This window comes from Myripristis murdjan, chromosome 8, assembly GCF_902150065.1.
Source record: "Myripristis murdjan chromosome 8, fMyrMur1.1, whole genome shotgun sequence".
NCBI lineage: Eukaryota > Metazoa > Chordata > Actinopteri > Holocentriformes > Holocentridae > Myripristis > Myripristis murdjan.
In genome coordinates this window covers 2,300,657-2,433,878 of record NC_043987.1, presented here as the reverse complement: position 1 = coordinate 2,433,878, position 133,222 = coordinate 2,300,657, and the positions used below count along the sequence as shown (strand labels likewise).

Sequence of the window (133,222 nt, the reverse complement as noted above, 5' to 3'; positions counted from 1 at the left end):
TGTTTGTTTGCAATAAATTGCTTACTCAATTTTTTTTTTTTTGTCTCACTCCCATTTCTTCTTTTTGCATTTTGAAGCTCTACTTAGAACCTTCTTAAGATCCATCAGTGCAAAAATGTAAATTCTTGCAATTTCTCAACTGGTCTTAAAATTTTGATCAGGAGTGTGTATCTCTATATATTTACCATGTGTGTAGGCATTCCAATGCAGAGGCTGTGTGTTGTTAGCTGCCTCCTGGGCAACATGGGATAAGCTTCAAATGAGTTACAGGACTGTCCAGAAGAGGGCGATCCATGTCCAGTTGCCTGCCTATATGTGCTACATTGTTTCTTATTGCTGAGCCACCACGTCTCACTCTACAGACAGATAGTCACAACATGGATATACTGAAGTAAACTCTAGAATCTGTCAGCTGTTGTGTCTCATCCATGCCACAGATCACAGATGGTGGGTAAAATATAGAAGACATGCCAAACAATTAAAAATCACTGGTATGGCAGTTTAAAGTGATAGTTTTGGGCTCTTACCCATAGCAGTATTTGCTTCTACATGCAACAGTGATAGATTCCATGTCTGACCCATCAGCTCCTTCCCTGTAATGAAGATTAGCACTTCACCCGAACTGTTCTCCTCCAAAATGAATGGCCCAACAAGCACCATTTTGAATGGCAACCCAAAGCTGAAAATATGTTATTAAGGATGCAAAATAACACATTTGTTTTAGGTTCATTATCAGTGCTCCTTCCGGCCCCCTGTATGGGATATCACGCACATCATTCTTTTGGTGGTCAAGAAAAGACAGTTAATTAGCAAATAAAGATTCCCCCTCAAGGCTCAGCATGGCTCCTTTCAGCATCGCTTTATTCAATTAATTAAAACACTTGTTTCGCTTCTATAAAGTTCCTCACACACACCACACACCCAGATCAGCGGGCAAAGAGTGAAGCAGGCGTGTTTGTGCTGTCTTCTGGGAGTCAACCCAGAGAGATGTAAACATGAGTTAAGAAGTTAGGGGGAGACAAAGCGGTCATTACTAAAGGCAGGGGGACATGTTTCCTCTGCCCTCTCAGTCAGGGGCAGTCAGTTTTTTTCAGTTCGCTCTGCTCTGGGCTGTCCAGCAAAAACAGATTTTAAAAAAATAGTTAAAAAAAAAAAAAAGATTTCAAACTAAATGTCATGTCTTCAGATTTCATGATGTTTTCTGCTGAAAACATCATGAAACTGTGAAAATCTGAAGTTCTTCCTATGCAGAGACGCCTGTGGGTTAATTTTTCCTGAGTCAAACAATCAGTTTTGCTGTTGAGGGATTAAAAAGTATTTTCACACGTAAGAGTGAAGCAATCCAATCAGATCACCACCTCAGTTTTGACATACACATGCGGCCATCAGCCCTCCATCTACCCAATGTCACACTGAAAAATGTCACGCCTATAGAGGTTTCTCATCAGCCAAACCGATGTATCCATTTCTGATGACTTCCTTACATAGTCCTGATGTGGTCTAGAGAACATTTGAAGGCCTGCGCTATCGAACCTTAGATGGCACTCAAGAACAATACTAAATAAGAAACGTTAACAGTTAACAAAAATAGACCAAACCCCTGAAGATTTTGGAATAAAATATGTGAATTCTGTTTTACAATGGAATCAAAGCCAGATATGCCTTCCTTCTCATCATTTTTGACTTTGACATGAAAGTTAATTTATACTATTAAACTCATATCCTCAGTGCATGAATGTGGCCGTACAGGGGATCAGACCAGTATATGATCACTACATGACTGTGTGAATAACAATGACTTCTGTCTCTGCTCACTTTAATACACATTGCTACTTTATGCTGAATGGAAGAATTAAGTGCATAACAAGGCTGAGGTCAGTTCAGCTGTAGGTGAAAAAAAGAGTGGGATGGGTGGGGAATTAGCAATTGAGTCAGCTGGTATTCTTCACAAACCAGGTCTCTTGAAAAAAATTTGTTACAATGTGTAGAGATCTTATAATGTCATGAATGTGATCATTAACCACAGCTGCATGAAGTGCTACAGTCACTTTGTTTCTTGCACATGAAATGCAGCATCGTAGTGCTGATGGTCATTCTGAGATCTTGCAGCCCCAGTTAAACCATTCACTCCTGTAGCACTGGAGAAGCTGGCTCTGTTTAGGCCTACTGAATATTTATGAGCACCAGGGAACACTGGAATATTGCACTACTGAACATTCACAGCAATCTCTCTGACATATGCTGCCATAATTTATGCAGATGCTGCCTCTGACATTGAATATATTGACACTGAATATAAAACAAGGGGGGAAAAAATCCTTTCAGCCTGTCAGAATCAAGGTTTATCTGTTGAATATAGGCACAAATACACTCTATTAACATTCCGTTAAAGGAATAGTTCACCCATTTGAAAAATGTTATATTATTTCAGTTCTGATCTAATACTGGCTAGATACTGGCTACTAGCTACCGGCTACTGGCAGGATGCTCCAGGGTGATTTTTCAGAGTGTTAGCTGGGGGGAAATCCACATCAGTGGCAGGAGGCTAACAGTTAGCATTTGCAGCATCCAGCCAGTATCCAGCACTCAGTAACAATGAGAGGAAGATAGCACCGCTACTGTCCTACAGAACAGTCACGGGGGGAGGCTAATTCACTCAAAATGGGTAAACTATGCCTTTAAAACTTCTATTTAGTTAGTTAACATAAACAATACAACAATTTTATTAAAAATCACAACACTTTTCCTTTGTGTATTATTCAGAGTGCATTTTCCTATTTCATTCAGATGATTAACCTAATAGCTGCTCATTTACAGAGGGATGTTTTTCACCAAATATTTTGCAAAATATTGTGTATATGGCAAAAAAAAAAAAAAAAAAAAAAAAAATCATATACAGTCCCAAATAATAGTAATATTAGAAACTGAAGCAAATACCAGATATTTTTGCTTTAAAGCAGAACAAATTTGTTGTCTATATAAACAATTTCAAAACAAAAAGTGTCAACACTAATTTTCTGCTCCGTGTTCTTGCATCTGGTATAAAAAAGTTTAAACTGACTATTTCCAGTCATTTTATCTATTCTTTCAAAAATAACATCTCAAACTTGACCCACCACGACAACATGGACGTTCTCATCTGTGGTGCCTTTCCTTCATGTAATTGTTCAGATGCTGATTGTTATCCAAATGGATGACCTCACTGCCATGTGAGGTCTGGTATGCCCTTGAAACATGTCAGTGAGTACATTCAGCTATATCAATCTGAATGCAGATTTGCCTTTCATAAAATCAGATATCTTGGTGTACAATAGCAATTTAGCAGTTTTTATTTTTACTGATCTTTTTTAAATGTAGATATATGGGTAGACAGCCAGCATGGACAATGAACACCTTCCTGTTTAGCTGCATGTATGACCATCAACTTGAACTGACCTGAGTTCAGTTTGATGAAGCACACGGTAATGATCAGGATTTGGACAGAATGATCTTACACCTGTGGCAGAGGCTGCTATAGGCTGTTGCCAGGGTATAGAGGGAGATAAGGATGGGAGATCGAGGATGGAGAGGAGTGACACCTTGGACTTGACTGCATTAACCCAGATTAGGGTTCCTCTAATAGCAGATCTAAGATCACAACTCCCTGTCCCCAATCCTATCTGTGGCCATTACAAGTCAGAGAGGAGATCTGGGTGCCAGGCAAGAGGCTTGTCGTTGTTGCAGCTAGACTGTGGGATTAAGGTGATGGGAGGATTGGAGCTGAGACGCCTTGATGAGAAGCATATGGGCAAAAGTCTTTTCTAATTACACGTGATTAGGTGAGATGGAGATGGGTGCCACTAGCAAGGCTGCCAAATACGAACAATCATAGTCATACTAATACAACAAGATGCCACAATTAATCTGGCAATGACATATTGGAGTTTAAAGGCAAATTAAACTTTGGAGTGTTGGGTTATAGTTCCCCTGATGTGATATGAGTCCACATGGTGGTGAAATCTCCTCATTAGCTGCTCTGTGCTCCACTGGGCTGCTAATCTACAATACTGGATTTCTATCTCTCTCTTCACTTCCACAGTGCAGCAGAACAGCTCCCAAAATAGCTCTTTTAGCAAATAAAAAAACACCAGGAAAAAGGATTATGTCAATACAAGAAAAAACAATATCCTGGTTGGACATTTACACACACTCTCAGAAAATCAAGCACATAATTGTACGTTTAGGGGTCCAGCAGCTTGTCCCTGGGGCCTCTACGGTGCAGCTTTTGTCCCTTTGACATTGGGAACTAATTTGTCCCCTTGTGGTTTGTAGCTTATAGAGAACAGTCTTATTCCTTTATTACAGTATGACTGGAGAATTGTATTAGCTGTTTCCCAAATCAACAAATCTACAAAACTTATTTAATTTCACAGCTACTCAACCAAAGCCTGCAAGATAAAATCTAACTTACATTTTAAAAAATCACATAATTCACACACACATATATGTGTGTGTGTGTGTGTGTGTGTGTGTGTGTGTATTAATTGATTGTATTTGGCCTAACAAACACTGTCTTCTGTTATTGTACTTCAACATCTAGAGGAAATGGTACATGTACTTTTTACTGCTTGGGAACATATATTTACACCTTTGGCTGTGAAAAAGGCTAGCATAATTACCGTGAGGTCCCTGTAGGGGGTACATGCGTGTAGATTGTACCTGATAGACAGTCCATCCTCTCCATACATTTACATGTTTATAGTTGTACTGACTGTACAGAATACAAATGTATAGATATTTGCAGATCTTCGCCTATATTCCAAGTGTTTATTATATCTAAATTCACATTTATTTATTATGTTTATACTAACTACATTTATTCATATTATGCTATCTGATCATATTACAAGTCTATATTACATATGTATCCTGTTTTTAGTAGGCTAAATTTCTTATTGATGTTACTTTCATTCATATCTACATTTACTGTATGTATGCTTATAGTACATGCTTCTATTACATTTATATTATGTTATGTTTACAGTATATCTATTATCATTCATTTATCTACACCTATATTATTGATATTACACTGTATATCATTTTATTGTGCTATTTAATGAGTAAATTATAATCAGTACTCGAGCTGAGGGGGGATGAGGGTGGATGGCATCCCCCCTGAAATAAAAACGGTCAAAATCATCCACCCTGTAAAACTGCCATGCTCCCTTTTCATCAAGTGAAAAAAATTGACCATCACCGCTGAATTTTTTTTACAACTCGACTACTGATTATAATACATACATATACATAAAATATACAACACATAATACACTTAGTTATATCCTACCTATCCTACATCACATGATTATATTGCATTTATACTGCATGACATTCCTTTATTAACACTGCCTTGCTACATTTGGTATACTTTCTATATTTTTTCGCACTATGTATTTATATTCTTGCACAAATAGGGGGACACGGTGGGAAACCTTGAACTTGAACTGTTTATGTATGTTATCCCAGTGATGGACTGGAGACTTGCTCAAGGTGTCTCGCTCCCCTCCATTCCGTGCATGCTGGGAGAAGCTCTGGCACCCACCAACCTGAAAAGCAAGCAAAGAAAAGGAAGGAAATTGGAAAGTTCAGGGTTGAACTGTGTTACCAATTTTACACACTCTACATAGAATAAATACACAGCTGAGAAAAATGCAAAATATAAACCTACTGCACTTCCATCTCCAGTAATTTACAGCAAAATTTACCATGTGAAAACATTTCTTGAATCAGGGCTTTTCTGCAAACTCTGCATAAAACATAGTGAAGCCAATAAGCAGCATCCTTTTTATATAATGATTATGTTTTGCTACTTTCTACTGTATGCCTGATTAGTGATTCAACCCTATATGCAGTTCATGAGAGCTATCACATTTTCTCTTGTAAGCACTCAATGCTTGGATGCTCGTGCCTGGAGAAAATCCACTTTTGTGCAAAGGTGCTTTGCTTTTTGTTTCCATATTCTACAGTTTGACATATTATATTTTAGATATAGGTAACTTATTTCATGAAGGGATTTTTTTTTTTTTTTTTTGTATAATTTCACCTTTGAAGGATTCAATTGCTATTTCCCCCACTCATACTACTTGGAAGAACACTGACACTTTTGCACACACTCTTAAATGTTAGTTTTGCCTTTATCATTCACTGTGATATAGCAGTTTAAAGCTGCTCTTGCTGTTTTTGTATGAGGCCTCCATTGATGAGTCAAAAGCTCTCCTGTCCTAGAATCATCAGTTCGGCCAGCAGTTAACCTGATAAAATTCCTCAAAAGCCCTAGAAAACCAAAACACCTGCCTGGCACTGAACCTGACCTTAGTGATGCTTGTTGGCAGGAATGCTGCATTCAGGTGTTATGGAAAGGCTGAACTTTCAACCAGGAAATTTGCAGCTTTTAGATGCTAAATACTCTCTAAGTAGGAAAAAAAGGTCCACTTAAATTTTCAGGTGGTAAGTGCCACTGGGCAATGCCTTTTGTCTCGGCATTTACCTGGTAAATAGTATTTAGACTAGTAACTGAGGTTTTGCTGATGGATTCTCTAACTCTCCGAACTAAGCTAATTGAAATTATGTTTTGCTTTGTGTTTTGTCAAATAAAACATCTCTGCCTCCCCCGCACACTGTGCACATATATATAATAATGCAAATAGCCTACTTGTTTTTGTTTTTACATTTTTTTATTTTTTATTTTTCTTATTTTTTCTTATGTCTTTTTCAATTCACCACAATTTAATTCTGCTCTTGAGAACAGAGCAACTGCAACTGACCCAATTTCCCATAGGGGCTCAATAAAGTTTCTGATTCTGATTCCGATTCTGATAAGCCCTTTAATGATAAATGTAAGGCAATATGACTGGACATAACACCTAGTTGTTTTTATTATTGTTTTATTTAACAGTGTTTGCTTTGCTGCAAAGTATAAACGTCTATGTTGAAGTTGAAAAACCTGATTAGCAGCAACAGGGGTTCGGACTGAATCGAGCGCAGTAAGCGCTTTCAAATCGATACCTGTTCCGACAGTTTCTCCTAGCATATCCTATGGTTCCTGAACGCACCATTACATGTGTTCCAGGAGGCAGAGGGACGCAGCGTCCACAGCGCACACACTTGGGTACCGCCTGGGTCAACGAGAGTAGGGACTAATTTCGCGCTATTCCACAGACATCCTAAGGTTATTCAGCAGTGCAAAAAGAAAAAATTAATTATTAAAAAAAAAAAAAAAACAACAACCTTGACAGATTAGACACGGGCCGACTGAGTCCCGGTTACCGGCAAGCAGTGTGAGATCTGTCTCATTGATTTGAAGGGGAATGAGTGCTGACACATTCACACAGTCAGCGAAGGCGCGCGGCTCAGCGCAGCGCGAGGCCAGTTGAAGAGCGCGCAGAGTGATGCGTCTCGAGCAGCGGGGCTGTCCGTTACTCTGAAAGTTGACAGCGGACACCGTGAGGAAGCACCGTGACTACCGGGACCGTACTCGTTCGTTTGGATAGCCTGCTATGTCTCTGTTGAAGCAGCGGGGGAGGGAGCTCGAGCGTTTCGATGGACTGTCGCTCATATACTGGTACGTGACAGGTCAACAAGTTTGGCTTCAACCCGGCGCGTGATGTTCACTCCTGTACAGAGAGAATGTCGCACCAAACGCCATTTAAAAACCTTTCATTTTACTGACAAACTGCAAACAATGTAGGTTACACATCTGGTAGGAAGTAGGACGAATTAGTAGGTGCCACCGATCATGTAGGCTTTGTAATCTAACATACAGCGCTTATTTGATTAAAATGTCAAAGTTTTCATTTGTTTACCTGCTCTTCCTAAACCCGCTTGCACTAAAATTAGCGTTAGGGCAGAGAGCTGTAAGGATAAAAATATTTAGCGATAAATAAATTGCTGCTTGGTGGATCAAGTGCCAAATTTAACAGAGTCGCTCGAGTGGTAGAAGATTTGAGGCTGTTGCTGCGGGATAGCCAGTGCGTGCTTTTATTGGACAGGTTTGACAAAATGCTATGTTTTCAAACGGACTCTGGTTTTTGCCTCGGGAGAGGATTGCAGTGCTGGGTTCACGGCCGATTGACTGACATCTTTGTTGACAGGTCAACATATAAAATGCGGTTTATGAACTGGTTTTAGGATATGGCGCAGATTTCCAAGCCAGCACTTTTTTTCCTCCCCTTTGTCGCTTGCCATCAAATCGCACAGAATAAAAATAGCCTATTAAAATGTTGTAGGATTAGAGGGAAAAGTCAGTTAATCCTATTGAAATTTGACCTACTAATTACAGATGTGTGCAGGCGGTTTAAAATAAGATTAAATAAGATGAAACTTGCATATTGCAGTATATTGCATTTACTGATGTACACTGTATTATATTTTTAGGTCCATATTTTTATGTTACATATTATAACACACATACTGCACATACACATGCACACACACAGATACAGATACACCATATAGCCTACTTCTTAATAAAGAAGCAATAATAATAATAATGATAATACTAATAACTTGTTTATAGCAGTAATCACGATCTCAAAAGAGGACAGTTTGGAGAGAAAGGGGGGAGAATTCATTTTGTGCCTGAACTCTGTCCAGGGGGGAGGAGCCAGTCAGCTAAATGTTGGTACTGAGTAGATGGGCTGGGGCTGGGTCAGCTGGGAGCACTTAAAGGGAAGCTGGAGGGAGGTGATAAACATTTTTGGGTGCCCCCCTCTCCGGATGACACTCGTCTATCCCAGGAGGAACCACTGACTGTCTCTTCCCGCAGAACAACCAGCCTAAGGTGTCCTCCATGTTTCTCTCCTCCCAGAAGTTACCTGAGCTCTGGGACTACTTTCTGATTTACATTTCAGGAGCCCTAGAGTTTAATCCTGACAGCAAGGCCGTAGACCTGGGACTGTTTCCTCTCAGGATGAACCCCACCATTAAGACCAGGTAGGTGTGATGCAGGGACAGACAGACAGATAGGTGTTTGGCCAGATGGGAATACTTGCTGAATAATATTGAGGCTCCACTGCTTCCCGTTCGGCTCATGAGAGCTAAGACACTGTCACTCCAAATCAAAACTGATGTCCGGTAACAGGAGAGGGTTCGGTTTCTCTTCTGGGATGCTGCCAGTACAGCATGCCTGAAACTCAGTTGCTTAGAGTGTATTATAATGTAATATAAAGCTTTGCATGAGTTTGGCATGACTCAGAGGTAGCTGAAGGGGGGAAAAAAATGATGTAGCGATGAGAAGGGATCAAAAAAATGATTGGTGGAATCTTTTTAGGATGTTTTTCCTCTTGAATCCCAAATTTTGTGGCATCATTCACTCTCAAAAGAGAGTTCCAGAAAATGGTTATTTAGGTTTGTGCCCACTTATGCACCAGTTAATAAAAAGGTGGGTGATCTCTCCAGTCGATGATTGTCATATCTATCCTAGCGTAACTTACCGTTATGTAATATTTACAATGACTGTGAAGTAATCTCAAAAATGTCCATCTGAAAAGGTGGTAAAACTGCAAATAAAATGGTGATTATCCACTGATGTGACACTGGTTTTTCAAGCACTACATCCCTGCTATGAGTCGAACGTTTGAAATTTTTGTGCTACTCTATGGCTTAATATGATGGTGGTTAAAATGTGCTGTGCATGCATGAGGCACTGAAACATGACTTAGCATTAAGTGAGCAGTTTGTATTTGCCTCAGACCTCTCTCAATACATTTACATGCCACAAAACAAGATCCCAGTTACGTTCAGGATGCTAAATGTACCCTAATGTACTGCCTGTAAACATCTTAATACCAGAACCTGAACCCAGATATGAGCTATTTCCAATATACTTAGTGCAAATATAAAATTTATTCAGGCTTCAAGAAGAAATGTTTTTATCCTGCTGAATTAGGATTCAGATTACTGAGGTCATCTGGACGATATCGCTGATTTCGGTAAAGATTCAGCAGCTGTCCTGTAGCCTCAGATCAGTTATGATAATTGAGTAATCTGAAAGCTCTTTTTGTGTTTTCTTTAATGTCTTTGGTTGGGGGAGTGGATCTTTTTGTAACAATAATAACTCAAAGTAAACCCTCCAATGTATTAAAATCAAAACACGCAAATGGCAGCACCTGCGTTAGGGTTAGGGTGTGTGGACCCCAGTGACACACAAACTAAAGGCTCCTGTAATGTTTGGCCCAGAGGTCTAAAATTTTACAACTGACCTATAGTAAAATGTGTGTGGTGATTTTATTACTTCTTATGCTGAACATGGCCTAGTGACTGCCATGAAAATGACTTACTGAAGGCAGAAATTAAAAATAAAAAAATCATGTTCACAAACTCAGAAACTGGAGGATGTTTCCTTTCAAAGGAGGCCTCATACATGCATTTTAGCCTCACACATCTTCTCTTATAAGCTTTTTAATTTGGTTATGCCACAATAATCCAAATTTTTAGAAAATGTTGGGTTTTAAGGAGTTAGAAATATTCCCAGGGTGCTAAATTCCAAGGAGTTAAATAGTGGTGCAGTCAAATTATTTCTCATTCTTCTGGGGACCCCCAGGAACTCCTTGTATCTTGTATCTTGTATCAGTTGCAGAAAAAGGGATTGGGGTTCTGTGGTCTAATGTGAATCAAGGATATAAAGGTTCTATGTAGAACCATTAGAGCATTTTTGCTGATGGAAGTTCTAAGAAGATAGGTACTTCTAAAGAGAAAAAGTAAAGCCGTTCTTTTATGAAAATATAAGCCAGTTGATCTCAGTTTATTGATGGTTGTTAAATTTACAAGGATTACCAGCTGCAGGTCAGAGTTTACTCACCTTTTTATTTCCCACTATAAAGATCGGTACTATATTGAATGCTTTTTTAAAGTTGTATAATATCACAAAAGTGGCCATTTATAATGTATTGATCAAGCACTTGGTTGTTTTTGGATCCCAAACACATATCACTTTTGGTTCTCTTAATACTCCCAGATAATATAAATACAGTATAGCATAAAAACTATATTTTAATTCTCCCAATGTGTACTTTTTTATTTATTGTACATTCTACTGAAACAGTTTCTGCCTCAGTGATGTCTGGACTATGAGCCACATTGCTGCTGCCAGCAGAAATCAGAAAAGACACTCAGACAGCTAGACAGATGGTGAAACGCTGAAGGCAAACATTGTTCACTTCCTTTTCTTTTTCCATCTCTGTCCATTCCACCTCGATTTCATATTTTGGTCTTTTGCCTTAGGCAATACATACTAGGTTTACAAAGACCGATACCTGGAGCCGATATTGGCCTTCTTTTTTAAAAATTCAGATATCATCCACCTCTTATGTGATAGAGATTCTTCGGTGACAACATCAACTAAATATGAATAATAATAGTTTTCACTGACATTTTTTATTATTTCATTATTATTATTTTAATAGGAATTGTCTGGGAAATCATTTCAGTGTGCTTGGAAGGATTTTGGTTTAAAATCTGCAATGAGACCTGGTTCACCTGCCTGAAAGGAAAAATCCACATTTGGATCCTTTTCCACTGTTAAGCCCTGCATAGACAGGAGATGACTTTTGATGTGTGATATGCATATGATGCTACGAGCGCATGTGGGAGATTTGAAGTGTCAACACACAATAGATACTGTATTATGAATTTCAATACATTTTCTTGTTCTGCGGCTCTAATCAGTGTTATGTTTAGAAGCTAAAGTTGCCTTTAATTTATATGTAGAATTAGATATAAAAATAAGAAATAACTAAGAATATACAGTGTAGAAATGTAGTAGAAATGACCTAACCTTTTCGACCTTTGATTCTCCATATAGTAAATCTGCTTGTCACTCTTGCAGTTGATGGTCTGTTCTCGCCTCAGTGCTCCCAAATTGAACAGAGTTCTGAGCTGAGGCTTGGAGCTACATCAGACTGTTTTGACCCACCACTTAACGCCTCTAGTTTGCCAGAAGCCATAGACAACAGTAGGTACTGTATGTGCATTGATGCTAGCATCTGACACTTCCTATCTGTGCAGAGTTTCAGATCTCAAAAGTTTGTGATGTTCAGTGCATTCCATGAAGCATTGTGTGTCTTTTTTGTTGTACCTACTTTCCCTCAGTCTGCCTGATTTAGTTCTGTCTACTTGTTTTCCCAGAATGCTCTTGAACAATAACAAACAATGTCTCAATGCCAACATTGGAGGTATGTCCATTTAAATGTAATTAGCTTGTCAACTAGGTGGTGAACCTAGTTGACAAGCTAATTACATTTAAATGTGTGCATGATCACAGCTGTGGCATTTACTCGACTCAATATTGGGACTTTTTGGCCAACAAGGAGCTGGTGCCATTCGCAAACCTAATTTTGAACCATTCTGAGCAGTTCAACCAAAAATAAATTGTTTCGGAACCCAAGAAGTTGGTTCCCAGCTGGAACCAAAAAATAGTAGGAACTGAAGTGGGAACTGTGATGGAAAATAGAGTGGATGTGTATTATTAGGGAAAGATGGAGGAGATGGAGAAATGGAAGAGCATGTGGTCATCTGACAAAGAAACAAAACAATTGCTTTCAATTTGGACATCACCTAAATTCAGTAAAGGATGGAAGGGATTTCTGAAAAAACAGTAAATTGAATCTCGAAATTGCTGCAGAGTTAGTGAAGGCTGGGTTTGTTAGAACCCATGACCAAATTATTAGCAAGTTGAAAAATTTGAAGGACTACAGAGCAACAGAGCAATGTAGCAAAAAGTGGTTCTGGACAGGGTAATATGGGGGGATGAAGTTGGTGCTGGAGTGCTGGTCACAGAGCAGCACACCAGCAGACTGGGGCTGAACTCAGACACAGCAATGCTGCAGTCAGTGGTCAGCAACCTGGAGACCCCTCAGTTGTAATGGTTCCACTCCAAACTGCTGCAAACATGGGCTGGTTTGCTAGTTAGCACCTTGGTTCCAAGAGACCCAAATGGAACTGATTTAAGAACCACAACTATTTTGGTTTGAAAAGAGGTATATATGCCTTGTGGCTGCTCTGCATCCAGATCTTCTGTGGCTACTGTGGGTAGATGAATTGACATCTCTGCTTCTTTGAGACTTTCTCCGTGTATGACTGTTGTATATAAAAATTGGGACACTAGAAATAAGTCCTTTCTCTTTGATGACTCATGTCACACCGTCTATGTTTGGTAAGTTATCCATGGTAATTTACATCAACAGCTGATTTTTAACCATGGATTTTCCTTGAAGGAGCTGTTAACCAACCTAAAAGAATTTCATTAGTGTCGATCTCAATGGACTGTGACTTGGTTGTGAAACCCCACCAAAAGCTGCGATGCTGGTGGCAGGTGTGACAGGATGCAGTGTGACAGGTTATTTACCTGACTCCTGGCCTGTGGAATCAGACCTGTCTGGTGGTGACAAACATCATTTTAGCTCTGCTGCTCCAGACGAAACAGCATGCTCTCATTCAGTCACTTGGCCTTAGCATCCTTCATTTGTTTTTCTTCACAATTTACATATGTCTTCTCATCGTGTTGGCGCAGGCTCATTATTGCTCACTGTAAAATATATATATAAAATATATAATTCTGTACAATATAGTTTAGGAAGTTCAGTGATGGTATGGTGACCTCAACCCTATGACATCCTCCATTTAACACGGATTACCAAGTACTAAAACACAGTTCCTTGAACATCTGCTCTTCATTTATGATTCCCTAACAGAGGAAAATAACATCAAACAGTGTCACAAAAAAAGCTAAAAGGTTAACTGGCTCTTGCCAAACAGGCAATTGAACATTACAGACCGAAGATATCCACCAGAATAAGAGTATCTGAGGTATCTGAGTATTTGCTTTAATGATTTATGTGAAGGCTTGGTCATCAGGTCTTAGCGTCGTTCATGTAGGCCACATTACTGTTTCAGAGGATTCACCATTCTGACAAGAATATAATTCTTTCTTTTCTTTTTTTCTTTTTTTCTTTTTTTTTTTTGATTTTACAGACGTAACATGTTTGGAGATAAAATATTTAGTTAGCACAGATCCTGGAAAAAATCACACCATCATCATTTTAATAGCTTTCTAATTAATTAATTAAAATCATGAATCATATCGCATTTGCAATATGATTTTTTTTTTTTTACCATATCTTTCAGCCCTAGTCAAAATTAAAGATACTGAAAACTAGCACAAAATAGCAGTTTCAGTTAAAAAGGATCAGTATAGGCTTTTAAACCCGGGTATTTGTGGAACTGTTGCTTAGAGGTATAATAATTTTTCTGCCAGTCGTGACCAGTGCTGCAAAAATAAATTACCAGGGGCTGCAGTGTATGTATTTAGAAATGAAAGCGAGTGAGAGGGCAATTCTCATGAATCCAGTTTAAGGGTGTTTAAAAGCAAAAATGGTCTATTTAAAAATGTACCCGGCTCTGCACACAGTCCTGTCCAACAGTAAATTGTCCTTGACAAGTACATACTGCACTATAATACCAGCCCTCTCTTGTCCTGTTATATGCTGTACCGTGGTTACATAAATGTCCAGGTACACACCACATAGGAACAGCGTCATAAATTAGCACTCAAAGTAGCTTATCATGCAGAATATGGACAGTTGCATTTTTATCAAGGCATTCATTTATGTATATAGTCTCTATTTGTTATTTATAGCGTAGATATTTATTTGACGTCCTCTGGTAGGGAATTTATGCCCATGATTGAAGGGATTAGCTGGGAGGTCACTTAGAATCATCTCTCTGATTTGGACTTCTTTGTTGCGAGAACATGACACATTGAGGTGAAAAGGTTATATAAATGGATCAGATTCAGGGATTTAATTAAGTCCAGTTAATTATTTTGGGTGGCTTATGAGGATTTTTTATCTTTCTTTTTTCTTTTTAAATCTTTATTTAAAGAAATACATCAAGTTATTGGCTGATCATCCCATTAGTCATCTTAGCCATTTAATGATTAGAAAATAGAAACCAAAATCATTGATTCATATTCAAAAGTCTTTATGTTCTTCAATTTTAGGCCAAAACACCATTTCACATGGCAGAATATTTGCAGCTGAAGTAATTTTTTTTAAAGGCTCTTGTGTTTCAGCTCAGGTCTCATCTTGATTCATTTTGCTTATAAACAGCATCTTAAGTGAAACCTCCATACAGTATCTCTCATCATCATTTCTCTTTCTCTTTGAGAGTATAAGAGCAAAATCTGGAATGTATTGGCTTATTCTTGAGAATGTTCATGACACTGGGACACACCTTGTGAAACTGAGATTGTACCAGATAGTTCTGAAAGATGAGATAGACTCACAGTTGTGGTGAGACCTGAGAAGTACTATTTGCATCTAATTAAATTCTTAATCAATAATGTAGCTTGTCCATAGAGCAAGACTAACCTGGAGACATGATCAAACAGTGATATGTCACAGAACTTGACCTTCGGCCTGTCATTGGATCATCTGTCCAACAGGTAGTGCAAAGTTGTAGTGCAAAATCATAAAATACAGCTGACATGGCAGGCAAGCAACAAAAAAGATAATGCCAAGTGCATGCTATAAAAGTCTAAAAATTGGATTTTATTTAATGAATTGATTGTGATTAGAGCTGAAATTTGCCCACTTGTCACTTGACTCATGGCAGGTTGTAATATAGTCATGAAGATTTAATCAACAGATTCCACAGATGCAAACTGTCCATTTTTTGTGAAAGCTTGATTTTAAAAGTAATGTATTTCAATTGGAAGTATATTTCTTGTCTGTGCCACATATGCTCAGGTAGTATAAAGAAATGCAAACTCCAGGTTAGGTGGGGTGGTGGATGGGTTAGTCAACCTGACTTACACTCAAGCGACCTGGGTTTGAGTCCAAAGCAAGACCAGCGTTTGTGTTTATAGACTGTTTCCGCTTTTGGTACCTGAACTTAAACTTTTTATGTCTAAGCCTAACCTTTTCCCACCTGGATATCTGTTTTGTTGTTTAAAGCTATTGAAATATAGCCCCCTCCAGAACTGGTTGTAGCCATTCCTGGTAATGCAGCATTCGTGTTTGAATGTTTGAAAAAATGGAAATGCACACAAATTGTTGATAAAATTTTGTCACTATTGCACAAACTTTCGTGAGACAGGGTTGCTCCTTGTCTCTGTGATCCTTCCCAAGATTTCCTCCATGTTTCCCCTTTTTGGCTTCTTATGTTTTTTGACCTCAGGTGTCATTTTTTCCATTTTGAGGCATTTAGACCCTAACAGTGATTAAGGGCCCTAAATAAAGTTTAACCTCCCAAAGTAAGTAAAGTTAAAATTCCCAAAGTGCCAAACTGCTCAGATTACACAACAGTCTTTTCTTGGGATCTGATGTCTTGTGGTCATTATGGTGCACACACTACACAATGAGCGCAGACAAGGTTCACAAATTACAAGATCTGTGTCTCACCCTGATACTGTTGAATAATGCTGACTGATGTAAAAGTAGCATGTGCACTCATTTACTTATAAAAACAGAAGAAAAAGAGAACTAAATATGGAATATGGAGGAGGGAATGGTTGAGAAGCAACCCTGTCTCTAAAATTACATTCCCATATAACTAAACTGCATTCTTAATTATGTTTTCAGGGAAACATTCTTTTGGTTCACATATGTCACAAATATATTTCTAATCTACATATCTGTATGTCAGGTCGGGTAGCATTTTAGCCACCAAAGTCACTTTGTTAAGGTTAGACAAAGGTTAGGTTTAGGCAAAAAAACACTTTGTTACGGTTAGAGAAAGGTTATGTTTAGGCATAAAAACCACTTGGTTTCGGTAACTTAACAAATGATACATTATGCAACAAACGAACACCAGTGTCACTTCATGCTGGACTCAAACTTTGGTGAAAGTCGCTTGCTCCCACCTGTGTCCTAGTGTGGACTTCAGAATAAGGGATTACAAATGTTCTTGTGATACTTTGCAAACAAACGTAATCTGTGGCAAAATATGTTCCCCTTGAAACATAGTTGAGAATGCAGTATAGCTGTATGAGAACAAACTTTTGAAGAGACAGGGTTTGCTGGAAAGCCATGGGCAGAAAGAACCATCTATCACATACAGTGGTGGAAAAACGTTTTCAGACACCCTTAAAATTTTACACAATCTCAAATATTATCATGAAATATTTGTGGAAAAATCTTTTTTGTGTTTCAAAAGGTGTGGTTGCATTAGACAGATACAAACAAAAACAAATTATATTTTTTTGTTTATTGTTTACAAGAAAAACTAACAAAACTAAATTCTTGACAAATTCTTCTAACCACAGAATCTTCTTCCAGTTCCTGGCTGTCCAGTTCTTGTGTGCTAGGGCCCAACGACGCCAGGCTAGCCTCTGTCTCTCATTGATCAGGGGCTTCTTCATAGCCTTGGAGGACCTTAAGCCATGATCTAAAAGTCGGCCACGTACAGTGCAGGTGGAACACTGGACACTAGTTTGGTTTGACCTCTGCTGCTGAAGCTCCTGTGATGTCATTCGGTGGTTTTGCCTGCACATGCGGATCAGGATGCGGTCATTTCTTGCTGAAGAAACCCTTGGACGCCCAGATCTTGGTTTGTCTTCCAAGCTGTTGGTTCGTCTGTATTTCTGCAGAGTGTATCCAACTGCTGAAGGACTGCATCTGCACTTCCTGGCTATCTGGCGGCAGCTGTACCCTTCCTGGCTGAGAATCTTTATCTTCAGGCGTGTTTCCTGCGTTAGGTTCCTTGTTTTAGCCATTTTTGTGTCTGAAGAACTTTCAAATGTGCTGGCTTTATATAGACACCAAGCTTGGCAACAAAAATTGTGTCTTTTAATAAAAAGAACGACCTTCATCACTGGTATCAAAATGACCCAATACTCAAAATTTCTTATGTATTTTTATGGAACCAATCAATTTTAAGTTTTTAATGGCTTTTTTAGGATTTGTTTAGTATTTTGGCTGTGACTGTACTAAAAGAAATTGCACTTGAAGACCTAAGAGTGATTCTTAATGCAATATTTCACAAATGCATGGGGTGTCCAAAAACTTTTTTCCACCACTGTAGCAGTGCAATTAAACCTGGAGGACCTGTGGCCTCCCTGCAGCAACCATCTTCTTCATGGTTACAGTGTTGGGTAGGATGGATTTGTTTACTCCTGCTCACACTCATATTGGCTATTGCTCATTTCAGTTCTATGGGCTTGTCTAGTTGGCATTAGTTGACATTAGTTTCATTGGCTTGCCTTTCGTTAGCCTAGCCCGACTTTGGTCACTGACCAAATTCACTCACTGTCTAAGGGCTGTTTTGGAATCATGAAAGACTTTTCTCCACACTGGCTGTAGTCTCCGTTCTCAAAGTTTGGTTTAAAAAGCCGTTTATCACAAAAAGTGGTTTCAGAGTTTACATGTCTCATTTAAGAATGTGTCAGATTTTCTCTTGTTGGTAACAGTGTGAAACATTTTTTTCCTGTTGCCAGAACAAAAAGGGCTCTTTGTCATAGTTTTGTACTTCCTCCAAAAGCTTGTTTGACATCATTAGCAAGCAGGAGAGACTGAAGTATTAAGTGCAGAACATGAAGAAAATTGCTGCTGAAATTTCTAGTTAACTTGCTATGGAAAGTCTGTTAGACTGATATATTTTGAAACAAATCTAAATTTGAGATGAGAAATGAGATTGTGCTTAATTATTTGCCTGGAAATAGTGGAAACTGTTTTGGATAAGGGTGTTCATCCTGAAATCTACCAGTGATTCTTAACCAGACAAGCCTATTGATGATTTGTAGTTGCTGCTTGGAAAATTTCTAGGGCCTGACTGTGCCGCAAAACATACGAAAGCTCCATTTTTAAAGCTTTAAGTTTCATTTTGCTCTCCATTCATTAGCTAGTGTGAACTTGTGTAGATGTTTCACCGTGTTAATTGTACCTGACAAGCTAAATCAGTACCTCATGTATCTCAAATTATTACAAAAACATTTAACAAGACATTTAGCAACTCTGTCCGAGCTCTCTTCTAAGGTTGCATGCTTTGCATACCCTAACACACATTGTGAGAATCAGCTCCATTTTTCCTTGTCAGGCAAAATCAATTGGAGGTAATGGAATTCCAATTCACCCTTCATCGACCGCTCTTCTCTTCATTCCCTTTGGTTGCTATTGATTTGTTGGGAATGACTTCATTGGTTTTGATTTTCCCTCCACCCGCGATCTAGATCCAGAAGCAAAATGCTGACTAAGTTTTCCCCCAGGGAAGTCTGCTGTTGCTGTTTTTTCTCTCCCCTTTCAACCTATTGGCACTTCCTTACTTTGCTGACTGGTCCTTTGTGTCCATTTAGCAGTGTCAAATGTGTCAACTAACTGTCCCGAGCTGTTTCTTTATTTGAAGTGAGAGAATGTAAATAGACTGTTGGCGTGTGCCCATGGCAGGTCTAATTAGTTGTAATTAGAAGATGTCCAGTGCCTGTCATTCAGGGGCATGCTAATTAAGTAATTAAGGAGGTCTTCTCTTCACTCTGTTTCACCCTGGGCATTTTGTTGTGACATGTTGTAATTTGGACTTGTGTAGAAGGCAAATTGTGCTTGTGAAAAGAGAACTGGTGAGATGACTGAATAGTCACTTTAAGTTACACAGAGAGGCATTTTTTCAATTCAAGTGCTGTCTTTTCTTTTGATATTAACCCTTTGAAACCTGGATTGACTTCAGATTTCTTGTGTTTAAATGCCTGTGAAAGACACCTTTCACAAGCGTTCAACCCTCTGAAGCCTGAACAAATTCATTTGATTTCTTCCAAAAACAAAGGAAAAAGAGTGAGGAGCAACTTAGCGAGATCTTTTTTTTTTTTTTTTTTTTTTTTTACCTTACAAGAAAATGACCTGAAAATTGTTCAAACAAATTAGGAGAAAATTATTAGAAAATTGAATTTTGTTCAGATGGTACAAAAAAATCTGTATTTCAAAGGGTTAAACCTGAGAATTTGACCTGACAACTGTGTTGATGACATGCCTGCTGTTTCATCTGGATGCCCACTTGCTAGCTGACTGTAGAAACGCTGCGTATTAACCCTCAAAGGAAATCTTCAGATGTTAAGCACGGTTTCTCTGATCATCACATTGCTCCCACTGCCGTGGTACATCCCCATTTACTATCTCTCTGATCCTCTTATGTGACTTAAAAAATGTCCTCGTACTCACAGGAAATTAAACAGAGCAGAAACAATCTCTAATGCATGTTATCTCTTTTAAACGTGTTTCCATGGAGCACAGGACATTTTTTAGGTTTTCATTAAACTTTTCATTCTTCTTTGACAAGAAAATGACCCCCTTTTTTAAAAAAAAAAAAAAACCCTTACCTGCAGACCTGGATATTAACCTTTTGTCCACTGAACACAGCATCAGGTGAAAGCTGAAATTCATCAGCAGATTTTACTATTTCATAGCAGGCAGACTTTGCTTACATTTTTGCTCTACAGTGGCTCTACATCTTTTTTGAGAATTGAAGTGGAAAGAAAATATAGACATAAAAAAAAAAGTCCATGGCAACTCCAGCCTACATAGTAAACCCGTTTTCCCAAGAGCCCCTCTTATCTCTACATCCTGTAAATCAGGGCTGTCAGACTCATGGTAGGTAGTGGGCCACATTCGTTCAGATGGGACCTCAAAGGGGCCAGATTATTTTTTGCAAACATCAACATGACTTGAGTCATCACATGGATAGATTAGGCTACTTTCTAGTTTAAATCAATCAATCAAGAAAAATTCTACATTCCATGTCAGCCTTTCACTTTTTTGATAACACGTTTGCTAAACTCACATAAGGCAGCAACAGTCAGTGCAGCAGCAAGCCTGCTGGTTTCCCCCCCTTACTTTTGGTTGATTCTATTGCTATTGCTGATGGATAGTTTGTAGTGCAAGGTCTAATTAATTTATCATAATTTATCATGAATCATTAATTTATCATTTTGTCATTGAAACCTTTTTGCATTTTGCTTATTACAGATATAGTTGATAATAACTGGATACAAATATCTCAGTTTACAAAACTGAGAACAGCTGTATCTCTGATGTCTCTGCTTTAAACCAAGGTGTTTTCTCTTCCCTTTTACTATCATAGAACTGTCTGCTCTGAGGGTTGACAGATAGTAAGTGATGGGAGAAAAAAAAGCAAGGATCACAATAGTTATTATTATATTATGGATAGATGAATAAAATCACTAAAATTACTGGGAAATTAAATGTTTCCTTTGCTGGGGACTACCTGGAATCTAATCAAAGACACAAAGAATCTTCAACAATTTGAAATGACATCAGACTGTGCCAACTTAGCTGTTTAGGTTTTTATATGGGCCACTGTCAAAGTGAAATTTATTTTATTGTTTTATGGACAACTGTTTATGATTATTAAAATTTCTTTGATGACCAAACTTATCAAATTGGGTCCAGGATCAACTCTATTGGAATCTCCTCACGGACCACAGTTCCGGACCACTTCCAGACCACAGTTTGAAAATCACTGCACTCCAGTGTGTCCAGTACTTGTTGTTGTTGCACCTTCTCTTCCTCGCCTACAGAGGGCAGCCTTGCAATTGGATATAGTTCAGAGCGCTTGCCCACAGTTTCCTCAGTGTGTGTTGCTCTCTCAAACACACATCCTGTCATGCACACACAAAAGGTTTAGAACTTTATCAACAAGAATGGTGTGTATGTGTACATGTGCTCATGTTTATTTGTGTGTGGTGTATGTGTGTGTGTGTGTGTGTGTGTGTGTGTGTGTGTGTGTGTGTGTGTGTGTATGTGTGTGCATGTGTGCGTGTGTGTGTGATTGGGCCGAGGCCTCTGTTTGATTTCTCAGTGTGGACTGGATAATCCCATAATCTGATAACAACCACTGTGCAGATTTAGTGATTAAAGTTCTGATGCAAATGGTCGTTGCTATGGCTGCCAAATAGAGGACAAGAATAAATCTGTGTGGAGAATGTATGTGTATGTGTGTGTGTGTGTGTGTGTGTGTGTGTGTGTGTGTGTGTGTGTGTGTGTGTGTGTCATTTGACATAGCACGGATGAGACAGTGAGAGAGAAAGAATGTATTAATTCACGAGGTATTATAGTGGTATGTGCATGTGCAGCAACATGCATACTGATGATATTAATCCACATATTATTTGAATGTGGGTATGTTTGAGTGTATTTTTTGAAGAAGGACAGACAGTATGTGTTTGAGGATGTGTGTGCATTTTTGTTCACTGCATTTTTGTTTTGTACCACATGGTTTGTCTTTCCTATTGTTTCTCAATCAGTCCCATGAAGCCCTCCAGTTTACACATTGTTGATCAGCATGAGAGTTTTAGAAGAGTGTCCCGTTGGCCTTTACCTGACCCCAAAACCATCCCTGCACAGGGCACCATGCTAACACTTGAGCTACACTTCTGGCATCCTTATGTCCTTAGCATTACATTTGGATGCTGATCTTTTTTTAAACATCAAAATAGGGGTGTGAATCTTTGACTTAATTCCATTTGAGTATCGATGCACTTGTTTTTTTGGATGATTTCATTTTTGATTACTCAATTTGACTGAGCAACCTTTTGACCTTGCCTTTACCAGTAAACGTGCAATGATTAAAAAATCACCCTTTTCTTCTGAAATGTTAAAAAACATCAGCTCATTCAGTGGTCTGGTGTTGAATCATTCTGCAATCTTTTTAAATGAAACATGCAGTAATGGTAACAGACCCCATTGTTATGGCCACTCGGTCACCTTCACAGAGCTTCATACATGTGGAACCTCTATTCTCTAAAGAACTAGCAGCGAGGTGGTTTGTGTCTGGCTGATCTTTGTTTAGACTGCCATTTGTCTTGCAGAAGCCAAAAATTTCACAGACTTTGAATTTTGTGTTTGGCAGCATAGGAAATATTGTGCTGTGTTTGGTCGCACCTGGTGTAACAGGAAATGGTATGTTCTCTTGATTCAGGCCGACATAGAGCATGATTCATTTTATGCATTTTTTTGAGCTGATTGATTCATTCAAATCAACCTAATTTAAAACTGATTCATTGAGACAATAAATGAATTGTTGCATCCATATCTACAGAGCTGCTATTGGTAACTGCATTACAAATAGGATGAGAGGGGAGTCCAAGGTGTTTTATCTCATTTTTAAGCTAATACAGCTAACTCAACATAGCCTATTCCTGCAGCATTTATGTTGCATCTTCAGTTACAATTTAATAATATAAATATATCTATCAGTTTGTATATATGAATGAGAGCGAGATACAAAAAAATATAGATCATTTCAGAGGAAGATTTTTCAGACATTTCAAGGACCAGCAGATATCCTGGTATTAAACAGGTCATTGAAAATGACATTGCTGTGTCTTGGTGCATACATCAGTGAAAATGTGGCAACACCTTGCAGCGTTCTCCTTCTTTTGTTAGGATTTTATGCGGCTTGCAAGATGCTTTGAAGAACTGTTAAGCCTCTCTAGGTATTAGATTTTCAAAAAAATGTGGGATTTCACATGTTATGTAATCCAGGACGGATCAAAGTCGCCTAAATCAGGGTGCTCCTTGACAGATTTGAAATGGCTGAGCAAAACATCTGATCCAACATCCGTTTGGAATAAATCCTATTTCACCTTCTATAGTAAGTGAAGGAATGTAGTGCGGAATGTAAGGCTTCAGGTGTGAGATAGACACGAGAGTTATGAGCCACTGGCCACATGATGGATGGAAAGACAAATTGATAAATTGCCCCACGCGCAAATGGCTTCCCTCTTTCAGACCCAGTAACACTACTGGATATATATCACATACCCACCATTAATCATTACATTAAACAGGATGAATATGTTATTTTACAAATGGATAGAGCTAGGGTTAAACTGATATGGAGCTGATAATAGCTGTGTATAAGCAGTTATTGGCCTGTTATTGTCATCCACATCTGATATGATGGAGCCACAGAAAAACCTGTGAAATAAGTTTTTGCTGTCATGACAGATTTTATTCATTAATTTATGCTCTGTAATGATTTGTAAATTGATTCTTCATTCAAGGCAGCAATGTATCTTCTTATTCTCATTGACAAGACCAAGACAGGAACAGTGGTGCAGCTACGCTTGAGATCAGAAACAGAAACAGAAAAACCACAAGCAAAAATCAGGAGGATCAGGGGGCAGCTTTCTTTTAACGCTGACTGCTGAATTTTCAAAATAAAACAGAATGAGAAAGATGTTTTTACTTTCAGAGGTTTTCTTTGACTTCCATTAGCAAAGAGGATTTCATATCTGACTATAAAGGCATCCTGGTTGATTCAGCCTTCCTGAACCCCCCCCCCCCCCCCCCCCCCCTCAACACAGACACACACGCAGAAATACACAATATGCTGTCACATATTTAATAAATCAGCAGCAAAATGCTCAGCTGTCTTTACAGATCGGAGAACTTGGCTCGGTCCTTTGACATCAGTGACCTTGCTAATTGTTTTAATGACATTTGCTGTTCCACTCTGAACACTATTGCCCCATTGAAGACGAGGTCCATTCCAGCCGTCACCTACCATCATCAGTTTTGTGTTACAAACGTGTGCAGCTGAGCCTGGCCCTGTTTAGGCCTGCTGTTGAAATAGCACTACTGACTGAGTGCTACTGAGAAGATATGGAATTTATGTGAAAGACAGCTTCATTACAAAAATATCAGTATCAGCCTCCAAAAACCCCATATCAGTGTAATCCTGGAGGGATTCAGTGATTTCCTCCAACTGTGGAGAAGATGTGTGAGGGTTTAGGAGTGTGTTTTTACAGTCATGAATGGGTCACTATGGGAGCAGATTGTCTCCTCTCATTTATTCTGTTCTTGTGCTATCACGTGACAGAAGGATTGATGTGTTGGTGTGTAAATGTTACATCACTGAAATGATGAAATTTGCCAGTAAAATCTGTCACACGCACACACACACACTCATGTGCACAGGATGAGCTGATCATGTTAAATAACATTACGCCTTCAAGGAGTGCCAGTGCTAATCCAAAGTGGTGCTGATGTGTCATGCTGCACTGTGTGAGGAGAGGGGAAAAAGGTTAAAAAAGAACAGAAAATTACAGGATGTAAGGTTAATCCTAAGGCACTGCAGAGATTTTGGAATGTGGAAATAGAAATCCTAAATATGCGTTATGTGTAGCACACACACTCTGTGCATGTGTTGACTTCAAACCCGAAAAGAGACTTGAAAATCAGTCTAGTAGTCTGTGGTTGCACAAGCTTTTCCAAATATTCCTTTGATTTTCTCTCTCTGACAGGTCTTTTCTAGGTCAGGGGTTTTCAAACTTTTTCATGTTCTAAACCACAAGATGACCTTCATTAAGCCTCCGAGCTCCACCAGCAAATTCACTGAAATATAAGTAAAAAAAAAAAAACCTCTATAAAATTAGGAAAAAAATATTAAAATGTTTTAGAAAATTATGACAAACTATATTTATAATTTTTAAATGATACTTAAAGTGATGCTGGAACAGAATTCTTAAGTTTAAATGCCTTTTAGAAGCATTTTAACTATTCCTCTTTTTGCTGAGGATCCTTGGAAGTCCTTCAAGGACCCCTGGGCTCCCTGAACCCTGCTTTGAAAACCACTGTTCTAGGCTGTAAGTGCTCATTTATTATATGGGTGTACAGCAAATTCTTTGATGCTGACATTTCCCTTGGGTACAGGACATTCTTTTTGATGCCTGTGGCCCAACAGGCTTATCAGACGAGACGGTGGTAGTAACAAGTTGGTGTGTTATCCGAGCTCAAAGGCCTTTCTCTGGAGCCGGTACAAGACCAGTGGGTTAGGTAAGAGGCTTGGTATGCTCCAGCATCCTCTGAGCTGCTAGAGACGAGGGAAGGTCTAATACCTCTTCTATGTTCTGTGTCTTGAGCACACAGCTTGTATTACCAACATCATCAACACTGCATCGGCATCTCAGCACGTATACTACATTGGTTGTGGCAGAAGATCTGATACATCCGATCTAAAAAGGTGCCTGAAGGAGAGTGAATGAATGACATGAGTGAGTGACATTATAGTATATACTGTAGATTATAGTGCGGATTGGGCCTGAGAGCATAGTAACTGAGCCCGACCCGAACCCAGCACCCATTCTTTTTTGTGTCCAAACCCGACCTGAACTCCAGATTTTGCTTGTCCTCCAGCGCTAGGTTACAGTTACTGCCTGAGATAGCCTACGTGTTGCCTTCAGCATCGACACGTAAACTCCAGCACTACACAGGAAGTTGCGCAGAACAGACAGTAGGTCCATCATTTGTATTTATCTCACAATAGACTTTCCCTAAAATAGCACTGATGTGACCAAACCAGAACATAATTTCTAAATTTTCGTCCGGACTTAACCTGACCCGTCAGATCTTGATGGGTTCCGACGGGCTCGGGTAAGATATCCACACTCTACTGTAGATGGTTTAGGATCCAGGTTGAAATGTTGCCCAGTAGTTCTGTTGCTGTAGATGAGTGTGCAAGCTCTTTTCTGTTTCTGTTTCCTTTGTGCAGCTTGATCAAGCACCCAAAATATTGTGCGTATTAATTTTCTAGTTCTCTGGTCAACTGGATTGCCATCAGAAACTTTGGCTTGACTTTGGAGGGATCATCGGCAGACAGTGACATAGTATTAGAACATAGTTGTCAGAGGAAGAGGATGAAAATGTTCCCCAACAGAAGAACTGCTGCTGTACTCATTTTGACTGAAGTCAATATGAAATTTCTGGTGTAGAAACGATTCAACAGTGATCCAGTGTGGATCCAGCCCTTGTGAATCACCATGCCCACATTTTTTAAATACATGGTGAATCCTGAGGTCTGCTCTCATCCCAAGATGCAAGATGCCTGAGTGGCTGATTGACATATTTTCTGATGATGCCTTCACTTCAGGGAAGAAAACGGCAGCAGCCCTGAAGAGTTGTGATATCACGACAGCAAGCTAAATGTGGTGATTTTGTCTGTTCTTGAGAAATGTTACAAACGGCCAGTCTGAAAGTTGCTGTAACTTATACAAGATTTTAACCAGTCCTCACTATTACATTTTCAGATTTTTCAAATGGATGGATGGATACACATAGCAGTAGCATGACACAGGTGTCACGAGATCAAATTGCACTTGTTAAACCAGACTGGCCAATCAATACCTCTGAGGGAGTACAGGTGTTGTTTGGGTGATGATGAGATAGTAGCTGGGAGACAGAAACAACACATCAGCGTAGATATTCATTACAACAAAGGCAAGGTTTTATTTCACCCTCTTAATGCAGTTCACCTCTTTTTATTTTTAATTTTTTGTGGGAATTTTTTGGTAATTGTAATCTTTTTTTTGGGGGGGGGGGTTCATTTTCTGTTAAGTATGTATGTATGTATGTATTTGTAATAATTACAACATGTTTTCTTTTTCTCTTTTTTTTTTTTTTTTTTTGCCTATTTTCCAACAATGTTTAACTCGTTTTGTTTTTTGGGGGAAAAAAAAAGGTTATTTTCAGGTAATTTTCAGTTTTGTTTTGTTTTTTTGTCATGGCAATATTTGCTAACTTGTTCATCACCTTTATTGCCATGTTATTGAATGAAGTCATAGTCAAGTTTTTGGTGTCAAATATTTTCCTGTAAGGCTTGGATGTCTTTATTCAGGTAGTAATCCAAACAATATGATGCATCGACACATTGCTAGTCCAGTGCGTCTTGGAATGGGGCCTGGGAACCCCTAGTGGTCCTTGGGGGTCTTTCAGGGGGTCCTCAGCAAAATGAGGGATAGTTAAATGTTACTATAATTTGAAAAGATTTTTGAAAGGCGCCTGAACGCAGCCTCAGTGAGTTTTTTGCCTTTTGGGGATAATTTGATCATTTTCTGATTGTTTTCTTGTAAATTTTTTATAAACCTCTTGCTATTTTTGGGGTTATTTCTTGCTAATTTATGCATCATCTTTTCTCCATGCTTTTGAATGAAATCAAGTGAAGTTGCTCATGTTTCATAGTTCTGACGCCTTTCACAAGCATTTAAACACAAGATTTTTGATGGCAATCCAGCATCTCTAATCAGACATTTAGTCATCATCATGAACCCTTATTTATGTACTTGAAACCTGCTGAGGATTGCTCCTCATTTCCAGCAGTGTTGACTTTACAGTCTTAAATAACAACATGGTTAAGACAAACATACCAACAAGCAAGTGAAAAACAATCATTACAACTAAAAAATAACTTTCTAGTGGGAGACCGAGGTGTCATGGGAGTCAACATGAGGATGCAGAACTTTCAAAGTTTCAAAGAAAGTTTGAAAACCACTCTGCTCGTCCACATATTTACATTGTTGACATAGTTGATGACAGTGGTGTGTTGCTGCAACACTTCAGTTACAGCGCTGCTCTATCCAGTTACAGTTGAACTCAGTACAGTTACAGGGCTGGTCAGTCATGTTATAGTGATGCTTTGTCCAGTTACAGTGCAAGTAAGAGTGCTGACACCGGACTCAGAAACATCCCCAGGGCTATATAAATTCATATAAATGACACCACACCGAGGCCTATGAGAATACATTGTACTAAGTGCAGTAGGAAGTTCTACTCTCTCTCTCTCTCTCTCTCTCTCTCTCTTTTCCCCAGTTCTTACTGTGTTTTTACTCTGAACTAATAAAACACTGATGGACAGCCAGTCCCTATCATTTAATTACATTTGTACTGTATTTCATCCAGATGGAGCGCATCAGAGATACTGTGTGATGTTTATAATCTGCCTTTAATTATGCAACTGTATTGTGAACAGGTCAGTATTTGTAGAGGGAGGGAGAGGAAGCAGCTAGACTGCTGATTGGGCTGCATATTTTTTGTCTGAACCCGACCTGAGCCCAAGTGCATAGTAACCGACCCCGACCCAAACATGACAGGCATTCTTTTTTTGTGTCCAAACCCGACCCGAGCCCCACATTTTGTTTGTCCTCCATCGCTAGGCTACATTTACTGAATGTAAAAGGCTATGTGTTGCCTTCAGTGTTGTCATGTAAACTGCAGCACTATACAGGAGGCTACCCAGGACAGACAGTAGGTCCAAATTTTTTGTCATTTTACATTAGATTTTCACTAAAATTACGCTGATGTGACCAAACCCAACCCGAACTTGAACATAATTTCTTAATTTTTGTCCGGAACCAGCCCGTCAGGTCCTGACAGGCTTGGGTTGGGTATCCACACTCCAGAATCAGCTGTACACCTTTACTGGAGTTGTTGTTGATATTTGTTTGTTTAGTATTAATCACCATGACTGAGGTCTGTATTTTACACTCACAATACTTAGTTTCATTCAGACACCTTTCACAGCATTGGAAAGCAGAATCCAGCATCACTGAGGTGATGTTTAAATATATCATTTTAATAATTATAAGCATAGTTTTCTTGTCATGTTTTAATTACCAAAGTGCTAATTTTCAGGTAATTTTTTTGTTTGCTTAGTTTCAGATTTTTTTTTTTTTTTGTCCTTTTTTTCTCATTTTGAAGCTTTTATATGTGCTAATTTCCTGCTAATTGTTGTTTTGGCATTATTTAGTTATTTATTAATACAAATTCTGTGATATCTTTCTTGTTATTTTTATTTAATTATTTATTTTGTGTGTGTGTGCTAATTTTGTGTTCTAATTTAATGTTATTGAAAGAAACAAATTTCCTGCAGGTGGTTAATAAAGTTAACTATGAACTATGAACTGTGAATAGACTGGGGTAGGTTGGGGTAGATTTCAACTATAGATTCACATCATTTAACCAAAAAAAAAAAAAAAAAACTCTACATATTTTATGTATTGTCAGGGTGGGTCCACATAACATTGTTGAAACAATAACAACTGGTAGTAGATCTACTTTGAACTTTGCAGTTTAATACTTGCCCAGTACCAGTGGAAGAAGCAGATGTGCATATATTTACAAAAATTATATATATATATATATATTTATATTATAAATATTTATATATACTTTGACTTTCTCATCTTATCAGTCAAGATTACAAGGGGATTTTTTTTTTGCCTAAACTGGAATATATAAGTCTTTATGTTTGAGGGGACTGGGGAGGGCGGGGCATCATCCTTCTCCTTATTTTCTCCTCCAAATCGACCCCTGTTGTTTGGAGTGACTGAGTAGCTTTATTTAAAAGGCCTATATTTAGTCTGTAGTGCCATATGGATTTGTGCATGATCCTTTAGCTATAAGCTTATCATCTCTTCTTCAACTGGCAGTCTTCATATGTGCTTTTGGCAGCAGCAGCACAGCATGACAAGGAGCGCCCAGAGCCAATGTTAACAAGCTAGCGCCAGACCAGCAGGCTTTAACACAACAACAGAGACATGTTCCAAAGGTTGAGAGTGCCTTTCAGTTTTGCCCGGTAAGTTCTCAGTTATTAAAAAACTCAGACAGGACTTTTTACAGACAGATTTCCTGGGAGTGGATGCCAAAATTATAGTGCTACACTGAGCTGATAATGATAGTTGTACTCTAGGTAATTTTCACGTGTCTGGCTCAGATAGAAAGAATATCTGATTGCTCTAATTGTATCAACTTGGCATTTATTCTGCATAAAAAACATACACAGACTGATAATTCATATGCACATTAGTTAACAAATCAACTAACACCTACACTTGCATCCAAAAAGTTGTATATGTAGGACTTGATTGGTCTGGATTTTTCTGGAAGATGGACATATTTTTGCATTGAAGCTGCCAATAGTTAATATTTTATGTCAATATTCAATCATTGTTAAACTCTTCATAATAAAATTACACTTAATCAGTTTTGCCACCAGAATTTTACTCTTGTAAGGGTGGAAAATTCTCTAAAACAGCATTTAGACCATCACAAGACACCAGAACTCTCCAATGAAATCCAGTAAACATAAATTATTTTAGGGTTAGCAGCTATTTAAAGGGATAGTCCACCCGTTATGAAAAAAAAAAAAAAAAAAACATTTCCCTCCCCCCCAGCTGTTCTGTAGGACAGTAGTGGTGCTCTCTTCCTCTCATTGTTACTGAGTGCTGGATACTGGCTGGATGCTCCAAATACTGTTAGCTGTTAGCCTCCTGCCACTGAGGTGGACTTCCCCCCAGCTAACAGTCTGAAACATAACCACCTTAACAACACCTATAACAGTAAGAATGGAAACTTTACCCTCTGAAATGCAGGAGAGAGGGGACAGGCTTAAAGTTTGAAAGATTTCTATTTCACACACTTAACAAAATCCACTTTACTTCATTTTTATTAAACATTTTTAGGTGATTTTTTTTGTTTTTAAATTTTCTTGTAATCATTTTGGGGGTAATTTTTGGTCAGTATTCTTATAATGTAAATGTAATAATTTAATAATGTAATTTACTCATTTTCTGATGCTATTTCTTTGTTTCCCTCTATATTATTTAAAGAAATCAAATGAATTTGCCCAGGTTTCAGAGGGAAAAGTAAGTAGTTACATTTGTACATCTACATATGCACATGTGCAGACATACATGTATACAGATCCAAACCCGTCTCACTGTTTGATAGAGTGCTGCTGAGATGGATGTCCCTCTGACAGGTTCTCCTATTTTTTCATAGAGTGGAAGCTCCATGGGGTCTTGGTCACCTCCCTGGCCAAAGCCCGTCAGGAGTTTGGGCAAACAACCAGCTCTAAGAGATTTCCTGGAGGTTTCAAACCTCTTTTATTTCATAAGCATGGAGCACACCGTGGTCCTTTGAACTTCCAGTGCTTTAGTATTTTTAACAGGGGAGAATGGGCTTTGTTGTGCCACTTTATAATAGTCAATTACCCCTGATGACATGATGACCTTAATGGAGTGGGTTTTGCTCTGACATAAGTTGTGGGATCTTACACAAGCAGTCGCTCCTCTCTCTAAACCAACCGGCTGAATTTGCCACAGATAGACAACAGCCACGTTGTGGAGACAGCTCAAGAATTATGAGAGAAATCAGGATGGATGTCAGCTCAGTTTGGAGTGTTGCAAATTTGCAGTTTAATTCTTAAGTTCTGTTTTTCCTTAGTGGATATAGGGTATTTGCGTGAAGACTGATGAAAAAATAAGTAAACTATTTAAAATTGCATTCTGCAACAGCAAAACATGGGAAAGTGAATACACTACAGCTGAATAAATTAAAATAATCTACAAAAAGTAGTTTAGAGCATATTTAGTGTCTTGTATTTGTGGTGCACATGCAGTTTGAGCTGTGCTTTGAAGCAACAGATAAATGCTGTGAGACCGTCCTTCGTGCCCCTACACACTGCGGAACAAGCTGGCGGATAGTTCCTCTCTCTCGCCGTCAGAAAACTTGATAGAGAGGGGGAAAAAAACTCCCCGAGCGTCAAAGGCATTTTAGGCCTATTACGTCGTACCCTAGGTCCCGTTTTTTTCTTTTTTAATTTTTGGTGAGTCTCTAGTTATGTAAGAGATTTAATCTGTGGGTGAAGGTGGAGATGTTTTGGAACGAGCGGTCTGGGAAGTGGAATTAAAGGCTGTAAACAGACCCATCATGTGGCTGCGTGAGGGCTGAAGGCTGGGGAAGCTCCGAGCGACCGTCCTACCGGGGAACACGGACTCCGCGTCAACATGCCAACCTTCTCTGTCATGTATAAAGGAGCTGTCATCATCAGCAGGTAAAATGACAGGCGGAACGGGGCGGAGAAGCCGTTTTGTTGCTGTACAATACTGCGCGACACTGATATGCCTACTTTTAATTCAGTATCTGTCTAGTGAGTCTTGATGTGGCGGTGCCGGAGCGGTGATGTAGGTTTGAGGTCTGCGAGAAAAAACGCGAAATATCCGAAGTTAGAAAATAAATCATTAGTTTGGAGGGTAAGCCGTGCGTCAGTGCTCGTTTCACAAACGGACATCCTCGTCAGGCAGTGAAGCAATGTGCATGTGGCTGTGTTAAAATACAATAACCACGAGGATGACTTTATTATGCGTTTTATGGTGATAGGAAATCCCTCTCTGTGGTGTTTGATGTCGGAATTCATTCCCGTGGATGTAAGACGAGACAGAAATGGGAGAAAACGCGTGAAAAAGTGTTATGTGGGCCCACATATTTTAGTCGAATGCCATCAGTGGAGTCTACTTGATTTATTTTGTCTGTGGAACCTCCATGGCACGGCAGGTTGTAGGGTAGAGGCCATGGAGACCCGCTCATGTATCCATCCATCTTCCGTCTGTTGATGCGCCGTGCGTAATGGTGGATGGTGGTTGGTTTTGGTTTGCCATTACCTTTAAAAGGCGCTTACATGTGGCTTGAATATGTTTTTTTTTTTTTTTTTTTTTTTTTCAAAGAAACACGAAGCCGATTTAAAAGCTGTTAGCCCAATGATTTTACTTTACAGTTTATGCTTTAAAGTGAACCTAAACAAAACCATTTTGCCTGCAGGGATACACCAGTTCCACAGAGTGGCCAACCCGCTGATGCAACGACGGGTTGGCCATGTACATTTAACATACATACAGCCATATGTAGGTTATACACCAGCTGCCTGGCTTAGGGCTTTTCTCCCAGATCAGTTCTGTCGCTGCCAGTGCTAATGGTCCAACTGTCTCAGTAAGGAGGGGAAACCTATAGTCTACCCTCTTTGCAATAATTATTTTTCTCCAATCCTGGTGAAATTCCTCTAAATTGGGTTGTATTTTGTCAGCTTCATACTTAAACAGATGTTTATATGCTCTGAACATTGGACTGAAATGATTACTTTGCACAGACTCAAGAAAATATCCTCGGTAATTTTTGTAAATTATTGTTGGGCTACAGGAAAACACAAACAACCCTAACAGATTAATCCTTTTTTATCCAGCACCCACCCCCACCCTGCAGTCCACTATATTCGGCCCCAATCTACAATATTCTGCTTCCTACATTGTTGGTTCATCTTATCTGCCAGTTATCTGACTAGTTAAGTGCTGCTCACTGTGTCTGAGCTACTTAAACAGGACAACAAGTGGAAGTTGGATCAGTACTGGTGATATCATGTGTTTGCCAGTACGACCTAATGGAGTTTCCTTTCTGATCACAGCTTAGTGACATAGTGTGGAAATTGTATTTATTTATTTATTGCTCATTTCATTTATTAAATTTTTGGTGCAATAATGGTTTTTAGTATTATTATTGTTGTTGTTATTTCAAAGTTTTCCAGAGCTTCCCCCACTATTGAACCTGCCTTAAAGGGATAGTTCACCTGTTTTGAAAAATTGGATATTATTTCACATCCCTACAAATCTCCCCATGTACTTCATCCTCTGCACAAACCCCTCCTCTTTCCTCTCCTTTCTCTCAAGTATTTGGGTCTGAGGTACTTCCGTTTTCTTCTTCAGACTTTTTCTATTATAACAGTCAGTGGCCCCATTAAGTTCACATAAATGCATTGTTTAGTTTTCTCATGCATGTCATGTTTCTGCTGTATTATTTAGCTGATTGGTTTTCTGTTGGCTTGTGAAATGCATGTTGCATGATGCATGTATGCACATATGTGGTATTACCATTTTCAGGTTCTAACAGTGTGTGTGTGTGTGTGTGTGTGTGTGTGTGTGGTGTATGTGTGAGTGGTGTATGTGACGGTAGCCTAAGTGGTTTTGTGCATATTATGAGATAGAATCCTGCCTGCATCCCTGATACAGCAAAAGTTATTTCAAAACAGTTGTTAACATTATCCCACTTCTGCTATTCACTTCAAAATGAGTTAACAGTAGCTAATTCATCACACATCACAAAGCAAATATGTGTTTTTTTGTTTTGTTTTGTTTTGTTTTGCAACCAGATTGTGGTTTCTTTTTGAGCTTAAATAACAAAGTAAAAGATGATCAGATACTGCTGTGATCAAACTCATCTGACATTTCTCTTTATCAATATTTGTCCCACAACTTTGTGAGTCTAAATCAGACAGTGACGAGTGTTACCTCCCAGCAAAAGCTGAGCAGTGTTCCACTTTTGACACTGCTCAAAAGTTTTGAGTGCAGTTCTCATGTGTACAGAGATATTTTCAAAAATGCCCCATTAGGGACCAAGTTTTTTTTTTTTTTTTTTTTTTTTTTTTAATGGATAATAATACTGTCTTTTCCAAAAAAAATCCATATCTTTGTGGATATGGCTGATGTTGACCAACAGGACATTCTGCCAGAGACTTGTTTTATTCCTTTAATGTTCAGTCTCATTATGCAATGCTAATTCGGTATGGCTGAAACCAAAACTAAAAAAGAAATCAGGCTTTTAGGCTTAGACAGAGTAAAAAAAGAACAGATTTTTAAGAGAATTAAAGTGAAAATCTTGGCCCCTCTTTGTGTTTATGGCGTTGGTGCCAAACCGTCCTGATTGAATGGAGTGTATGTAGTGTGTGATGGGGATGATCCCTGTAGAAAAGACTTGAGGAGGGAGGGGAGCTCAGGCTTCTCCCTTGGCCCAAGGGAATATTGGTCTTGTTTGATCTACGGGGGTTCATGAGAACAGTCTATGTCAGGGGTGGGCAACCATGTGCCATGGAGAGCCGAGAAGCTGCAGATTTTCTTTCCAACCAAAAACTCCACCAGGTGATTTCACTGATTACCTCACCTTCAAACAGAGAGCAGGGACTAATCAGTGAAATCAGCTGGTGGAGTTGTTGATTGGAAAGAAAATCTGCAGCCTCTCGGCCCTCCATGGCACATGGTTGCCCACCCCTGGTCTATGTTTTGGCTGTGAAAGCAATATAAGAATCACCTCAACAGCAAAAAAAAAAAAAAAAAAAAAAAAAGTAACCATCATGTTAAATACAGTAGAACATATATATGTGCAACAGCGTGTTAGTGCCACTGTGGGGAGGAAAAAAAAATATGGAGCCAGGGGAGGAGTGGAGTAATATTCAGAGAAAAAACTCAGAATTTCCAATATGAAGTAGTAAATTTACATGAAAAAATTTATGAGAAGAAAACTCAAAACGTCTGCAATTATGAAGTCACAACTCCAAGGAAATCCTGGGGATTTTAAGCCCAGAATCACAATATTGTTTTCTTCTGAATCGGCCATATGCTGATGAAAATATTGTAATTCTGAGCTCAGATCACCTGGATTTCCTTCTGACTGAATCCCACAGGAGAAGAGAAACTAGTTTTTACATTTTTCTGTTGTTTTCTCATAAATTTACCCACATAATCTCAGAGAATATCCAAGTTTTTTCTGATAAATTTATAACTTCTGAATTCTGAGTTTTTTTCTCAGAATATTATCCCCTGTTGTTTTTTTTTTCTCACTAATACACTGTTGTAGATATGTGAGCATTTTTCCTCAACCTTTGATTGTGCCCTTTCTCTTGGAAAGTGAAAGATACATAAGCTATACAATGAAAAGCAATTCATGACCTGATGGTATAACACTTATATTAAGTGGAGAAAACAGTTATTTCCATTGTGGATCTTGTTAGAATTCACATACAAACCAAAAGTTGTCTTTCTGTGGTTAGATGCAGGTTTAATTCACCTTCGGTATAATTAAGCTCTGATGACATCAGAATTGAAAATGCAGATGAACTGAAAGCATGGGCTGAGTGTTACTCCCAACAAAGTCTCATAAATCACATTAATTATGAGTCAGTCACTCTAGTCAATAATATATGAATGAATAATGATCCGTGATTCTTCTGGACATAATGAACAGTAGATTCTCCTGCTGATTGCCTGAGGTCAGTGGTTTAGGTTGCTGACTGTGAGTTCAATTTGTCCTCGACATGCCTGCTTCTTGTTTCCCTGACAAGAGTGTGAGAGTCCTGTTGTTGCTGATGATGTGTCAACCTGAAGCCTCTCCTGCTGAAATACTGATAGTCCTCCCTGCTTCAGGGGAGGCTGTTCAAGAGGCTATAGGCTCCAACTCTAAACAGATATCGCTCCAAATCCATTTGTAACACAACTTGTCATGGTAAATTGTAGCATTTTGTATGTCATTTATAAGGTTTTCTTTAACAGGAACTTTTTTGGCCACTTAGGCAGTTCAGTCCATAGAAAACTAATGAAAATATTTTTAAATGTGAGATTCTTCTGTCATATGTATTTTGTCCTGTTTCATTTTCATTTCTGGTTACACTGTGCGGACTTGATTAAAAAATGCAAGAAAAATGCAGTCCTGAAACATGCAATCCTGCTGCTTGAATTATTCTATCTCATTTTATAATCAATCAAAATAATTTTTGAAGCACTATAATTCCAACAGGAGCCTGAAAGATGTTTTTTTAAACAGTGAAAATGTGTGTAAACAAAATTGCGGCCCTTGCTATTGTAAACCACAACAGTGATCCAGTAATTTTTAAATTTTTACAAACAGCACTATACATTTTTTATATAGCATTTGATTTTTTGTGTAACTTCCTTTAGTTTAACATTTATCTCTCAAAACTACATACTGCACCTTTAAAGGAAAGGTATCTGTTCCAGTCCAAGATGTATTGTATTTAACCTCTGCTTACTTGCAGTGTATTCAGTGTGTGCATGGCAAAAACAACACCAAAGCTCATTTTTTCGTATCAGTATTTTCCCCATGTAATATTTACTTAGCTAACCTGTTGGTTTGTGCTATATTGTGTGGCCTCCAGACAATTTATGACACATTACTCAAGATCGCAAGTGACTTATTGGCAAATGTCATGGTCAGTGATTTCAAACTATGGCTCCTGACCTACTGGTGAGTCCTGGCATGGAGACAGCTGGGCTGTTGGAAGGCTGCATCAGTGCATTCTTCTCTCAGCGACACATCAAATGTTGCTATCATGCAATGTTGAGCATGATTTTTACATTCATCAGGTACAATAAACAACCAGTGATCCTGATGCAATGCATAAAATCAATGACTGAAGAGTAGTAGAAGCCTTCTTAGCTAACTGACAAACTTTTAAAATCAAGAGCAACTGATGTGCTGCTTAGAAACAACATACCGTATTTCCCCAATTAATCGCCCGGGCGTTTAATACGCAAAATTAACTTGGACCCCAAGCGTTTAAAAGAACCAGGCGGCTATTCGCTGCAGGCCTTTATTTATTTTTACACAGACCTGCACCAGGCCATTATTGTGATGACAGTTCTGTCCAACATATTTTTTAGTACAAAAGTACTGTAAGGCATAAGGTAAACATATCTGTGCATGCAAACATAGTGCAAACCGCTCGTGCTGCGAGTCGTTCCCTCTGACACTTCAGTTTCTGTCAAAATAAAAATTAGTCGGTCGATTTAAGATTACGGTACACCCTTTTTTCTAATGTTAGCTAACTCTCTTATTTTGACAGAAAACGGAAGTGCCGCAAGGTTATTTTTGTGCTAAATTGTGAAGCCTCCGAAAAGATGCTGACACATCACTCAGCGTTACAAGTGACTGACTGTATAACAGAGAGAGAGAGAGAGAGAGAGAGAGAGAGAGAGAGAGAGAGAGAGAGAGAGAGAGAGAGAGAGAACATGTTGACTGTAAGACTGTTTTCTAACTAAAATAGAATTCACTGTAATGATATAAGTGACAGCTTAACTACTTTTTTGACAACATTTCACCACACAAAGTATTTGTCGGGTTGTTGCTAGGATAAAAAATTACAGGAATCACTGATTTAGACTAATCATGATGTTTCTTCTCTACAAATCCATGTTATTTGCCTGTCTTTCTCCCAGAACCTGAAGGCTAAACTTCAGCTTGCCAGCTATAAAGCCAATATTTTATTGGCAAAAATATTTTTAGGTATGTTGAACTAATTTATGGGGGAGCTGAAACCTGTCAGAAAGCTTGTAAGAGTGTTTTTAAGGATAGATGCTTCAGTCTTGGATGGATTGATGTCTGAGGTGGCAGCAGCAGACAGATGCATCAAAACTCTAATAACATGCTTGCATACTGAATATATTTTCCCATCCTGGCTTGTCTATTTTTACCTCAGTGTTTTGGAATGCTCTTTTTGTTTAGACCGTACACATTCACAGGATCAGCTTTTCTCCCAAAATGCTGGATCTGGAGGCGTAGATCTACTTTTATGACAACGCTGAGGAAGTAATAACAAATACTGTCAGACAAATACAGTCTCCCCAGAGGGGTTCACTCAATCTTCACCTTTTACCAAAGACCATCTAGCCAAAAATTACCAAAAGGATGAAAACTGGTCCACGCAATTGCAGAAATGAATGCACTGTAGTATAGAGGTCTATCCAAAACATTTGGAGACTGAATGGCATTAGCTTGATGACAAAGCACTTCTGGGTCCATCAAATCAGTTTTGAAAGGGTAAAGAACTTTCTCAACCCATAGAGGACCTAGTAATCCTTCAAAAAGTTGCAAGCTTTTGCAACAACATACAATTACTTTCAGTTTCTTCTTGAGCTAATAGCTACTTTGCATGGAGAAGAGTTGAGCCAAGAGGAGATAGAACATCTGTTTTTATTTTACCATGCAATAGGTAAATCCTTGTTTCTTTTCATAGTCAGTTTTAGATTTAAAGAACAATGTTTAACCCATATAGCAATGGAACCATTTACTGCTGATGTGAGATTAGATGTGTATTGGTTACATTAGTAGATTATGTGCTGTTAGGCTAAATAAAAATGGTCCAGTTAGAGTATGTCCAGACCCAATTGTCATGAAGCTTGTATGTGAGTGACTGCTTGGAGAGGCCAAACTGACTACACACACCCTGACTCATAAAGCAAACTGCTGCTGAAAAGGAACAACACGCTGTATTCACTTGCTGCTGCTTAGAACGTTTTCCAGATGATCAACATCAGGGACCACACTTGGGACCTGTTACACCTACATTATTTTTCATTGCTGTTCCCAGCCTGCACTGGAGTTAGTAGTATTCAGATCTAATTTCAGTTCAGTTCTAATTTCAGATGCATCCTAAGGCCTTGTTCACATTGCAAGCAAATCAGATTTGTTTCTCAAATCAGATCTTTTAGAAATACTGTCTGCGCTGTTTTCGCAAGTGATCAGATCAGATTTGTGTCTCCAGACATCACTAACCTATCAGCACAGGTTGCAATGGTAACAACATTGGGCATCAATAACTATGTACGCTGGTGACACGGCTTTCCAACGTGGAAGCTTTAGACGCTCTGATGCACTTCTGTCACTCTGGATTTGACATCATCATTGTGTGTCGAGTTGCAAGTGATGTGACAGTTTGAAATACGAGTTGAGTGTCCAGAGCGTCCAGACTGAGACGCATGAGTGGCAATCACATTTGATTTGGTTTTTGTCTGTCCAGACTTTCTAAAATCAATCTGGATACAATCTGGATATGACCAAAAATTTGGGTGTTTGAAATGAACTCCATAATTTGGAGATCCATCTTCTCCCATGTTATAATTTTTTGGTTGCTTTAAAAGCAGGGCACTGGATGATGACCATGACTGTTTAACCAGTGGTGGCATTACCGTGTCAAACTATATTGCTATTTTTGAAAAATGCTGAAAGATGGAACATCCAGAGAGATTAAGATACATCTTGACAGTTGCCGCTGTGCTGCTGTAAAACCAGATGACAGATGCTGTGGGTCTATTATTAATTCTGTGAATGCATGTGGATAAGTTACCATTGATATGGTGATACAGGTGATACAGGTGGTGATGTACCAGAGGTTTTGGATCACAACAAGGTGTTTGAAGCTCCTGAAAATAGTGCTGATACGCCATGAATTTGCCTAAACCTCAGTTAACTTTGAATTCAGTCATGCAGACTCATCCTTTGTTTCATTTTCACTTTAAGTAGCAAAACTGGTTTCACACTGTATTCTAACTGCCAAGCGTTACAGACTCCTTGAACAGAAAATAATTGAGGCACCCACACAGACAGCATCAATCAGAATCTTGTAAATGAAATTATTGCACAGTAAATCTTGAAGTTTGTGATTCACTTATTTTCTCCTTTCTTCTCTCCTCTTTCTCCCTGTCCCTCTTTCCTCCCCACGCCTGTCATCCCTCCATCCCTCCCACCAGGACACTGATGGGCCCGTACGGAGTAGACCGAGCTGTTCATTCCATGGAGTTTACAGACTGTGAGAATGGTCTGGGTAAGTTATTCCATGAGCATGGACCGGCTTGACTAGAATGTACTTTGAGTAGATCGTACATTGAGTGTTCCAACATTCCAATTTCCACGCAGGAACTTCGCAATTCCATACTGAACATGTTCCACTGCAACTGACATGAGAAAATAGAAAAGCACTGATCTGTCGATTGAAAGCCAGTAATTCACTAACAACAGCCACTAACGTTAGCTAGACTAGCTACAGTTAGTCATCTTCACTGCAGGTGCTTTGTCTGTTCATCAAATTTAAATAACACACTGCTGAAGATGTTTTGAAATAAAAATGTAATTAGAGAAAAAGTCTGTTTATCATTCATGGTGTTGTCTCCCATTTTGCTGTGATATCATATGTGGGGATTTTAGAAAACTCAAAGATTTTTTCTCCATAATTCCAACTTGTTCTGACTTAACTGGGGTTCCTTTGCAATTTTCCATGAAGAAACTTGGATTTAACGTACTTCCAAGTTCAATGGAACGCTCCAATGGTATTATATGTTAACATTTTTTTCTCTCTACATTTAAATGTATTACAAGGACTCAATTTTGTCCATATATGCATAGTTAATTTGATCTGGGATTCATCCACGCTAGCTATGAAATCCAGGAACCAGAAATACAAAGACAATAGTGAAAAATGGGCAGGGCACTTCAGGTCAGTAGCGATTGAAGTGTCACACTGACATAGGTGATGGTTTGTCTGACGTGGGAGACAGTTTACTATTATAGGTGGTGTCATTTAAGCCCCACCCTCTTCTTGATTGGATTTTTGTCTCTTGATCCCAAAGTCACATTGAGTTGTTTCTTAATATCTGCTGATCCTAAAGTCACACTGACGTCAGTGATGCCTTGTTGGATTCAGGAGTGAGCATCTTGTTGAGGGGGAATTTTCAAAGCATGTGCCATAGAGGAGAGAATGCAGATTTTTGTTCCAAACAAAGACTATTGCAAGTGATTTGATTTATTGGTTCTTGTTCTTTGGTTGAAGGTGTGCTAGGCACCTTAAGTCACCTGGTGTAAACTTTGGTTTGAATTAAAACCCGCATACTCTCAGACACATATTTTTTACTTGAGCATGTAAGATTGTGATAAACATTTTTATTGAAAATGTGAGAATCATGTGATAGAATCGTGATCTCAGTTCTTAGATTTTTAGCAAGAATCATTCAGCCCTAGTTTTGAGTTGCACAATAAAATAGTATCAGGCCATATTAAATAGTATTTTAAAATATAATTGAAATTAGTATTAGGATGCAGAATAGCAAGAAATATAAATATCTAAACACCCATTAAGACACTTAATAATTGTAAAGAAGCTAAAATCATAAAAACTAACTTCAACAATGGTTGAAGGTTAATTTCCCCAGTTACATGACCCGCTCCGCTCCCTCGTTACCCAAACATCTTTACTGATCTGTAGTCATGTCTCCCCTAACATATTTTGTCAAAGAGGTGGCTTGGCCTGGGGTGTATTTTCAGAAGCACAAATGCTACTGAATTATTATAGAAATATAAACGGAATATCATAGGAACACCACAGGGAGCAGTGTGTTTTTATGATTCTCCCGCTCTTCCATGACTCTATTTTGCTATTTGTAGCTTTGATCATGAAGGTGACTCTACTCCATAGAGTGTATCGGCCATGATATAGTATAGAATTGAGTTTTTATAGTATATATTTTAGAGAATATTCAAGATGAAACTGACAGACGGGCTGGACTGAGAGAAAAAGGCACAATTATAAATCCGTCGGCTGCTTCAGCACCACGGACAGCGTCATGGATTTATCAACACACAGCACAGTGAGGCTGCTGATATTCCAGAGCTGTGGTCTAACTTGTACAAACCTCAGTCAGATAAAGGATCAACGAGTCAGGCAGACTAGACTAACTTATTCAACTAAACAACCCCCCTGCCCCTGCACTCTCTCTGTTACTGGGGCATGGAGAGGGGGATGGCAGGCTAACAAGGGGTGCATTTTGATCATTATGCTCAAATCACCTACTGGCTGTAAGGATTATTATTATCATACTTTGTTGAGTCATTTATGGACTCACTTCAATAAAAACGAAACTACATTTCTGAGTTTCTGTGTGTCAGGAGGTCTAAGCTGGTCTGTTTTAGAATTCTTGAATGAAAATGAGACAAGATAATGCTTTCACGCTGCTGCACTAGACTGCTGCTCTACTTTTTTTTTTTTTTTTCGTGGTCCATGTGGAATGAATGGCAACACTCCTGCTCTTACTGAGGAAAGTCACTGGGACATTCAGTGTATCTTAATCCGACATATTTTAAATAGCATGCACTCTCCGCCCTCCCACTCCACTGCAGGCAGCCACCAGTGCTCTAATAGAGCGGACCCACTCTGTGGATGGATGGTATCATGTAACCACCTCCTGCTTTTCTTGTTGGCTGTTTTGTTGGAAATATAATGACTCGTTCAAGTTTCATTTAAGGCTGTTTTTTGATAATGTTGCTTCTGAAACCATGTTAAGATTAGACACAGGGAAGTTTCCTGCTGATTAGTGAAGTCATTAATGAACCTCACTCTTCCTAATTGGCTGTTTTTCATTGTCTGTATCTTTTGATCTCAAAGTTGCAATAATGATAACTTTGATGAGCCTGTTTTGTGGAATTTTGGATAAATTTCTGTGTGAAAAAAATAAATGAGTTGACAGTTATGTGATGGGAACAGGAAACATTGATTTAAGTAACCAGTAAGTTGTGTTGGGCGTTTGTGTTTGGTTTCACAAAGCCAAATAGGATGCAGCTTGTCATGTATTTCATGTTTTGTTTTATTTTCTGTGGTGCTAAGTGCTCATCGCTGTGGTGTTTGCGCACTGAACTTCCTATAGGTCACCAGTAAATCCAACAGTGTGTCCTGTTCTCCTTGGATTTTCTGTTGAGGTTTACAAGAAAATAGTTAATTTTTTTTTAAATAGTGAACATTTTCTAAGTCATTTTGGGCTATTTAAATTCTGCTACACATCATCAAAGTCAAATTTTGTTTATTTAACAATTTGAGTGGATTAAGGCAGTTACTTTTAAGTGAATATTTTCCCTGCAGCTTTTGCATGGTTCAAAGAAATGCAATATCTCTAATAACCCGGTTTGTGTAGATTCATTTAATAATCAGTGCAGCACTAATCACAGCAGTATAGGATAGATGAGAGCAGTTACATTTGCTCATAAATTTGTTAATCCTGTTATATCAAGATTGCAGCATAATCACACTTCCTTGTGATCATGATTCAGCTCATTATCATTAGATTACAGTGTTACCAAGCATGTTTTTTCCCTCAGAATAGGATGTAAGTAGGTTAGTGATTGTAATTTCTTCTCTTGTTGTCAGTCCTACTCCATGTTGTCAGTCCACATGATCTGGAGTAAAAGTGACACCAGATGCTTGACATGCACAGGTTGAAAACAAAACAACACACAAGAATGTCACTAAAGTGTTTACATTGACCTTTGGAAAGAATGATCACTAACCTGTTGTGTTAACAGGGTTAGGCTTACTCCACTTCTAACTTAACACTGATTAAGATAATCGGATAATGGCGTTTACACTGGGTCGAGATCAAATTATAAGTGGGCATGTAACTCTAAGCATGATTGTGTATCAATAGGCATTTAAAGAGTTCAATTATTTATTATGCAAAAACATACAACCCCACTTGGTATCATTCTCCACTATCTGTCAACGCAGCATGTTTGAATAACTCAAAAGATGATAAGCCCTACTTTTAAAGGGATTTTCTGTGCTGTGAGCAGCTCAGAGTGGGTATCCCTTCTCAGTATCAGTGTGTGTGTTTGTCTGGGAGGGGAAGTGGGTCACATAGCAAAGCCCCAACCCATTTAACTCAGCTCGGTGGGAATGCAGGGAGCTGCTGTTGTTTTTATCCTTACCTAACATCAACATGTGCAACCATGCTGGTATGGCTTGTATGTAAGAGACCAGCAACCTATATGCCTGAATACAAACAAAACACAGGAGTGGAAACAGCTGACACTTTATTTATGTAGAAGTAGCATCTATTGAAATTAAAATGAAACATTTAAAATGTACTCAGAGTGTCCCAAAGTTACTGAGTCAGCTACTATGAAAATATATGATGTTTCACATACCATTCAGTAAGTGATCTTTAAGATTTTATAGACTATATTGGGCATTCTAAAAGTACGATTCTGAAAATCATGTCCCTATTAAAAAAATATGCTGCTATATTGGTGGTTTGCTATTAGATACTCAGCAAGCTAGTAGGTACCAAACTATCATAAAGTGATTGTTTACCCATTTTGGAAAAATTTATTTCACTTCCCCCTATGTAGGACAGTAGTGGTGCTATCTTCATCTCAGCTGTTACCCTCCAGCCACTGAAGTGGACTTCCCCCCAGCTAACATTCTAAAAAATGAGAGGAACAATCAGTGAGAGGAAGATAACACCACTGCCGTCCTACAAAACAGCTTGGGGCTAACAGCTAAGTGAAAAAATGCCAAATTTTTCACAGTGGGTGAACTTTCCCTTTAACAACAGCCAGGATAACATAAACCAGTGATATCACAGCTGGATAGATGGCTTTTTGGCTAATGCCAACAGGCTACTCTCATGGATGAATTTGAAAATGTAATGTTACTGTTACCTAATAGTGCAGGTTTGATGCAGATGTATTTGGAGACAGTGCTTGTAGATATACTCTGTGCTCTGTAGAAAATGTGTTGTCCAATGTAATCAAGTACAATACTTCACTTAGTCTAAAGACGCTTAAGTAAAAGTAAAATTCCTGTCTTCAAAAAATACTAAAGAAAATGCAAATACACAAGGTTTAATGTACTGCTTTTATACACACCATTATAGTGCATGCACTTTCCCACTTTCATCTTAAAATGGGATAACTGCCCACAGAGCAAAAAAGCTATCATCAAGGTAAAGGTACAGCATACAGAAAATCCTTAAAAAGTAGCTCCTGGTGCAGGGAGATAAAGTACGGAAGTAATAAAGGTAGCACTAAAAGGCATAGCATATAAGCAAGAGAGGAAAAGGTGTGAGTGTGTGTGTGTGTGTGTGTGTGTGTGTGTGTGTGTGTGTGTGTGTGTGCGCACGTGTGTGTGTGTGTGTGAACTTGGAGTATTAAAACCAGCATACAGTTGAGAAGCAAAGCAGCTTAGTCGTCCACAGACAGCACATGTTAGTTTCCACACTGTACCACTTGTATCTACACATTAAACCAACAGAGCTACATATATATCTGTAAAGCAACAATAGCAGCATGAGTAATGGCTGATTAAACTATAGTAAATTATCTCATGGTTCTATACCAGCAGAGGCACATGCTAATCTCTCTTTGTTATTGCAACTGAATGCTGTGCCACCTCAGCATGTGGGCGGGAGGATGTGTTTACTGTGAAAACCATCCTCATGTTGATGACATTTTAGTTGAATCTGGTCTGAAAGAAGCAGATTTCCAGTCCTCAGATGTCCAGATAAAGCTCTGCTTACTTCAACAAGCATGTTTCTTTTTTAAATCTTGTATTATCTTGGGAATTATAAAGCCTAATTCAGCAGACAGTGTGCTTTTTTTCATCAGAGTGAGTTCTATGATCTTTGCAAGGTCTTAACAAAGTGTTGTCTCACAAATTATATTCAATCCTTGGGAGGCAAACATGCCCTTGAAGCATCAAGAGCAGCAAATAAGGATTTGGAAAACAAGATTTGAGACTGAACAAAGAGAAAACCGTGCCTTTAATATTCTGTAAAGTTGCTTTCACATTAAAAGATTGTTAATGGTAGTCAGCGGGAGAAGGAGAGTGCTTTGGGGCAGCAGAGAAGAAGAAGGCCGTGTTCCTTAGAGAAGAGAGAGAAAGGGAAGGAGATGGTAAGAGAAAGAGAAGAGGCACTTCATATCCCCATCCCTCCAACAGGAGATAATTAACACGCGCCCCCTTCGCTCCAGACCCAATTAGTGTTACCATTTTGTCTGCCTGGTAACAGGCGCATGGCTGCCTTAAGCTAAAGAGGGCTTGATCTCATGGATAAACACGGCAGTGTGCCGGCTTGGCTTCACTCCAGCCGGCACACTGGATTTCTTTGCTATGACTACACATTTCATACAGTCATAGACCCACAGTCATTTCATCATTCTGACATGATATATTGTAGCAGTTACTGCTGTGATCAAGATGCATTGATGTACTGAACAAAACTCACTTTATTTTGTTTTATTATTTATTATTATTTTATTTATATTTGCAAATTGATTGATAATCTTAGGTTAATTTAATTATAAAATATATAATGCATGACAAATAACTAACATATATATTGTTTTTTGGGAATTTTTTAAAATGTTCTAAACTAAAATTTTTAAAACCTTTTTTTAAACTATTTATTTATTTAGCTATTTTGGTGGTAATCTTCTGGTAAATCTTACATTTTGGGGTAATTTTCTGTTCTTTTTTGTAATTTTCTTGCATTTTTTCAAATTTTGTTTAATTTTGTGATAATTTTATGATTTTTTAAACAAAATCGAGTGTATTTGCAGAGGTTAAGAAGGGTTAATGGATTTTTATTATTGAATGGTATTGCCATTGATACAAATACTATAAGCCTGATAACTAAACAAATTTCTGCCTCTTGAAATCAGTAAATATCACCCTACTTTAGGACTCAGTTATCACCTTCCCACTCCTCAGCAATACGCCTTTCTAATGGCTCTTGCTGACCAATGACATTCCCTTCAGTCTCTTGAGATCACAATGTTCTAAATGCCATCTGTACAAAGTAATTATCATGCATTTATGCACCATAATTAGCATATGTTCTATTTGGAGTTGGCCATCTCTCTCCTGGAGCAGTGATGCTGACATGGAACAGTGTGACGGTGACCTAGAGGTCGACTCAACTCTGTATTTTAAGTAGTAAGCGCAACATCTTCAATAGACTGAACTCCTACACACTTAAAAACTCCCACTAATGAAATGGTGGGAGGGCTAAAATAAATAACCCAACAACAACAACAAGGCTTGCCCAAGCTAAGCCATACAACCACATGGAACCAGCTAACACAGGGACCACGCCGACCGACCACCGACCTGACCGCTACTGTTCAACATGACTTCTGTTTTGCCTTGTCCCAGACCTTTCTGGTAAGAAACAAAGTTCATGTTTGCTAACTAATGTTAGGATAACGTTAGCTTCAATTTCAAAAGAAGTATGGCAGCTGTTGACTGATGGCTCTAATTTTGAATGCAGCCAATAGCTAGCAAGTCAATGCTAGCTTATATTTCTTTGATGGTATAATATTTTTAGTCTGGTGTATATTCAACTGTTTTCTGCATTCAAATAGAGGAGTCTAATTTTATATAGCCAAAAAAAATCTTTATTTTTTATAGTATTTTTCACTCATTGAAATGAAAGCTAAAGTGAAACTAAAAGAAAGTTAGTGCTAATAAGTACCAGTAGGACCATAAGTACCAGTCAACGCCTACCTCACTCTGACAAAACTCAGAGTGAAGAATTGCACAATAAAGAAAACCTTGAGCACATTTTTTTCAGGAAAATGTTAATGTTAAATGCTTCATGCAACTGGCCGCATCGGGGCACTGGATAATTTAAGCAAATCCCAGATTTTACTAGATCTCATATGAGTGCCCTGCACAAAACGCAGGAGGTCAGGAGGCACTTCGTCAGGTATATGAAGTCCCCACACAAATCCTGTGCGTGTAGGGCTTTAGCTAATGAACACTTGACTCAAAATATACTGTAGCAACCCTCATGTACTGGTATGAATAGCTGTAAAGGTATACGTCATGTTAACATTTTGAAATAGTAGCACCAGGAGCGTGGCTGATTCATGTTAAACATTAGGGGTAACTTAATGTTCACTTTAAAGTGATGTCACATGTCTGTCACGGTGTGGCAGGGAGACATTTCACCACATGACAGTGGTTGGCCATGGAATTTTGCTGTAGTGGCTCCCTTTTGCACAAGGTTGTGCTCAATATCAACATAAACTGGCATAACCTAATCTGATGTGTAGTTCAGTTAAATTTACTTAACATTTAGTGCTGGCTATTTCATTTTCCATGGTTAGACCACAGTTGTAAATCATTGGTTTGTTCTTCTGTCATGTCCATCAGGGCGGGCCAAGCTGAAGGGCCAGAGACTTCTTTGATGCTGTGTCGTCACTGCACGTCCTTTCATCCTGTTTGGACCTGATTGTCTTACAGTACAGGCCAAAAGTTTGGACACACCTTCTCATTCAATGCGTTTTCTTTATTTTCATGACTATTTACATTGTAGATTCTCACTGAAGGAATCAAAACTATGAATGAACACATGTGGAGTTATGTACTTAACAAAAAAAGGTGAAATAACTGAAAACATGTTTTATATTCTAGTTTCTTCAAAATAGCCACCCTTTGCTCTGATTACTGCTTTGCACATTCTTGGCATTCTCTCCATGAGCTTCAAGAGGTAGTCACCTGAAATGGTTTTCACTTCACAGGTGTGCCTTATCAGGGTTAATTAGTGGAATTTCTTGCTTTATCAATGGGGTTGGGACCATCAGTTGTGTTGTGCAGAAGTCAGGTTGCTACACAGCCGACAGCCCTATTGGACAACTGTTAAAATTCATATTATGGCAAGAACCAATCAGCTAACTAAAGAAAAACGAGTGGCCATCATTACTTTAAGAAATGAAGCTCAGTCAGTCCGGAAAATTGCAAAAACTTTAAATGTGTCCCCAAATGGAGTCGCAAAAGCCATCAAGCGCTACAACGAAACTGGCACACATGAGGACCGACCCAGGAAAGGAAGACCAAGAGTCACCTCTGCTTCTGAGGACAAGTTCATCCGAGTCACCAGCCTCAGAAATCGCAAGTTAACAGCAGCTCAGATCAGAGACCAGATAAATGCCACACAGAGTTCTAGCAGCAGACCCATCTCTAGAACAACTGTTAAGAGGAGACTGCGCCAATCAGGCCTTCATGGTCAAATAGCTGCTAGGAAACCACTGCTAAGGAGAGGCAACAAGCAGAAGAGATTTGTTTGGGCCAAGAAACACAAGGAATGGACATTAGACCAGTGGAAATCTGTGCTTTGGTCTGATGAGTCCACATTTGAGATCTTTGGTTCCAACCGCCGTGTCTTTGTGAGACGCAGAAAAGGTGAACGGATGGATTCCACATGCCTGGTTCCCACTGTGAAGCATGGAGGAGGAGGTGTGATGGTGTGGGGGTGTTTTACTGGTGACACTGTTGGGGATTTATTCAAAATTGAAGGCACACTGAACCAGCATGGCTACCACAGCATCCTGCAGCGACATGCCATCCCATCCGGTTTGCGTTTAGTTGGACGATCATTTATTTTTCAACAGGACAATGACCCCAAACACACCTCCAGGCTGTGTAAGGGCTATTTGACCAAGAAGGAGAGTGATGGAGTGCTGCGGCAGATGACCTGGCCTCCACAGTCACCGGACCTGAACCCAATCCAGATGGTTTGGGGTGAGCTGGACCGCAGAGTGAAGGCAAAGGGGCCAACAAGTGCTAAACACCTCTGGGAACTCCTTCAAGACTGTTGGAAAACCATTTCAGGTGACTACCTCTTGAAGCTCATCGAGAGAATGCCAAGAGTGTGCAAAGCAGTAATCAAAGCAAAGGGTGGCTATTTTGAAGAAACTAGAATATAAAACATGTTTTTAGTTATTTCACCTTTTTTTGTTAAGTACATAACTCCACATGTGTTCATTCATAGTTTTGATTCCTTCAGTGAGAATCTACAATGTAAATAGTCATGAAAATAAAGAAAACACATTGAATGAGAAGGTGTGTCCAAACTTTTGGCCTGTACTGTATTCATCAGCTTTACTCTCAACTGAGATATTGCCACATTTTATTTTATCTGTCCCAGGTTTAAGACGTAACACAAAGAAACATTTGTATTAATGAACCTACTGATACATGCTACTTTAAAATGTGTTTTCTTGTTATGTGTTGGCAGCTGTTGTTTATGTAAAATGCACTGACTTGTATTTGATAAATACACTGGGTATGTAAAACAACAAAATTAATTGTTGTATTGTATTATTTGGACTGACAAGTATTTCTTATTTTCTGATCTAATTAAGACTTATGTGCTAGAGGCACCAGTGAACAATTCTTAGGTAACTGGTTGCAATGCCTTTTTTTTTAGTGGGCATTCCCAATCAACAACTTGTAGTTGAATGAGCGTGAGACACATGTAGTGCAAACTAATTATTTTTAATTGGCTAAATTACGATGCCAACTAAGATTTTCACATTCAGTGAATTAGTGAGACTAGAAAAGTGAGCTAACATAGAAAAGCAATTGCAACCAGTTATGTGGAAATAATTAGTTGGCACAGCTTTACATTTATCACAGTGTGCCTGCTTCCTGGTTCAATCCCCAAAGGCAAAGAGTTTGTTGAAGTGGCCTTGAGGAAGACACTGAACCCCTGATGGGCAGCTTGGCACCTTGCATGATAGCCTCTACCATCAGTGTGTGAGTGTGTGTGAATGTGAGGCAAACATTGTAAAGTGCTTTGAGTGGTTGGTAAGATAGAAAAGCTCCACACAAATCCAGTCCAATTACACCGAATGCTTTTTTTGATCAGGTTTTGTGATGTGCCTCTGACGGGACTATGAGTCATTGTTAATGTATTTTTTAGCTTTAAAGCAAAAGTGAACTTTGGTAGAGTGTTGATTACTTTGGTGTTATCAGAGTCCACATGGTGGTGAAACATCCCCATTAGTTGGTCTGCGCTCTCTGAGCTGCTAATCCACAATACTGGATTCATACATATTTATTCTCTATCTCTCCATTCACTTCCATAGCAAAACCGCTTCCAAAATAAAACTTTTATCACATAAACCAACACCAACAAAGAGCATTACAGCAATATAAAAAGTCTTGGTAGCCATTTTTAAAGGGAGTTAAACAGCTTTTTTCTTGTTAATTTCCTAGTTGAAGTGGAAAGTAGATCTGCAAAGTCATTTCCCAACTCATGCTCTCCTAATCTCTTCTTCCTCTAATCACTTAGACTTAAAAAATAAGTAAAATATTTTAGCCAAATGATGAACTCATTACAGTTTGTCATTACAGAGTCTTGTGTAGTACCACTGTTTCTTAAGGCTTTTGAAAACCATGCAAAATTTGTATCATCTTTTAAATCACTATTCAGATTTTTGCTTTCATTTTAGCAAATGTATTTGTCTGTTTTATGCATTTGACACCATGCTTGTAAATTACTGTATGTCATGTGTTTTTGTTATTTCTGTTACTGGCACTTTTACATCTGTCTTGTTAGTCGTATAACAGTATATTAGTAGTTGTATATAGTGTGTAATTAACAACATAAGATCCATAAAATATGATATGAAAGAGTTCATGCATTGCCACCCTTAATTTAAGTAAAATTGAATTTGAAAACCTAGAGGTAAAACAATGAACACACAGGTCATTGGTTTCATTTTATTTCATGGAGATTAAAAGTAGATGCAGCCAGTTAGTAGGGATGCAGTACTTGCAGATGCAGATTATAAACCTGATTTAAAATCAGTTTAGCTAATCAGCTTCAATGTGCTGAGATTATTAGGGTGCATGTTTCAGTTTATTTGTGTGTATTTTATTTTTAAAAATCCATTAACAATGAAAAGTCACAAACGTACCTGTTGCAGGGTATTAGGCACACTGACTTCATCATCAATGGTTTTGAGTTTCTAATAGTGTTTATTTGGAAATATCTTCCATTCCTATGAGGTTTGATTGATTTCAAAAGGCCTTTGAAAAATATAATGTGATTTTCCTTCTGTTTCCTGACAGGAATCAAAGTGATAGGTGGAGTAAAGGAGGTGACTGGAGAGGAGTTTGGAGTCTACGTCAAACGGATTTTACCTGGTGGCCTTGCTTCAAGTGATGGTAAGGGAGTGTTTTCCTGAATGAATGAATGACTGAGTGAATCCTGTTTTTTTCTTTTGTCCGTTAGGACAAAAGACTTTTTACAGTCATCAACAATGCAGTGCAACAAAAAAAGACATCAGTGCAACAGTGCTTCATGGAAGCTCCACGAGACAGGAACAACATCAGTCTCACTTCACATAATTTGACTGGACACACACATTCGTAGTTGGGATTTGAAAGTGTCAATTTAGAGTTCACTGGTAACCAGTCCTATGGAGATTAGGATAAATGTTTTGTTTGTCCTTACTGCTCTATTAATTGGAACTTGTGTCCTGATGGCAGTAGTGCAAAGGTGACAGTGGGTCTGAGCATGAAATATAATTCATCTGCAGTTGTTTGTGTTGTATAATGAAAGTGTCAATTTAGGGGGTATTTCCTAATTTCATCATCCTGCGTGTACTAATGTATGTTGATGTTAACTCGTTCCTCGATAGCCATTGCTGCCTAAACGTTGTTAACACTTTTCCTGTCTTATTGTTGCACTGAATGAAGACCTGCAATCCAGCTAAGCACACCAAAGTCTTAGTTTGGTCCATTATCCAACTTGTACAATGAAAATTGAACAAGGAAGTCGAGCTGACAATCAAAGTAAAAGTTGCGTATTTTGAAGCATATTGGCTGAAGTGGTCAATTTAAGGAGCTAAAATAAATTAAGGCTACTTAATCTTTTACTTTGGGTGAACGTTAAAGGCCATATATAGGGCTGCAACCTGTGATGAGTCTGACAAAGTTGATTTACCTTGAACTTTGACTTTATTGCTGACTCTGTTGTCATGACACTATCCAATGTAACACCGCCCCCCCTCCTAAAGTAGAGCTGATACCATGTAATGGAAGAAAGTGTATTACATTGATTGTTGGTTTTGCTTCAATCAGCAGACTGTTCAGTTTGTTATGAGCCCTGTTATTGCTGTCTCATCTGCAAATTTAATAGTATGGCAGTAAGAAAAGTGACTTTTGCATCGAAGTGGAACTGACTGTGTTAAATGCGGGTGAAGGTCTTGGGTTGGCCAATATGGATAAAGATGGTGTGGAGGTGACAGAGTGGAGCATTACGCACCAACTGCCAACTACTGTTTGCTGTTTTGTAATATTGCAGCCTTCACGATGAAAGATTGCCCAGATATCATCCGCTAATATCCACTGTAATTTGTAATTCGAACAAACCATGTTAAATTAAAATGCTCTGATGTACACGATTCAGGCAGATTTCACTAATCACAAAGCAGCAACAATCTCATTACTGCAAATGAGGATTTTTGGAAAAAAAAGCTTTTTTTGTACCAGAGTTCCTTGAGAGCTGCACAAATCAAGTCTTTGTGGGGTCCAGCAGCGACACCTGATGGAGCAGAACACTGGAGGCCACTGTGGTTGTGTATGCAGATATCAAAGAATGAAACAGGACACCCTGGCGGACACGTTCAAGCCGTGAGACTCGAATGTTTCTTTAACTGAAGGACATTGCCTCTGTCTCTTTCTCTGACTCTCTCCCAGACATTGTAGGGAACCAGGGGAGACAGTTCACACATGGTCATGCAGCAATGAAACCTGTGAAGAGAAAAATGTAATAACCAAATAGTCTTTGCCAATATCCCCTCTCTGTCAGTGGTGTCCAGTCGTGTGTCATGGAATAGTATGCAGGTTTTTTAACCGAAGACTACACAATCTTGGGCTTCACTCAAATGCTTGTCCAATCAAAATTCAAGTAATGCCACTAACCTATACTTATTTTTCCACATAGTATTACTCGCTGTACACTGCCAGGCAATTGTAGATATGACCTCTATCATACACTGTCTTTCATTCTACTGTTAGAGAGAACTATTGACAGAATGAGGTTTTTATTTTACAAGTAATGTAAGAATATAGAGGATTGTTTCTCACCTTTGCAATCTAGGCTGTTGCTTACTTCCAGAAGGGCTACTGTACTTTTATTTCATTAAAATCTCCAGCCTTGAAATGAGCTCAGTATGATAATACATTACAGAATTCTCTTGAAATAGAACTAGGGACCATTGCTGGTTTTGTCCTTGTTTTAACACAAAACACACAAAGTTTGAGTCTTCCAGCCAATCATGATATCCATAGAGATTTGCGTTTTGCTCGTCTTGCTTTCATTATTAAACTAATGAGCTCAGCAGAGATTCCATAAAACATTTTTTGCATTATAATTAATGCAGAATGTGATGGTTGTCTCTGACTGCGCTGAACTTTTCAGAACAGCAGAAATTTCAATTAACATATTGCTAAAAGAGTGATTGTCTTGTTTTAATAGATGTAGAATTAGCAATAGTGTTCATAACAGTCCTCCAACTGAATTCTAAGGAGAGTAATTTTGCTGTGAGTAGGTTATGTAGGAGAGAATAATTGTCTAGAGAGACTTGTCACTAGCTGTGTTTCCATAATTCACTTGTTGTGGAACGAGCTTTGTCAGCATAGATAGATAAATAGATAGATCTTTATTGTCATTGCACAATCATATACGGTATAATAATGCAACGAAATTAGGGCTCAGTACTTTCGGTGCAGGGCAGCATGGTGAGCATGGTGTGCAGCCTTGCTAGATTTCTTTTTTCCACGATCACGTCAGCTATTTTTGTAGCTGATTATTGGATGTCATGGTATCGATTAGGGTTGAGCCGGATACTCGGCTGAAACGAGTATCTGGTATGGATAAAGAACTTTTCATGAGTGCTAGTATTATCCGAGTAATATGAGTCGATATCTGTGCTCGTGATGAATGAAAATCCTCATTGGGTAGCTGACTGTGTCCACGTTGTGTGATAGGCCAGTCACACACAGCGACCCTCCCCTACACACACACACAGTTCACTGCAGCTGAGCCACACACACAGTGACAGCCTCTCTGTCACTCACTCAGGTGTGACAGCTCACGTGGCGTCTCTCTTCAGTAGCGGTCAGGTGTTTTCAGCTCACTCTTCCCTCGGTCTGTAATCACTGATAGTCAGTAGAGTTTCTGCTAAACTTGGTTGGTAAGAAATGTGCTGCTTTTGAGCAGACAGGCTGAATGTGACTTGCATCACGTCTCACACTGCCGACACAGTAGGTCGGTAGGTTATTTCTCATTTTTCCTTATTGTGAGCTAGCCTACTGTCTTTGAGAACTTGTAATTTTTTAAATGGTATTTCTTCAACTGCCCAATTAAATTAGCAGCATTATAATTAGCTGTGCTGATGATGTTACTTGAGTTGACCAGGACCAGCAACATTAATATGAGGCCTTTTAATGATCAGTGCATGGAATCATCACTTTTTTGTGGACATCCCTAAAATGCATAGATGCGCACTTCTGGTTTGTAATAAATATTACTTGTGTAATACAGGCAGAACTGGAATGAAGTGAATGGAGTAGAGCAGTCTTTCCCATTGAAATCAGCATACCAGAATGGTTGGCGTGGCCATTTTTATGTGTACCTTTGCTATGGTACTGGGCTAGATTCCATATTAACCAACTAACGGTGAGTCACTGACTCTAGGAGGTGAGAGGTTTTGCAGCAAGGACCAAAGCAGTGTAAAGACATCTTGCATTTCAGCCAGTGTTTGTTGGCCATTTAAAGTTCCCAGTTTTCCTCTCCACTAAAGTTGAGCTTAACTACCACAGTTTATTGTATTTAAGATTTTAGATGAGGTAAAACACATGTTTGATGATGCTGACCAGCTAGGTTTGCTTGTTTGCAGATGACTGAAGGAGCTGGACTGAGAAACTCTTTGATGTTATGTTAACCACGTCACTAAAGTCAGTTTTCATTTCAGGTTTGATAGTACTTGTGTAACACAGCAATTGCATTTAGGCTAAACGGCACAACATGTCTGCACAGTTCTCAGGCAAGTGGGACACACTTTATGGCCCTTTTGATATGGCAAGATAGCAAAACATACATTCGCCATTTGATTCAGTACCAGCCAAATGACCGTGGCAAACAATAACCGTTCTAGTCCATTCAAGTTCTGCGGTCAGATTACTTGAAAAATGATAGGGAATAGATTTCAAGTGATTGATGCAGTGGCCTCCCTTTCAAGCTGATGATCTCTGAAGTGACAGGAGAAGTGTTTGTGCAGTGACATAGCCTCTCTCATGAGAGCATGAGGACATTAATAAAACACACTACAACAATGTCATGGCCTACTTTCACTGTCCCATAACTGTCAGATATAAGACCTAGATTTGAGAGTGAAATATGTGAGAACCTTTGCTGCTTTGCTTTAAATATTCACCACGTTTTGTGTCTGTGACATCCTGATAGCCTTGTGCCCAATTCAAAGGCGATCTCTCCAACTGAAAGCGGGCCAATCAGCGTTGTTGTAGGCTGGAACAAATGTTGACATAATCAAGCTGTGCCAGAGCCAGAGACCATAGCATATTAGCTAACACTGGCTAACATGAGAAAATTGATGAATAAGTTATAAAAGCTGCTATCGACATTGTTTTAGATAAATTAAAACAAAAAATATTCAAAGCGTAATGCACTAGGGCGCCCTGGTAGCTCACTGGATAAGAGCGTGTACCATGTTTCAAGGCTAAGTCCTGATTGCAGTGTCCTGGGTTCAAATCCGACCTCAGGCCATTTGCTGCATGTCTATACTGTGACTGGCATATAATAATACTTTTTGGTTTACAAAAAAAAGCAGAATGTTTTTTTTTTTGTGTGCTGAATCTGTTTTTGATATGGGAACATTGTTTTTGTGCTGACTGGATTTGGCAAAAGTTTACTTTATCAACTAGCCTTGCTGGAAAGGATCCCCCCATATGTTTGTTAGAGTTAGCCTAGCTCTGTTCTAGGGAGTTAGTTTCGAGGCTAACAACAGGCTAGCCATGGAGCCTAACCCCCTGGAACAGAGCGAGACTATCAACTGAAAACTACGTTACAGCGGCTGGACACATCAGTTGCTAGTGATTGGTAAATGTGATTAAAAGCCCTCTGCCTACAGAAAAATCAATAAACATGGGGACAATTTCAGACAGAATGATGGAAAGGAAACACAATGGCCATTCAGGTCAATATCAGGTTAATCCTGGAGGGTTCAAATTGCACCAAAGTTTAAGCTGAGTTTGCCCCCCCCAGATTCAATGTTATGAACGTATGGAGAATACTAACATCACCAGTTGTGTCAAATCATACCCTTTTTATAGAAGAACTCTGCCCTATTCCTTGTTCAAGCTTGAATAAACTCTCATCTGAACTACTGCCACATCCTGAAACTTACTCAGAACACTGGTCTTGTGTTCAACCTCCCTAGATTTTGCCATGTCAGCCCCCTCCAGTGCTCCCCCAGCCAGCTGCCTCTAGTGGGCCATATTGAAATCAAAGATCTTTCCCTGTGCCGGACTGGTCCTGCCTTCCTAGTGGCAGTATGACCTTCCTACTCCACTCAGAACATCAGAGTCACTCCCTATCTTTTAATTCAGGCTGAAAACTCATCTTCTTATGAAGTACGTCACATTACCCTCTCCCCAGTGAATCATATTTCCTTCTTTCTACTCAGTATCACTGCTCTAAAACACATTTTGCTTCTCTCTTTAGATTTCTTTTTTTTTTTTTTTTTTTGCTTTCACATGATCATTCTGTGGTCAGAGGAATAGTGTTGTGGTGCTATGGCCGTGACGTTTGCACTTGTGTTGGCTGCTTGTAATTTTTTAAATTTAGCAATTGAGATTAGTTTTGTTTTTGTTTTGTTTTACTAGGAACTGTCACTGTAAAACAGTACAGAGAGTTATATTTGTATAATGTAAATGTAAAATGTAATGTAAGAGCTGGATCAGTCTTCCAACGTAGGGGGAAGACGCTATGTAGTAAGGAGCCTGTAAGTTGAGTAGTAGTCATGTTCAATCCATTTATCTTTGCTTAGCGAATGATACATGATAGCCAAGCAACAGGAAAAGTTGGCCACAGCTTAGTGAGATAATTCACCCATTTTGAAAAATTAAAAATTATTTCACTCCCCCCAGCTGTTGTGTAGGACAGTAGTGGTGCTCTCTTCCTCTCATTGTTACTGAGTGCTGGATACTGGCTGAATGCTCCAAATGCTAACTGTTAGCCTCCTGCCATTGAAGTGGACTTCCCCCCAGCTAACGGTCTGAACAATAGTCACCTTAAATTGCTTGCCAGCTATCTTTCAGTATTCCACAGAAAGTTATTTTTGTCCTCCAACATGTGCACATGTGTGCAATAAAGAAAACAAATGGTAACAAATCAAGTAAGCTATTTCCGACTCTGTGGTGGCTACTGCTTGTCTGATGCACAGTGATACTGGAAGGGCAGAAGTTAGTGTATCTTTTCAGATTTTTATAATAGATAAAAAATACAGTTATAAACCATAAATTGAACACAACTATTGCCTGTGTGCGCTTGATAGTCATGCGTGCATTTTTGTTTCAGAAAGCGACACCTGTACAGTTAAACCTTCTTTGAGTAGATTAAGGTGGTTATTTTTAAGAATGTTAGCTGGGGGGAAGTACAGCTCAGTGGCAGGAGGCTAACAGTTAGCATTTGGAGCATCCAGTTAGTATCCAGCACTCAGTAACAATTGGTGCTATGGTGCAAGTGAATTAATATCAAATTTTTCAAAGCAGATTAACTTTCTCTTTAACTTTTGCGTAACATTGCTCCTCAGCAGCCAGATGTTGCTGCCTTTTGATATTTCTTCATTACAACAACAATCTCTTAGATTAAATGGCCACAGATGATTGAATTGGCACTATGGTTGCTGATAATCTGAACTCACTGTCAACAATTAGGAATGATAGCAGTTCACCTTGCAAAACTCTTACACAACAAATATAGCAATTTGTGGAAGATCAGGTCAGTTCCTGGAATTGCCTCTTGTTTTTAGCTTTCTTACGGCAGATGGCTGTTGGTGGGAAAGACATTCTTGGTACTAAATAAAGCTGCATTCAGTAGCCGTATTTACTTATGAGTGATTTACTTAAGCGCTTTCAGTCTTAAGTGGTGTGGTCATCAGGATCCTATCTTTGCAGTTTTTGTTCCATTTTATCAATGGAGAGAATGTGCTGTTGTGTGTTGTTATGCACTAAGAGCTGACCAGGTTTCCAGAGCTCTGGGCATTAGACACTACCCGTGTACTTCCATTTCTGTAGTAATAATATAATGATCAGAGTTTGCAAAGTGTGCTACACACAAGTTAAAAAGATCACTTCATCCTTGACCTTGCTTTGACCTCTGACAGGTAACCTGTTGCCAGGAGACCAGATCTTGGAGGTGAACGGGGACAGTCTCATAGGAGTCACAAGCGAAAGGTAGGCTAAAATGTGTCTGCTCTCATCTTTGAACTATGTGATTACTTGAGGTGATTCTACAACAGTGATGGAGCCATATTTAATTGTATGTGTTTGTTTGTCTCTGTGTGTGTGTGCTTTTACAGAGCTGTGGACATCCTGAGGGCAGCCTCTGCAACCAATCACATGCGCCTTCTCATTGCCAGAGATGAGGAAGCGAAGTAGGTTGTGTGCAGGAGAGGAGAGATCCATGCATATACATAGATATAAAATAATCATAATAATGAACCTTGTGCTTGGGGTGAAAGCAAACTTTCACATTAAGCTTTGAAGCTTTGAAGTGTCTCCATGTAGGCACTTGCTCCACTCCCATTTTCCTGTTACTTTTCTGTTTTGTATTCAAACTGTTTATCTTGACCAAAGTGTAATTACTAAAAAGAGGGCCTTTTTAATTTTTCATTTGGGAAATTGATTATTTTTTCACTAACTAGATATAGAGTCCATGTTGGCAAGATTAAGTGAGTTTCTGGCATCTTCTTCAAAGTGGCACCGAAGGAGGGAGGCAAACATTTTGAGTAGGATTATTTTAGGTGCTCTCACTTCGGCTCCTCCAACTCCAGTGAGAGCATATATTTCCTACATCTTAAGCTCTGGCGCACAAATCAAGCAATAGAATCGGGGGAAACAATAAACAAAGTTAGTAAATAAGCAGCTTGACTATTCACCTTTGAACTTAGCTGAGGTCCGTATGGAAAAAAGGAAAGTTACCTTTGTCTAGTAAGGATTGTTTGATGGAAGATCCTTGGAGATTGAAATGTTTGCTCCTGTGCCTTGTACACAGAGCACTCTGCTGTTTGCTTTACATCTGGAATTAACATGTTGCCTGGCTTCTAATCTGACCTCGACCAGTTATGCTGAAAACCGGGTCAATGTCAGCAGTCAACGCCACAGACGTTGTATGGATCATCTTCCCCTTTAAATCCATTCCGAGCAGTAAGATATTTAACTGGAGGCTGACAAAGATAATAGTGGCTTAGCATAATTCATAAGAACAAGAGTGTTGTATGTTACTACTGCTGGCTTTTTCTCAGTCGCATCTGAAGATTTTAACCTGTACATGCAGGCCACATTTAATCCTCAGTGAAGAATTTTCAAAAGGCACGTGTCAGAAATTAGGACATCGTGGTAATACGACCATGGTATGTTACATTTTGATGATGGTGGGAGTCTGGCAGGATCCTTAACTAAGGGGTTGGTAGTTTGCATGTCCAGACCATCTAGGAACATCATCCCTTATGAATCACTGTTCTGGTGCCCCTGATCAGTAATATTATGGGCGAAACAGGGCAGTGCTTAAAAAGACTGAGCTTAGCTAACTTTCCCTGGATAAATTAAAGGTTAAAAAAGTGTATTGTATGCACTGTATCACATACTGCGGTGAGTATCAGATGTCAAAGTTTTGAGATAGTGACTTTCATTCATCTCTCATTTAGTGAAGGATTTACAAGTGTCTGGAATCAGCAGGCTTTGAGACAGCCTGAGTCCCCGCTCCCCCCACCTTCCTGCTGTCTTCCTGTTCCTCTGTCTATAGAGGAATGAGAGCAGACTAAGAGGGAGAGAGCTTAACCCAGGACTGTGCTCCTGATGAGATGAGCCTATGTGTTAATCTGGGCTCGGTGCTTTAACTACCATGCCGCCAAGGGCAGGAGAGCTGGAGAGGTGGAGAGAGGAAGGGAGGGAGGATTGGGGGGATTATACCTCTCTGTCTCTGTGCGTCTCTCCTCCCACCCGAATCCCTGTATTTCTTTTAAAAACAACTGAAAACTTGCTGAGCACTGGTAACATGCATGCCAGCTGTGATCGTCTCAGCAAATATAATAAAATCAAATTACTAATAATAGCTGTCAGTTACAACGTAACAAGTAGTACCATGACGAATCACTTTACAATGATTCAAGGACATTCAAGGATTAAGGCCTCATACAATAAAGAAGCCCAGAAAATCAGAATGCAAAGCCTAAATAAAACCATCTAATGTTGTTAAATGACAACCAAGCTTATCAGAAACCAAGAGAACTTGAATTTAAGCAAAACTTTTGTCTGTGTGCACTCAATAATTGTATGTGCATTTTAGTTTCAGAAAATGACACGTAAAATTAAGGCAGATTAAGGCAGTTATTTTTAAGAATGTTAGCGGAGAGGAAATCCATCCCAGTGACAGGAGGTTAGCATTTGGAGCATAAAGCCAATATCCAGCACTCACTAATGATGAGAGGAGGACAGACCTGTCCTATGCAGCAGCTCGTAGGTAAATGAAATGTACATATTTTTTCAAAACTGGTGAACTATCCTTTTAATGCGGCTAAACAGTGTTTCAACAATAGCACTGATGCTGCCACAGGTGTGTGGTGCAGGTAACTCAAACATCTGTTGCAGCTCGCTATAAAAGAAGCCAACTTGATCTGCCCCTGTTGTGCTATCCAACAACAATTTGTCTCCCTATTTACCACAGAGCCAAAGTGACCGCTTATCATAATCTGCTTAGAAATGCCAAATTCAAGTCATCACCCACAGGGGAAATCATTTTGTTAGATAACAATATTCTTGAAAAAATAAGCAGTTGCAGTGTTTCCAATGTACAATACCAGTGTCCTTCTATGAAAATGAGCCTTTGAGACAAGCAAAGGGTCACAGTTATCCAGTCGGAGAACCTGACTGTAACCTGAGGTCAACGGGACGCTGTCAGGGAATATTCATATATTCATATTTCATACATATTCATATATTGTCTTTTTATCGCACTTTGCACTTCACTTTTCCTCTTCAGTCTTAACAGCTGATGTCGATACAGTGACCTTTTCTAGTTGCTGAAATCTCATTGTCCTGTTTAAGAGAATTTTTTAGCTACCCATACTGTAGAAGGGATTTGCCACTTACCCCATGGTTTGCGGCAGTGTTAATATGATATTATTAACTTTTATCTGAGTTCTGTGAGACGGCAAAGTACTGGTGATCGGCAACAGACACTTACTTCAGGGGAAAATGGGTGTTATTCTGATACGTGGTACAAAATTTACAGTAAATGTACAGTATGTGTGTGCCAACCAAGGCAGTGCAGATGCAGAATTCATGTTCACCATCACATTTATACATTACTTTATTATCCAGTACCTTGTAGTAGGGATGCACTGACAAATACTGATGAGTGATATCATCTGGCTGCAAGAGAGGGACATTATTGGAGAAAAAATACCATCCCAGGAGTAAAATTTCAAGGAAAATTTCAGGAATTGATAGACCTCTCTATTTGAGGCAAAATATATCCCATTCCTTTTGTGCAGTGATCCCCAAACTACTCTTACTTCTTTAAGGTTCTGTGAACTTCATCAACAGCTGTATGAGAAATTCAGAGTTGCATCAATGAATTTTTCTATCTGTCTATGGCTTCTTTAAAATAAGCATTAATAACCAAAACTTCTCTTTTGGTTTCCCCGGAAAAGGAGAGAATTTGCTGAGCTGCTGGACAAGTATGGATCCAATGGCAGCACAGGATCGACACGCAATTCTCCTATCCAACAAGGTGAGAAAACCCATGTGTTCATTTCTTGTAGAACAGCAGTCCACATTCAGTGTTTTCCAACATCCTCAATGCAGCTGTTTTTAATCTGATCACAACTGCCTTCACAAAGAGCCTTGTTCTGCAGCAGACAGATCATATTTATTGCTTGGTTTGAAACAGCCAAAAAGATTATTGTGCTGTGTGAGAGCACTGACATGACGATGAGCTGACATGCAGGACTCGGTGGGATGGTTTTAGTGCTGCACCAGTGCAGGAGAATGGAGTTTAGGTCTTGTTATGTCTCATTGAATCTGACAGAGCCTCCCATTGTGAGCACAAAAGTGAAGCTTTAAATTATTTGGTACACTCCACACTGCTCATGTGTTTATAACGGCATATAAATAGACAGTAACTTCTGTTTTTTTCTCAGTTCTTGCTGCTGCAATCTAAGCTGGACATGAAGTACATGAAAAATATACATTTTAGCAAGATACAAGATTGCTTAAACAGATACAAGCACAAATGACTTTATCACAAATGACTTTATAGAGCCCTTACTTCATGACCTTATGACCTTTCCCATATAGTCTTAGCAAAATAAATGCTTCTCTGTCTTTAAAGCCATATTTTTGTGCCTCAGCAAACTCCTAAATACAGTAAGTGGTAAGAAATGATGATGAATGATATGCTAACCTCATTCAAAATCTTTCTGAGCATGGGTTTAATCAGTGCCAGTTGCAAAAATCATATAAACTTGCATAGATTAATATCGGTTGTGTTATTTTTCTACTTAAACAAATGCAGCGGGTTTAACACGATGGGTACATTTTGTCTATTTGGATTTTTCAAAGTTTTGCTGAATAGAAAATGCAAGTTGTACAGATCAGCAGCTACAAGTTTGCTAAATGACTTTAATGATAGGTTTCTAGCTGTAAAATTTGAGGTAACGCATTAAAATGTCTGTTAATTAAAATGTACAGTTCAAATGGATTTGTAAGATATCAGATATGTCAGTCGTACTTAGGACAAACACTGCACATTCCACTAAACACACATGGCATATTCAACTCCTATTAGCAAATCAGATGACCTTTTCGTCCTCTCATTTTTATTTTTCATAAGAGCAGATGGTTTATTATTATTCTCAGCCTCTTTCGCTGATGCCTGACAAAGCAAAAAGCACCTCCTTGCACCAGACAAGCAGCCTGCCCGTCACAGTCGAATGCAAAAAGGAAACATAACCTTTTTGTACTTTATGATGTGCTGTGCCTAAGGGGTGGATGGAGTAAGTCGGCCTTTAAAAATGGCTCACGACAAGTGCGCTTGTCCATTAAACAATTGCCAACATCTGTTTTAGCTGGGGCAGAGGCAGTCAGCTGGTGAAGACTCAGCACGAGGGTTATCATGTCTGCTTTGTGCAAGCGCTTTTGGTTGAAATATCTTGGTATGCTCAGCCCAAAAAGAGGATATTGCATACCATAATGTGTAAAAATCTTTTTATTGTACCAAACAGAAAACACTCTGCACATCTAGTTCATGAGACTGGTGTGTAGAGAAGAACAAAAGTTGCAAATAAACTCTCACACACTGTCTAACTTGCAGTGATCTGCAAGTCACAAACGGTACTAAGCTTTTCAGCCATTTCAGTAATGTGACATCTTTTTTTATGGTCAATAGCTTCCAGTTAAATCCAGCAACAGTGATGGATGCATTCTGATATTTTAACCATGAGGAAGGCACATTATATTATGATTGTTGTGCAGTGTTGTGCACTGAGCACAGGTTTCTGTATCTAGTAGCCTAGTCACAGGTGGCAGCTGCTGTGATTTCAGTACATGTACATGAATGGTACAAACTGGTCACACAAAGCTCTTTACTGGCATTTTACACAGGCTGCTTACAGTGCTGGCGATGTGTTGCTCCCAGCAGCTCTGGAAGTAGCAAATGAGCCAAAACACGTTGAGCTGTGCACCCCTGCCTTGCCAGTGACCTACCCAGCCACGTGACATCAGAACCAAATACAGACAGGGGGAGGAATCAGAAATAGAACAGAAAACTTCTTTGCCAAAAGAACACAGAAAAACCAGAATCACCGTGACTTACAGTACAGGCCAAAAGTTTGGACACACCTTCTCATTCAATGCGTTTTCTTTATTTTCATGACTATTTACATTGTAGATTCTTACTGAAGGAATCAAAACTATGAATGAACACATGTGGAGTTATGTACTTAACAAAAAAAGGTGAAATAACTGAAAACATGTTTTATATTCTAGTTTCTTCAAAATAGCCACCCTTTGCTCTGATTACTGCTTTGCACACTCTTGGCATTCTCTCGATGAGCTTCAAGAGGTAGTCACCTGAAATGGTTTTCCAACAGTCTTGAAGGAGTTCCCAGAGGTGTTTAGCACTTGTTGGCCCCTTTGCCTTCACTCTGTGGTCCAGCTCACCCCAAACCATCTCGATTGGGTTCAGGTCCGGTGACTGTGGAGGCCAGGTCATCTCTTGAAATATACTGGGGTCTTTATGGAGTGCTGACTAACTGTTAGCCGCCTGTCATTAAGGTGAACATCCCCTCTGCTAACATTCTTAAAAATTACCACCTTAATCCACTCAAATTGTTAAACTGACAAAATTTGTTTTTGGTTTTGTCAAAAACAATTTTTACAGCCCAAAATGGCATACAACATGTTGAACATTAAAATAAGAGTAATAATAATAATGATAATAATTGGTATGATGCTGCACTTTAACTAAATCTGTGCTCATTCCAGCAGAGAAATCACAGCCAAGTAGCATGCTAAACCCCTGAAAGTAGTGATATAGCTGAAGCTGTTGTAAATCATAGCAAAGCCAGGGAAATACTAAGTGACCACACCATCTCCTCACCCACAATGCATTTACATTATGATGTAAGTGTAGGCCTTTTGGACTCAGTGAGGTGGTTTGGCTACAGCATACTTGGATTACACTGCTAAGAGATGGCCTACTTGATGCTCATCCTTTTGGAACTCTATAATTAAACCCTATTCACTGAAATAGTTTGTTTGCAGGTGGACACTGAACCTCAGTGTCTAACACATTGTGTATTTGGCAATTGTACAAATGTTAACAGAGCTTCCACTGACATGGTGTTAAACAGATAATGGCTTTATTTTCATTTTGGGGTGAGCTGTTCCTTTAATAAAGACTTCACTGGTTTCACAAATTTTTTTTTCTCTTTTCCCTGCTGTTTTGCTGGGCTTCCCCTTGCTGATTTACACACTCATAATCAAGAGCATGGCATGTAATGACTTACAAAATGAGGTCTTTTCATCTCCTTTCATGAAAGGATCCATGACATCCCCGTATACTGCTGAATGTCAGCATGAATTACCTCCACACTGTGACATTTACCTTTGATTTCAAGGCAAGAAAAGCAGATGTCTAACCAAGGCAGTGGATGAAAAACAAATCTGGGAGGTACTTAGGCTTTCCAGCAGCTGGTTTGGTCAGCATATTGGGTATTATTCAGAGCTTACAGTCATTCAAGCTTACTAAACACTTGACAGGAGGATACGTGTTTTGAAGTGAAGGATCCCGGTCCTCTTGGAGCAGTACCAAATTGCCTATCGCTGCTCAACACTATTCATAATTCACTGTATTAATACAGTGGGTAATCAAAGCAATTTCAGATGACTGTGACACCCACTCTCAGAGCCTGTCTCAGGAAATATCTGAAACATGTGAAGCATTTACTCCCTCTGTAGTTCTCTGCTTGGTGGTTGGTGAAATTAGTGAAATTACTGTATTTTCCTGTAATGAAGAGGGAGATGATGCCCTCCTTAATGGGTCAGTATGGACCACTATTTGTTCTGTATTTCTCTACTTTTTGAAAGTGAAAATGATATAATTTGAAATAATAATTAACCTAGTTTAATCATAAAGCACACTATAAAACACACTAAGACACTTACAACAAAACAGTCCAACTGCCTAGAGTGGCAGTTCAAGTTCACAGCAGCTTGTCACCGCTTACACACAAAATTTGTTACAAACATTTCTACACGCTCACGCTGAGCCTCATTAATCAAAGTTGCATGGAAAGGAGTGCAGATTTGAGTGTCAGGAAATATATAAGCACAATTATAGCTCTGCACACTCTTTGTCTTTATGTGTTTTGTTTTCTGTTGCTCATTGAAAAGGAGGCCGCTACCTGGACAGCACATCATCTGGGTCCTCATCCCGCTCCCAGAGTCCTTTGCTGTTGAGCCCGGCAGGCTCCCAGACCATGTACAACAGCAGTGGGCCGCTGCTGCGTTCCCTCAGGTATGACAAGCATATATATTCACATACTACACGTGAGGCTGACAAATTCAAATTGAATTCAAGGCCAACTGTACGTCAAAACTCGCTTAGGTCTATTTACATGCTTGCTAGCTGCTAGAGTATGTTGGCTAACAAATGGCTCTGCCAAATTACTATAAACCACCAAGCTGTCTACAGCTGATGCTAATCTGACTGAATTCTTACAGACAAACAGACACAAAACAGTTGACCTGAAACTATAACCACACATAACCATGAAAAATTGATAAGTCAAATCAAATTCAAATTCACTCTCATTTTAGGTTACAAATAATTAAAAATGTAATTAAAGTTAATTACAAATTAGTAGCTATAATGTTGTGACATGTCTTTTTTCTGTCCCCCATGAGATTTCTTGTTCTCTTAAAACACCTGGGGCCTCATGTACAAAGACTTGCGTGGATTTCCTACTGAAAAATGGCGTACGCTTGAATCCAGAAAACATCGTATGCACAAAAAACTCCAGATGTATCAATTTGTGCGTACACATGAATCCAAGCACATTTCCTTTGAACATCCAAATCAACGTGGAATTGAGCGCACATGTTGGAGTACCTGACCCCTCCCTGTCCATGCCCTATTTAAATATGCAAATCATATTTAAATGAGCCCAGCACCTGAGATTGCCCTCTCTGCATGATCAGAAAACTACAACCCTTAACATGAATAAGACTGAAAAAAGAAATTTCACAGAATGTGAATTAGAGACGCTCCTCACTGAAGTGGAGGTGTGCAAAAATGTACACGCTGAATTAAATGCATTGGTTAATAAGTGAATTCTGTGTCCTTGCCTCTTTTATATGGTTGAAATCAAATGTTGCCGGGTTTATTGACATGAGTACTTTACACACAGAGACAATCAGGGCCGGTCAGAAAGCTCTGAAGCTGTAGTTTAACCAGCAAAAAACAGCAAGTCACTCACTTGAACCACAGACTGGTACTGATGCTGTGAAGACAGGATCATATTTGGGGGCGCACATGCTCAATGCACATGAGGGGGCTTAATATTACAACAATTAAATGAATAAATTATTTACGCACCAAGAAGCCACCCATTGCACACAGTGCCAGCTTGTATTCTGTTCCCTCAGAATGTATGAATCGTGCGCTGAACCAGGCCACCTCGCCACAATGTTGGTTAATTGCATTTGCGCATCACATATAATCTGTACATTGATCGATTAAAAAATGCTTCCTGTTGACATAAACAAATTTACCTGTGATGGCGCTTAGCAATGTGTGTGTGTGCAGTCAATAGCTCCAATTACATTAGGAACACTAGCAATGTCTTCTAATACTGCTAAAGCAGCCATTGTTCTTACGGTATTTTCATCACTTTGCATGCTTTTATATCCACTAATCTAATTCCAGACACGTGGGTGTATTAATTGTTCATCAGTTTTAATTGTTCGTGTGTCTGGGACTAATTGTTTTCACATTATTAACAGTTTCCCAGCATCACCTCTAAGTGTCGCCAAAGGAACAATAGTTGTAGAAACGTGCGTACGCCAGCTATGAAGTTGGCGTGAGGCACCGCACATTTCCACGCTCATTTCACTCTTGATACATCTGAACTTTGCCGTGGAAAAGGGCATACGCCACGTTTTTATGCGTACACACGCTTTGTACATGAGGCTCCTAAAAACTAGGTTAGCACAAGTTGCAATTTAACAAGTAAGACCTGCTATGCCAATGATACATCCTCACAGGACTGAAACGCAACAGAGAAGTCTGACAAACGAAATGCAAAACCTAAATCCTTTGCAAAACCTTATTAATGTCCCCTTAATGTTTTGCAATATGTCGTTAATGTCAGACATATTGCAAAACCACAGCCACTTAAGACATGGCAGGTCATTAAGGACCAAATGAAAATACTACATGGCTCTTAGATACATTAGCAAATGGAGATGCTATCCCTTCTGGCAAGCAAAATGTCAATAATATTTTCTCATAATATATTGTCTCCTAATTTATTTTGATGTGTCTAATAATAACAATTGTGCATGCAGCACAAAGAGGTGTGTTATTTGTAGATATCTTGACGATATGAAATCTATATGTGTATCTTTTATTTGTTTTTGTTTTTGTACACATTTATGTGAAAGATTCACAAAATTGATGCACTTGCCAAAACATTTCCAGCTCATTAATGTCAGACATATTGTGTTCATCCCTTTGTTAGTCATCCAGGTGAAGGGGTGATTCAGCTCATTTCCGTGGCACGATCCAACAGTCTGGGCATCACCATTGGAGGAGGCTCCAACCGGCCTGATGGCCCTGCCGTCTTCATCCAGGAGGTGCTGTCTGGAGGCGACTGCCACCGGGTAAGAAGGGAGGGAAGGAAAAGGACAAACACAGGAGGAGGAGGAGAACAGGAAATTCACATCTATTTGTGAATCTATTCATATCTACTTGATTGAACAACGACTGTTTGTTACTATGCTTGGAACCAGTTTTTACAACGACCGCACTAATTCCCAAACACTTGTAACCTTCCTGAACACCACAGAGAGCAATTCTGAAAGTTATACATAGTGGAAAGTTCATTTCAGATCATGGGCTCAGCTATTGTGGTGCTATGCAGCCAGGAACATTGGACAGTGCTGAGGGGTGCAAGCATGGTTATACACCAGTCGAAAATCAAAACAATGCAGACGGTGGCCACGATGATGAACATCTTGTGACTGTTGGCTGAGTGGAGAGGTGGAAGGCTAGAGGCAGGAAGGTGGGAATGAGGTGGAATGCTGACTATGGAAGAAAAAGAGAAAGTAGCTTAAAGGACCATCCCAGTGATTTTGCATGATCAGTGTAATATCGACAAAATGTATATACTTCATGTTTCTGCTAAATTTTAACCAAAGCAACCAATCGTATTCAAGTCCGATATCTTTTCCTCTCTTTTATCCAGCCACTGGTTTCCATTCATTCCACTACGATATGAAAATGAACTTTCAGAGACTTAAGACGTTCTTCACGCCAGTATTCCATCAAGTCCTCCACTTTAATTTTCCCAAAAGCAGCAGCACTGGTGTGTTTTGATGACGTCTCCCTGTCAGAAAACTGTCCCTGAGGAAACGTTTGCATTACATGGCAAATGATCAGTTTTGTGGTTTATGAATGTTGAGGACTTTGTTAGCCACGTGCGGCTGTTTCAACCAAAAATTCACATTTGAAAATGGAGGATTTGGTTTACATGTTGTAAAATCTTTACTACCCCCGCATTATTTGCAAATTGGTTTGTTGCAATGTCAAATGTGGGTAAACTGTCTTTAAGGACCAAATGTTCAAAATCACTGGTATGCTTCTTTAACTATAGGCATATATGGCATTTTTTCAGGTTGTAACAAAAGTGCTTTATATTGAGTCAGAACTGAGTCATGCATCACTCAGTCAGAAAAACTGTGTTTGGATCACAACCAAATATTTCTGCCCCCTGAGAAGTGTTTGTCCAGCTTTGACTGCAGGACCGCAGGGATACCTGGTTAAGCATGACTGAGATGAATGGATGGAAGTATTGGAGAGGAGAGAGAGGAAGGGAACTGAACCGAGCATGATAGAGGAAGGGAAAGGAGAAGGAAGCCAGCATGTGCAGACCTCTGCAGCTTCTCCTTCTGAGGAGTGTAGAATAGTGCTGAGCCTTGCAGGGCTCACTGGCTACTGATCCTGTTTCTCTGACTGGCTGTCTCCTACACCCACATACTAGTCATATCCAAGTATATCTGATCATCTCAAGTATACACAGAGACACTTAATAAACTTTTTATTTTTAACATTTCAAGTTGAATAAGTAAAGTGAAATGAAGTGAGAAAAACATGAGGTCTTTTTTGGTATCAGCAAGCATCAAAAACAGGTAGACAGGTAGAGTCCAGATTTCAGCATTAATGTATGAAAAGAAAAAGGAAGAAAAAACAAGTAAAAACTGAACAGTATCCATTGACAGTGAAAAACAATCCCATTTCCTCCAAGATTGTTCCCTTTTTGTCTCTCTGTAGGTGAAAGTCATTTTTTCCATGGAGTGGATATAATTGACAGTTCCAGTAAAAAGGTCCACAGTAACGGTATTTCTCTGAAGCCAGCAGTGGGTGACAGCTTTTACATGCAACCAAGACAGTCTTAGTTCAGGAGGTAGGCATCATCTTTACATAAGCCTTCAGGAGCAACTCCAAGATACAGAGAGGAAAATGGCATTAAATTTTCAATTTTCCATATTTTACATTTTCCCAAAAGATTGAATATGTGGACACAATCATAATATGTAGGTATGATCAGCTTGAATTGGACACTTATTAAATTAAGTGAATTAAATAGACACTTTGTGCTGTGCAATGAAATGACATGATTAGGGGAACCTCCCAACATAGATAGATAGATAGATAGATAGATAGATAGATAGATAGATAGTTATGCATTGAGAATTGTGATAAGAGAACCCAAACACGGCAAGCAAACACAGCACTATTGCATGCAGGTATTTGCCAAGTTAAACAGCATTCCAAATGAGGCAAAAAATAGTAGATAATAAAATAATACATAATAAAAAAATCCATTTTAAAACAGCTTTGGAAGGTATTTTGAACTGATATCAACAACATGTTTGATTTGATTTCACAAAATGGTGCAGGTAGCAGCTATGGTTGATTGCAGATACTCTTTTCATTTTGGCCCTATATGTACATACCATAGGTTAGCAATCGACCATTGGCGTAAACTGTTTCATCATCTATTCAACATTTAAATGTGCATTAGGAAGATGTGAAAACAGCACAGTTTTAGTTTAAAAGAGGAAGGCGTTGTAGAGTTACAATTACAATTCACATTTGGCACATTTGACACTTTTATCCAACGTGACGTGCATATGAGATTTTTATACACCACAATCAAAGATCTATTCAGGAGAGAACAATGATATCACGAGCCATAAAGCTCTGGTTCAGGTCCAAAGGACAGAGGATCTACAAGGCAGTACTACAAGGCAGTGCAAGGAGGTATAGAGGAAGGAAGAAAGCATAGAGGCAGATTTTTTTTTATATGGGGGATTGCACAATCCATTAGGTGAGAAAGTGTTCCCTTAAGAGCTGGGTTTTTAGCCCTCTCTTAAATAAAAGGGACTTTGTCGACTGAATAGAGTTTGGTAGCTTGTTCCATCACTGAGGAAGCGTAAACCTGAAAGAGGGAGTCCAGGTAGGTAGGAGCAGTTTTGGTTGCTGCTTTGTAGGTGCATGTCAAGGACCTGAATTTGGTGTGAGCAGCAAGTGGGAGCCTTTTCTCTTGAGTTGACATTACATCTCAGCTGTTAACGTGTTTTTTTACTCCATTTGGCCGATGTCATTGAATGTATATGAGGGTTTTCTACCTGGAAGTTACTATAAACAAAGCCTGTCAGTCCATAGGGTTGCTCATCATCATGAGCACTTGACTACAAAGAATCAGATGCTGCTTTGGGTGTAAGAATGTGGAACTCCCTGCCTTGAAATTGCAATGGCGTAGTGAAATGTAGCACAAAATTGTGATCTTGGTACCCAGAAAAACAAACAAACAAACATCTTAAATCCTTTCAATGAAAGAAGCAGTCCAGTAAATGTGGCTTCGCTGAATGTTGTGATTAGCCTATCTTTAACACTAGCGTGACCTGCTGGTCCTCTCTTAACTTTTTGACCTCCTGGGATAGATGCCAAAACCATGGTTCAAACACTTTCTTTATCTAAGGACAGGATAACGGGCAAGAGATGTAGTGTTAAGAATAGATCAGCCTTGTAGTAGCCACATGCTGTGCACTGCATAGCATGTAAAGGACGGAAATTGAGAGTGACATACCTCCACAAATCTCCTTCGACGACAGAAGGATATGCTATTACAGCTTTACAAATGTTGTTAACGGCAAATTAAGATTGAAGTGACTTCCACGGATCGCTAAGACGCCATTTCAGGGAATCAGTGTAGATTAAGAAGCATCAGTGTACAATTAATGTAGTTAAATTGAATTACAAAAAAATCCTGTTTAAGTAATCTACTAATACAATGTAAACATGACGCATTTTAGCACTTGCACGTAATGTTGTCCTCCAACATTACACAGTTGAAATGTAGCTCAGTTGCTACTGCATCATTTAGCAATAGAGAGTAGCAAAATATGCTGTCATTTATTTGAAAATATGGTTGATTGTTACTTTGAATAGAAATCAGATTATTTTAAATTGAGCATTTGCCTATTTACCACTGTCCAACCCAACTTTGTTGCATGTCTGTCTTTATTAGAGATAATCCTTTTATCCCTGTGTGGATGCAGATGATGGGTCATGAGGCTAGCCAAGTGTCAGGGTGTTGTTAGGCAGATGGCTGATTACCAGCCCATGTTGCTGAGTGCAGGGCATAGCGCCAGCAGGATCCTCCCTGCAGACATTAGGTTTTGTTTTGACTGCTGAGAGCTAGGCTGAGGCACTAAAACCAGCACCCATTGGGTGTTCCCATACCTTTGTTCTGGGAGTCACCCACAAATTTGAGTGAAGCTTGCCTGCAGAACCGGGCAGACAGTGGCTGTTCAACTCATGAGGTTGTCTTGCAAAGCAGAGCACATTTAGGCAAACATTAAAGGATGCTGGTGAAGAGAGAGTGGGGTGAAGAAGGGGAGGAATGTTGGTATGGCATCTTAAATTAGGGACAGGATGAGATTAGCATGCAGTGCCAGAGGTCAAACATGTCACCTATTATGCATCTATTCTGCATCTATTCTGCAACACCTATTATGCATCTAATGCAGTGCCCCACCTTGTCTTTTTTTTTTTTTTTTTTAACATAAAGTAGAAAGAAGAAAGTAGAAGGTATACCCTGTAATCTATCTAAAACTCTTGTTTCTCTGGTAATTGGTTGCCAAGTACAGTATTCCAGTACAGCAAGTATTGTTTCATGTAAACAAGTTTCTTATAAAAAAAAAAATGAATATGTAGAAATGTTTCTGTTTCCTTCAATGCCATTTTGTTTTTCTATAGGAAATAACATTACAGATGCTCCCAATGCTTTATGTGGTGATGAATACTTGGGAATTCATGCAGAACTCATGAAGTTTAAAGAGTACCAGACTATTTTCTGGCCTTTTTGTTGTTTTTTTTATGGACACACTATATAAAAGCAGAGTGCTGCTCCAGCAGCCCTGGTGCAGAGTACCAGGACAGACACAGTACACCAACTGTGAAGGTCAGCCATCCAGTTAGGACTCTGCTTAGGGCATCACCCTGCTGCTCACCCCATCAGACATACCACACATGCATGCACACACACACACACACACACACACACATCCACACACACACACACACACACACACACACACACACACACACACACACACACACACACACACACACACACACACACATACATGCAAATGGTAGAATCAGTGATGAGCCTCAGAGGCAGAATCACCTTATTCACTAAGTTGTTTTATTCTACAGAAACATAGTGACAGGTCGCACACTGTCACACATACTACCAGGACAGCAGGACCATTTGTTACAAGGAGACATTGCAGAGCAGACCATGGAGTACATATCACTCTAAATATATACTGTGCATTTATATATTCAGCATTCTGTCACTATTTATTATAATCTAGCAGTGCATTTGAACAACATTGTGAACACATAGGGATTCAGAGCATTATGGAGCATGTAACAATTATTTGCACAACGTACCTAAATCGCATTTGAAAATGCCAAAGTGCACACTGTGCAAAGACTCACAGACAAAGTAGACAAGTGTTGTGCATATTGTTCAAACAACCCCTTATGGAAATGTAATATATGTACATATATGGAATTCCCATATATGACGTATATGTGCATATGCAGTATGTTCATACTATATGAAACCTATTAGACATTGGAACACTCTCATATATTGACATATATGTGTAGCCCATATATTGCAAATACAAAAATATTGCAATGATATAGAATATAAATTATACAACTATATCAAACATATGGTGTTAAAACAGGATTTGAAAATGTCAGTTGAAGGGGAAGATGTAATGATGAGAGGCAGGCTGTTCCCTGGTCTGGGACCAGCAGGAAAATGCTGCTTCACACATGATGAGGGCTCTGAGCTGTGCTTCCCGCTGGGTTAGGCTGCACAGTCAGCGGTCACTGCCACGTAGCTTGGCAGTTATTTTATTATTTATGATATATGTTCATATAAAATATAGACTTGTATGTTTAGAATTAATTAGTTAATTAATTAGAATTAATTTTGTAAATATATTGTTAAATATATTGCTGCATTTAATTTAAATTAAATGTATATTGTTAACAGATATGCATCAGATATTTTTAACTTCCTAAAAGATCCTGAGGGTTATGGAATAAAAAAGTCAAGTGGTAGACCCAAAAAAATTTCACCGGCCCTGAGCCGGAGGATCCAATTGGCTGTCCGTCAAGACACGGGACGATCCTCGGCCCAAATTAAGCTTGTCACTGGTGCCAACTGCAGTCCCATAACCATCAGACGGCATCTGTGAGAGAAAGGTTTTAAGAACAAAAAACGTCTTCAAAGGCCTCGTCTCCTTCAACGGCACAAAATTGCCCGTTTGGAGTTTGCTCGAGAGCACCAAACATGGGACATTGAAAGGTGGAAGAAAGTTTTATTCTCTGATGAGAAAAAATGTAACCTTGATGGTCCTGATGGCTTCCAACGTTACTGGCATGACAAGGAGATCCCACCTGAGATGTTTTCTACACGGCACAGTGGAGGGGGCACCATCATGATCTGGAGGGCTTTTTCCTTCAATGGAACAATGGAGCTTCAGGTTGTGCAGAGGCGTCAAACGGCAGCTGGCTATGTGGAGATGTTGCAGGGGGTATCCCTCATGACTGAAGGCCATCGTCTGTGTGGTCATGACTGGGTTTTTCAACAGGACAACGCTGCAGTTCACAATGCCCGCCTGACAAAGGACTTCTTCCAGAGAAATAACATCACTCTTTTGAACCATCCTGCGTGTTCCCTGATCTAAATCCAATTGAGAACATTTGGGGTTGGATGGCAAGGGAAGTTTACAGAAATGGACTACTTAGAACCTTCTTAAGATCCAACAGTGCAAAATGTAAATTCTTGCAATTTTTCAACTGATCTTAAAATTTTGATCAGGAGTGTATATGAACTTGCACATGGAAATCATTAGGGCATTAAAGGGTGAACTGTAGGAGTTTTTATGACCATTTAGGGTCACAAATGGGAGTGGATATGTGCACACTCACCTGAGCACAATGACACAGTGACTTCTCTGCTTCATACTGCTAAACAGGTGGATGTGTCTTTTCATACATCTGATGAAAAACCTGCAAATGGCCTCTGGTACGTAAAGTCGTTTTGTAGTGATACAGAGACAACATAGTTCCACCAGTTAGCTGGAAAAGAGCATTGATTATGAGTCCCAGACAAACGTGTTGTAGATTCTTCAAAACATTTTTCAGCTTTGGGTCGCAGCTTGAAATCTTGTTGATTGATGGGGAAGATCCGCTTCATTCATTTTGGAGAATACAGATTGATGGGTCAAACTTGGAGGATCTGTTTCACTCATATGGAGTAGCAAATGCCACTATATAAGTAAGAACCGGAATTATCGCTTTAAATTCATTTAATAGGCATTAGGGCTGAATGTTACAGTAAAAAAAAATAATATTATGATTGCGATATGATGATCATGATTTTAGCAGGATAATCATTTTTGTGATTTTATTCTGGAGTCTGTAGAAAAAAATGTAGGCCTGAGCATCTCTGTAGCACCATAATACTTTGTTTACAATGTTTTGTCACATATTTTACCTTTATCCAAAAAAATGCTGCTCCTGCAATTTGGATATTGTACTTGGCCATATTGTGATTTAGATTTAGAATAATTGTTCAGGTAGGCATGTGCAGAACAACACACTGTCTTTCTTGTAACTCCCCTTCTATCTTCGCTTCTTTTTCGCCGGAACATTGAGCCCTGTGTTTGCAATCTTGGGAACAGCTGATTGCCCTGAGGCCGCCTGCTAGCCTGGGGCCAAAGGATTTACTATGTGAGTTGAGCATTCACTGGCAAGGGAAGCATGTGGGGTTAAGGTGAGAGTGAGTATGGAGATTTAAAACTTTCCTTCCCTGTGTTTTCATGGGTGAACTGCCGTTAAACATGATAGATGAGCTCTCCTCCTTGGTCGGGAGTTGGAGGGAGTATTGGGAATGAAGCTTAATGTGCTTGCTGGTAACAAGGCTACAAGGGAATATACAGTACCAGACACTGAAACCCTGGTGGTGGGCTTTCAGATAGTGTAGCACAAGTAGAGGGAACGAGAGAGGCAATGGAAAGTTATCTTCCCTGTTTCATCAGCTACAATCCTGGGCATACCAGCAAAGGCAAAAGTCTGCAGTCTGGATATTGAACTGCTGGCTGTGGGCTTCAAATGCTCCTTTGTGCTTCTTTACTACCAACCCCCACCCACCCCAAAGCTGGCTCTGTCACAGAGCTGAGCCTGGACACCCTGGAGGTGCTGGTGGAGAGAAGGATGTGGTCCAAGCTGAGCTCCATTTCATACAGTGCTTCCCACTCTCTCAGCACTGGTGCAGCTACAGGGCTCTCACAGAACCAAAATGAACCAAGAACTACTTAAAGCATTTCTTCATGCTAGCTGCCATCCGGTAGCATACTTCTTGTTACCATGCCTCGAGCCTTAGCCAGCTAGGAGGGAGCTTATGTGTCTGGACTACATCTGTCATCTTTGTATCTGTCTTCCTTGCACTTCTTTGTGTTTATGTACATTACGTTTTATAGTACATGAGCAAGCATATATTTTCAGGTAACTTACTGTACATATGTAAATATTTATCCTCAAAAAGCACAAAGGGAATGCCCCTCATTTACAATACTGCCAAGCTCTGAGAAAGTAATTTACAGTGCAGTAGTACAAAATACAAAATTATTGAATGATTGAAAATACAATTTCAGTATAGATTATAGCATATCAATTACAAAGCAAGACACAGTTAAAAACATCATAAAAGATCATAAAGGCAAACTAACATTATTATAAAGCTTACAATGGTGTCTGCTGTAGCCTGAGGTTAATCTCAGTGCAGAGTGGGAGTATCCTGGGACTTCAGAGCATGCATGTTGCCAAAATCCAAAACAGATAAAAACGCTGCCACAATTACTCGCTTCCTGCAGAGTGGGAGAAAGAAAAAAATATTCCTATAGGGAAAGCCTGCTTCACCAGATTCGTAATGTGCATTTTAAAGGAGAGTTTCTCATAGATCCAAATACTGAAGAATTTGTAATGGGGAACTCATTCCATATTGTTACTGTTACTATCTTTTGCACCCATAAACATTTAGTTCTCTTAATATTTGAAATCAGTTTTAGACTGGTAAGCTGCTCTTGAAAAACACTGAGGGAGGACTGCAAGATATTGGCAAATGACTGAACAGAATTGATAGAGCAGTGAAGTACTGCATCATCAGCATCAAAATGACAGTTACAAGAAGTATGAACAGATGCAAAGTCATTGATATAGACAGAATAGGCCTCAGGACAGAGCCTCGCAGGACCCCTTTAGTGACTCAAACAAATTTTGATGTAGCATTACTGACCCTAACACACTGAGATCTGTTTGGCAGGAATTTTAGAACCACAGGAAGGCATCATAACTAAACTTAATGTGAGAAACAGTGTTCAGAGACAAATCATGATCCACAGACTCAAGGGCTTTTGAAAAATCTACAAAATCTACAAAAAGTAATGCAGTATTTTACATTGTCTAAAGCAGTTATTATATTATTTAGGACAGGAAAAGTAGCTGAAATGGTGCTTTGCTTGGCCCTAATTGGCTTGAGTGCAGAGAATTTGGATAAAAATACCTTTAGCTGTTCATTGATAACTGAAATGCTTTATATCCATTGGTAAATCTGCTAATATGACTAGCTAACAACAGTTTCTTAAAAATTAGCACTACCTCCTGCCATGGGCGTTTCTTGGACCTCAGGACATTGGGGGCTGAGCCCACTGCCTTGTAGGGGGGTCCGGGGGTATTCTCCCCCGGAAAAAAATTGATAAACAAGCTCTATTTTTATGCTTTCTCATGCATTTTGGCACCTTTTTTTTACTTGCAAAAAAACTGCAACATGTACTTTAAAAACACCCATTTATTTTCAGAATTAACAATGAACAATATACAAATGTCTCTCCAAACTTCTGCTCTCTCTCAATCTCACTCTCCATCTCCTCCTCTCCATCTTCTGTGCTCTCTCTCTCTCTCTCTCTCTCTCTCCACCTTCTGCTCTCTCTCAATCTTACGCGCTAGCTGTAATGATCTGCTTAAATGCAATAATTAAGCATTATAAAATGGGTGCTTCCCATGTGATTGGCTGAGCCGCGTTCCATGCCATTGTAAAATCAGGGTAACCCACTGGCAGACCACAGCACAAAATATCTCCGCGCCACTGTAAACGGACATGGCGTTGCCTAGCAACCAACTACTCTGCGCTCAACTTCCTCGTTAGGTTACATTTGTTTCAAGACTTTGTAAACAAAATGTCAGACTTTGTAGTGAATTTTAATTTGCTGAGTGGCCTGAGCCTGGATGAGTGGTTGGTGTCTGTTAAAGGATGCTGAATTCACCACCAGCAACAATGTTTTCGCTGGTTTGATAAAGAAACTCCGCCGAGAAGGACGTGACAAATCTTCCCACCACCAAGCCATAACTGAGGCAGACTGCCAGAAGATGAGGCACTTTCAGGCACGAAGTTCAGACACACCTTGGGGGCTTGTCTGTAAAGTCTGGTTTGACGTGCAGCTTCATATGGGACGCAGGGCGAATGAGGGCAACCGCAAATTAAAGCCCGACTCCTTCAGCATTCGCCACGACGAAATTACCTAAAACATGTCACCCTGAATGCACAAAAAATCATGAAGATGCTGCCGAAAAAAAACCATAGAAAGCCTGCGGGGATTCATATATGAGCAGCCGGGTAACCCACTGTGTCCGGTGGCCTCCCTGGAGAAATAGCCTACCTCTCCCTGCCGCCTCCTGATCCACCTGCCTTTTATCTCCACCCAGAGCGGACACAGTGTGACAGCGCCGATGTATGGTAAATTAACAGTATAACTTTATTAATGTTGTTATTGTTACATCCGACGCTTGAATAGCGCACGGTGATATTATATTCCTACTCCGTAGTAAACCGCAGAGAGGAGGAAAAATTATCCGGGGCTAAAGAAAAAACATTCGGGGCTAGAGCCCCAGATGCCCAGGCCAGGCGACGCCACTGCCTCCTGCCAACAATAAGATTTTTCCAAGGAAAGAGCTACCATACACTGGATGTTTAGAGCAGCAACTGTAAAAGCTTTCATTAACTGGATCAAACAGGCAAACTGTCCTCTACCTGTCAGGAGGTTCATAGATTTAGGGGCATTCAGCTGTGACAGTTTAACAGGGAGCAGTTTTCCTACTGGAAAACAAACAAATGTACATAGCTCATCCTCCCTGTCCATGCATATTATCACAATAATATTGCTTCCTTTTGCCCTTCCTTCTCTCCAGCTTATTCTGCTTTTCTCCCCAATCCCATCCTCTTCGCTTCTCTGTTCGCCCACACATTGTCATCTGCTGGAATACATGACAAGCAGGCACAGGAGTTGGAGGAGGGGAGAAGAGAGAGAATTCAGGAGTCTGTGTTTGTGTTTGTATGCATGAAAATGCATTAATTTTGAACTGTTAATGATTGTCTATTTCCTATTGTGCTGTATGTTGTCAAGACATCGTACAAGGTTTTATGTTGGCTGCATTTGGATTCGGGATGCAGGAAGTAAATGCAAGTGAACTGCAGTTGAGGCTAGCAGTCCTCCTGAGGAATGTTACTTGTCAGCTGTGACCATGCACCATCATTCCTTAATGGACTTGTCTCCGTCTTCGGACCAATTACCAAAATAGTCACGCTTGTAAAAAAGCTTTTAAAAAATGGGTACCATAATGGTTGCATATCAATGCTGAAAACCACATCATTTTGGTGTTTTTTACTTTTTTAAATTTTTTGCTTGAATTGATATTTTACATGGGCAGGTGCTGCCTAGCTGTTGCTGGAAAGTGGAAGGATGGGAAAAATCTGCGAAGTGCTGTTTGCCTTCTGCCTCCTTTCTCTGGCTAATGCTAACACAAGGCTACCCATTATTTTTCATGAATACTTCTTTTGGCCCACCTTTTTCACATACAGTGCACTTGAGTAATGTAAAATTCCAAATCACAGATAGTAAGAGGTATACAGCAGTAAGTCTTCTTGAAACTTTGTTAAAGACACTGTAAACCACTGCAGAGCAAAGGGAGGTGACCAAACTGCAGGAAGGCTGGTTCGTGGGTTAGTTGTGGTTCTACTGGTCTTTATGGGTAAAATTTTAATAAATCTGCACCAGAACCATCTTGCACAGCTGCCTATGACTACCAGAATTTACTGGATATAAGATTAGGTGTAACCAACAGTTGGAGGCTGAAGAATTTATTGAAAAAGATTACCCACAAATACCACTATGGAGTAATGATAATCGGGATGGTGCTGCCCTGATGAGACTACCATTGGTTTAAAGCCAGCTAATGTCAAGTCTCTCAGCAATAAGCTAGATGCACTTCGATACTGAACACACCTAATAAACCACAGTTTGAAACTGTATATGTGGGAGTGAGTTTTTTTTCTGACAAAGTCAACCACAGGGCTACTTAACCTGCCGTACCACAGTATAAAAGGCCTTTTGTTGCTACCTCCTTTATTATAGGCAGAGGCTAGCTCAGAACGGTCCGTTTGCATGCTCTTTTTTAAAAGCTGCACTACACAATGTTGTGTGTTTGTTCCACCAAATGGAAGCAAGAGGTGACTATTAAAATTCGGGGGACTTTAATAACCTGAAGTCACATACCATAGCATTAGTAAGCTGTCCACTCATGGACATCAGTTCTTTCCTCTTAGTGGCTGGATATGGTTAGTAGATGCAGCAACTGGTGGTGATTACAGCCTTCTCTGGATTGATTGCTGTTGAAAAGATGGATTTTATTCAACATTTTACTTTTCATTAAGTTATAATGTTATTATAACTATATAGTTATAGTTATTATAATATTTCCCACCAGTGGCCATGTGATGCCATTCTAATGTCCCAGCCACACTAAACAATTGGCGGGGATTGGAAAATTTTATATTATATATAGCCTCACCTTGTGATTTCAGCTTGTAAGACAGCTGCATATTTATTTATTTATGTATATATTTTGAAGAAACTGGCTTCTATTAAATTCTTTGAAAACATGAATTGGCACTAGGGCATAATATTGTTTAATAATATTGTTGTTTGTTTATGTCAGCATACTTTTCTCAAGATCTTAAGACACTCCATCTCATTCTGTGTTGAGCAGGATGGACGCCTGAGGCCTGGGGATCAGCTCATTGCCATCAATAAGGAGTCATTGATAGGTGTGACCCATGAGGAGGCCAAAACCATGCTGAACAAAGTCAAATTCAGGTGAGGACTGTGCTTCTTGTATGAACATGGACTGGCCAAGATAAACAGAAAGTGAGGCGTTGTGGGTTCAGCTTAGCTTCCTGGCCTGGGGTGCAATGGTTATGGATAATGGATGTAGATAAAGTTCTTTTTCAGTAATACAGAGCAATGAAAGACTATGCGATCGTCTGGGGAGATAGAGAACAGTATCAAGACTAGTCAGCGTTCCACATTGCCACTGTTAACTTATCTTTCTTTTCCTCTGCTTGCATGTGCATTAGAGTATGTATGCACCTATCAGTCTATCTATCTATCTATCTATCTATATAAATGTCTATCGATCTATCTAACTGTATAGATAGATAGATAGATAGATAGATAGACAGACAAACATACAGATATATAATACGCCTTTGTACATTTGTGTGTGTCTTGTCTTCAGCCAAGACAGTGTGGTGGAGGTAGCCTTCATCCCAGGTAAAGGGCCCTTTCCCAGCAGCACATCTCTCCACAACGGGGTCCAACGGGCAATGGGCAACAGTCTCAGCTCTGGACGCCTTAAAGTCCATGTCAGATCACCTGAGGTAAGTTGTACCTGTTTTCAGGCATCAAAAAATACCAAAGTATTTCAAAAATGTACCACAATTCATCAAAAAGTTTTACAGATTTGGACTTTTTTTTTCAGTGCAGTCTCAAGTTTCATATTACTTTGTAATGTTAGCACCAGCAATAAATATGAAGCATCAGCATTTGTAGTATCAAAAAATGTCTAATGATACGCAGTGTAAGAGCATTTCAAACTGAACTAAAATGAAATTAACTCAGCTTTCCAAAAAACACCCTAGGCCCAAATATCTACCGACTTGCAATAGCAAGGAAGATGAAAGGAAGAAAAGGAAAATAAAAGAGATGAAAGATGAAGGTCTTCTTTGCAGCTCCTTGTCCCTTGCTGGAGCCAGTTAAGCCAAAAGAGGTTTTCTCAGCTAATGTAGTGTGGGTTGGCAATGTTACTGAAGTCCGGCTGTATTGTTCTTTTTGTGATTTGAAGTAGGTGATAGAGGGCTTGGTCATATCCTTTACATAATATAGAATAAAAACAGGTCTTGGTCAAGGCTTCAAGAAGCTCATTTTGCTTCTCTGGTATCCCATGCATGGAACCAACTAAGAGGTGGCCAGTATTAAAGTGTCTTATTCAAGTGTTTGTACTATTTTGTCTTCCATTAAAGGACCATACCAGTGATTCTGCATGTTTAGTGTAACATCTGCAAAATCTGCAAAATGTATATACTTCACATTTCTGCTCATCATTCCCCAAATCAAGCAGTCATATTTTAAAACACTGATATTATTTTTATACTTTTTATCTATCCATTAGTTTCCATTCATTCTGCTCCAATGTGAAAATTAAGTTTCACAGACTTCTAACTTTCTTCACTCCAGTATTCCATCACTGTAATAAAGTCGTCTACATTAGTTTTCCTAAAGGCAGCAGCACTGCTGTGTTTTGGTGACTTGAAATTGGAGTCCCCATGGAAACATTCGCTTTACACAGCCAATTCTGTGGTTTGTGAATGACTTTTTAGCCACAGAGGCAGAACATTATAAGGTAATTGTTTCAACCAAGAAGTCATATTTAAAAAACGAGGAATTTAGGTAACATGTTGTGAACTCTGTATTACCCCCACATAATTTGCAAAATGGTTTATTGCAATGTAAAATGTGGGTAAACTGTAGTAAATGGGCCAAACATTCAAAACACTGGTATGGACATTTAAGGACCACAAAGAAAATAAGTTTTTGAAGTACCACTATCTTGTGCTCTTTTCTGGTGTCAAATATAATCTTATTTATGTTGCGTTTTTATATTTCACTCTTTTTATTCCCTGTGCAGATTTGTACAGAGGAGCCAGCCCCAGTGTCTTCACCTTCTCCTGACATCTGTCCACCGGACATTCACATTTCAGGTTTTAAACTTAACTAGACTTAATACTCTCTCTTTCTCTCTCTCTCTCTCTCTCTTGCTCTTACCCCTGTCTTACTTAAAATCCTCCCTATGCCCCTCCCATTCCTGTTATTATATTACTACATTGTATCCAGATTAGCGTTCATCATACCCCTAACAGTCCTCTGTTGAAGCTTCCCCAGTACTATTGAAACCAGTGGCATTTTGGCCAGAAAATTGTTGACAATAATTGTTCACAAAAGAAAACCTCACCATGCATCTCCAGAGGGTCAAAAATATGATTTTTTTCAATACTGACAACATTTATGAATTATCCAATTTGAATCGGGGCCATTATCGGGTCTGGTATCATGAAATGTTATGTCTTGTAATATCTTAAAATATGTATCTCCAGTAACTCCAGTAATTCTCTCTCTCTCTCTCTCTCTCTCTCTCTCTCTCTCTCTCTCTCTTTCTTTCTTTCTTTCTTTTTAAAAGCATTTAAAAGCACTTTGTGCACAAAAATAGGGCCGTATTTTTAACTTTCATTAACTATTTTCAGTAGGCTGGTTTTGTCAGCTTTCAATTCCAGCTTTGTCCTCAGAAAATTTTACCTTTTCTAGTAAAAAATTATTATAGTAATTAAGTAATATATTATATTGTGAACCATACCATACCATAAAAATAGCTATCAAAAACTATTGAATACACACCAATTTAGAGTTAAGATACTTTCAGTGATTTCTCCCAAAGGTCCTTCAAAAAAGATGCAGACTGAGTCCTGCTCAACAGAGAATGAAAAAAATAGGGGAAATTTTCTTTCTTTCTGAGGTTGGGGATTAGGTGGAAAGGAGTGGATAGGATTTAATCAAAACCATGGCGCAGCGGGGTGCCTCAGTGCATGGCAATGTAAGGGATCATGAAAATTTCTCATCTTCTCAATAGCTATTATGCCTCATGAAAGTATTTGTGGAATGGCATGTGAATGCAGGAGAAAGAATAAGAGACAGGGAATTAACAAGCAAACGAGAATAAAGTAGAATGAGAGAGTAAGGAAATATATTACAGCACAGTAATGTGGATGTCAAATCATTACCCTTTCTTCATAGAGAAGATAACAATGTATTTTTATAGCCAGTGATTAAACCTTATTCAAACCCTATTGAGAGTCTTTACTATAAGCCTAAATGTTAATAAATGATGCTAAATGATGATAAATGACGCTGTTAGTGTGAAGGTTGTTATTGACAGCATAAGTGCAACATTTTTAAAGTATGGTTCTCTTTACATTGCTTGTAGAACAAGAAAATATTAATTCTTTGAGAATTATTAATTTGATGAAATGTAAGTTAATGTACCCCTTGCCCTGTGGAGTGATATCGATGTGAGAGTGATCTAGCTATTTATGTACCTTCATTACTTGTCCGGCTAGCTGCTTAGCTAGAAAAGGGCTCCAGTCAAGGATAACATCTAACTTAGCCTCAAACTTTAACATTAACTCTTGGTTAATAACAAAAAAGAGAGTTTATAAATCTGAGACAATAATTTATCGAGAACAGAGTGAAGCCCACTGCCCTTAATGAACATGACAAAATATGCTGAGTAAAATCTATTTGACACTTCTGATGGACTTAGCTTCTGGAAGGCCTTCTTCTCCGGACTGGTCCTACTTTTTTATCCATACCTTTGTGAAGAGGGCCAGCAGGCTGCAGAAAATGGCAGGGCTTTGTTTGTTTTGAACTGAAGCATGAGGCAGAGAAGTGATGAGCATGCATGCTGTAGTCAGATGGGATGATGCACTGCATGGATCGTAATGCAAAGAAGAGCGAGCTACCAAGACGCATTAATACAGCTCAGGATCTTGTGTTCCCTAGTATGTTCCAGTGGCAAGTGTACAATCAGTTGCCACCAAAACGCAAGGCCAGATTGAGGATCAGTAGTCATCCAGTTCTAACCTGTGGTCAGGGACGGCAGAACAAATAACATCACAGCACAGAGAGAATGTGAAGGTGAATTCTACTGCTGTTAGTGGCTTTTTGAGTTCAGTGCGACCAAATGAAGTTTACAGTTCCCTGGGGATATGAGGATTACATGTAGATGGATTTATCAGTTGTATTACCTTCACATTCTCAAGGCGGTGTGGTTCCTGAGGTAGAGTGGACTAATTAGAGGATTCCTTGTTCAATCCCTGGCTTCTCCAGAAAGCATATTGAAGTGTCCTTGAGCATGACACTGAGCCCCTCCTGATGGGCAGCTTGGTACCTTGAATGGCAACCTCTGTCATCATTTGTATGTGAATGGGTTAATGTGAGGCAGATGTTAAGTAGGAGGAAGGAAACGATGGGTTTTGGCCAATGGTACCACTGTGGATGGCTGTCATGGTCTGTGTGGCTGTGATATCTGTTATCAAGAGGCGAGGAACTGAGGAGGGCTGATGTGGAAGGCTGGTCCTCTTCGGCCCTGGCCATGATATCATTGGCATTGCCGCGGACTGTTCACTCTGATATGTTTGAAGTTGAGGGATGTTCAGAGTGTGGCCAGGGTGAATTTGAGTCTCAGTAGTTTTGCCTGTCCACGGCCTGGATCTCAAGCAGGTTGGATACAGGTGTCTGGAATGGGCAGTATCCCTCAAAACAGGAGATGGGATCTTTCCTTGAAGTCGTAGCCCTGCAATGTTAGAGTTGTCAGTGAATGAAAGCCAAGAGCGCTGGAAAGTGTGGATTGCTGAGTGCAACCAAGATTACCGAAAAGGTTACTTATCAAACAAATTGCTATCTGATGGGTTAAGAAGGAGCCCCTGGTCCATGGTTAAGGTAAGCCCTTGTAGTGCAAGTCACAGGTCATGTGAAAAATGAGACAAAGGGGAAAAGAATGGATAAAGTGTGTCTAAATATTTTTTGGGTGGAAATGGGATGCATTGGAGGCATAGTTTCCAAACCTAGTTATAAAACTTTATGTAGTACACTGAAGGACTGGTCAGTATGGACAAAATCAAATAAATTGATATTGTTGACCAAATACTGGCAACTATTGCAAACTTGTCTGGCCAGGACTGGGTCTTCTCCCCCTGTGGTCCTTCTCAAGATTTCTTCCATTTTTTCCTTCTTACAGCTGAGTTTTTGGGGGAGTTTTTTCTTGCTCTCTTCAGGGGCTGTCGTCTTGTTTTTTGAAAATTTATAGGCTTGTAAAGCCTGTAAACAGGGATATCATCCATCTATCCATCTGTTTTCAGCCGCTTATCCGGATCGGGGTTGTAGTGGCAGCAGGCTAAGGAGGTCTGCCCAGACAGTCTTTTCCCTGGCCTTATCCACCAGCTCCTCATAAGGATCCCAAGGCATTCCCATGCCAGCCAGGAGACATAGTCCCCCCAACATGTCCTGGGTCTACCCCGGGGCCTCTTCCCAGGTGGACATGCCTGGAACACCTCCACTGGGAGGCGGACAGGAGACATCTTGACTAGATGCCCGAACCACCTCAACTGGCTCCTTTCAATGCAGAGGAGCAGCGGCTCTACTCTGAGCTCCTCATGGTTATCCAAGCTCCTCCCCCTATCCTCACAGTGCACCCGGCCACCCTGCGGGGGAAACCCATCTCCACTGCTTGTATCTGCGACCTCATTTTTTCGGTCACTACCCAGAGCTTGTGACTGTAGGCGAGGGTTGGTACAAAGTGGAGGAGTTCAAGTATCTTGGGGTCTTGTAAACAGTGATATTGGGCGATATTGTTATTGTACAAAATCAGGAAAATCAGAACATACCTTTCTGAACATGCAGCACAACTCCTGGTACAGGCGTGTGTGATTTCATGCCTTGTATACTGCAACTCCTTACTGGCAGAGTTCCCAGCCTGCATGCTCAAGCCCCTGCAGATGATCCAGAACGCGATGGTGCATCTGGTATACAACCAGCTGAAAACTGCACATCACTCCACTGTTAATATCCCTTCACTGGCTCCCAGTTGCTGCTCTCATCAGATTCAAGTCCTTGACACTCAAAGCAGCAACCAAAAATGCTCACCTACCTGGATTCCCTCTTTCAGGCCCTAAATCACTAGCTAGACTCTTCTCTTCTGTGGTTCCTCGGTGGAATGAGCTACCAAAACCAAACACCATTCGCTCCGCAGAGTCCCTTTCAATCTTTAAAAGATGGCTTAAAACCCAGCTCTTTAGGGAACACCTTCTCACCTAATGGATTGTGTAATCTCCCATATAATAAGAAAAAAAAATCTGCTTCTATGCTTTCTTCCTTCCTCTATGCACTTTATGCACTCTATACATTACGTCCTTGCACTGCCTTGAAGCACTGCCTTGTAGCTCCTCTGTCCTTTAGGCCAGAACCAGAGCTTTATGGCACTTGATGTAATTGTTCTCTCTCTTGTGGTGTAAAAAAATCTCATATGTACGTCACTTTGGATAAAAGCTTCTGCCGAAGGTGAATTGCAATTGTAATATTGTGACGATATTTTTGTGCATGACTGTTGATGCTTTTATAAGATTAGTAAGCACACCAAAGATTTTTGATCAATAATTCTTTTTGGATTTGGTGACCAAGAAGATACAGACAAGTATAATAAGCTGAGAGTATTGCATTGCTTCACTCAAATGCACCTTTTAAAATCAGGAAAAAACAACGCTTAAGCTTTACCACAATATTAAGATATCCAAACATCCCAACTGATATTTAGCCTCACATCACAATATGAGGCTGCAGCTACTATGCTACGGTAAGGGTCACCCATGGGCCCAGCTCAAGGCCACCTGACATCCTGTCACAATCCTGTTGGCCTGGATTACCCTAGCCAAGGTTATTTCCCAGGTGCTGTGACCACTTAGCTCCCCTCCAGGCTCTTATTGGCTAAGCCAGTTGCTAGCCGTGACAGATGTCAGCATTTCGGGTTTGTGGTAAGCTGAGCAGAGTCACATAGACTGGGCGGATATTCCTCATATTACCAAACAACAACTTTTATTCACATAATGATCATTTTTAAGTAATGTGAATATATGAAGGTTACAAGAACTATAGCCTTGTTAATTTATTGACAGCTACAGTAAATTGGTGCCATATATCATGAATTGGCTGTTTGTCCTCTTCATGATTAGTACCTGTGCATTTATTTATCTGTGTTCTACAGTATCATGGCTTTATACATAGGAGACTGGATTGACCTATTTGACAATCTGACCTTCCCCTTTCACTCTTGTATCCTATGCAGCCAGCCTCAGCTCACCTTTTACATTTCTCAGTGTCTGGCAGCTCTTTCCTGGGACAAATCCTCTGATACACGAAAGGTGATGCATTTTACATTTCCAATGTGTTTGGAAGAAACAGAAACAGAAGGAGAAGAGCTGGGTAGTTTGCATGCACACCAACATCCACCATGGCTGAACAGACAAAGAAAAGAGCGCCACCTATGGAAAGTCAAATGTCATCAACAGTAAACCCAAGGAAAGCATTATCGCCACCCACACAGTTTGTTTGCCAGGTTATCTCCAGGAAGTGTAAAGGAGAAATACCAAAACAATGACAGCTGCAACAAGAGTCTGTGTTTTTTGAAATGCTGGAAGTCTGCTTATACCCCGAAGAAAAGTGGAAACGCACTTTGTACTGTATTTTTAGCATCTTTCTAATACTACTTGACAGTTGGATGGAAACAGCTCATGACGTCGACTATAGTAGCTTGTGTGTAACCAGGGTTTAGTGCTACTGTTGTTGTCACGACAGCAGGTCTGTCAATCATCACCAGAGTCGTGGATGGGGAGACAGAGGGGCGGAGGGGTGGATATAAATCCTCTGGGTGGGAGATAGTCACTGCAATCAGCTCATATCCCTAGCAACAGGGAGGAGGCGGTACGCACGCACACACACACACACACACACACACACACACACACACACACAGGAAAGGCTGTTATACCCAAAGCAAGCGTACACACAAATCTAGGACAGACAAACTCATCAAATTAATATTAGTCGTTGGCTGTCTGCCTCTCTCTTTCCCTGTTTTCCTTCAGTCTCATCTATATAATCGTCCACCTTCCCTCAACTCCTCTCTTTTTAATCATCTGATTCTCACTCTGCTCCCACCCCCACTCGTCACCCCCACCATCACCACCAAATCCATCTCCACACCAGATAGGAGGGAATATCTGCCTATCTGCTCTGATATTAGAGATTATTCAATGCTATCTCTCCTCCTGTTGCCCCTCTAGGTGTGCAGCGGCATTTCATTCTTCCTTTTTTTGTTGTTTTAATGACTGAACTGTGCATCTCTATGCATGTGCTGCTTTCTGTCTTCATTATGTACTCAAAAATATATGAACTAGTTAAGGTTTATACATCAGTTTATATATCAGTTGTTTTTCTCCTCTCCTCCTTCCAGGCTCAACCAGCCAGCGATCTCCGTCAGGAGCCAAACCCAAGATAACACTGGACCCCTACATCCGCCTCAAATCAGACAAGTTGGACCTTGTGAGTCATTTTATTTCAGAGCCACACTGCTGTGGTATATCTCATGGCACTTCTAAGCACTTTCGATCATCAGGGTCAGTTAATTCAAACTATGGAGCAGAACCCATTTAGTTTTTGTTGATGTTGTTTTGTCTAGTTGAGAGCAATGCCATTTGAAAGTGGGTGGCACAAAATAACTTTGGTACTCTTTTCATCCAAAACAGTTCTTTTTGAACCACAATAGTGGACTCAGTCTGAGTCCACCATTGTGGTTCCATTTTTTTCATTTTTGTTTGTTTGTTTTTGATAATTTGGGCCTTGGTTCTGACAAGCCCAGCGTTCACCAACTCCTCAGCAATTTTGAGATACCATTTATTTTCTCCAGTACTTCCTTCCATCTTCTCCTGGAACTGTCCAAAGCAATGAAGCAGTAGTTTTGTTTCTTCAGCAGACCAAGGCTTGCTCTTTGATTTCTCTGTCTTTTCTGGTTCTGAACCAGTTTATTTTTGGTCTAAAACCTCAGAACAGATAAAAATTTGATTTGTGAACCAGTACCTAACCACTTACTTGGTCAAAAAGGACTGAGTTTTGTGAAAACATGAAACTAAGACCTCTTTTAAGAAAGCTGCAATTGGGTCCTGCTAATCACCCAAGAGCACACCAAAGTGCTCAAACATTTACCCAATACTACCCAAAAGTGCCCTACTAATTGTCCAACAGTGTCCAAAACTACCCCATAGTGGTACTTGAATGTGCTGGTTTTAACATGACAACGCTGAGGGCAAAATGTTGGCTTTTCCGGGCAGTAAACCCAGTGATGGAGCAAAATCTCAGGCTGGGGCGGGGTTTGGACACAAAAAAAGAATGGCTGATGGGTTCAGGATGGGCTTGGTTACTATGCTTCCGTCTTGGGTCAGGTTCGGACAAAAATATGTGGCCCAATCCGCACTCTACTCACAGGTAGCAGTGACTTCTCAGTACTACCACAGCGTTCCGTTGTTAAAATAAATATTTTTGGCAGGGCTCTTCTGCTTGAATCATTCCTTCCCAAACCACATGAGGCAGGTTTCACTGCAGGTTTTACAGACTGTTGAATAAAATCTCCCCACGCTACACTGAATTGATTTCCATGGTCTGACGTCTGATAGAAGAACAACTTCTCAAGTTGTATCCACAGCTGTAGCACTCCCCGCCCCCAAGCGCTTTCTCCATCTAATTATTGATCTCTCACGCAGTCTCTCGCTGATTTGCTTTATCGCACTTGTGCACTCCGTTTATATATTATTTTTACCATATCAGCACTTTCTCTCACTGTGCGCACCCCCGCCTCCCCCACCCCCGATGTCTCTGCTTTCCGCTGATGGTCTGTTTTTCTTCTACCTCATTTGCTTGCTTTCTCTCTCTCTGCCCGGCCATGTGTCTGTGCAGTTCTGTGGCAGCGGTTTTAATTTTGTGCGAATCCTGCTCAGCCGTAGGTTGTCCCTAATCTACCAATTCATTAATGGGATTGAAAGAGAGAGTCTAAATGTTGAACACAGACACAACTCAGTCTTGATCTGTTGGCTCCGGTGCAAGTACACCAGAGAGATGGATTATGGATATTTTTAACTTGAAGAGATATTGTAATAGCTGAAGAAATATTACAAAGGACAAAAAATGAAATGAAGAATGGAGAGAGAAATGAACAATTATGTTTAACACACTTACAGTGCTTCCTCAATATAGTGATTTGCTCACTAACATGGACAGAGAACGTGTTTGGAGCTATATACATACTACTGTATGTCTGTTGCTGTTCAAGGCTTAGACAGCAGATGGCTGTGATTGGGACTGACGGTTTGTGTGTGCTTACTGTGTAAAGATCAGCTACCCTACAAAGCCTGTAACTGGTTCAAGGAAAAAACTTAACTGAGGTATTCATGCACCCTTTTATGATAGATTTTTGTTTCATTTTTGGTGGTGAAATTAGTTTTTAATCCAATTTGAGATAGCATTAGAAAGGTCTTTGAAGGTCTTAAATTTGGCTCTGTGAAACCCCCAAACCTCCAAAATTGTTACAGCAACAAAAATGACAATGTATATAGTTATGTGTATAAGGCTGAGTGTTAATGGCAGAACAGAATTGTCCCATATGCACAGTGATGTCTTTGTAATGAGATGCAAAACTCAGTTACAATCACATAACATGAGTTATTTAACCTCTAACACTTTGTGCTCTCAGCACGAAAAAATGCTAAGCTCAGTGGACAGCATGTAACAGCGCTCTCCTTTGCATCAATCAAAATGTGTAAAGATAAACTAGAGCAGGGGAGAGGAAACAACTGCTTCAAGTACTATGTGTCCAAGATTTGGTGATATAGTAAGATCCAGATAATCTTTTGCAAAAATGACTTTGAAATATCCCAAACATCATTACCCTGTAAAATACATTTAACTATCCTCACACAGACCCATTAAGCAGTTCTTGGTAACCCCTTGTCAATGAAAGCGCGCCAAAAATATGCTATTAAGCCCATAAGCCAAGTATTATCTTGCCCTCTTTATGATCATTACCAATATCCTTTCACAGAATTACAGAGATTAAACCTCCATAAAGAGGATCTGCTGAATCTAGAAAATGATACCCTGCTGATTCTGTTTAGTCTGCAGTTGGAAACAAGGCTCCAAATTAGGCAGCCACAAGCTGGTATTTGTTAATCTTACAAATGTGTGTGTAATGCATATAATTTTTGCCCACATCAGTACCTCACTGTGGTTCATGAATAATGCTTGTGCACACAGATTCAGTTTAATCTGCACACTCTGCTAAGAAGTGTTTAAGTTAGCTCACCCAGCATGCAGCAGTCTCTGTTGTCTGGACAGAGTACCGTATTCATCCCATTCCTCCTCCTCTCATTGTTACTGAGCACTGGATTCTGGCTGGATGCTCCAAATGACTTTCGCCAGCAAACACTCTTAAAAATAACTGCCTTAATATGTAATAGCTATGGGTGAACTTAAATATCATATTTTTCAAAATGGGTTAACAGTCCCCTTAACAATAGTCTTGAAATGAGTGACAGAAATTATATTTAGTTGGATTTATAAATACAGATTCCCACAGCAGTACATAGACCTAATTCAGTGTATATGAATGCGATCTTAGAATTCAGTGATAGTCAAACATCAGTTTTTGAGTTAAAATTATGACAGTTTTAATACACTTTATCCAAGAAGACTGGACCTTTACAGTTGTCCCTCGCTATAACGCGGTTCACCTTTCGCGGTCTTGCAGTTTCGCGGATTTTTTTAGTGCAATTTTGCATGTTTTTTTTTTTTTTTTCAGCGCATTGTGTTCTGTGTCCTGATTGGCTAAGGGACTGTAGACCATTGTCAATCAGCCTCCTCCGTGCCGTGTCTCCTGTACAGTACAGAATGCGTTCATTCTATAATACTGGACTTATTTTTCTACGAAGGTTTGAACTTTGAGAGTTTAAACAAGAGAGAAAATTGAGAAAATGATAATGCCTGTCTGAGAAAAGTGTATAAAGTGTGTAGTGAGGGGTTTTACAGCCTTAAAACATCTAGAATAATTGTAAAAAATAAAGCTGACTACTTCGCGGATTTCGCCTATTGCGGGTTATTTTTAGAACGTAACTCCCGCGATAAACGAGGGACCACTGTATTTCAGATATTGCCTATACATACTTCAATGTACTGTGGGCTCAATTTTTTAATTCTTAGAAAAAAAAAATGCACCTAACAGTTTTTCTCATCAATTAGATACTGCCCACGCTAATTGAAAACAGGTACAACTTGGAGAAAATGATTTTTACTGCACTATAATGCACTTTGATAGACAGCCTAATGATGGGTTTGAATTTTTATTCTTGAAAAACACAGCTTTGTTAAAGTAATAGCAAACTAAAATTTGTTCCTCTCTCTATCTCTCTCTTTCTCCTCCAGGCATTGTCCTTCCTTGGTTTGGACGTCACAGAGGAGAAGAGGAGGAAGTTAAAACAGAGTCTGCCCACAGACCCACAAGGCACTGTGGCCTATGGAGGTGGGACACACATACAGACACACACACACACACACACACACACACACACACACACACACACACACACAAGCTATACACAGTTCCAGTTGTGTCAACACCAAGGTGAAAGATGGAGTTTGAAGTGCTGTCAAGTCAGAGCTCCATGTGACTGCCGTATGGGAGCTACTTGTTGTGTCACTTGTGCACTGTGTCACATTTGGTCTCCACGAGCCATCGCTGTGCCTGCTTGTCGCCAGGCAGACTCAAAGTGCAGCGTTTTCATGACTGCATGCCACAGTGCTTTGCATGCAAAACCTTCATCTTCAAATTTTAATGTCTGACTGCAGGTGTAAGCAAACAATTCCACAAAAGTGAAAATATACAATTAAAATGTGCTAAAATTTTGGTAAATTATCATGAACAATTAATCTTCTATTGACTCTTGAGACAGTTTTTTTTCTGTTCTGTTCTTTTCTTTTCTTATTTCTTAATTTTTCGCCTGGCCATTGTTCTAAAATCCCAATCAACTGGAGACACCCTTGATAAGTCACGCCTCTTAATACTAATTTGAAAAAAAATTAAAATCTATCTTTACACAAGCCAGTTCATGCTTTCAAAAATGAAAATGTTAGACTTGAGATTTTTTTTGGTCTTGCATATAATGGAATTATTGACAGACACAATAATGCAGTGGAGATTGTTCAAACTTTCTCATTGGGAGTTAAAATACTGTTCAAACCACTGATGAATTGTTAATGATCAGTTTATACCAGCTGACGTTGATTTGAATGTCATTCACCAAATGACGGCTTCTTCTTGTTTGGAGCGAATTTCAGCACACACTGTGTATGAAATTGTGAGATCTTATATTTAACATCTTTCAAGTGACTTTGATATAGTAATTATTAGACTGCTTAAAGCGGCCATGACTCCTCTAATATATTCCATCTTAAATAGCAAATGTAAAGGTTATTATCTGTGCTTGTTTGTTTGTTGATAAGAATAAGTATCAACAAGAAGCTTATAATATCAGACAACAACCAGTACATATTTAATACACAATATTGAAATATGTGGAAATAGAATTTTTAAATATTAAAATATCATCTTCAGTGACATAGAGAGAGAGATTAGATTAGTTTAGATTAGATTTGATGCCTGGATTATCCAAGACACTTACTTGATTTCTTTCAAAAACATGGTGATAAAGGTGTTGAGCAAACTGCCATGAAATATCATGAAAATTAGCAGGAAAATAAAAAAACATTAAAAAAGAAAGAAAGAAAGGGAGTGAGAGAGTGAGAGAGAGAGAGAGAGAGAGAGAGAGAGAGAGAGAGAGAGAAAGTTACCAGACCAGAAAGTTAGAAAAACAAACAAACAAACAAACAAGAAAACTATTTGCAATTACTATAAATAAATATATTTTAAAATATTACAAGAAAATTACCAGAAAGTATCTAAGAGGGATGTGGGTGATTGGAGCAATGGCCCAACATGCCAATGCCTTTGAATAATAACCTTGATTTTTTTTCAAAACCTTTAGTGTATTTTGTAGTAAAAATGCTCCAATTGTATCTTTTCTATCTTCATCCCTAAGGTGGAATTTTTTTTTTTTTTTTTTTTTTTTTTAAAAACATGCCTGTTTTTTTTTTTTACCAGACTTTGTGGAGGCAACCCGCAGCATTTTCCAGGAGAACTTAGAGGAGGCGGGCTTAGCGTCAGGCCCCTTCATGTTCTCCTACCTCGAAGCAGCCAGCCTGATGGACACCTCTGCCTTCCACTCCCCTGTGAGTAACACTCACTAGACTTTTGTGAGTGTAAAGCTTCCAGAGTGCAGGAGGATTTAAACTACACAGTTTCTTAAAATGGAATAGAGCTTTGAAAAACACCTATATTTACATGTGTATGTGTATAAACAGTGACTCACACACACACACACACAAACAAATACATATACATATACACCAGAGAAATGCCTGTGCAGTCTGGTATGTCTTTTCATTATAAGTATGCAGTCTTTGTGTTTGTGTGTGCATTCTTTAGTTTAAATGATATTGATGTCTGTGAAATAGTTTGAGAGCCAGTGAATAGTGTGTTGACAATAGTGTGTGTGTCTGCAGACATATGAATCAGAATGCAGCTACAGCAGTGAAGAGATGGAGCAGTTTCAGACAGAGGTGAAGCAGCTGCAAACCCAGATGAAGCAGCTCAAGGTGAACATGCACACAGGAAAAACTTACTCAGCTTTTGTGTAAACTATAAAAATGATGGGGAGGGAAGCTGCCGCTACGTGCAAAAATTGATCACAACCATAGAATGTGCACCTTGTACAGCTTTTTTTTATAGCATGTACAGACACAGAGAACACAAAGAAGGATTCAATGTGTATGCAGACACTTACTCAGGTAGTCATGGCTCTGCTGCTTTCTATTGCTGCCTGAAGAGAGTGCTCTGCATGAATCCTTAACCTTTTGAAATCTGAGCAAATTTGCTTGATTTCTTTCAAAAACATCAGGACAAAGGTGAAGATAATCCACTCATACTGTTAAATAAACAAAGTTTGAATTTATCCCTTTAAGAGGATTGTTACAGGAGTAGTTTTACCTGTACTTAAATAAAATACCAGTGAAGTAATACTTTTGTTAGATTAGGAATTTGTAGTACTCTTTGCAGCACTACAAAAAATACAAACACTGCTACATTTTGGGATATGTCCTGCAAGTCACTTTAGCAATTAGTGTAGTGTTGTAGAAACGCTGTAGAAACTTAGGCTACTTTGGCTGCTAAAAGTAAGCTGGCAAGTGACGCTGTGCATTGCCAGCCCACTATGTTTTACTGAAATACAGTGAGTTTGTTGCCCTGCTGATACATCCATAATAAAATCCTCCCAGCCTTCATCTGCTCCCTCTGTGTGGCAGGTGATGCTGAAGGACACAGAGCACAGCAAGAAAACCCTGGAGGAGGAGCTGCAGAAGACCTCTGAGGTGAGGGCTGTGGGACAGGAGCAGCTGGGTGCCCGAGTCACACTCGTGCACCATGGTTGTGTAGATAAATATGTGTGTTTCCCTAACCAACCCAAACAAGTCTGAAAAACTCCTATTTTAAACCTTTTCTACTACCAGAGAACTCTGGGACCGCACAAGGCCAAATCCCCACCAACCCCACAAAACCAAAGAGATTAAAAAAAAAAAAAAAAAAATACACAAAATGTGTGGATGTTTGTTTTTAATCTCTTTGCCCTCCAAATAAAGGCATTTTATATTTAACTTGCTGTTGTGCCCAGACCTGGATCAGTGGCAGCTGGTGACTCCAAAATTGGAGAGGATACATGGACAACAAGCCCATTCAGCAGGAGATTTTTACACCTTAGCTACTCATCCCTGCTTTCCTAGCTTCATTGAAAAATAAAGCAATAAAATATCGGCTACGAGATCTCTTGAAACAACATAATATTTTATTTAAACCAGTCCATTGCATCAAACACATGGATCAACACATGTCAGTTTATTTCCCTTTTTGCATTATTTTACTCCCTGCCCACATATGAATGCAATAATGACTAAAAATTTGCCAATAGTGCTTATTTTTTTAGTCACTAGTTGAAGTTGTAATTTTCATTACAATAGCAATGTCATAATAATTTTATAATGGCTACTAGGTAGTAGTGACAAATTTAGTTTTTACAATTACTTATATTACATCAACTGAACGATTTCATTTTTTCCTTTTTCCTTTTCTAATTTGCACTAGTTACAAGTAACAATCAGTATAGTATTTTGATGACTTATTTTTTATTCTAGTCTCTGGGGATCACTGCTGAGGTTTTGTGATGTTCAGTTTTCAGCAGTGGATTTCTATCTCTATGGGGATAGAAAATATTTTTATCAATGGGCACTGAAACTGGAATAGTTTAATTTCGGACACGTTTCATTCAATACCAAACTGTGTTTATTAAATATTCAAAGAGATCCAGAAATCGTGGAACAAGTCAGTCTAGAATGTGATGACTATTATTTCAAACAATTCAGATGCATCTTTATTGGCATGTCTGCAGACTGGCTGAGAGACACTGTTTTAAAAGATCTCCCACACACCATCTTATTCATTCATCTTTATTCAACAACATTTTGACGAAGTTCTCAGGACCAAAACTTTGTGAATGACTTTTATTGTAAGTAAATAAGACAATGTGCATAAGTCTATGTACTGGTAGTTTGCAGCCTTTGGTCTTCTCTCAATCACTTACCTGTCTCCAAAACCCACAAAACATGAGTTATAGGCCTATGAAATTATTTTGTATTTCATGACTAGCTTTATATTAATATTCACTCTGGCATTTCTTGTTGGGTCTTTTCCTTCCCAGAAAGCATGTCTGACTGTGGAGGAGAACAACCGTCTGAAAAGTCGTCTGCAGGCGGCGGAGGCTGAGGTGGTGCAAAGGCAAGCCAACAGTGCAGAGCAGGACTACGAGGAAGTCATCCAGCTGCTGGAGGCTGAGATCAAGGACCTGAAGAACCAGCTGGCTGGCAAGAGGCAACCACGCGGCCTGGAGGCCACCAAGGTTCGTACCCTAGGATATTAAGAATGCAAGAAAAATTGTGACAGATTTTAAGGCTACACTATATTGACAAAAGTAAAAAAAGGGCCACAGCTCTTAATCACTGACCTCAGGTGTTTCATTCAGTCCCATTGCCACAGGTGTATAACCTCCAGCAGCTAGCCATGCAGTCTGCCTTTACCAACATTAGTGAAAGAACGTCTCGTTCTAAAGAGCTCACTGAGTTCCAGCGTGCTGCTGGAATAGTAATGTGATAGGAAGCCACCGCTGCAACAAGTCAGCTGGTGAAGTTTCTTCACTCCTAGATATTCCACCATCAGCTGGAAGTGGGATTATTGCAAAGTGGAAGTGTTTAGGAACCACAGCAACTCAGCCACCAGGTGGCAGCACCACATAAAGTTACAGAGCGGGTTGCCGAGCGCTGAGGCTCATAGTGCGTAAAAGTGGCCAACGCTCTGCTGACTCAGTAACTGCAGAGCTCCAAACCTCCTCTGGCATCAACATCAGCACAGAAACTGAGTGCTGGGAGCTTCATGGCATGGGTTTCCATGGCCAAGCGGCTGCATGCAAGCCTCACATCACCGGACATCATCAGATGGAGCGGTGTAAAGCACGCCGCCACTGGACTTGACTGGAGGAGGGATAACACTATGGGCTGGTTTTTCTGGGCCTCAGTTCCAGTGAAGGGAAATCTTAATGCTTCAGCTCACTGAGACATTTTGGACAATTCTCTGCTTCCAGCTTTATGGGACCAGTTTGGGGAAGGCCCTTCTCTGTCCCAGCATGACTGAGCCCCAGTGCACAAAGCAGCTCCATAAAGGCATGGCTGGCTGAGTTTGGTGTGGAAGAACTTGACTGGCCCGCACAGAACCCTGACCTCAACCCCATCCAACACCTTTGGGATGAACAGAGATTGTGAGCCGGGCCCTCTGGTCCAACATCAGTGTCTGACCTCACTAATGCTCTTCTGGATGAACGGACAGAAACTCCCACAGACACTCCAACATCTGGTAGAAAGCCTTCCCAGAGGAGTGGAAGCTGTTCTGCTGCAAAGAGGGACCAACTCCATATTGATGCCTATGGATTTAGAATGGGAGGTCAGAAAAGCTCCTGTAGGTGGAATGTGGAGGTGGTCCAATATTTTGTCCATATAGTGTATCTCAGAAAGAGTTTTTGCCTTTCTCGATATAAATCAGTGGACAGAAACAGGAAAAATGGCACAAAGAGAAGATCTGTAAGGGTAGGCAACTATCTTTTCTGTCTGCCCACACCAAATAGGTGCTCTATTCCAGAATTCACTAGCCATTTCTGCTCTTTTATCAGCCAAATTGATTTTTTGGAAAGAAATAAAGTTTACTAACCTGCATGGAGCAGGATGGTTTGGATGTTTTCAATTCTGCTACTCCACTGTGGGTGAGTGAGCACAGTCAAGCTTTGTTCAAACTCACAGAGCCTTATTTTAAATTCTAGCAGACATGCCAACATTTCCAAAGATACCAAATATATCCTGTTAAATTACATGGAAATGTGTATCGAATGATGCACAAGACATCTAGATATTTTATATTTGATGTCATGGCATCTTGGGTTTGAAAATTTCACTCAACAGAAACAGCTGTTTCCTCATAACTCTCACATTTGAATTCAAAAGTAGATCCGATATATAGTGCAGGAAACTTCCATAACCTTGCACCAGGAAGAAATGACCTGGTAATACTTTCACAAATAACATAATTACAGTAAAAATGGGTAGTGGGACTTGTTTTTTATTGTGGCATTATCCTCGTTGTTGGTGTTGGTTTATGTGCTAAAAGTGGTATTCTGGGAACTGTTTTGCTATGGATGTGAACAGAGAGACACAAATCCAGTATTATGGATTTTATGAATTTGGATTAGCAGCCCAGGGGAGCACAGGGTAATGGGGGTATTTCATAACCATGTGGACTCATACAACCCTATGGTCGCTATACAACCCAACACTATTCCAAAGTTCAATTTTGCTTTAAAGGGAAAATTAGGGGAACACTGGAGTTCAAGGGGTTAAAAAGTGTCAGAGGAGCCAAAAGACAAGATTGTTGTGATGTTGCCAGGCCGCCCCACATGTGTGCAACCTTTGTGGAGCAGCCATATGACGATGTCGTACATGGGAACTCGTGTTTCTTCACGCTTCAGAAGGTGATACAGAACCACTGCTAGTGGAGACATGCTTTGAACGCCCCGGGCCTGCGTCGCACCCGATGAAAAAACAGAGGTTAGCTTGTACCTCCTGGTTGGGAAAGATATGCACAGCGAGATAAGGAGGATCACTTGTTCTAAAAGCCACAACAGATTTTGCCAAAGGACATGTTTGTGGCAAAAAATGAAGCAGCAGGTTGGTCTCAGGCTTCACATTGTGAGCAGGCTTGCTGGTGGAACAATTCCTCACACATTACCCTCCAGTGTGACTGTCTGTGGTTGGTCTAAAACATCACCTGAGTAGTTGTATTGCTATGTGGAAAGGCAGTTCCATTGCCTTTGGTTCCATCTTGCATACTAAACACTTCTACAAAGGTTCGGAGACTCGGCTTGCTGAGCTTGTTAGAAAATAAAAGCACTTTTATGATGATCAAACAGCCTCTAAATCCTCATATTCCCTCAGCCGCCTCTGATATTCTTTCACAGCAGCCGTTGTTGTTGCTGTTGTTGCTATCTGGGCTTTTTTTCCACTGCTCTTTCCAGTTTTCCGGGGGTTAAGGTTACTTCTTTAATCTTGAAGCAGCCGCACTGGCATGTAATGTAAACAAATGAACAGTATACAGCCACGGCAAGGACACACACATTTGTATGTATCAATTGGACTTCTGTTTTGAGCAAATTTTCCTCAACTGTAAATGTGCCACTACAGTGTTTCTGCATGTTTAGCTTAATATTTGCTTTGTGTTTCTGGTTATCGTTTCCCAAAGCAAGCAGTCATATTTTAGAACTCTGATTGTACCTTTTATCCAGCCATTGGTTTCCATTTATTCCACTGTGATATGAAAATGAACTTTCAGAGACTTCCAACTTTCTTCACACCAGTATTTCATCACCGTAATAAAGTCGTCCACATTAGTTTTCCTAAAAGCAGCAGCACTGTTGGGTTTTGGTGACTTGAAATTGGACAGAATGATATGGTCCCTCCAACCAGAGAGTAGTCCCCCGGGGAAATGTTTGCTTTATGCAGAAAATGATCAGTTCTGTGGATTATGAATGGTGACAACTTGGTTAGCCACAGAAGCAGAGCATTATAGGGTGGATGAGCCAAAAATTCTAATTTGATTTTAATTATTTGTTGAGAAATCTTTAGTACCCCTGCATGATTTGTTGCGGGTAAATTTTAGTAAACAGGTCAAACATTCAAAATCACTGGGATGGCCCTTGAAGGAGCCAGTGGAGAAGAACCAAGGCTCCCTCTGAACACAGCTGACCTCCTGTCTACAGCACCGAATGCCCTTGTTTTCCAGATGAGGTGGGACTTCGCATGTTATGCGGGTTTTTTATTGTGAACAAATTTGGGAATCACCAGTGCAGAAATTGATGTAATTGCAGTGGGAGAGCCCATCAAGTCCAGCAGTCTCAAACTCATGAGCTGGAAACAGCCTGCACAGACTGCTGTGACCACACTCTCCTATTCTGGAGGCAGTGAACTGCTGTGGGACGATGTGCCTGGACCTGGGTTCCACAGGAATCTGAGCTGTATGCACCCTTTAAACATTTATAGGACACCTGTGTACCGCATTATACATACTAGGTCAACTTAGGTGTCTGTATTTTGGACGACATGACAGCTAACAGGGCTTATTCCATTCCTCGTACTCTGCCTCAACTGTGGATTTTCTCCTCAGGAGGTAAATCCCTGGGCTGCCGGCCTTGCAGCCACATTCTCCACAGTAAGACAGGACAGCATCCCATGATGCAAGGCAAACAAAACCAAACTGAAATGGCCACTAGGATGGATGGATTTACCACCTTGATGACAGTCAACACTGGTCATGATTTGGAATAAAACTCATGTCATAAAGACATGCTATGTGCTTTTCCAGGCATTACACCCAAAGATCATTGTTTAAATCCTTTGTAGTGCACAGAAAAATAATAATCCATCATAAGAAGCTCAGATTTGTACAGTCAGATCTGTAAACCTGCCTGCTGAAGGTTGTCCATGTAGCAAAACAAACTGTGATTTTTATGGTTTGACTGAGGCCGCTCTTAGTTATCTAATTGGTAGTTGGATTTCCTATATGAACATTACATTTTTTGCATGTTAATTTAATTTACTTTTTTAAAATTTCTTGTGCACCAGAAACAGTGCTCAAATATGTGTAGAATTAAATTAATTAAATTAATTAAGACCAGATTGAGAGATTTCATCCATTTAGCAGACAATAATGTGTAAAAACAAACAGATTAATTCATTTATATCTCTTCATCAGAAAATTGATGACACACGTCAAAGATTATCATAAATCTAGTACAAAAAACGTTACCAGAAGAATTACCAGAGATGAATATTTATAATTATTGCTATACACTAAAAATTAAATTACGTGAAAATTATGAGAAAATTACCAAAAAATGATTAAAAAAAAAAAAAAAAGTTCAACTAATTAAAGAATTCTTTTCAACAAAATGGCCAGTTGTGCATCAAACACATTAGTGCTGTGACAGTGCATGGAGCTAATCAGAGGGCTGTGTGGCTGTTTGTCAGGAGGAGGTGCTGGAGCTCAACAGGAGGCTGGCAGCCATCGACAGCCAGCTGAGGAAGTCGGAGCTGAGCAGAAAACACCTGCAGATCTCCAACAAGAAACTACTGGGCTTTGCACAGGTACACAGTCCACAGAATAAATCCTCTCACAAAAGTGCAGAGGATATGTGACACAAATAAATCCCTATTGCCATCAAATGCTGAGTTAAATAATAATAATAATAATAATAATAATAATAATAATAATAAAGTTTTATCTTTGTATTCTACAAGTAAGCTGGTGCACCTCAGGAGGAAAAAAACATTCATCACTTTGTAGAACAGGGATGCACACTTGTTATGAGGTGATTTTGTTCATATTAATATGTAACATATTCAAATAGTTCTCACAAATACACAAAATTGCATGTCAGAATGACTGTTTTCTTGGTGGATATTGTCAGATTGTGCATTTCTGTTTCATTTTGATGTCTGACTAAAAACTTACAGCGTTAAATTACAAAGGGATTTGTTGAAGAAAATATTCATTGATTAGAAAATGCTGAAAAATAGCACCTCAGATTGTTTAAGGTAAAATAACTCATAACATAGAACTGCCAAAATACTTTTGATGTGAAGCAGCAGTGTATGTGCTGTCATACCATAACCTGTATGCACTGGGACACCGCCTACAGTCTCATACAAGGACTGAAGGTATAACATTTTGTACCAAAAGCCACCAAAAACAGCATGACAGGTTCCAAGCTTTGCATCTCTATTGGCTCCCTGTGCTGCTATGGAGCTACTCTGCCCCCCAGTGGCTGAGGAACAAAATGCAGTTCTCAGCCTCTAACTAGTCCAGTGGATTTTGATGAATTTTCCGTTTATTCTGAGCTGACTTTCCTTTTCATCCCCAACACTGAAAGGCTACTTCTTCTTGTTTAGGAAGAACCTGCCATCTTTAGTGGTTCTGGTTTTAATACAGTGAGAACATTGATTGTGTTGGAATTGTAGTGGCACCACAAACCCTAACATCATTTGTAATGTCATCTCTCTCCACAGAATGTCCACAAGGTGTTAACAACTCCCAGCTTGTTTGGAGGGGAAAATGGGTAAGGGATTCTTAATGACCAGGAGCCCTGATGTGGGACGATGCTAGACTTTTAACAGTCCCATGCAGCTGGACCCACTTTATGATTTTGTCCTCTGTAAATATCCGAAAACACAGTTCTCGAAATCCATGTCCAGATTGCCCAAAATATTGAGGTAAAAACTGTATCACCTCCAAATCCATTCTCCAGATGTCTCTTCTTGTCTGGATTGTTTGTAAGGGTGTAGGCTTTCCTCTTGGAGCAGCAAAGATCTCAAGGAAGTACATGGATTTAGTGACTTTAAGACTTTGGGCAGTTTGGACAATTTGGACATTTGCTGTTTTTGGATATCCATAGCGGACAAATGTGCAAAAGTCACATTCATTTGCTGGTTGCCTTCCAAATTCATCTGATTTATCCCTCAAAGTGAGTCTGGCTCAATGGGACTCGTCAGAAAGGTCTTATTGCTCAATGGCTAGCAGAGTCCTGCATCGGGGCTGCTGACTGGCTCATTCTGAGAGTTCAAGTCAGTTTGACAGGTTGAGGTTTGTGCCGTATTCACTTTTCCTGTGTTTGTTTTGTGTGCCAGGAGCAACAGGTCGTCTCCAGCCACCGACAGCCCGGACACCCCGTCACCCCTCCCTGACCCGGCTTTCCAGCTGGCTGTCGAGGCCAAAGAGCTGGTGGAGGGAGTCCACGCCCTCAGTACCGATGACACAGGTGCAACACAGAGACTGGAATACTCTAGAACAGAATAGGCTAGAACAGAAATAGTTTCAATCACATACGAGCTGAAAACATGTCTTCGGTATGTAGATCCTGCAAGGAAATTATTATCAAATGCGGACAGGTGCTGCATGCAAGGCTGTAGGTTTACTTTTAAAAGTGGTGGGGACAAATCATCAGGTTGAAACAGTAGCAGGCCAGGTGGCAAATTAGCACCTAGTAACCCCCCACCCCCCACCTCCACCTCCTCACTTTGAACCTGGCTTTGCTAAACTTTGATTAGAACTAATCACATATTTAATTAATCCATATTGGTGCAACCCAGCCTTTGAGTCATTATAATTGTCATTATTATTTTCTTTTCTTTTTTAGGTATAGTAGTGTAAATAGTATAGCTATTGTTATTAACAGTAAAAACAAATTTGGACATGATTCTAACAAAGTCTTATTGACTTGCAGCATTACTGAGCGACTCGGAGACCGGCTCTGTCCCGGATGCCACCCCTCACCACATGTAACCAACACGGGACGAACATCCACAGAAGACCAGGAGAACTGGCTCCAGTAACACTGTGTGACTGGCTCAACATCTCCAACCCGTTAGACAAATCTGGAATGCCATCAGTGCATTTCTTCAAACTAACAAAATAACTACTCATTTCAAATCCAGTCTCTCTAAAACGATCAAATGTTCTTCCAGTTATCATTCGAGGCTTGTGTATGTCCAGGGAACCGCTTTGCAACTGCAGCAGCGAGAGATCTTGTTTTTTTTTTTTGTTTTATTTTGTTTTTTTTAAATGTGATGAATTTCACACCATATGATGAATTTCCATACCTGTGTTGACCCTACACGTGTCACAATAGAGCAGGCAAAGAGCGCAGATATCCAGGCTTCTAAACGCAGAGGGACTAGCTGTAGTGCAGCTCTCACCTGGGTTTGGGCCGTAGCCTAGAGCAGACTGCAGCCAGGACATGTGGTTCATAGATAAGGCTGGGTTCTGAAACTCTGAAAGGCATCTCTTCCTTCCTCCTGTACATGCTATGTCCCTGCAGCCCACACTGACACACTGAACAGAGACAGAATGGCCAAAGTTTTAATGCCAAAGTTTGATTGTGTGCATCAAACTTCCATCTTCCACTAAAATATTTAGCAATTTATGTTCTTCAAATATTCAAGGGAACCTAGGATAGATGGTGCAAATATCGACATTTTTATTACTTCCATGTGTAATATTTCAAAAGTGGGGTATGTTGGACCATGAGCCAAGGACATTTGACGTTAAATCAGATGCACAGACATCCTTAAAAGACGTTTTCTGACCAAAAAGTACGTCCTTTTTTTGAGACTTTTGTACTCGACTTGTGTTACTGGAACCGCACGAGGCATTGTGAGGAGCTGCATGACCACTTCTAGACAAACAGATACTCTTGTAAACCTTGTTAGCACCCGCTCTTGACCTCTTTTGTCCCCACACACACAAATTCATGAAAGGACAACCTGTCTGTCTGGAAAAGACTAAAGGTCTGAAGCAGTCAGCTGTTTCCCCTCTGTGAATACTGGCTTCATCTCCATTTTCATAACTTGCTGCCATCTCTTGTCAGTGCTCTGCCTCTGTTGCTTGTTTGTTTAGTCACAAAGTTGTGAACTGTCAGGCAGGAAGTGTCTGTTTTCCTACTCCTATCTTGCTAACTTTCAGCGTTTCCTTATTCAATCAATGTAAAGGAAGATGGGGAATGAAGTATTTAAAGAGTACTTGGAATGTCAACAGTGTTCATTCAGTTTCATCATCTGCAGCTGAATATCACTGCATGGTTCAATGTATGACTGGCTCCAGCATCCTGGAATGGGTTTTAGGTTTTGGGAAATGCAACAGCTGCTACTGTGGGAACTTGTGTGTGAGATACATGTTGGAGGTCATGGAGGCTAGGAGGATTTAACTCAAAACATAAAAATTTCAAAAACACTGACATGTCCTATAATTTAATCAGATTGCATCTTCGATGTGGCCTCAATTTCTGTTACTGTTTTATATTAAAGGAATAACATAAGCCTGGCCTCTGTGTCTTGTTTACGCTCTACTACTTACTTCTAGACTACTTACAGATACAACGGAAAGTAACAGATGACTGAAATATGGACGAGCGAGATGTTTTCTCGGATTCTCACTGGCCTGCTGCATTAGCCTCAACTCTATGCTGTCCACTAAAATTCATGAAAAACACAAACATGTATCCTTTAAAACTGTTTAACTCTGGGAACTTGAATGAATTGCTCATTGTCAAACCTCAGAATAAAAATACTCTCAGGTGATATTTTCATATTTCCACCAGCTGCTGTAAGTCAAGCTTCCCTCATCATGAGGTTGGAAGTTGTCTCTGGTCTTCCACATCATGTGGGGACCATTATGAACAATACAAAAGCAGCAGTGGCCTGTATGAAGCCAAACTGCAGACCAGACCATTTGAGCCACATCCAGGACAACCTGCGTCCAAGCTCAGTCAAGACCGAGTCAGAACCAAAGGCAGATCCAGTTCATCCCGACAGAGGCTTTGTGCTTGTTTCTGATGTTTTTCCTTTGGTGTGGTCTGGTGGCATCATGGAGGTGCAGTGGACAACTGGGTGAGTGCACACAGTGTCTAATAAGAAATTAAATAAATAAATTGATCTTTTACTTAGAACAGAAATAATGTAATACACATCATAACAAACCTCATTTTTTAGCATGGTATTTGTCTTTAGCCACTCCAACATACTTACGATATACTCTTGGGAGTTGCAGTTTAACCTAAACAAACTGTAACCAACTAACTAGCCAGCAGGCTCATTCAGCAAAACAGCTAATGATAACATTTCACTTCAAACACTAGCTTCAGCTAGATGCACAGGTTGATGGTATCTGACCTCAAAATCAATCAGATACATCAGTGATTAAATAATTAGCACAGCAGTTAACAATGTCTATTCAGTTCCATTCAGGTAGCCAAGCTTTAGACTGAAAAGAACAATAGGCTGTTCAGAGCTACTGTTGCCCTGGGCAACAGAAAGGTCAAAAGTTAAACAGTGGAAAAATAATCTACTGAGTTTTAACAGAATATAATAAAAGGAGTTCACCTTGAGATTTTCAAATGAAGTTCTCTTTAGAAATAAAGAATATAAATAAAGTATATAAACCAAGATGAATTCAAACGAGGCCTATGCCTGTGAAACAAGACAACTTTAAAATGCAGCTCTGAGCCTGAGTGCTACTGCCATGGAGCCATTTTCTCTTTTGCACACTTGACCTTGAAACTCCATCCAAACATCTAAAATGACATAACTAAAGGAAGAAAGAAGATCTCATTTCATCTGATTTTCCCCATTGTAACAACCACTGAGTTCCCTGAAGTTTCATAAATAACCACTTATATTTGACTCATAAAAACACTGTTTTACCAATCACAACGTCTGACAAGTTCAAGGTCAGATTTAGAGGCTGAAAGTCAGGTTGGACATTTTCTCCCGGCCAAGAAAAGAGAATAATAAATCTGAGTCATTCAAAGTTGTTTTTTAGGAACATAATAAGAATGATAATAATTATAATAAGAAGAGGTCCTCAGTCACACTTTTACAATGGCCATGTTCACATGCCCACAGAAAAGTGACTGAGTGACTGTACTGTGTTAACCAAGGGGAAGGCAGGAATCATGGAGACAACAGATTGATTATTAGAATGCTCTTTTGAGTGTAACTGCATGAGCATTTTTTAGAGAAATGTCACAACCTGATACACCATAACATTTGTTTCAGTTTCTGGCAATTTCTCTTTGAACCCTCACACACATCACACATAACCTGGATTACAAGGGGAGGCATCACTTTATAAGCCTTGACTTTTCCACTTAATAAGCCTACTGTCTTTGGTGGCCAACAGTCACATTACTGTCCGTATTAAAGGCAGCCCTTGTCACACTGCAGGTTGGAGCTGGGTGTCGTACACACAGCTGACTGCTCTGAGCGCATTGAAGGTCCCACCATGATTATGTGATCATCAAAAGTGTTTTTGTCACAAAGGATGTCTGGTTCTCAGATGCTTTGGTGTCCATGTTGAGGATACTGCTGTATGTGGTGGTTGGGACAGTCTGTGATCAGGGATTAGAAAGGTCTCTGAAAGGCGACGGGCGGTGAGCCCACGCTGCTCGGGCTGCGCAGATTAGAGTCGTAAGAGCCAGGCGTCATTCCCACAACCCCCTCTGCCTGCGGCGTTTCCCCACACAGGAAGTCATCCTCATCCTCCTCCACACCCTAGAGAAGAGAATATAAAGAGTCACAAGCAAGCAAGTGACCAGGATTCAACCCTGTCAATCAAACGCTGAAGGTACCAAGCACACAACAGTGTAAAAGGTAATGTGGCATTAACGATCAATATGCATGCCAGTTACTAATCCAGTTACTAATGTGGGTCTTACTCATCACGCAAAAGGACCCCAAAATACTACAACAGTTACCCAAGATACTAACTAAGTCCACAAAGGCCTTAGTTACCCAAAAGTAACTCAAAGTACCCAAAAGTGCTCAAACAGATACCCCAAAAATGCCTCAAGGTTTTAAGCACTTCTGACGACTTCTGGGTACTTTTGGGTAACTGAATATGTCAACGTTTGCTCATTTTGTACATAAACTAAATTCACAATTTTCTTTATATCACATTTGTTAATATATAGCATGCGTCCTGGCATTTTTCTATTCTTGATGTACATTATACTGCACACAGTGGCAAGAAAAAGTACGTGAAGCCTTTGAAATGACCTTGTGTTCTGCATTAGTTGGTCATAAAATGTGATCTGATCTGCATCTAAGTCACAAGTTTAGACAAACAGCTGCTGGAAAACATAAGTGAACCCTGGATTTAATAAGTGGTCAAACCTCCTTTGGCAGCAGGAACCTAGGTCATTTCAAAAGGTTCACATACTTTTTCTTGCCACTGTATTTTCATTTATTGTGTACATTTTCATATTATGTATACTTCCCATTCCTTTCATTTATCTCAATACTGGCTGTTACTTTAAAGACCTGGCATACATACTTTGGTACTGTACAGTTTGCCCTGTTATTTACTGATTTAAATGGACTGCATTTAAATGGTCAATAACGTGTATGAAATGTTGTGCCCTGTAATTATGTGATGCTGCACATGCATACATACAACACGACAGTGGGACAAACATTACATTAAGCTGAGATCGGGCATAAGTGTAAAGGATGAATTGATACAGTAAACCACCGTGTAGGACAGAAAGAACAAATGAACAATTTGACACTTTTTCTTTCAGATTCTAGTTGTAGAACTACAAATGTCTTGATCTTTATTTTATCCAGACATCTCACCTGTTGGCCCGTCTTGGTGCTGTGAAGCTCTGTGTCTGCTGGCTCCTCCCACACCTGGTAGAGAGGCTCGATCAACTGACCAGACCTGCAGGGACACAGTCCACAAGTGTTCAAAGGACTGCTCATCATCTACAGTCACAGACGTCTGAAGAGGGAATCCTTTAGCCTTTTCTCTTTTTTCTCAATCTATTCCTTCAGGTTGTTGGTTGTTTGAGTCACACTAAATGAAATTACAGCCACAGGAGCACCCCGGTGGACTGTATTTTTTTTTTCTTCAGTGCGTTAAGTTTGACTCAGAACCTCTTTGTATAATGGTAACTTCTCAAAATTATGAAGGAAAAAGTTACCTATACAAGCTTTAATATTAAAATGCAACTCACAGGACCTTTAACTCTTTGAAACCTAAACAAATTCACTTGATATCTTTCATAAACTTTGAAAAAGACAATGTGGAAAAAAAAATCACCTGAACATTACCAAAAAACACAGACAAAACAAAAATACCTTAGCCTAAAAGAATATCATGAGAAAATGAAATGAAAACTAATGAACTAACGTTGAATTCCTGGTTAACAGACACACAGCGCACCTCTTGAGCAGGTAGGGGTCAAAGGGGAAGAAGCTGTCCAGCGGGTTGGTGTTGGTGGTAACACGGTCTCCCCCTGTAGAACTGTGAACCACCGGCAACGTATTGCGGCTATTTCTCTCTATGATTGTATAACAGAACACCACCTGGTACTTCCTGTAAAAACACATGTGACATGATACGCAAAAGATGTAAATGTGCAGAACCTGAGGCCCATACCACTGATTTCACATGTTTTACATGTGAAGCACCAAAGCTGATCAACAAGGGCCACACAGATGATTTTGATGTCTATGCTGTGAACTCTTCATGGCCACTTTGACCAACATGACGCTGTATCGCTCTACAATGTGCCAGGCATGCAGTCAGGCTGCTGCTCTACATCCCAGCCCTCACACGGCCACACAGTCACCTGGTGATGGCAGCAAACACGCTGGTGACCGAGGACAGGCACACTTTGAGGGGGTTAAGCTGGCACATCACCACTCGCTCTAGGTTCAGACTCTGCAGGTATGCCAGACCTGACAGACAGACAGACAGACAGACAGACAGACAGACAGACAGACAGACAGACAGACATCTGATAAATACAGGAAAAGTTTGGCATATTTCTGGGTGGTGGATTTGAACCGTGGTGGATGAAGCGGCACCTTTCTTCATGTTGCCCTCCAGGATGGCCTTGTGTTTGAAGATGATTATGTAGAAGACAGACTGGCAGGCGGTGTAGAAAGGCCCGTGCAGGTTGACATCACAGCAGGCCTGTCTGCCGCTGCTGTCCTGGCTGTCGATGTAGTGGTGGATCCAGGGGAGCAGCAGGTCCAGGCAGGCTCGCACTGTACTGGAGGACGCAAAGAGCAGAGGAGAAGAAGAGGAGGCTCAGACCAACGCATCAGTTTGCTTCAACCAGCCAAATCAGACCTGGGGCCAGATTCTCCAAAAAGTACTTACTAATAATCTTAAGACGTTTCGTAAGAGGAAAAAATGAGAAGTTCATAAGAATGTTCTCAAGTGCTATTCCCCGTTATTTTCTTAAGAACTGCACATTATCTTAAGAACTTCTTAATTTTTTCCACTTATGAACTTCTCAACTCTCTACCTTTATGTAAACAAACAGCCTCTAGCTGCAATCCACAGCAGTTCCATCTAAAATACAACAAAACAATATCCATTATAGTCTCAACTTTGATTTGATGTTATAAAAGTGTTTTCTCAAAAATTGAGATACATACTTTGTATTGGACAGCGATGATATTACTAACCTATTAGTTAATGGAATCTAAATATAATTGACACATGAATGGTGACTGGTGGCTAAACAAAATGTCCTCATATAGACTCAGAAACAATATATGTGCCTATATGTGTCTAAATACTGGTTTAGATATTAGGCTGAATTACAGTTTAGATAACGATTATCTCTATGTTAACATATACAATGTAAAATTATTAAGGTATTAATCTATGTTATATAATCAAATTTGGCTCTAAATTAATCAAAGATGTTTGAAAAATAGCTTACCTTCACACAGCATGTGGTTAATTAAGACGACCTTTACCTGTCTTAAAGTTACGATACTATTTAAGAAAAATAGTAAGATCATTTCTTTCAAGAATCCCATTTATTCTTAAGAAAAATCTTAAGAATAAAGTTGAGAACATTCTTAAGATCTTTTGTTTGGATTCTTAAGATATTTTGTTTGTGAATTCGAAAATATCTTAAGATTCTTCTTAAACCCAAACTTAAGAAAAAAAGTGGAACTTAAGAAGAAATTTAATCTTAAGAACCTTTGGAGAATCCGGCCCCTGATCCACTTATGATGAGATGTCCACGTATGATACAGTGGATACAATGTAGATGATTGATTAGAATGTGTTATTATATATATTATATATGCAGGACTCACGCCACAGGTATGAACTTGGCTCGTGCCAAGAAGCTTCCCATGTATCCGGCAGCAGCCTGGCGAAGAACAGCAGGCTGAGAGGGGCTCTGCAGGATCTTCCACAGGTGATCCAGAAAGGCCTCTGCTAGTGCCTTCAAGACAACAGTGGCACAGCTGTTGAGTGAGTGCTGCATGTTGCCCCTGTGCTTGAATTTGCTTATGAGAACTAATGCCATAAAGGGACAGTGGTAAACAAGCTCATAAAGCCCCTCCAAAGGCAATGATCAAATAACAATCATTTAGTAATCCTTAAAATGACACCCTACATGTTGCCATTTGCCATCATTCCACAGGTGCTCACACACATACTGACCTGTCTGAAGCTGCAAAGGTAAAACACTGTGTACTGAACATGACTGGAAGCATGTGTGGGGAGGATGAGCTTGTCAAACACACTCAACAGGTCTCTGTACAGCTCCTTAGTCCTTTCCACATCCAGACAACCTGCGAGAGAAGGGAAAGAGGATGACTCATTTTAATTCCTCATTTACACCTGGTGCTCTCCATATCTGGATAAATCCAAACATGATCATGCAAGGTGCACACACAGACATGATGGAAAACCAACTTGTGGAGGTGATCACACCTGTGCCAAAGTAAACTAAGCAGAAATGAGCCACAGAGGTGCGTCTCCGTTGGTGTGCTTACCATTGACGTGGCAGATGTCTCTGATGTAGGCCATCACTACAGCCATGAGAGTGTCCAGCCTCTCAGCCACCGGGTGAGTCATCACTCCAGTCCTGCAGCTTTTATCTGCTGAAACATCCTCATCCTGACAGAGAAGTTGGTTCAGTGAATAAAGGTCAAGGGAACTGGACTGACTGAACCTGACTGACTTCCAGAAGTGAGTCTGAGCTCTTTCATGAATTAGTGTGACTTCAGTGTTTCCCTCAGAAACAAATTCTGTCTCAACAGCATTTGGACCACAGGACACTACAACTGAAACACACTGGATTACACCACGTTACACCACATTAGCAGCGAGGCCACCCATGATCATACAGTATATCAGTCTAACTGCTAGTTACCATGTCAAAGAGCCCCTCCTCAGCAGACTCTTCTGTCTGGTTCTGCATGGCATTCTCCTCCACCTCCTCGATCTCTGAACGTGATGCACTCACCTGAAATATATTGCACACAATGTTGTACACAGAAAAATACTGACTTTGCATGTTTAGTGTGATATCTGCAAAAGGTATTGACTTCATGTTTCTGCTAATCTTTCCGCAAAAGAAGCAGTCATATTTTAGAACTACAGTATCATTTTACCATTGGTTTTCATTCATTCCACTATGATATGAAAATGAACTTTCAGAGACTTAAACTTTCTTCACACCAGTACTCCATTACCAGAATAAAGTCGTCCACATCAGTTTTCCTAAAAGCAGCAGCACTGATGTGTTTTGATGACTTTAAATTGTGAGGAGTGAAAAGCTGCTTCCACCAGGGAAAACGGCCCCTGAGGAAACCTTTGTTTTACTCAGCCAATTATCAGCCCTGTGGTTTATAAATGTTGAGGACTTTGTTACCTTTGTAAGGTGGCTGTTTCAACCAAAAACTCTAATTTTCAAAATTGAGGAATTTGATTATATGTTGTGAAATCTTTAGCACCCCTGCATGATTTGTAAAATGGTTTGCAGTGTAAAAAGCAGGAAATTGCAGTAAAGGGGCCAAACATTCAAAATCACTGTGTGACCTGTAAAAACTTTAGACAGCTATTTCACACCTAACCATATCATTCTGCAGTCATGCAAGATGCTGTCATGAAGTACTTTGCCTCGAGATGAAATCATTTTAAATGAGTTTTTCTAAGTAAAAATATGATGGACAGGATAATGCACAGTAAGCCTCCACTTCACGAGGTTTGATTCATCCCAACAGGTCTTCTTGTTTATGACTGACTAGCTCTTTACACCTTATACCTCACTTATTCCCAGCTGAGCCACTTACATCCAGCTTGAGCATCTTTCCGATGATGACCTCCAGCACTTCTCGTCGAATAGAGGGAATGTACACAGTCACCCGCAGGAGGTTGTGAACGTAACACTCCTGCAGGGAGAAACAAACTGTTACTGTACAGACCCAAACACCAACTGCCTGACATTATGCTCCTGCACACACTGTTAAAATAATGCAGATACATTTCAATGCTTTTTCCACAACTTTATGTGATGACTGGATTTCAACATTTTTGTCAATGCTGAACAGAATGTATTCCGACAGAAGTTATGCAGTACCACGAGTAGCCGGATATTATTCTTCATATTGTGTTTATCCCTTTAGTAAGTTTATTGTCTCTTTAATATGAAACAGTAATTTGTCTTTCAAAATGCAGGTATGTAGACAGATAGTGATTTTATAATTCTACCTTGAAAAGCACAAGTGTGGACCAGCTCTTGTTCACAGAGATGATCTACCTTTATTGACCAAATCAAAAATGTGGAGAGTTGTTTTCTATGCAGGTTGGAATTGAATGGGAGTGAATGAACTGGTGCAAAACTGGTGCATACATGTAAAAACTGCAGTAAGTAACATTACAGGGCTGGAAAATGTGAATACAAGTGTTTCCCAAGTCAATAAGCAATCGTGTTAAATAATCATGATCTCAATATTGACCAAAATAATCGTGTTAATGATTTTTGCCACAATCGAGCAGCCCTATACCAAGGTGCAATTTGTTACTATTATTCAGGTCACTCACCAGGGTTCTGGACGATTTCTGTACAAAAGGGAATTTCTCGTGCAGGATGGGCATCAGAAAGCGACTGGTGCTGAAAACACAAGACAAAACACAACACTTTTACAAGTTTACAGCCACAGCAAGCAAGAACAAAAGGTCACAAGTCTACAACAAGTAACCTGCATGTGGTTTGCAGATTGATTAGTCACTTACGATGGGACGTATCTGGCGATGACCTGCAAAGCCTGGTGACACCGGTCAAAGTTCCTGGGGAGATCTTAACAAACCAAAGGAAGAGTATTTTTGATTTTAATTTATCCAGGGAAATTTGACTGAATATGCATACTACTTCTCAGCAACCCCCTGTTTAAAAGTCACAAAGTCACATTCAATCATGCTAGGAGCTGTGCAGTACAACACAGTTGGGATTTAGGTGCCTTGCTCAGTAGCAGGTGAAGGTTTACGCATGCACATTATTTCTGATTCACTTGAAGTCACCCGTGATGACATAACATCTGCAGAGCTGCACAACAGTAAAAACATATCGAGTCTAGAAATCCAAATGACCAGAAACTGTACTCTCAACCTCCTCAGTGCTCAGCAAGCAGCATTTGGTCAGACACAAAGCAACTTCAGTTCAAATCAGAGTGACGACACCTACTCTCATCGTCATCATCCGAATCAGAGATATCCACTCCTCCTTCACAGATCCTCACTCTCTCTGGAAACAAACACATGACAGGTCAGTCTATGTCATTTCTGCATCAAATATTGCTGCTGTATTACAATGAATAGGAGGTTACTGTTAAATAATCCCCATTAAGGCTAATTCAAGAGCACATATAAAAAAATTTAAAAAAAGATCCAAAATGGGAATAAGTGTGACAGTCTTATAACCGAGTATAACCATATTTCAATACTACCTTAGTACCACAGTGGGGTATTGAATTCAGTATTTCGTTTCATATGTGCTCAACACTTGGAGCAAATGAGGATGAAATGGGTTGTGACATATGGCCCTCTCTCTGGCAGCAAAGGGAACCTACTAGGGATGAAGTGGGACACCACCATCCTGAGGCAGGCACAGAGGTAGACTGTCTGGGCAGAGACCAGGTTACCGAGAAAGGCCAGGTACTCCTCCACCACTGCCAGGCTGCGGCCCACCCAAGGAACCCTCTACAACACACACACACACACACCAAGGGACAATAAGGATTAACAGTTTGTAATCAACAGTATTGATTCAGACATAAGTAAGGTTTCATTCCAAGTATTAAGTGATTTATGACACATCAAATTGATAAAACTATGTCCTACATGCAACAAAAATGCTTTTGGTCAACAAACAGTTCTAAATGGCAATGTAAATGTATTTCCATCGCCACTGTTGTATTATAGCTGAATAAAACCTATTTGGTAGATCAGAGCATCATGCACACTTTCAATCTTGTATAGGTCACCAATATGACCATTAGTTTAGTTACTATTAGTTCTTTGTTTTCATTTTCAGGTGAACATATAAAGCATGACCAACATTGTTCTGACACTAAGGAACAATCACAGCAATTCAAACAGTCAAACAGAGCTTTTTCACAGCACTCTGACATGAAGTAGCAGGTAAACCCAGGTGTGTCTACTGACACTAATGCAGTTGTGCTCCAGAGCCAGGAGCCTGCTGCTGTTCATGCTGGCTCCTGGAAACACTCAGTGCAACAGAAGCTTAAGCGATGTCAGTGGTAACGCCTGGCTTTACCAGCTACTTCATGTCAAAGTGGTTGTTTCTTGAATTCAGTTACCAAAAGACACCATGAAATGGCCCTTTTACTTCCTTGATTTCATGTATTTCCTGCTACAACAGGATGTTGGGGTGGAACATAGCATGGGGAGGAATTAGTCTTATTACTCTTTCTCATTAACATTATTATTATTGGTGTTGTTGTTGTTAAGTGCAAACCAACAGAAAACCAGTTAGGGGGAGGGAGAGAGTTTTATTTGATGGGAGGTGCAGAGACTGTTCAAAAATGTGTGAAGGTTTTATTACGTCCTCATGAGCAGCATGGCATCACCACCACAGACATTCTGTTCTCTACAAAGAAGTCACAGTGTCTTTAGCAGCAGCTACGCTATAGGTGTGTTTTCCAAAAGTGCAAGCTCTTTTGACAGGTTATGCGAGTAAGAAACCAACTCTACAATGAAAATGTGAGCTGAGCTGTCAAAGCTTTGAGTAACAGACCCTTTTCATAGCAGTCATGACATTAGATAGCAGGAAATACACTAAATTAAGCTGGAGGATTAACTACAATTAAGATGGCGAAATAATAGAGAGGTTAATGTATTTTTTTCAATTATTACTCACCCTGCTGTACACTGTCATTGTGTACATATCATATAATATCATCTTGAATATTGTTGCTGCAAATTACGATGAAATACTAATATTATTTTAAGTGTACATCACTCCCATCTGCACCATCTCTTTTCACTATGAGCTGTCTAATAAAGCAACAATTCCAAAACAAAAAATTTAAATTAAAAGGGCACTAACCAGAAATGTTGTTTTACCACTTGCTTCTGCAGAGCTACAGTAACAAAATAAGGTTCTATACTCACCAAGATTGTGTAAATCAGCTCTTCATGGTCTTTGCTGAGCTGAGTCACACAATTCCGAAATTCCTGTAGCCAGTTGATGATTTGAGCATCCTGTCAGGCGAGACAACACACTCAAGGTAAGGGCTGACTAACGGAGCTGTTAGTGGACATCCCAATGCACAATAAATGACACATGGCGGTGCTGTACCTTTATCTCAGGGTCAGCCAGCTGATACTTCAGCAGGTCATAGTCACGTGTGTCTCCCTTCAAACAAAAGAGACATCAAAAAGAGAAGTCAATGCAATATTTTACTCTGCAACAGTTTATTCAGCAAGGCTATATAGTGATGACACACACACACACACACACACACACACACAGATAGATAGATAGATAGATAGATAGAATTTATGGCGGAGCTGTTGCAATGAACTGCATTGGATTGTACAGGTGGACTTAATAAAGTGGCCACTCAGTGTAGGTATACATAGATTGACTTTTTACATATGGTAATTTTCTTTTTTGTATTTATTGTTGTAATATTTTGTAGGCTTAAGGCAAATATTTGGACGTAATTCATACACTTTTTACATCTAGGATTAATGCACAAGTAAGATTAATGGACATATTTATACATAATGCACTTTTTGTACAAATTTCTAAAGATACATGCTTCTATATTTCTATTTTTTCTTAACATTTAACTCTTGAGAATTTGTGCAACTGCAACTGATCCATTTCCCCTCGGGGATCAATGCAGTATTTCTGAGTCTGGTTTTGGTATAGCATGGGGGCATGGCACAGGTAAGCACTGATACATTGTTTTCTTGTTTAGGAAAAACCACACCAAACCTCTTTCAAAAAAAAAATCTGTCAATTCCAATGTTCCCTTGCTTCTCTGCAGAGCCTCCCAGCTCAGACACAGGGATGTGAACATGTTACAGGTGGCTGCAGCGGCCTGGGGCCCAGAGCACACTGTCACCTGTGCAGCCTCACCTGTTCCAGCAGCCAGGGCTGACAGGCGCACTGACTGGGTGTCTGAGTTGAAACTGGACCCTAACGAGTCTCACGGCTAACTCAACTCGTGCTCTACTGAGTATGCACGTTCTCTAATAAAGCAGGCCACTTCCAAACACAGTATTTTAACGTGACGTTATTTCAACTTATTTAGACTAGTCCGCAGAACAAGTCTACATGTGACTCACCTGTTTATATTTGGCTAACGTTTCCGCGACGGTGCCTCCAAAGCGGACCGTCTTCATAGGAGGAGTGTTGAGGAAATCTCGGCCTTCTATCTCCATGTCTCACTGCGACGCCTCCGCCAGCTGACACGCAGTCAGCTTGGGGAAGCCTGTCTGTCTCAACACTCTGCTTTAGGGCGCTCTGTCGCTCCGCTCCGCTCTTTACTAGCTAGCTAGCGAACCTAGCTAGGTAGCTAACGTCGCTTTAGAGAGCTAACGGGACTAAATACCAGCGGAGGGACAGAGGGCCGGTAACCTAAGCCACAGTGTACCGTGTGAGTTAACTGTCCGCCGTGGCCGGGGCATCATAAAGCCTCTGGGCACGGACTGTGTGACCGTCCAGCTCCGAAACAACACGCGCACGTGAACCGCAGCAGCTCCTTTCCCACAGAGGAAGAGAAAGCCGTGTTTACGGAAGTGAAGGCAGAGCCGGCCAGGCTGCCTTCAGGTGTTGCTATATGAATACTGACATGGTTGATAATGCATTTTTGTTCATATTAATTTGATTTTACTTCTTGCCAGATTCCATATTCACAAATGTAAATTTTCAAACAAAAAACTCAGTTCTTTGTGTTCATTAAGGAAATGAAACAATAAATGTCAACGGTTTTCTCCTCCCAAAACAAAAAAAGCTAAAACAGTTAATATCTGCAAAAATTTGAGTGTCCTTACGTGTGTTGACTGTAATACACTCGCATTATTTATTTATTTATTTATTTGTTTGCCTGTTTGTTTTTTATGCTTAGTTTTTGCTGTATTTCTCTTGCACTACTTTATGTATTCATGACTTAATGCTTCATCTATACCTAAACGATACTATCATCCTCTTTGTTCATGACTTGAAATAATGTTTTAGCAAAAAGGCTGCTTTCAGTGAGCTCATCCATGTATTTACCTTTAGTCCAAAAAATATTCATTCATATATCTGATTGGAGCAATGGCACCCAGAATGAAGCAGAGAAGATGCGCATCAGATATAGATTGCAGTTTTAATCTCGCTTTATAACCACGTTTGAACAAAATATTTGACTTTTACCACACTCTATGATCGCTTCATCTCCAGCCGCGCAGCCGTACCCGGTTTTCCCAGTCCTATTGAATTTAATTTGGGTCGTTTCTTGCGCACTCCAAGCGTGACACGAAAATTTCCGACAATGCTTGAAGGCACCAGTGTCCTCGCTAAGTTTCAGCTCACTGTTACCATCTACTGCTGTGGAGGCTACATGACAAGTCACAGGCCAGCCTCACAGTATATTAGTAATAATAATAATAATGCTGCAGCAGATATTACATACAGTGCATTCAGAAAGTATTCAGACCACCTTCACATCACTTGATAAATTTACAAAAAAAAAAAAAAAAGAAGAAGAAGAAGAAGAAAGAAAGAGAAAAAAAAGTGACAAAAGTGAAAGGGGTCTGAATACTTTCTGAATGCAATGTATGCAGCAAAGTTCTCCAAACCTGAGTGAGATCATGTTTGTGAAACTGTGGTGTACATATGAATTTTCTATTGTATTTTGTTTATTTATCACTGTGTTTGAATGTGTGTTTTTTGCACACACACACACACAAATACACACAAATGCACACACACACACACACACACACACACACACACACACACACACACACATGCTCACAGACATACACACATGCTCACAGACACACCCATAAACACAAAGTATTTGTAAAGAGATGTAGCACAGGGAACAGGGAAGCTGAACAGCACAGTAATGTGGGTTCAAAGGTCACATAGTGAGGCTGTTATCACTATGGGTGGGAACAAGGAAGCCTGCTCCCACTGCTCTAACACACACACACACTTTGTTCAGAGCAACACTGTGTCAGAGGTAATCAGTCACCACATCACACTCATCAAGTGCTGTATCTATATTTATGTGTTCAGGACATAAAGAGCTGGATGACCTGCAATTTTCCATTATAAAATTCAGACAAAACTTAAGTTATTGTAGAACTGCTGTATTTTTTCAGAAAAATGAATGAATTAACAAATAACTATCTTGACTTCAGACTTATGTATGCTTTAGACTGTATTATATGTCATTTCATAGTTTATATACTTTTTAAAAGTCATTCTACATTTTTTTTTTACTATCTTATCCTGACACACTACATGTATAGGATGTCTTTCACATTAAGTAATCCATACTTAATTAGGAAATTGAGACTGTAATGCCAAATGTTACTAAATCTACATATTTATGTAATTCATGCTCCTCATCATTTTCCATCCATACCGTCTCCTTAACCCTTTGAAGCCTGACCAAAAACAACAAAGAACCTTTTAGCAAGAGGTTCTTTTGTGTAAATAGTTTTTTAAAGAACCCCCAAAGGTGCCTCAAAGAACCATTAAAAAAGAACTCAAGCAAAAACAGTTTTTTTAAAGAACCATTTTAAAGAAAGTTCTTTGTGGACTCAACTGGTTCAGTAAAGGCCCTTTCTTAAATGGATCTGTACTGAACCATTTTAAATCTAATTATTATGGGTAAGTTGAAAAATAAGACTAATAAATGTAAAGCTGAGCCAAATATTTTAGTGTAACTGGTTGTAGTTGCTTTTCTATGTTAGCCCACTTTTCTAGTCTTACTAGTTCACTGACTGTGAAAATCTTAGTAAGCATCATAATTTAGCCAGTTAAAAATAATTAGTTTGCACTACATGTGTCTCACGCTCATTTGACTACAAGTTTTTGATTGGGAATGCCCACTAAAAAAAAGGCTTTGCAACCAGTTACCTAAGAATTGTTCACTGGTGCCTCTAGCACAAAATACAGATGCTGCTGCACGGCAAGGTAAAAAAAAAAAAAAAAAAAAAAAAGATCACTGTATCCAGTGACAGCTATGTCTGAGCCAGTAGATCAATTATTTACTTTATTCAATAAATTCAGCTCCATTCAGCTTAGTAGAAAGGTAGCATATCAAAACTACAACCTGGATGATCTCTAATTTAATCAACCAGACAGTTTTAAGGCAAATTCAGCTGCAACTCCAACATTTCAAACTACAGAGTCAAACAACATTTTCATTTAAGAGATTTTCACTTAAGTATTCCAGTTAATGAGAAACTCTGAGGCAATTCATACCACAAAAACTGACAGTAAATGTAATAACTGACTGAAATATGATAGACCTTCACACTGACTGAGTCAAAACGTGATTAAAGCTGTTAAAATATTCATTCTTAGATAATAACACCATCACATTATTGCATTAACAGGCAATGTTTACTTCATGAGGGATGTTTTTAACTGATGATGCAATAATAAAATTGACAGTGTGATAACAATACATATGTAATATCTCTACTAAATGTAATACCATATTTCCCCAATTAATCGCCTGGGCATTTAATACGCAAAATCAACTTGGAGCCCAGGCGTTTAAAAGAACCAGGCGGTTATTCGCTGCAGGCCTTTATTTATTTTTACACAGACCTGCACCAGGCCATTATTGTGATGACAGTTACTGTCCAACATATTTACAGTCGGTCGATTTAAGATTACGGTACACCCTTTTTTTCTAACGTTAGCTAGCTCTCTTATTTTGACAGAAACAGAAGTGCCACACAGTTATTGTGCGGCTAACTGTTTACTTCTGCAAAAATAAGGTGAATAGCCTTATTTTGGGTTACCTCATTATGATGCAAATAATCGCCCCGGTGGTTATTTGGGTGGGTGTTTAATATGCAAAATGGGTGCAGACCCCAGGCGTTTAAAAGAACCAGGCGGTTATTTGCGGCCGGGCGATTAATTGGTGAAATATGGTAATTTAACATTAAAGGGATAGTTTACCCATTCTGAAAAATGTGATATTATTTCAATGCCCCCCCAGCTGTGGTGTAGGACAGTAGTGGTGCTATCTTCCTCTCAATGTTACTGAGTGCTGGATACTGGCTGGATGCTCCAAATGCTAACTGTTAGCCTCCTGCCATTGAGCTGGACTTCCCCCCAGCTAATATTCTGAAAAATAACAGCCTAAAATAAAATTTAAAAAAAACATTAAAATTAAAATGGGTGAACTATCCCTTTAAAATGGTTAAGTACATTTTCCAACCCATTTAGAGGAACATTTAGACAAGTTATTATATTATTAAGCGGATGTTGCATTATCAGTATCTGCAAGGCTGCTTTAAAATTTACATCCAATTAAACTCATCGTCTACACCAGTATTGTACTGTAGACAGTGAGTCCAACTTGTTAGCTGCCAGAAGAGACAGAATGAAAGAAAAATAGCAAGACCACCACCAGAAACTTTCACCATGCAGCAATTCACAGCATTTTTTTTTTTTTTTTTTTTGTAATCAGGTCAATTATTAACAACTTATGCAAAGATGAAATAAACTATGGACATCTGCTAAATAACAGGCACACAGTACAGAAAGTTGCGAGTGTTCTGAGGTGAGCTTGAAGATATCGTGGAGTCTCCTCCATTCAGTGCAACAAGAAACAGATCAAGGCTTCTCTCCGTCAGCTTGAGAAATAAGGAAACATCATAGTTAGGGCCTGTGCACCAAACATTTTCCAGAGTTACTAAGTGCAGATTAGTGACTTTGTATCCACAGAGCTGATCTGAGCCAGGGTGCAGACTGAGGTATGATGATTTAGCAGTGACCATGTTGCTGTGCAGGGCAGACTCCAGGCTTTTACAAGATATATCTGGATCAATGGGCTTTGTAAAGGAAGTTTCATAGCGGCCTTTACCATTTTTTGAACAAAGAGGGCTTGTCCTTGTGAGCAGCATTCAGACTGGTTAATGGTTAATCAGTGATAAGGATGTTTACTGCCACAAGCTGTTCTTTCAGTTCCTCACTGAGTCAAATGAGATCAAAACGAGAAACAAAATGGAAGCTGGAGTGGAAATGAGACAATGACATGCCCATAAAAACCTCAGTGAGCTTCCTGCAGCTTGGGACTTACAATAAGTATATAATGTATCAAAGTGCATTAAATGAAGTACGGTCATTTATGAACTCAAACTGATTTAATTTAAAGCTGATGTGAATTTTGTGTGCTTTTCAAAGATGCTCATGTGTTCAAATGGCAGATATCCATAAAATTGAAAAGATACAGCTGTACACTTACTCATACAGTCTGAGCACTGCTACTGTGTTCATGCCACAGTTCAGTCTAGCTGATATTAAACCTAATAAACCTGTGCTGGATTCAGTTCATGTAGCCTATAACATGTTCATGTCAAGGACCAGAAAAACACACGCACAACACATCACACACCCCCAGTTAAGAGGATTTGATCCTGAGAAATCATTACTGTTTTACTGTTTAATAAAAAATTTTACCACTGCTTATCTATATATCACTATAAAATTTAAAAATGTATATCCCTTAAGTCCATTGCCTTGTTCTAACCTCAAGGGGAAATACACACACAGTTGGATTAAATCAGTTTAAGGGTCGTAATTTCCTTCCTTTATTTATTTTCAAATATAAGTGCTGTAGTGGCATTTTATCTCACACTGCATACAATAATGAGCTATAGCCCTCATATGAGACAAAAATATATCCAAAGTTTTGATGTCGTCCTCATTCATTCATTTGATAAAAAGTGCGCTTACATTGTAATTAGATGTAAACTGTTTGGAGCGAGTCACCTTCACATCAGGTGGGCAAGGTCTCTGTTGTTGTGTGCGGCATTGAGTCACAGTCCACCGCGGCGGACACGGTGTGCGGGGAGTCCTCGTGCGGGGTCATCGTTGCCAGGGCGACCGGTGTATTATCTCGCTGCTGCGCGACCCTCGCGTGCGCGCTCGCCCTGGCACCTGTCCTCGGTGCGCGCGGCGGCCCGTCGCTCCTGCGGAAGGAGTTCCTGATGCCGTTGGACACGCGGCTGGAGAGGCGCCGCACCGCGCCGCTGATGCCGCCCAGGTTGCCCTTGTCCTTCTTCAGCAGCCCGACATCATCCTCCAGTTCCGAGGGCGGCACCTCGATGTTCCCTGTGTACCAAAACACCCACCAGATGAGGCTGAGGAAAATGACAATGGCGCCGGCGTAGATAAGAAAGTCGTAGAAAAACACGTTGGCAAACACCCCGAGGAGAAGTATGAGCAGTCCCAAAATGTCAAAGGCCACGGCGAGCCAAAAGGCGCAGGCACAGCGGCCCAGACCGCGGTGAGCGGGCTCCATGTCACCGTGTGACCCTCACTGACAGCGGTGGTCTCTGGCTCTGTGTGCGCTAGTCCCTCCGCCGCGGCGTTGGGTTTCACAGCCGTTTGTCCCGGCAGGTAAGCTGAGCCAGGTGAGGCGTCCAGCTCCGTGCACAGAGCAGGGGCGTGGTGCAGGTGAGAGGAGGGGCCGCCAGGGCAACGGCTCTGCTGGCAACACACAGGAACAAGACGGGCCTTCACACGGAGCCTGCGTGCAGACAGGTGACAAATACAGGAAAACGCAACATGTGTGTGTTCTGTGCTGCTTGTCATGGATTCTCCATGTCTCTGGAGCTCTGCTGGAGGGATGGAGCTCCATTCTAAAAACAAATCCTGTACATAAAGAGGGATTTTTTTAGGGCTGCAGTGCATAAAGCCTTCATTACAAAGACAAATGCACATTTGACAGTTGAGTGGCACTGCTCTACCAAGCAAGGTTATTATAGTTAACTAAAACTAAACTAAAAACTAAAACTAGGTGAGAAAATTATTTTAGTTAATTGAAATAAAAATAAAAACTAAACTTTAGGGAAAAAAAGACAACTAACCGAAACGATTTTGTGTAGGCTACTGAAAGATTTAAAGCACGGTACCAGCTATTCTAAATGTCTGGCCCACTGACTACAATTTCCCTGCATTTTACATCACAACAAACCATTTTGCAAATCATACAGGGGTACTAAAGATTTCACAACATATAATCAAAATCCTTCAAAGTCATCAACATTCATAAACTACAGAATTGTTAATTGGCTTTGGGAAGCAAGTGTGTCCCTGAGGACTATTTTCTGACCGTTTCACTCCAACCAATTTCAGGTCACCAAAACACAACAGTGCTGCTGCTTTTAGGAAAACTGATGTGGACGACTTTATTACAGTGATGGAATACTGGGGTGAAGAAAGTTTGAAGTCTCTGAAAGTTCAATTTCATATTGTAGTGGAATGAATGGAAACCAACAGCTGAATAAGAGGGAGCAAAAAGGATATGAGAGTATGGGCCTTTAATTAGAATAGAGAGACGCAAATGCAAAAATGTATGCATTAAGAATCTCCATGGGTCAGACAATCAATCAATAATAGGATAAATAGTTCATCCACAAAAATAGGTACACAATGTAAAGATCAGTTTCAATCAGTGAGGCTGATGTAAAAACCTGAGGAGAGAAGAAATCAAAGTCGGGATAATCTACAACATATCGTTTCACTGGTGTTCTCTCACCTCCTATGAAATGATGCTCTCTTGAACTCTGCCATAATCTCACAATTTGTACCTATTTGCAACTGCAGCTGCTAAATCATGCATGGCATAAAAAACTCTAATGTATAGTTACAGCTGTATTGAGCTAGAAAGGCAGATGCAGGACCTTGTCATTCTGTGTGTTCAAAATTCAACTTCCAGGACCAGAGCCTTGCCCCTCCCTCTGCAACACATTTCATGCCTCTGTCAGGGAATCACACACAGTGCCACGATTTAGATCCAGACTTCAAACTGAATCACTGGTGATTTCCTCCGGTTGGTGTCCCATGTTGCAGCAGTAACTAACCAAGGAGTGGCTGCTGCTCCAAAGTGATACAGGAAGTGCAGAAGGTACCAGATCTGTCTGGATGTTGATAAATGGAAAAATACAGTAATTTGAGCAAAACTATTGGCCATGTGCAGTTAGTCATATGTAGCCACACCTCTGGAGTGATGTTAAACCTTTGAGTGGATTAAGGCAATTATTTTAAAGAATGTTAGTCAGGGGTTTTGATATATTTACGACACATTAATGCATTTCTGTGCAATTCTTACCTTATCAAGAGCTAAAAAATCAAATGAACTCACTTTACATACTTTAATTGGAGTCTTAAACACCTCAACATTTTTTATTTTACTTTCTTGATAAAAGATTTACTGCTCGCTCCCATTTTAACCCCGATGGCATAACAGCAACATTTGCAGCTACACTGCTTAATTAAGAACAATAATCCATCACTGCAAGAGGTTACAACAAAAGACTTCCTCCTGGCTAATCATGTTAGCATTTGGAGCATCCAGCCAGTATCCAGCACTCAGTAACATCATAATACATTTTTCTAAATGGGTGAACTATCCCTTTAAGGGGAAAGCATAAATCAAAGGGGTGATAAGTGGCATTTATACTGTCCTATAATACAGTACAAAATGACCCTAATGCATGTGCAGGAGTTGACAGGGTTGTTGATGTGTACTAATAACTCAGTGATAATGGACTTGGCCGGCTGCTGGCATTTCAGGCTAACTCTGTCTGTGGTCCCCATGTTGGCACAGAAGTCCCCGTCCAGGGCTCACTTTGACTTGCACCAGATGAAAGCCACACAGAGCAAAGTTTCTAGTCCACACAAGTGATTTAGGTAGCTATCCCTGCAGGGGCGGGTCTAGAGAAGTATTCATGGGAGGTGGGGGAAATCATCACTTTTGCTAATGAGCAAACACCACAAAGCGTTTGAACCCACCAGCTTGACACCGTTCAGATTATTCTAATTTCTTCAGAGCTGGAAAGTAAAAATGAAGTTATCTCTCTGTTACTGGTGAAACTGCTCTGAAATTTGACAACAATCCCACTGTGTCATCTTATGCCATGCTCATTTGCACTCAACAGCGGATTTTCAGTCTTGTAAATTTCCCACCAATGACAACATTTACATTTTTTTCTAATAGACTGCAAACTGGGGTAGCTGGCAGCTGTATCCATGTCCAAACATGGAAATAATGCTATTGGAGGCCTGCATGTAACTATCCACTAACAGAATATGAAATATCTCTGGGAACCACACATGACACAATATTGCATTAAATGCTGAAACATGACTGTCATTTTCTAAAGGAGATTTAGAGACAGCAAATCTGTCACACATGGACTCACATGGCCAAAACCAGAAAAAAAGACAAGGGAACTGGCAGACTTCCAACAGGCCGTGTCCAAATCAGCTGCAGCCCATGTCCGTGTTGACCTGGGAGCAATCACAAATGGCCATGTCCGCTAGCATTTCTCTGCCTCGCTAATCCTGTTTCAAAGGATTTAGCGATCCATCCGAGCAGCCACAATGCAAAACAGCTTATGGGGGGAAACTGCAAATAAATAAATAACACAGCAACCAATGGACACACAGCAGCCTGTTTGGATCACAGTGGGACAGATGGGGAGCAGAAAAACGACCTGGCTGTCTGTCTGAGCAATAACAATCTCCAAGCCTGTTTTTTTTAATACAACTGGAAAATGATATTTGTCACATTCATCAAATAAAGCAGATAGATACACAGAAAATACAGAAAAATACCACCCAACTATAGCAACTGATAAACAGAACATTTTTATATACTTATTAGGGATCAGCTGATACCTATTACCAGATATACAGATAACCAATATTTAGGGACAATATTCATTTGCAATAATTTTAAAAATTGCAGTGTCAAGATTTCCAGTCTTAGGATTACCAATACAAACCTTACTTTGAATTAACAAATGTTTAATTATCATTATCATAATAGTGAAAAATCTACAAAAAAGAGAAAATTCAGTTCAATGAAAATTACAATATGATTGCCAAAAAATCCAGAATATCAATTCAAATAATCGGTAGATCCCTAATACTTATGTTTTGTTTTTGTTTTTTTTGCAGATGCAGGGTAGATGTGTGCTCCTTGTCCCACATGGCTCAGTGCTGCCTCACAGAGGCACACAGCAGTGGCCCCGCTGATCCACCTGGAGCCCCTTGCCATGGTTGACTTTGCTCAGTGCCTTGTGCTCCAGGCTCTGCTTGATGATGGGGATCCAGACCAGGCCGGTGACCAGGAACATCAGCCCCACGGAGAGGAAGAGCGGCCCCAGCAGGTAGGGAATGTGTCCCACCTGGGTGAAGTAGAGCAGGGAGACGGCCGTCCCCGAGCCGAACAGCAGAGCCCCGATGCCAATGGCCAGGACCGGCTTGTAGTAAAACAAGCAGCATGAAGGACTTTCCCGCCGGGGCGACGCCCCGTCCAGGACGGAGTTGAGCGGGACAGACGCCTCAGCGTCCTCCCCCTCCTGGGAGGAAGGATCCATGTCTGATAAGTTGGCTGTGGACAGCATGCTGGCATTGGAGTGGGGGTGCAGCTGGGGAGAGAGAATTCACAGCAGACCAGCTTATGGACCAGCTACTGTGAATGTGTATGGAGACGGAGAGGAGAGAGAATGGTGGCTGTCAAAACAAAGCAACATGTAGAAACGAATGTTTCTAAGCTTGTGTTCTCTTCATCCTTCATACTATTAGACGAAACAGACTTCTAGATTTTGTGATTAACATTTTGGAACCTGAGCAAATTCGTTTGATTCACTTAAGAGGTGATGAGCAAATTACAGCAACAACAACAACAACAACAACGACAACAACAACAACGATAATAATAAACAGATGTGAATTTTCAAGAGGCTGAAATAATCAAAACATAAAGTCCATCATTTGCCATCATCAAAAAATAAAAATAGGTCTGAAAACTTTAAATTTTAAAAAGGGAAATAAAACATCGAAAAAACTACAGCCACACATAACAGCAGATCCTTATTTCCAAAATATAGCACAAAAGCATTTTTTATCAGAAAATGGGTGAATGTTTTTCTTTACATTCTAACCCCGTATTAAGGTGCACAGTCAGTTCACAACTGTCTAAAATCTGCATCATTTTTATCAGTAAATACAATAAACATATAAGCAAAGAAATGATTCTGATTTTAGGTGTACACTATTCAGTTCTCTGCTCCATCTTACCTAAAGCTGTCCCAGTGTTGACCAGTGGCTGATTCCTCCTCAAATAACTGCTCTGGTCTAAGCCACACCACTTCCAGCCACACCGCCCCTACAAAAATCACCAGTCCTCAATCCCCAACGTCATCACCACAATCTGCAGCCTGTTCTGCTCCACATTCAGCTGTCATATGCTGTGGATTCTGTCAGAGAAATGAGGGCACATAACAATTCAGGGACTTGTGGAAAATGACAGAGCTTTGATATCATACACACTATATGGACAAAAGTATTGGGCCACCTCCACATTCCACCTACAGGAGCTTTTCTGGCCTCCCATTCTAAATCCATAGACATCAATATGGAGTTGGTGCCTCCTTGCAGCAGAACAGCTTCCACTCCTCTGGGAAGCTTTCTACCAGATGTTGGAGTGTCTGTGGGAGTTTCTGTCCGTTCATTCAGAAGAGCATTTGTGAGGTCAGACACTGATGTTGGACCAGAGGGCTCGGCTCACAGTCTCCGTTCTAGTTGATCCCAAAGGTGTTGGATGGGGTTGAGGTGAGGGCTCTGTGCAGGCCAGTCAAGTTCTTCCACACCAAACTCAGCCAGCCATGCCTTTATGGAGCTGCTCTGTGCACTGGGGTTCAGTCATTCTAGGACAGAAAAGGGCCTTCCCCAAACTGGTCCCACAAAGCTGGAAG

The 133,222-nt window shown here is 39.8% G+C and overlaps 3 protein-coding genes across 6 annotated transcripts; 1 reads left to right on the top strand and 2 right to left on the bottom strand.

Annotated features, from left to right (window-relative positions):
* The first annotated feature begins 30,257 nt into the window (after window positions 1-30,257).
* Window positions 30,258-109,238, top strand: LOC115364334 (syntaxin-binding protein 4). Of its 4 annotated transcripts, none has more exons than XM_030058860.1 (21): window positions 30,258-30,393; window positions 40,961-41,034; window positions 52,894-52,989; window positions 60,237-60,306; window positions 60,432-60,506; window positions 63,786-63,865; window positions 68,029-68,152; window positions 70,377-70,518; window positions 83,618-83,724; window positions 84,146-84,287; window positions 85,595-85,667; window positions 92,024-92,112; window positions 96,037-96,133; window positions 97,772-97,899; window positions 98,233-98,325; window positions 99,004-99,096; window positions 100,476-100,673; window positions 105,397-105,513; window positions 106,435-106,484; window positions 107,053-107,183; window positions 107,649-109,238. In XM_030058860.1, exons 1-21 carry the CDS (start codon window positions 30,356-30,358, stop codon window positions 107,705-107,707), a joined length of 2,076 nt encoding a protein of 691 aa, XP_029914720.1. In that variant the 5' UTR covers window positions 30,258-30,355; the 3' UTR covers window positions 107,708-109,238. The 4 variants fall into 4 exon arrangements, with proteins under 4 accessions (XP_029914720.1, XP_029914719.1, XP_029914722.1 ...); XM_030058859.1 differs by lacking the exon at window positions 30,258-30,393 and adding an exon at window positions 32,277-32,652; XM_030058861.1 differs by lacking the exon at window positions 30,258-30,393 and adding an exon at window positions 32,278-32,652 and having other exon boundaries at window positions 99,031-99,096.
* A 1,033-nt stretch (window positions 109,239-110,271) lies between these two features.
* On the bottom strand, window positions 110,272-122,011 carry rrn3 (RRN3 homolog, RNA polymerase I transcription factor). Its single transcript, XM_030058864.1, has 17 exons — window positions 121,559-122,011; window positions 120,561-120,617; window positions 120,374-120,463; window positions 118,810-118,939; window positions 118,425-118,484; window positions 117,977-118,040; window positions 117,785-117,854; window positions 117,034-117,132; window positions 116,112-116,204; window positions 115,732-115,855; window positions 115,397-115,527; window positions 115,045-115,175; window positions 113,791-113,978; window positions 113,553-113,661; window positions 113,144-113,296; window positions 112,555-112,639; window positions 110,272-111,471 (listed from the first exon to the last, which is right to left on the bottom strand). Exons 1-17 carry the CDS (start codon window positions 121,652-121,654, stop codon window positions 111,322-111,324), a joined length of 1,830 nt encoding a protein of 609 aa, XP_029914724.1. The 5' UTR covers window positions 121,655-122,011; the 3' UTR covers window positions 110,272-111,321.
* Window positions 122,012-126,974: 4,963 nt separating this feature from the next.
* Window positions 126,975-127,868, bottom strand: LOC115364344 (transmembrane protein 238). Its single transcript, XM_030058873.1, has one exon. It carries the CDS (start codon window positions 127,753-127,755, stop codon window positions 127,231-127,233), a length of 525 nt encoding a protein of 174 aa, XP_029914733.1. The 5' UTR covers window positions 127,756-127,868; the 3' UTR covers window positions 126,975-127,230.
* Window positions 127,869-133,222: the final 5,354 nt, after the last annotated feature.

Coding starts and splice junctions, on each gene's coding strand:
- LOC115364334 (XM_030058859.1), top strand. CDS start 32,606: ATGCCAACCTTCTCTGTCATGTATAAAGGAGCTGTCATCATCAGCAG. Junction 32,653..40,960: donor GGAGCTGTCATCATCAGCAG/GTAAAATGACAG, acceptor CCCTCCCACCAG/GACACTGATGGGCCCGTACG. Junction 105,514..106,434: donor AACTACTGGGCTTTGCACAG/GTACACAGTCCA, acceptor CTCTCTCCACAG/AATGTCCACAAGGTGTTAAC.
- rrn3 (XM_030058864.1), bottom strand. CDS start 121,654: ATGGAGATAGAAGGCCGAGATTTCCTCAACACTCCTCCTATGAAGACG. Junction 118,041..118,424: donor TTCGGATGATGACGATGAGA/GTAGGTGTCGTC, acceptor TGGTTTGTTAAG/ATCTCCCCAGGAACTTTGAC. Junction 113,297..113,552: donor GTGTTTGCTGCCATCACCAG/GTGACTGTGTGG, acceptor GTGTTTTTACAG/GAAGTACCAGGTGGTGTTCT.
- LOC115364344 (XM_030058873.1), bottom strand. CDS start 127,755: ATGGAGCCCGCTCACCGCGGTCTGGGCCGCTGTGCCTGCGCCTTTTGG.